The sequence below is a fragment of the Rhea pennata genome, chromosome 2 (assembly GCF_028389875.1).
Source record: "Rhea pennata isolate bPtePen1 chromosome 2, bPtePen1.pri, whole genome shotgun sequence".
NCBI lineage: Eukaryota > Metazoa > Chordata > Aves > Rheiformes > Rheidae > Rhea > Rhea pennata.
In genome coordinates this window covers 62858260-63002438 of record NC_084664.1, presented here as the reverse complement: position 1 = coordinate 63002438, position 144179 = coordinate 62858260, and positions in this window count along the sequence as shown.

Here is a 144179-nt window from a genome sequence, read left to right as displayed (position 1 = left end):
CTCTCAACCCTCAGAACCATCACCTATCTCCTCTTCCAGGATTTCCAACTGCACAAAATACAACCAGTTGTAAACTTCCTAGTTTCTCTTCTCAAAGACAGACGATCTTTGGCAGGTACCCAGACTAAGAAGATCTGGAAAAAAAAAAAAAAAAAAAAAAAAAAAAAAAAAAAAAAGGCACTTTGTGAGACATAATGCATTTCTATGAATTAGGTTCCTCACCATTCCCAAGTATCCTGAGCCTTGGTGAGGTTGCTTTAGGTGAGGGTCTACTTGGGGGCAGTTTCTTCCCTCTTTAGGGGAAGAGAAGGGATTTTAGTGACTCTTTGCAAGTTCATTACTATAGAGCCTCGTAAGACTCCGCTTTTCAAGACCAAACATAATCATTTCATTTTTTCTTTATCCACACTGCCAGGTAATAGTCACACTACCTCGCAACCTGAAATGCCAGACCAGTGGGCACTCCCCAAGCAAAAATTGCCTGGATGCACATCAGGTCTGAGAGACCTGGATGTTCCACACGTATTGTGCAGTGGAGATCAACACTGGAACATTAGTCTAAAACTAATCTAGGGAGCTGAATGCGTCTGATTTGCTGCTGAATATGCATATGCAGCTCGCTCTTGTGTCTGCATGCTCCCTGGCATGTAGGGAGCGGAAGCCCACGGCAAGTACGCAGCAGGTCTCCTCCTCCCCTATCACACCAGCTCCTCCTAGTCCTGCTCGGGCTTCCACCCTCTCCTTTCCCTTTCCGGTGCTGGCAGGAAGGATGACGCATTTTCCCTTGTTATCTAAACCTAGGGTCTCCCCTCTTGCCCAGACACTGTCATGTGTCCTCCTCTCATACACCCCTCATTTTGTCTTCCTACCCTTTTGAACCCTCATTTTTTGTATATCCTGTTCTCTCTGCATAGGTTTTGCTTAGTGCCTCTCCCCCTCTTTAGATAAGTTCTCTCTCTGTGCACCTCAGTGGGCCCTTTCTTCAATGTGGAAGCAGCTGATATGCTCAGTCTGCTGAGAAAAAAAGGAGGTAAATTACTTTCAGAAATTCCCAAACCTCCAAAATTTTAAAGTCAGTTTTACTTATCAAGGACTAATAAATTAACATTACATTGCAATTTTGATGGTAAAAAGGCAGGGAAATATTTCAAAGAAAATAAACATCTTCACTTAAAAAAAAATCCATTTATGCTTTTTCTTTTTTTAAAAAAACTCTTGTAAAGTCAAATTTTGGCTCCAAATTATCAGAAAATTCTCTTTGGAAAAGCAAGTTTGAAACTTATCATATCTAAATATTTAAGTTAACAGTGACAGAATATCCATTCCTTCATTGCCTCCCCACCTCATTGAGCAAGAATTGAGGACAGTTAGTGTTTTTCACCAGGCAGTGAGAAGGTACAATCTAGCCTTTTAAAACCATTCCAATCATTCCTATTTCATAAGTCTCTGTGCATGAGCTGCTGTTGACCTGTTGGACATATAAAATAATATAATATAATTAGTGTGAATAATATGCCTATTTCTGGAAAAATGCCGGTCAGTATCTTCTATTATAAGTCTCCAGGGCTTTGCTGAAAATCTAAGGCTTCCAAGATACTATCAGATCAAAATCTTTTCATCTGTTATATAGGAATGTTCAAAATGATTTTTTTTTTAAATTTGGATGACAGTTTGAGATCTCCAGAAGTAGGGATCTAAAAGCTATATTATGTATTAGGTTACATTCTGTTTGTATTCCCAGTGAAGAATGGAGTGGACCAATCCGTCTAGGCTGAGACATTGTAACTTGACACTTTTTCCTGAAAATGGAAAAATAACTAAAAATAAACCTATTCATAGACGGATTGAAAGTTGCTAAATAAATTAATACACATGGTTGCTCTGCATACTCAGCATTCAGATTTACAGAACCATAAATTCACATGACATCATCACTCTTCAAACACGAGGGTGGCAAAATGCTTTCCAGAAACTACAAATGAGGAGAACAGAAGGAAATTTTTATATTAGTTTCTGTGTGCTTGGGGGAGGAACACAAGAACACAACAGTTATGAAAACAATTTTCCTTGCGGTTACAAATAGACTAGTATTCACCCTTATAGAGTTTTTCTGCATATGACTGTTTTTCTTGGTGTAGAAAACATATCCAACATTGTTTCAAATCGTTTTGTTGAGATTATTTCTAAGATATGTAAACATACATAGGCAGCTTTTTTGGTATGCATTATTTCATATTCCTCAGTCAGTGCTGCTCAGTACCTCATAATTTTAGGTCTTCAGGGAGAAACTGTTATAAATGCAACGACAATGTGCCAAGACCCAGAATTTCAAGACCTAATAACTCAAGTTAGATACTTACATTTCATTGAATGAAAAAGCACATTGTTTAAAAAAATGCTGAGCACCTACAATCTCCTTCTAAAATTCAATCTAAATAAAGAGTATTAACTCTACCTGTTGAGAATGTATTCTCAACGGGAATATATTGCTGGATCACATAACCCAAGTGTAATAACTATTCCTGCCACATCAGTAACAGGAGGATGTGAGGCTGCATGTGATATATTACAACATAGAATGATATTCAACAGTCAGCAGCAGTCCAGTTAATTTGACTGGACTCTACCCATGCAGCAAAGGTCAGAACTTAAGCAATAACTAGCTGAAGTATAAGAAGACTTCTTCATATAAGAACATAAAATGAAAAAGGTAGTTGCTGAAGTTGGCCATGATTTACTCCTTCCAATTCTCCCACATTTGCACACACCTGAATTCACACAAGGCACACGATGACTCCAGCAATGCAAGCAGAGAAATGTAAGCAGAAATGACTGCAGAGCACCTCTGTCCTTAAGAATTCAAAAAAAAAAAAAAAAAAAAAAAAAAAAAAGAAAAAAAAAAAGAAAAAAAAACACTGGCCATGATGCGTTTTAAGTCATTTGGAACTAGCAGTTTCATAGACCCTACTACATGCCACAAGCTTACTATTTTTAGCATATGTGGAAGGAGTTTGCTCAAGTCCATTTTGCTTAAATTTAGTTTTTCCCTCTTCCATTTCCACTCCAAATCTGAAAAGCTCTTAAAATCACCAGTGAAAGGATAAACTATGTTCTGATAATAAATTCTTCAATGCTTTACAAGTTTAAGCTCTCTTAAAGCATAGGATGCCTGAAGAGCTTTGCCTGATAAAATAATTCCATATACAGAACTGGCTGATGGTTATTGCCAACACCTTAAGGCCTACTCAGACCTTTCTCTGCTCTTGCCCATTTTTTTTTCTTTCTATCCCTTCAAGATTTTCTTAGGTCACGAAGAGTAAAAGATGACAAGTTACGTATCTACTTTCACTAACCTTTAAGTGAAACTTGAGTGCTCTGTGATGACCTCCATCTATGCTTCAATTTGAAGGCACCTAATATTTTCCTATTTTTGATATAAGAAACCACAGGAAAACTGACTTAATTCCCCTCTGGATATTTATTGTTGCAGATCTCTGGGTGAATCATAGATGCAGCAAAACTTCATAAACATCTTTTAAGAAAATATGAGATCCTACAAGGTTTGCACAGGTCGTAAAAGGAAATAGACAGATAAGGGTGTTTTTTTAACATTAATATGAACTTGGGTCATGGTGTTAAAAGCATTCTAGTAGTTTAGTGTGATAATTTAGCATTAATTCAGGCTGTACTTTTAGCAATTGGTAACAATACAATTGAAATAATCCTTTTAATTTCAATACAATATAAAATTCAAGAAGAGTTCAAAAATGATTTTAGATTTACCAATATTAGTTTTCTTATTTCAAATAGTCTTATTTTTCAACAACAGAACAAAAATTATTGTCTTGTTCTACAGCAGACAACAGTGGACAGAAAGTATAGGCTACGGGCCTTTAAAAAGAAGACACTGTTTCCAGAGCGTCTCTTAGCTCACAGTACAGACAAAACTGGACTGGGCTAAGAGGAAACCTCATATTTATGAAATAAAGTGGTAACATTTTATGAAGCACTTGAAATACTTTATGAAAGCCTCAGCTGTGAAAGTATTGTACTCCTGTAAGCATACTATATTGACTGTTTCTCAGATGCAAGAGGACTCAACAATTGCATGCATATTTATATGTATTGTATGTGCAGGGCCATTTAATGATGCAAATTTAAGACTCAAGTCATTAGTGAAGGCAACAAAATGAGAAATTACATTAATGAAATGTAGGCCTTCCATAATTTGCAATTATACACAATGGATACTGCTATGTGCATTTCTTTTAGCAATTCAGGATAAACTCAGCCATTACTATATTAGCTTATTGTTACAATGGAGATTGTTCCAAAAATGTCAACATCTATTAAAGCACTTTCTGCAGCAATCCTACAATTCTTAATGCTAACCTGACTATACAAATACCTCAGCAACCATTAACAAAACAATGTTTTTAAAGGTTTAATCAAATGAGTGAAAAATATTACCTGCCTGTTGAATGAAAAAAAATTAAAAGCAAGCAAAAAAACTTCTAGAATTTTCAGAATACATTAGTGTAAGAAATAGGGGTCTTCGGTTAGAAATCTGTCAAGTTCCTAGGATGCTAATAATATTCAAAATGCGGACTTCTGGGGAATGAACGTTGCAGGACCAGAGGAGCATGCAAAGAAAAAGCAATGTTTTTGTCGTGGTGGCTAGGTAAATTAAATGGTCCCTAGTGAATTGCAAGTCATGAGACCAATCTCACCTAACTTAAGCCATCAAGACGACAGGCACCTGCTTCAACCTACTTGTTGAATTTTGACAGCATTTAGTAAATCAGAATTTTTAAAAGGTGCACGTGTGCCTGTGTGAATGTGCACACATACTTTCCTTGAGCTTAAACCTCCTCATACGATGAGCAGATTGATATTGCAGCACTGATCCAGAATAAACACAGATGGAACATAGGATGGATCAAGCTCGGTTCTTTCCATTGGTGCTAGACAGTTTTCACTGAGCATATAGCAGCCTTTAGGCAAACAAGATGGATCAGCATTATTTTGTTACTGGTCCTGCATTTGCTGGGACTCTCTTCAAGCACACTGGCTCCAGGACCTTGCCTCTTGTGCACTATTGCCAGATCAGTGAGCAAAGCTCCTTATAACACCCGGTTGGCAGATGGCCCTACAAGTCTCTGTGTTCGTCACTGTATTTCCACAGTGGAACAAGTGACCGCGTGAAGGTTGGTGAGCGCTTCCTCTCTGGATTTCCCAACACCTTCTGAAAGGCCTATGAGTAATTCAAACAGTGACCACTGAGTTATGTGAAGCATACAGTAAGCTTAATGAACTCATACAATAAGCTTAATGAACAGCTAATTGTAACTAGTCTAACTGAACAGTTTCTAGTCAGGTTCTGGACCTACCTTTTGCATACAAAAATTTTGCCATGATTTCTACTGGACCAGGACTTCTCCGATAACAACAAACTAAGGAACAGCAGGCAGAGCACATAGGCACAAATATGCAACTGTGTTAAAAATGGACTCAGTCCACTGAGCACATTATGCATTTTTAGTGATATGTTCAGATAAAACCGTAATGCCACAGCAAAACCTATCAGAGCCACATCAGGGCTAAATCAGAAATAACGCTATTTTTCAATGGAAGTATTGTTTATTTATACAAAAGTAACTAAATTTGAAAGTCCCTACTGCTAAATTTCTATATAACTTTCCAAAATGAAACTTATCTTAACTTCATATATTCAGAACTTCATCCACGTCTTTTCAAGTAATTCAAGTTAAAAATAAGCTCCTTTCTCACTAAGGGCATTGCTACTTGTGCTTGTGGATGAGACACAGCAGAAGATCCAGGGCTGTCAAGCAATGACAGTTTGAGTGAAAGAGATTTCAAAGAAAGAAGAGTGCAGGAAAATGTCTCAGGGACATAGAAAAATAGGAAGATGTTTAAGAAACAACTTCAAATTCATGCACAATAAAGGCTTCTCCTGCCAAATGAGTGAAACTTGTCAAGTCTGCTAGATCTCTTAATTAACTGGGAACATGAAAGAAATTCCCTTTGAGGGATGCAAGCTCACAGGCATCATGGTTAGTCCCTTTGCAGAGAATATAAAATGAACAATGCATTTATTAAGCTCATAGAGCGACTTGGATGAGCTGAGGACATATATGAATAATCGTGGAGAATTATTCATACATGGGAAGGGGGAAAAGAAAAAGAGTTAAAAAGTAGCTGGCAAAGCTCATGTTTTCCTAATATACTGGAGAGTGAAGAAAGGACTCCAATTTTGTTAAATCCAAAAATCCTTTTCTTTCAAAATCTGCAGACCTTATTATAATTTAAAAGATTTTTGTCAGCTTTTATTTATTTTTTTTTTTTTAATAGGAACCAGAAACTTAAGACTCAAGAAGCTTATTCTGAACAAAACAGACCTAGCAGTTTTGCAGATGATCTCTCTCCAGTGCCCAGCATTGTTGCACACACTATACAGGCAGAAAACAATGACAAAATTAAAACCAATTCTGGCAGCATTAGTTTGTAACCTGTTGCAATGAGGGGATTATGCTGGATAACTCAAAAAGAGAGAGCATAGCTCTCTCACTAGGACATTTCTTTTCCCTATGTTTTTCTACTCACCTGACAAAGGTTGCTAGTCAACTTATTTGTTTAAAAAAGAAAAAAAATCATTTGGCAATATTTTGTGACCTCAAAAAATGTCCAATTTTCAAGGTTCAAATTTTCAGCACTTTCTGAAATGGACTTCTTTCAAAGTTCTGATCTTGAACTTGAACCACTAACCCCAAATTACTAAACTTGAAAAATTCTGTTCTTAGTGAGTGAAGGATTGAAAAGTAACTCCTTCCTCAGATAAGATGCTTCTCCTAATAGCAAAATCATGAGTAATACTTAGTGCCTTGCTGTTCTTTAGATGACTAGATAACAATATCAGTAACAGTAAGGACTGCAAGAACAGACTTAATGAAAGACTGATACCAACAGACTCAGTCAAGGATTAAAGGTTTATGAGGGTTTATTTTTGCTTTTTGCTCTTTGTGCATTTTTTTTCTAATTCAGTTCCCACCTACACCAGCTGTTAGATATTAATTGAAATGAATTTAGTTAAGCAAATTTTGTTCTGGGTTCTGCATTCACCAAAAATTAAAGACTTAGAAGGATATGGTTGACAGCATATTTATAAGAACTTTTTATGTTAAACTGTAGATATCAGTATTCCCCTTTTAAGCCAACTAAACACATTTAAGATGAAAAAAATTGGAATGATTTAAATGTAAAGTATTTGGACAGATATATGACTTTTTTTCAGGGAGTTTAGTATCTGGACACAAGCATTAAGGAATGAATAGCTGAGGAGACTCTCACTACCCAAGCTAAGAAAAGGTTCTGGAAATAAACTCATGCAGTTTATGCACATATAATGAAGTCTATACTAGAGAGACAGACTGGCTGATCTAGTTTGGAGGGATTTGGGTGTTCCTATATTTTTATATAATAATAATAATAATATAATAATTGTATAATAATTTTGACACAGTATTTGTAGCTTTTATATCCCATTATGCCCTACCAGTTTGTGTCCTAATGATGTGCCAAAGAAGGACAGCATATATCCTGTCACTTTTGTGAAGGGACGGTTGACACCATTCCTGGCTGAAGGTTTTCTTTGTCTGCTCTTTCTCAGGAGTCTGCTAAATTTCTCTGCTAAAGACAAACTTGATCCCGAGTTCCTAGAGAACTTGTTAACCTGGGCTTCACTTGCTTCGTCCCACCATGTAGACAACAGCAGCAGGAGTTGGTTTTACACTGTTCGCTTGCTGGGTGGTGCTACTTTCCCTGGGGGCTGGAGCAACCAGTAACGGCTAGTGGTTTGACAAACTCTGTCTTTCCCTGCACCTTTCCTGCCTTCCTTCAAGCACACCCCATGTACTTTTCTGTTGTTTTAATTTTAGTGGGAAGAGGGGAATTTTTAAAGGTTGTTTTTGTTATGAACATGGAAATCCAGGGTTTCCAGGAAATCCTCAGGAAACCCCGAATGTTACTGGCTCTTGCAGCAGCAATAGAAATGCCCATTAGAGAGACTTCTCACTAGAAGCAGTTAGCTTAGAGAAGAGCTGCTCAAAGCATGTGCTAAAATCTTTTCTTGCAAGAATCTCTCATTTCAGAATGATTAGATTTAAGCTTGAACAAGCACCTGAAAACTCTTAGGAGCTTACACAAAACCCCCAACCTCCACCACCCCCAACAAACATGAAAAAGTCCTTTTACTCACACAAACTTAATTTGAATAAACATTATAATACTGTTTTGCAGGTGACATTTAAAGGCCTTTCAAATCCTGAAAAATAAAGCATCAAGAGGTTTAGCAAGTCTTTTAGTGTCCCTCAAGTAGAAACGTATCAGCTTCAGAAATATGAAAGCATTTGGTTAAAAAAAAATTAAAGATTGATATCAAAGTATCTTATCACCTTGGGAGGTAGGAATGGAAACTGTTGAATGGAAACAGAATAGGTCTTCCTGCTTTCGTTTCTGCAATGCACGTGTCAGGGGGATTCATGCTGTGGGGAAAAAAAAGGAGAAAAAAAGACAGAAAGCATTTGATGTGACAGGTGCACGAGCTTCTGCAGATCTAAAGAGATCTTTGCAGATTAAAGTATTTGGAGAAAATACAAATTAAAAGGAAAATGGAGAGCTTTCATTTATGCACGCTAAAACACAGTGACTTTGACTGCCTATAATGCACAGGGGCAACACACGAAATCATGTAGTATTTCTAGCAGATATGGTTATTGAAACACTCAATCCTTTGAAACAATAGAACAATTAAAACACTTTTTAAAAGAAGATGCAGACACTTATCAGTATCAGTGATATCAGTAATTCTTTTTTAATAAAAATTCTTCTTGTATTCCTAGGTTGAGTCTGAATAAAAATGGAAAATTATAGCTTAATGTGGTTAAGCATGGTACCACTCTCTGGAACCAGACAGGATTTATATCACTATGCGTGTCACAGGTGACTGACCAAATGGATTCACCACAAAAGGAGCGTGGCTTGACTTCAGAAGGCATTATAACAACACATATACTTCCTTCCTATTATTTTTTCCAATATTGGACAAAGAAAGGGTTAGTTCTAACACAAAAGACATCCCAGACATACAACAGATTCTGGCCACAAGGTGAAGTCATTCATGTGCCCCTCTATATAAAATGTTCCAAGGGTGACAAGGAGATATGCAAACAATACCCATACACATTTTTAGAAGATGTAAAAGGTTATAATAAAAACGGTCATGTTGATACTGTGCCACTTCTGGAGGGTATGCTCCCAGAAATAACCACCAAAGCCAAAAATGATGTAGAAGATGACAGACTTATCAGAACATGTTTAAATGTGCAAGATTCATGACAGCAGCTGGAAAGTTCGAGATTTTTCTATAGTCCTCAGCTGTTGAAAAATATTGTAAGATAGGCACAGGTCAGCCAATTTAAGTATTTAAAGATGTTTATAAGTGGATGATGCCACTGAGTACTGTATTATATAGTAAGATGTCGTTGATTCTTGATCAGAAATTTTGTGGCTTGCTTTTCTGCCTGGAAACAAACAGCTTTAATTGGAGCTACTTCAGCTTGTGCTTCTACCTAAGCCTAATTAGCTCTCCTTCATACATACAAACAGGTGAGAAAGACTACAAAACAAGACAGCCACAAATCAAAGTGTCTCTTGATAGGAAATGTTCTGACAATCACTTTATATTTGGACAGCACTGCCGTCCAAAATTGTGTGAAAATTAAAGGTTATTAGTCCTTGAGAGATTAGAAACAGTTTTGATTTTCTTTCATGGTGCATTTTCCGCAGAAGAGCGACTGCTGCAGATAATGCTGGAGGAGCCGAACTGTAAGAATAGAGACAGTGAACCGGGACCTTCTCTCCTTTCTCTCAACCCACCACACTCTACAGCTCAGAAATACTCTCCGCTCGCTGAAATACAGATAAGTTACATGCGAATGAATAGAGCAGCCTGCAACTCCTTCTCCCCCCTCAGTACTTTTGGAGCCAGCCTGTTAATCTCTATTTTTCCATAGCAGTTATGAGTGGGAAGAGCATTTCTAAGAGCTGACATGAGAATACTTTGCTGTTTTCCATATTCCAACTCATGCGTGCTTTGAGGGACATAAGGCAGATTTTCTTCATAAGGGAGCGGTCCTGTTCTTATTGTCAACTGCGATGTCAAGCCCAGATAAAGTATAAATCCTAAAATGACTTGTGCTCCAAGGTATACAGACAAGCGACTGTCAGGAAAATCCCTCCGTTCTGATCCTCTTTTCCTGCCTTTTCAAGTTTCAAATCTGCTGTCCGTTCCTCCTCCTCCCTTTTCATTTCCTCCCTAACCTCAAGTTAACAACAGCTCCATTTTCTGTCAAAATCCACGTCATGAAGGGATAAATCAAAGACACACTCTTGTATCATAATTCTGTTAGTAATTGGAATGCAAACATACAATGCATAGTGGGAATTTAAAACCATATGTCCACGGGCAAGGTAAGATGACAGATGAGCAGCAGTATGTAATATAAAATGCAGCTTAATCTACTTCAGGACTATTAGCAGTATATCTTCTGTTCTTCCATATCCAGATCGATTCACTGTAGTATTTGTTTCCCTCATATTTTACATATCTACTTTTTATATTTGTATTACTGCTGTTTTCTTTCAAGCTCCATAAGTTACACAAATTTCATTAGAAATAACTCTAAGAAAATCGTCAAGCAGAACCATGACTTGGCATTCTGTTAGTAACAAAGTAGGAGAAAAGTGCTGAACACTATGCCAAACCAACTTGGAGTTTTTACCCACTGCTTTTTTTCCCCAAACTATCAGATGTTTTGGTTTAACAGAATACAACCAGCAAGTCTAGTGAATACCGGCGTCGAGAAAGTAAGTCTGGAGAATTACCCTTAAATATATCCTTAATAGCCTGTACACCTTCCTAGTTTACATATTCATTTTCCATGTATTGTATCAGCTATATTTGGTTACACACACACACACACATATATATATAAAATTCTGTGTATTTAGATTATCATCTTTCACGCTGAACATATTACTCAGATTTCAGTGAAATCTACTATGGTTATGTTCCTTCTAGAGCTTGACCTAACTGGTGCTTATCAGAAAGTGATTCTGAAACAACATTAGCATATAGTTTCCACCTACCAGCTTAATGAGCTATTACATTTTCTCTTCCTGTGTTTAGGACAAGGTCACTATTAGGAGCCAGCTGTTGTGTATCGGCATATACAGACATTATAGTCTTCAGTCAAGCCTCATTTTCCCTGCTTGCCTTAAAAACAACAAAAAAACCCCACAACCACACACACCACCCTCTTAATATGGGTAAGGGTAGCTAGAAGTAATTGACAGTAATGGGTAGCTTCCAGCACTGATAAAATGCCACCCCAGGCCTCCATTTAGTTGGCTGACCGATTTCCAATGATACAGCCATTTTAAGGGCATTGTATTAGATATTCCTACAAACAGTGGATCCATACCGAGGAGTGCAAGCCTGATTTGTGTGCTGATGCTGAACACATAACACTTTTTTAATCTTTGTCACAGAACCATGCTTAATTTCTGTAAGCACAGAAGGTATTTTCTGTTGATTAAAAATAAAATCAATGACGCTTGAGAAATGACTTTATCAATAAAGTTCAGGTTAAAATAGGCTTCCATTTATGGCCTTTTTCTTAATCCACATTTGGTGCCACCTCTGCCTGTTTTATCAGAAACAGTAAGTAAAAATAAAGTGAAAGTAAGTGAGCCAACACTCTTCAGCTAACTTCTCTAGGATGTCACTCCCGCACAAGCTTCGAAATCAGCCTGATTTCTCCTAGATCTTTAGTTACGGTGAAGTTGAGCATGTTGTATATTTTCACCAAAGACCCTTCAAAAACATGTTTACCTGTTAGGTTTTTCAGAAAAATCTCATTGCCTGAAGTTGGAGAAACTTTGTTCCTGGATGCCAAATTCAGCTGCAGACTCACTAGAGAGCCATACTGCCTTCCTGTTTCTTTGTCTTCTCTCTTGAAGGCTAACGACAAAAGTAACGATTGAGGCTACAAAAGCAATTGCTAATTTTAAATAAAAGGTTTTCTTCAAGAACATGGACATAAAACAGACACTGCAAGGAAAAACATCCTCTCTTATCTTATGCAAACAATTCTCAATGCTAAGTTTAATGCAAACCTGCAAATAGTTTTAGTCTTCCTTAAATTTGCCAGAAAGACAAGTTTTCAGTCCATAACAATAAAAACATTGCCACCTTTAATCCTCACACAGGATCTCCCTTCCTTGGAGATTTTTTGCAAGGTGAGAAATTATGTAATGTTAACTAAAGATAAGATAAAGATAACTTGCAATGAATATTTTGAATGAGTAACACCTTGAAGTACAGTGATTTAAGGTACTCATGATTTGATGGTAAAGTTATGTATTGCTATCAGAAGAAAGAAAAAGCCCCAGTATTTAAATGGAGGAAATCCAGGTGATAAGTTCTGCCAAAGATTGCTTTTTACTGCTTTTCCACCTCTTGGGCTAATAAACAGTGGGACTGCTGCAGACATCCTGCACATAGCCAGCTGAAAGAACCAAAAGAGGCTTAGTCAACCCAGAGGATCAGTGTAACAGCAATGAACCTGAAGCAACTTGTTTGAGGAAGATTCAAGTGCCAATGAACACTCCTCTATAGCTTAAGAAGAGATCTGTTTGTATGCCTGAGATGCAATTAAGATCCAAGATCTCTAGCAGATTTGGAGGTATGACGGGTAATAATGAGAATGAAGTGCTTCGAGTTCATTAGATACTGCCAAAAAAAATATCTATCTTTGATAGAGGAGATTTCTAATAACAGAGGAGAGCAAATAAATGCCATGGGTTATTTTCAAAGTGTTTTAACACATTAACTAATCAATTTTCACTTCAGATCTAGAAGGAGAAACAGTAATTAAAGTTAGGTTGACTCAGAAGAGTCGTACAATGTGCGTAAGTGGTTACAACAAGCATAGAATTAAAGGCAAAGATTGCCTTATGGAAAAGATATGCTTATATCTTATAAAAGATATGTTTCTCTTAAGGTAAAACACTATTTCAATAAACGAATTCATGTTTTGTTGAGTTGACTGTCTTCTAGGGAACCTCAAATTTGGACATGCATGGATGGATGCAAGGGAGCAGCCAAAGAAATCAGAGTTGTGAGGTAAGTGATGGATGTAAAAATATGAAGCCCATCAAGAATTAACTAGGTATCAGGTTTTTCATTCCTAACACTTCTTCCTTTGACAGAATATTTGAGTTTTCAGAGGAAAACACAGTACTATGAATTGCATCTTCAGTAAATGTCGTTCAGAATACTTTCAACTCCCACCTTTATGTCCATTACAGATTTTTTATTAGCATTTGAATCTTCTTTAAAAGCAAAACAAAAGTATGCTGTCTGTGCCTGTAATACTCTATCTGAGGAGAAATTCTTTTTCTTCCTATTAAGGAAATTCCTTTTAGAACTAGTCAAGTTTTCACACTGGTATCAGTGCTAACTGGTCAGTGGCAGCAATGCTCAAAAGGAGGTGATTTCTTCTGCAGGGAGCAAACTGTGGCTGCATCTACATTAGCTACCTGGTTCCTTTATTACCGCCCAACATGACCAGATTTGTAGAAAAAAGCAGCTGATGTTGATAGCCACTTCCTAAACATAAGAAGGGATTTTATTCCAGACTAGCTCTGGTACAGTGTAAAGCTAGACTAATCCTAGCAGTTGCAGTGTATTAGGTGTGCATCGTGATGGACATGTGCTGTACCAAAGCACAGCAAGTAGGGACAGTTAGGGAATTTGCTTCAAAAATAAGGTCGTAGTCTAAACTAAAATGCTAATGTAAACATACCCCATGAAGTATAAGAACTTAAAAAAAAAAAAAAAAAAAAAAGACAAATTGTCAGTTTTTAAGTGTATAAAATAGATCGTGATCTGCAGAGCAGGAACATGTTCAGAACTGTGTATACTCTCAGCATTTAACTAGGTAAAGAAAAGAGGAGAAATAATCTCTTCTTTATTGTGAACTTCTACAAAATGTTGAACACTGTAGATTTTTCTGTTTACCTCTGTCTGCCATGCTCCTTATTCAGGTCTCCCTGGTAAATTTATAAAAAATGAGGTTAAGACCTTTCTGTCTTATTCTGAAAAAAGAAAATCATCAGGAAAGGTTGAATGATTCAGTAAAAGCAATCTTATGATGGATTTCAAATGGTGTGCTTTCTGACTACTTAAAATAATGATTAGTGACTACAGAAAACAGGATAAAAGAAAAACAGGCCTTAAGATGGAAAAATTTAGAAGTGATGCAATTGCTCTGCAGTGATTGTATAGATATTTTTCTATGGATACAAAATTTAACCTCTTAGCAGCGTATTTTAAAGTATAACCCATACGATAAGCCAAAGGCTCTACTTTTCTAAATAGGGCGGCTCTGTCTTCTGTGAGGAGAGGCAAATCTTGAGGCAATAGATGTTCCTTTAAAAGCTGCCTTACTTAAATTATGAAGTGTTAAAATATATATATATATATATATATATATATACATACACACACACACACACACACTTCAAGAGCCTATTTTTAAAACTAATTTTGGAAAATGTACTGTTTTGGGGCACAACAAATATTTAGCTAGAGGCAGCTGTCTGGAATATCTCAGCTAGAACCACATAGTTAAGATATTGCTACTCAGCTGGCTGGATTGCATCTTGTAATTGCTCTACATGTGTTACTTGAATTTGTGTATATGTAATATGTAAGAGTTCTAGTTCTTCTGTGATGCCCTTGCTTTCCACCACAGGTTTCAAAAAAAAAAAAAAAAAAGAAAAGAAAAAACAGGAGCAATTTTGTTCAGCACATGATGTACTTCTGCTATCAAGTACAATATTAAGACAGGCATCAGAATCCCGTGGCTGGTGTTTGCGAATAGCAATATCTGCTCTGTTGGCACCATCACTGAGTTGAGTTCTTGGGAACCTCTTGGTTAAAATCAGACTTTTCCATTTTATTCCATATGTTTTAACACCACTGATCTTTCCTTTAGACATCATGAAATACCTTTTGTACAGTGCTGGCTTCTAGACACAAATTTTCAGGGTAAGAATTATTCTTGGAGTTAAAAGTATTTGAGGTTAGTCAGTTAGCTTGAGCTTAGTTCCAAAATCTGGGACAAAAAACAAAAAAAAAAAAAAAAAAAGAAAATCCTTTGAGAACTTATGTTCTATCTTACATTCTCTCTACAAATCTGTTTTCTTTGCTTCTCTTGAAGTAAACTCCCACAGAAAACCTCTCAGAGTGGCAGGGACTGAGAATTTCAAATAATACTGACACTTCAGTCAGGTCCTTGAAAGAAATACTCAAGAAACAAGCTGCGGTCCTTACTCCAGCATAACTATTTTTGTTGTAGGTTTAGGCACATGTGTAGAGCTGCAAAATCATTTTCTAAATAATATATCCTATGGAACATGTTTATATATATATTTATGTGTGTGTGTGTGTGTGTGTGTGTGTATATATGTATACACACACACACACACAAATATGTATATAATCATGATACTAACCACAACAATGAATCTACAGAAAGTCAATCTGTCCTTTCAGGGGTAGTTTACCATTCAGAACCGTTCCAAACAATAAAAGTAAGCATACATTTCTTTACTTATAGATAGCTACACATACAGCAAATGCAGTATTTGCAAAAAGCTAAAGTAGAATTCTGTGTTTGACATGTCTATCAAATTTGCAAACATTTTCCTACATAATTTGGCTCCATCTTGAACTAAAAGATAGTTTAAACACTCGGATATAAATGTTGACTTTGACTCTCTCTCCTCACAGGCTCAGGTAGCTCTATCTCCTTTAGTTGTATAAAGGTATTTCACAACCACTTCCCTTAGAGATACAGCCCGTTTAATATAATGTCTTCCAGTATTATCATTCCCACTTATAATAAAGACGTTATCACTGCATGCCTGCTAAGGAAGCCTTTCCCATCCCCGTGCTGGCCATGTTCTTTCTTCCAGCTTCTCTGGCCGGAAGGCTCTAGCCCCATATCCCTTATAGTGCTTTCAAATATTTAGCTGGTATTTCATTTCAACACAACTTCCATTCCATTTCTTGTTTCCATAATTCACATACAAATCTTAAAGAAAACACTTAGCATTTGTTTCCGTGTCTAATTTACTTTAGCTCACTATTCAGATTTAACACGTTGCATGCTTTTTCCTTTTCGTCCTTCCTTTATGCAGCAAGGACAATTAAACATTTGCACAGCTTACATGGAAGCATGGTTTGGTATCTCTATCAGATGCAACAACTGAATGATATTTTAAAAGAGATGCTACTGCCTAAGTAAGTACATGGAGCTTGGTACAATTCTGAGCTTGTCAGTTCAATGCTAATTAAGACTGTCTGCTGTTTAGCTTAAATGAAAGACCAGTGGAGAGAAAACAAGAACATAAACACACACTTTTCAAATAAACAAATACATGAACATGTCCACTGCTAAGGAAGGGATATTGGTAGGACAGAAATTGGTAGGACCCAAGTTATGGCAAGAAGGATCTTTTTTAGACAACAGAGCCTGGTAATATTATGGTCTTGAGAGATTGCCTGGGGAAATTTGGATTTGCCTGGAGAAGTTTTCCCTTCTCCATTGCTGGAGATCTTTAAGAAGAGGCTAGAAAACCTCATCAAGAATGACACAGCTAGGCAGAACAGCATTGGGGAAGGGACTTGGTGTTTTCTTAAGACCCCATCTAGCTGCGGGAATCAACAGATCTTCAGCTCCTTCCTGCCTGGTTTAAGGAAGTTGTTACACCCCACAAAAGGGCACGTTTTGTGGTAATTGATAAGGGATTAAGAGATCAGTAAGGGATAGACATCACAGTGCATTACACCTTTCTGCTGAAGGACCTGAAGGCCGGAGCTGTCTAGGGAGGAGGCAGCAAAAGACAGGCACAAGTGGCCTTAAAAATGGTACCTCTTTGGATAACCTCATCTGGCCAGTCTTGCTCAGTTTTAGGAGTATCTGCCCTTTCCTGGAACCTCACGTCTCCCACGCATCCATGGCACAAGGTCTACTAGCCTCAAACAAGGTTTCAGTTAGTAGTTACCACTGGCAATGATATTCTGGATAAAGCTGGCTGTGCACATTTGCTCACCCAGGGTAGGTCTCGCAGCAAGCATCTGAGGAGATGGCTCAGAAAGCAGCTTCACGCCCGCTGCTCTGCTGTCAAGCGCTCAGCGCTTCAGGCCCCCTCTGCTCAGCGCTGCTCAGTAGAGCCCCAGAGCAGAAGTTTCATAAATGCTGCTATTCCAGGACACTCAAGAAAGAACATCTGCTTAGATTAACCTGCAGCCATCCGAGCGCCCAGAAAAAACCCTTATTCACAGTTCACTGCATGACTTGAGATACATTCGCAGCAACTTGTTTGGACAAAGCAGTGTCAAGACTGCAGCACTCGCTGCTATTTTCTCTACGCTGCCTGTTAGCTTTTTGTAAATGGCACTGCAACGTAGCAAGGTGGATGTTACAGTAAAGAGGGAAGAGTTACAAGAGTTAGGCTTAAAAATAAGCTCCACAATTTCAGTGCTGCATGTGGAAGACAACCTGTACAGAAGAAAAAAGAAAAAAAAAACCCTCTAGCCACATGTAGATTAATATCAGAGCAATGCTTTGTGGAATTTCTGCTCAGAATGAGCATTAATTTGAAATAGTGTTCTGTAGGTGAAGTTACAAAGGGGTTACAAAGGGAAATAGTTTAACAAGACAAAATTTTTTTTATTTTATTCTATATCAGATAAACACACAGAGAGCTTTGAAGAGAAGTCACGCTGTACATGGCTTGTTTCAGCTTGTTTGAAGTTAGTTTTGCTGAATAAGACCCTAAAGAGTCCGGCTTTCTCCTCAAGCACAACTACCCAAGAGCGTCATTGCTAATTTAAAGCAAACATGCACACATATGCCTGTATAAATGAACACAGTGCAAAAAATCCTTGAATTCTACAGTATGGCATTTCAAACTAGGCATTTTCCTTTTCAGCTGGCTGTCAGGTAAATTTTATACCAGAGTTCAATGCAGTGACTTCATGTGATTCATAACTCGAGATACCGTGGTATAGAAGAATGTGCTTTCACCCATAAATTTGGGGCAGAAATTGAAAGGAAAGACTTTATAGTGTTCTGCAAATAGTGTTATTTCTAGAGTTCATCTGTGTACACTTGAGCAAAATACAGAGTATCTAAGGATTGTACCAAGCTGGAAGCATTTTGCCCTCAGTGGCGTATAACCTAATGAAAGCTGTATATTTGCTAAATAGGAAAAGAAATCTGAATGCAAATAAAAGGCACTCCCCTGGAATATGAAATTCACCAAAATGTTATTTGTGGGCAGACAGAAGCAGTTAAACTCTTACTGTATTATATTGGTCTGAGAAGCCTCTGAGCTTGCCACAGCTTTGAAGTGGATATGCCCAAGCCAGAGAGCTCCAAAAGGCTTTTAAACTCAAAATCCAGATTTTTATCAGAGTATATAGTGAGGGAAAATATTAAATGCGAAATAATTTAGTAAGACCAAAGACAGACAAAACAAAATGTGTGATCTTCTCTCCTGTGCACTGGAGCCAAGGAAGTTTCTTCTTTCAGGCCTTTTTTAAAAAATAAGCAAACAAACAAAAAAACAAGGCAGCTCAGTTGCTGGAAGTTCTTCAGTGCCTACTCCCTCCACAAGCAGCCAGCTCCCAGCTTTTTGTTGTCACTCCCTCTTACCACGCTTTATGGGCTACAGCTTTTCTTCTGCTGGGCATGCTCAGCATAGGAGTTCACCCTGACCCATTCCCTCTCTTCCTTACAGGGTATAACAAATGAACATACTATCACTACATGCACAGCTCTACCAGGGAAGCCAGTGGTCCATCCTCTTCCCTAATCCACAACCCTGCACCCTTGCCAGCAGCTGCAAACTTTAGTATTACACCCACGATCTCACTGCCCCCAGGGCAGATGCATGAATCTGGAGAAAGCCCAAACAGCACAGGAAACTTGAATTTTCTCTTCCTTTTGGACCCTGAACTTTGCTTTCATAGGGATAAGTTAGGGATAATGGGATAAGTTATCAAGTAAGTGCAGCATTTGGTTGCAACTGGATTGGCTTCACCTGCCACTTAAGTTTAGTCACATTCTCTAAGGAAGCAAAAAAGAAAAAGCTCCTTAAAGGAGCACAATCTATTAACAAGCATTTAAGATATGAAAAGAATCACATCATTATTTGTATGACCAAGCTATTTCTGTTTAAAACCCTAATTTAGATATCAGAATTTCTCCAAGGTGAAAAGTGGCATTTCCTGTATCTTCCTAACTTTTCTTCTAAGGAAGAAAAGTTTAGGCCTCGACCTATGCAGTACATGCAATCCTACCCACTTTACAGGCATGGGTAGTAAGATATCCAGTAACAAAGCAGTAGGAGGGGGAGGAAGTACCCACAGCTATTCTCATCAACATATTTAGTAGTGAATTTATTTCTGAAAACTACAATCCCTCAAGCTACTGTTGGTTCAGTGAGCAAAGTACTGGAAAATATTGACCGGTAAGTAGTTTGTCATAAGCTTTTTCAGATATTTCAATGTAAATTAAGATTGCTGTAAAAGTATCACAGTTATATTATAAATATATACATAGATTGCTGTGATTAAAGACCTGGAACAGCGAGTACTTCTGCCCAGCTTCCCAGGATATCACATAAAGGTATATTTCAGGCATCTAAATCCAAATATGTACTTTAGGAACTGAAAAGCCAGACATGCTAAATCACATTCTGGTTAAATCAAGAGCTGTCTGGTTGTTTGCCTACAGTAGATATTTAGGCCTGAAAATTATAGCTGAAGTTTGAAATAAAATGCTTTATTAAGATGAAATTAGAGTTTAAAGGCAAGATTTATGTTTAAGTACATTAGATTTTAAAGAAGTTAGAAAGTTTAAAATTTTGCTAAGTTTTCCAAGCTTCTGAAGGAGAAAGTTTGATCTACTTGTAAAATTATGCTTTTTAGATAAAAAGTTAAATATTATATGGCTACCAACTTCTGCATTCCCCAGCTTCTATCATTATTTAGAAACAACATGTATACAACCTTGAGAGCAAAAGAATGTAAAAGACAGTCTCACTATGCCTTAGCCAAAGCAGCACCTGAACTAGAAGTGTATCTTCTTTCAGTTGCATAGACCTACATAATACTGTGCTACTCACCAGTGCTAATTGCTAATAGACTGCACCTGCAATGTGCAAACTCATTATCTGCAAAGCATCCTTTGAAATTTATGTTCAAATATTTTCTGTTACATAGAGAATATTTTCTGTTTCATTTCAAAGAAATTCCCCCCCCCCCCCTTTGCCACACACGCTTTTGTATGTAATGCACACCGAAGTTGCTTAGACTTCACTTTTTGAACCTCGGTCATTTTTCTAAAGGTGGTGGTAGAAAGGCAATTCTCTTGCATAAAAGGCAGGCAAAGATGGAAACTTTTTAACATCACTTCTAGAAGGTTCTTTGTTTGATGACTCCCTAGGTGGTTCTCATTATTTCCGTCATGAAACGTTAACCCTCAGTTTTAAGATGAAAAAGAAAGCAATAAAAATTCCCCACCTTTAGAAAAATAAATCCAGTGCAAGACTGAACCCTTTCTGAATGACCAAAATCTACTTGCTTTATACGTGCATTTTATTTTTTATGTGCAACTTTATGCTATGCCCTGCAGCATCATGGTTGAGCCCTTAGTGCAGGGGATGTTGTGACCCATGTGTTTTCAATCCCTCCAAGCCATCAGCTTTGTTTACACTCCACAAGCAAAGTGTATCTCAAGTACAGAGAGACCTTGACAGCACTTATGACCTTTTGAAAACAATTTTTGTATTCTACACGTACAAAGTAAAAAAAAGTATATATATATTGCCAGTTCCATTAGTTTTCAACACCTGTGGCAATGACCCCAGGTTGTAGTCCTATAATCTTTCCTTCTACAAGAATTTAGGTGGGACTTTTAATATATCTCCAGAAATTAAGTTTTTCCACATCGCTGAAATTCAGACAAAAACAATCCCCCTCCCCAAGTTTCCCACAGCATGCATCTTCTGTACTTGTGCAAAACCTGTGACAGTCACACTGGTGACATGAAAATACCATCTGCACTAGCTTGTCTTGTACCCTGGAAGATGGGATCAGTGCTATTCAGGAGACCAGAACAGGTTAAGTTCTGGTTAATGAGGTTGTTAGCAGATGTGGCAGGTTTCAGGGAAGAAAGCACACACTATCTAAATCTGAAAATAAAAAGAAAACAATAAGCTATTAGCTAAACATCATGGAGCTGCTAATCACTGCCCGTGAGAAGGGAGAACCAGTATGTCCTTAACAGTGAGCAAATACCTTTTGCATTTGCTTTATTATAACCATGGGATGATTTGGGTTGGAATGAACCTCTAGAGCTCATAGGGCCCACTCCCCCAATTCAGAGCGGGACCAGCTTAGGTCTGGTTGCTCAGGTTTTGAGTATGCCTAAGTATATACAGCAGCCAAAAGTGTTCTTTATCCTTTGACTTTCCTTCTGACCAGGCTCCCACTCTTCTCTTCCTCCATTAATCTTTTTCTCCTTATGTCTTCATTTTAATGCAGTTATAAAATAAATATGACACCACTGATCCTACTGTTCTCCTGCATAATACCCCTCCCACATTACTTCCCTCACTGAGCTTGATCAGTTTTGATTTTTTTTCCTTTCTTAATATGTAAATATTGCAGAGTTTTGCTGCTTCTTATCACAGAGAATATATCCATATATGTTACTTGTAGGTATTTGCTACATTAAAAGGTCTCCCTATTTGCCTTGTCCAGCCTACTGTATCCTGAGTTTTGTTGAAAACTGTAGAGAGAGGAGGAGATTGCACATGTTACTGAGTGCATGCAGCTCAAAAAAAGAAAAAAAAAAAAAAAAATAGAGTAACACAGGCAGAGATACTGCAGAAGGACCAAAGTCTGGAAAACCCTTGTGACAGTAGCATGCACACCAAAGGCAAAGCCTCATGTCCTGTCGCATCCTCTCTTCTTTCCAACACAGCACCACCTCTACTACCCTATCACATGGACACTTCATTCCTCTTTGACAAATACTCGGGGTTTGTGGGTCTCTGATTGTTCCCCATCTCTTTCTCAGTATGGAACAACTTTTGTGACGCCTTAAAAAGATCTGTCCTTCCTTCGCTTTAAATCTGTCAGCACCACTTAAACCTTATTGCCACTTTCATTCCCCAGCCTACTAAATGAGTGGATGTAGCCTTTGTTTTGTGGAGCAAAAGCAATGAGTACTCTCTAAACTTCAGATTTGACTTGTCTGTAAAATACTTCAAGTGATCAGTCCTTCTTTTTTTTTTTTTTTTTTTTTTTTTTTTAAATCCAAATACTACAAGGGATGATTGGAATTTGATGCTGTCCCACATTTTCACTCCAACAGTGAAGCAGTTTGGCCTCTTCTGCAAGGCAGAAGAGAGGTTACAGCCTGCAATAGTGAGGCATGACAACATGTGGATGAATAGGAAAGAAAGGAGAATATGGTTAGTGGTCCATCTCAAGCAGTCAGCAAGTCCATTCTAGGGCAGCATCATTTCTGGCTGACTTATCTAGCCTGAACTTTATGACAGGAGCTCTGCAGCTCCCTGGGGGAATTGATCCCAGTGCTTCCCTGTCCTTACTCCCACAACTCTTCCAGACCACTGTCTAAGCTGCACCCTCCCTGACACAGCCAAAGCCTATCACAAGCTATTTTGGTATCCATATTCACAATTGTTTCCCCCCACACCCCCTTCTGGCTAGAAATAACATTCCAAAAATCTACTGTGAAATTACAGGGTTGGATTGCTTGAGGCACAAGATCAGTATGCATGTTACATGGATTATGCAGCACTGTTTGTAGATAAAACAAATAAGTACCTACTGAACCAAGGTACAAAGGTCTCAGGCAGCCATGCTTCTGCTAGCTCAACCTGCAGTGTATAGAGCTAGATCCACTTCAATATTTTTGCTCTAGCATCTCTAACGTGAGATTCTAAGTGCTTTCAGGACTTTGAAAGTTAACAGAAATTCAAAGCATTTTGTAACTGACGAAATGTGCTGAGAACATCATAGACAAAAGCCCAAGAGACCTCCTTAAATAAAGCAGTCATTTGCAAGGATGAAGAAAAATACAGTTCGGTGAATGTAGGCAACTCAAAGACTAACAAGGCATCATTGTTATCTCCTCTGACAAATATTGGCAATATGTCCAAGAAACATCAACATGAAGGAGCCAAATGGTTGGTTATTAGCATAATGATACAAGTGTGGGGAAGGGGAAAAAAAAAAAAAAAAAAAAAGGCAAAGCTACAGTGTACATGCTGTAGATGGAGTTTGCACTTATTGGGCGGATTTTCAGTGGTAGCAGAGCTATACCACACATTTTGGGGGTTGCCGGGAGCTGAAATACACCCAAAACCCAACAATTATTTGTTTTGCTTTTGAGTTGAGGTTTCTTAGTAATATGTCAAAAACTTATGTTGGATTAGTACCAAATGCAGAACAATTCTCATTAACCTTTTTGTGTGAAATCAAATTCTAACAATAGTTTATCAATAAGATAGTCAGCTTTATTTGCTGTCACACGTTAGAGACAGATGCCATAATTTGTTTAGTTAAGAAGCTTCCAACAAAAGTGCAATTTTGCTAAGAGATATTTGACCAGTCTGAGCCTAGCTTTCTTCATGGAAGCCTTCTACAGGGCATCTCACTTGTTAAAGCTATCCTTGAATAGAACTGAGATTTTTTGGTAAGTGTCATCAGTTTTCATAGGTTCAAAGCAACCTTCTCCTTCTCTCTGTGGCCATGTCTTTGCATGAGAAGAACAATGAGATAGAAATTTTAAAAGGATTAACAATGTGTTGCCATTCCAAAACAAAATTTTTCCAGGCATTTGTACACCTCTCAAGATCCGATGATGGATCCACTGAAATCAATCTGAGTTTTAGCATCAAATTACCCTGACAACCTAAGGTTGTTTACTTCAAGTAGAATAGAAATGACAGGACTGAAGATTAAAGTATGTAAAAATAGCATCTAAATTCATCTGTGGGTAAATAGTTACTTTTTATCAGGACTGATAGTACTACAATCCAAAGGAAGGTCAAGTGAAACAGGGTCTCTTCCCACCAATTACTTTGAGTACCTCAGTATTCAGGCTCCAGTGGGCCTGATTTTCACTATGAATGCTCAACACTTGGGGAAAAGTGGTTACACACACACACACAAAAAAGTTTTTGTGATCCCTTTCTGCCACCCTTCTGCAGAAGAATTTTCTGATGGTGGCAAAAACAAGATCAATAGACATGCATTGCCTTTTCCCTCTGTTATCGCTCCATACTATTCTGCTTCACGAACAGCATATATTCCAGAGCATTCCCCACACATAGCACTCTCCTACAGCTGCCAGGCTTTTGCAAAGTGCCCTAGAAGTAGCAAGAGAGCAAAAGTGCTAAGGCATCGCTAGCATCATTCGAAGCATCATTTGAACCATGCCTCTGCCAGTTCCACCAACCTTTCTGCAGACAGCAATGCCTTAGTACCATGATATGTCTAACAGATATAACTGCTTATATACAAAACTTTAACACATAACTACACGCAATATACGCAGACTGAATCACTGCTATACCTCACTGCTATACCATAAATACCAGGAGAACTAAATTAGCCAGCATCACTTACAGAAGAAATATTTGACCAGTAGCAGTAACGCACCCCATGTTGCCTCGCTGTTAAACCAGAGAATACCTAAGAAAACAGAGTAACCTGTCTTCTTAGGGAGATCAGGGAGCCTCTTGCAAATGGCTCTGCCCTTTATTACAACTCAGCTTGAGAGCTGAGCTAGCAGCTAAAGAAACTCCCCCTGCTGCTGCTCCTTTCTGAAGCTTTCACAACAGAGGAGACCATCTTTCTGTAGTCCTCAGATGTGTGCTCAGGCAAAGCAGTTTTGGGCCTGGATTAGCTGTTGTAGACCCTAATCTCCATATCCCAAACCAAGCCATCAACATGACATGTAAGAACAAATAATAAAGAAAACAAACAAACAAAAAAAAAAAAAAAAACAAGCAAACATCTCTCTAAGACTTTCCCATTTTGTTTACACTAAAACACTCCATGCAGGAGGGGAAAAAAAAAAAAAAAAAAAAAAACTATTGAAGCTGCCCTTTCGTATCCAGTTTTATGACGGAAATTAATGCAAAGAACTTCCTCAATCACTATTTCACTCCCCCACATTCCCTGAACACCATACTAAATCTGTTCTGAAGTGCACAGTGGGCCCAGCTTTATTTCTGTCCTTCAAATCCTTAGAATTAAGTCTCCTTGCTTTTAAGAAACCTGTTCCTCACAATATTAGCACAAAGTAGGTTGGACAGGAAAAATAAACAAACAAGCTTGAAACTGGGAAAGGAATATAAACAGAGGAAAAAAATAAAACACTAGTAGAAAAGAAAAGGCAGGAAATAACACTGAATTGCAAGAACATGGAGGGAAAGGAAGTGATTTGGGGAGGGAGGGGAAATGGTGAAACAAGATACAAGAAACTAGGTTACCAAGATAAAAACAACAAAAATAACCACCTTTCCACATGTGAACAGGCAGTCAAAAGCTTGATTCAAGAAGAGAATTGATACAAAAAAAATAAGCAGTTAACAAGAAACTCACACATCATTGAAGTTAGTGCAGGCAGCCTACCTGAGAAAGGAAAGGAAACACAGCTTCAGCAAGCATTCTGTCTTTGCTAAGATAGCCCAAAAAAGCAGCACTTTGAGTCACTTATTTTACTGATATCCTAAAGGTCTCTCCAACACTTTCAGTTGTCAGTGGCTTGTCACATCAAAGAAGGTGTTAGAGAAAACTCCTGAGAACAGGCTACCTCACAAGCAGGTGCTTCCTATTACCTTGATATTTGCTTAGAGCTAGTGCAAGCAGGAGCTCCTCTTTTCCTCAGCTGCAAAAGATCTTAGAGTCTTTACTTCTAAATTGACCGTAACCCACCTGCGAAAATAACAGCTTGTCGGTGCTAACAGAAAGAGGGTAATCCTTCTGAAGCAAGTAAAATGGCAGTCTTACATTGTGTCCTTTGAATGTAAGGAGTAAAAAAGTCAAACAAGTCTTATGGGGAGCAGTGACAAGCATTAAATAGCTGATATTGTAGAAGGCAGGAAATACATTGTACCGAAGCTTTTTACCATGACCAAGGATTATCATTTCCAATAGACATAGTGAGAGACAATCTAAGGTTTTGTGGTAAATGAAAAATTGATACAAAGCGATGAGCCTAGATTTTAATGATTGTGGTTTTATTAGAGCTGCTAAGACCTACTGCGTAATCTTTCCCTAGAATAATTTTTCCATGAGTTTTGTGGGAATTAGACATCCATAAGCCCTTTTAACTTGAATGGAAATGATGTGGCAAAATCTTATGCAACTCTAAAAAATATATGCAGTCCTGCTATGCAGAACAGAGCGTGCTCTCCACAGACTTTTTCAGTCACTTTATACATTATTGAATAAATATATTTCCAATAGTCTTCAACACTGAAGACTTTTTCTGATACAAAACTACCATGTACCTGTGGAAATCAAGTAGGGCTCTCTCTGACATCTGATCAGCAAAGCCAGGGCACCGACTTTGTAAGAAAAACATACATAGCCTTCATACAGAATCATGCCTGGCCTCTAGAAGATACTAAGCCCTTCATTCATGAGTTCATCCTTGTATCCAAAAAGCACTGCCCCTAGCTGAGTGTTTAAACCACTATTTCAGCGGTAGTATTTTTAAAGGATTTTAAGACTCCCTGCTGAAATACCTGTGAAGCTAAAACTAAATAGAAAAAAAAAAAAAAAAGAGTAATTCTGAAACAATCTCAGAACTATTTGTGGAGTAGTGCTTGCACTCAGAGGACTCAAGTAAGCCTGACCAGAGCGCAGAAGCATGAGCAAGGGCAGGAGCCAGGCTGCACGGGCGCCGTGGGACACCCCGAGCTTCACGCTTCAGACAGCCGGATTTAGAAGGGTGGCTTTCCTCCACAGGCAATGAAGAGAACTACTTATCTTCAAACATCTTCAATTAGTTTAATGACACTGTAGTCGACTCACCGTAAGCCACACAATACAAATTTTAAAATGCTGGAAATCACTTGAGAAAATATTTTTATGGAGGCATTCTACATAATAGTTATAAAAACCCATTGCCATGCTTTTTCTCTAAGAAATCATGGGGAAAATCCTGCTTTCCCTCATTTTTTAAACTGTCCTCATCTTCCTCTATTAGCAAAATGATTCCCCTACTCTCTCCCTCTGAAAATGTTAGGAAAAAGTAAGGTAGTGAAGAAATAATAGCATGTCACATTAACCTTTTATTTTTTTCCTTGAAAAAATGGAAGATGAGCATGTTTTTGAATGAAAGACAATATTCAGCTTCTTGTTCATAAACCCTTCCTCGGTCTCTTATCCTACAGGAATAAGAATTTTCAGAGTATTCAGGAGCCAAAAAACTCAAAAAATTTTTCAAAATAAGATTGATTTTTTCCAAATGAATCCAAAATTTTATTTCCATTTTTCAGTGGGAAAATGCATATTCATTTCATGCTTTCCTAGTGAAATCTGGAATGAAATATATTTGAAACTTTTTCCCTCAACCTTCTCTTACAAAAAAAATAGCAAAAACCAAATGTCCAGACTCATACAACAACGAAATATGAATTGAATGAATGAAGAAAGCCGAACTACATTCCAATACCATCATTTTCAGACCTTTACACCAAATGTTCCACTGCTAGGTTCACATTTACTTATCTTCAGAAAAACTGTTGGATTTTTCTCTTGAGCTGGTTGTTTGTGTCTTATAAATATGGATTTGTTGTTTCAAAGTGAGCTATAAGCATAATTATTAACTGTAGGTTCTTGGCGTTTATCTTCTCACTTTACTCATAATTCAAGTAGCTCTAATGCACAGGAGCAATTCTTTATCAACAGCAGTGCTTAATAGTGCTCATCATAGTAAAAAAGGGCAGTGATTTCACTAAATATCATGTTTCCTTTAAATGTTAATGTTAATACATTAAGAACTTTAACAAAAAATAGGTGTTACTTTTTCAAAGTAATAGCTTTTGAAGAACATATCCTTTCCATTAAGCAAACCTTTCGCTAAGGTCAAAGGCCGAATGAAAAAATAGGAACTTGGATTTGAATATCGTGAGAAGAGGCAGCATTTTTCTTTCTAAGCAAAATAGTTTGGAAATCACTTTGGGTTGATGGTCAAGGCTTCCAATTTTCAGGTTCTCACAAATAGCCCTGAAGAGATCTGCAAAGACATTTTTACTAAAAATAAAATTAAAAAACCTCTTACTTCTTTTTAAAGGCAAGAAGGAAGAAGAAAGTGATTTTCTGACCACTTCACATAATTTAAAGAAATGCCATCAATTTCAGATTTAAGATGTATTCAAATCTTGCTCAAAACACCCTGGAGATGTGAGGAATCTGTGTTTCAGGTCATCTTGTTATAGGATTAGCTTGATTTTATCAGATACTGGACTTCATTCTGTTGCTCTGGATCATGTCCCACGGTATTTAACCTGTTCTGCCTCACACACAAGTGATGGCAGGAGTCTCAGAATTCCATATATCTGCTGGGTCTTGTTTTAATGATCAACTGATAGATCGATCGATTGATTTATCTATCTATCTATTGTCATGTTAAAATACACAGTTACACTTGGAGGTAAACACAGGTCTGGCATTTCTTTTGAGATCCAGCATCTATATATCAGTGCATGGATTTCTCCTCATCTTCAGAACAGAGCTGTTTATTTACATGGTGTGCAATCCTCTGTAAATATTTAGTGATTCAAGTATACGTTTCCCTTTTTACTAACAGTCTCAGAACATCTTGCGTGTGGAAGCAGAATCATGTGGCTGCTGAACGCAGGAGAGACAACAGCGCTTTGAGACATGTGGCATGTCTCTCACCGACTTGAAAGGCTTGTGTTTTGAAGCTGGGGCATGATGACACATTGCAGATGATAGGCCAAGTTGTGTTTTTTGTTCATTTCAGTGCAGATCATATCACTAAATGATACAATTTCCACTACAAAAAATCTGTACAAGTATATTGCCTAACTCTGTAGCTCACCAGAAATCCAGGCATTTTGAAATTGAGCTGTAAGCAAGCAAACTTTGCAAAGTGGAGAGCAAAAGGTATAAGGTTTAGATAACTGTTGATGTGGAATCACTGGTACTTTATCTAAATATCTTGACCAAATGAATAACCACATTTAAAAGTATTTAAGTATGGACAATCCTTTTAATAGTCTGGCTAATTTCTACAGCTACTACTGTCCTTTGCTGGACGGAATCAGAATTTATGTACTGCATGTCCCAAGTTTCTAACTGGTGTTACAGGCTGTAACTGAAAGAGTAACTAATGCTACTCTTTCAGCTCATGCAATAAGAATATCTGTTCTGGCTCATATGGCTACAAAACTCTGAGTGATCATGATTTTCTCCAAAGTCACAATAGGTTATGCTAAAATTAAAACTGCTCTTATGGGGGGGGGGGATGGAGAGGAACGAGAAAGTTGAAATAAAAGAGGTGGAAGGTGGAAAAAGAAATGTGGTGGATGATTGTCTGTGGAAACAGAATGGGCTGGATTTATATATGTTAAAAATTAGGAGAGCTGTAACTATTTAATATAAGATTCTGCTCCATGATTTTTATTAGTAGATCAAGTTTGCATGCAACACTATACCAAGAACTAATCCGGTGACAGGACAAAACTCTACTTTTTTATATATGTATACACTGGGCCATAGGGAATGGCTCCCAGTGCCATTCTTCTAGGCAATGTAGCTAGCTCCACGCAGGTACATTTTCTTTGTGCTCATAGGGTTCATAGATGAACAAAACCTAAACTGTAGATTTTCTGGCATTCTAACATTGCTGAAAGGCAGAAGTACAAAGCACAGTCAAACACTGGTTGCAACATTAAATTAATCTCAGTGAAGCTTGTTGTCTGGAAATTCTATTATTTTTAACAGCAGTGTTTTTATTAATAAAAGTGCTGTTGGACAAGAACTATTTTCCTTTTTAACTGAGGAGAATTACAGATCTGAGCAGGATCACAACTAAGAGTGGCCTCGCCAGCCTGATTTCAGGAAATCTACAAAGACATTTACAGCTTCTGCCTGCTGAATTTCCTGCTAACTGCTGTCTCTACTCTGCTCTGGTGGCATGAATCCTGTGGGCAGCATGAGCTGCTCACAAGGTGGTCCAAGAGGCTGGAAGTTTATTTTTTTATTACAGTATACCTGGCTTAGTCCCTTAGAAAGGCATTATGGATTTGTATTGTACTGCTGGAAATAACAAAGCAATGTGACATTTCAAAAGTGGATTTCTAGAATAAACATCTTTAACCTTGAGAAAACTGTAATACACAACTTGCAATAACTGGCCTGGGGCACACTATTCTGAAAAAAACCTCTAAAAAATAGAAGCCTCAAATCACCTTCTTGCAGCACAGAAGCAATGTATTCAACCGTATTAAAAACAAAAATAAAGGTAGCTACAGATGAGTAGGGAGGGCCTTTAAAGAACCATGCTCCATTAGGAAAGCATCATTCTCCCAAGAGTAAATAAAATAAAGAGTGCAATTCAGGGAAGTACAGTGTTCAGTTTACGTATGTCAAGTAGCTGTAAAACATGAACCACAATAGACATGACTTCTGCCCAGATGGCAGGAGGGGAGAAGAGAGCACTTATCTTGCAGCTTTTACTCAGGAGGAGACAATATTTTCTACTTCCTCCAAATTTGTGCTTTATGGGAAGAGGAGTAAATAGGGAGGAGAAAAAGGCTGATGGAAATAAAGGCCAATTCTAGCTCCCAAAATGCAGCTATATGCAATAATAACAGCAATGTCAATTCTCTCCCTCTCTGCAGAAGTACTAGGAACAGGCGAAATGAAGAGTAAAGAAAACTAGTGTTGGGTTATCAGAGAGTATATGACTTTAGCTAGCCAGATCAGTGAGAGGTCTGGGGTACTTGGGAGGAGCAGGGGACGTACACCAGTTCTGTTCTCAGTTGGAAAAAGAAAAGTGTCTGAGCTACAGACACAGATACAACTAAATAATCTAAACTATACTTACTTGTTGTTGAATTTAGAATCAGGAGTTACCACTCAGGAAAGAGGCTGTGGAGCCACCATTCACTGTTCTATGAAATGATCATGTCCATGTGCAGCAGCAGCCAAAAAAAGCCAATAAAATGTTGAACGTTTTCAGGAAGGACTTTGAGAACAAGACGGAAGGTCGCGTTTTGCCACTGTGTAAAATCTTGGCACTTATGATGTCTTGAATATTGTGTGCGGTTCTGTTTGCCACATCCCAGGAAGGACCTAGTTGAGTTAGAAGAAGTAAAGAAGGGCGAATAACGTGATCAAGGGATGAAGCAGCCACTACACGTGAAGAAACTAAATGGTCTGGGAGTCTTCAATTTGATGAGGAGAAGGTGTGTAGGGAGGTTGAGATTTACAAGATGATGAAAGCAATGTACAATGTGAACATAAGATTGTTACTCACCTCATCTTGAAGTAACAGGGGTACTTGTTAAAACCAGTAGTACACTAGTTTAAAACAGATAAAGCAAATACCTCCTTATAAAGCAGCTGATGAACTCTAGGAGGTTGTGGAGGAAGAAGTCTCAGCATGTTCCAAAAGAGATTCAACAAATTCATGAACAACAGGTCTATAAACAAATACTATATAAACAACAGGTAGGGATGCAATCTTTGACATTCCTAATACAATGACTGTGGATGTGAGAGAGAGCAAGGAGAATGGATTAAAGAAAGCGACCAGGCTCACAAATTCTCCCTGCTGAGCAACAGCTCTTTCTGCCACTCCCAGAAGCAGCAGAGAAGGCCAGGTGGACCACTGTAGCATCATGGGCTGGGGATTTTCTTGCCTTCTTTTGCAGGTAGACTGTAAAAGCAGTGACATCCTGGTGTTTAACTTGAGTCATTTCTTCAGGCATGAACTTGAACTTTTCACCTGTTTCAAATCTCTAAAGTTTATCTTTTCCTTAAAATCATAAAATATTTTAATCTTTTAGCTAATTCAGAGTAGTGAAGAACATACCTTTTCTTGTAGGGTAGTCATGTCCTTCAGATACCTGGAAGACTTCCTTAGTCCTGGCATACTTTATCATCTCATGTGCACGCACGTCTGTACAAGTATAAATATGTCTGTATAAGTAAAAATACACTCAAGAACACACAGATTTTTTAAAGTGTAATTTTGGATATGATATAGAGGGTACTAAAAAGCATGAAAATCTGAGCCTCTCATGAAGCAGTCATCCACAACTGCCTACCCAGTTTTCTTCCTTCCTTTAACATCCCAATCATGCATGTGCAGTTGCCCTGGTGAAATGATAGAGTTGGATCTCCCTCATAGGAACTATCAGTTCTGCAGAGCTCTCCCATGGGCTCTGTCTCCTAAGAAAATTTGAGTGTCAAAGATATAAAATGAGACAATGGTTACAGTCCTTTTATACTGTGCCCTGATTCAAGAGAAAGCCCAACTCCCACAATGGTACAATGTGTCTCTATTTCAAGAAAATGTGGTCATTGGCAGACATAATGAAAACACAACAGAACCAGTGGTACTACTTTATTAACATTTTGTTTTTCTTATCTTCCCTGATAGTTACAGGTTACTTTTACACTGTGTTTTATGACTCTTTTGTGAGTTAAAGAAGGGTGATATACTCATATTCTCATGTTACATGCAAATAAACTACTGTAAAACAGCCTTGAGGCTGTATGTCATACATCTAGATTGTACACGGAGTGAGTGGACGAACTGGAACTTCAGTTTACCAATTCCCTGTCTTCTTCAATATCCTGGTGGTGCATTTTTTTTTTCATTGGCAATGATGATAAAAAATAAGGAATTGCTTATGCTTAAACAATACTCATAACTGTTTTATGACTGCATCTGGATATCCTGTGACTGCCCTCATTTGCTGACATGTGAATATCTGTTTTAATTTTTTTACAGTGAGTATGTCTGCCTGGGAATTGCCATCCAGCTTGCTATAGGAACAAAGAGGGCATTGTTCCCAGAAAACATGCTCTTTATACTGCTGGAAAAAGTATCCCCTTGGTGTTAATGTGCCTATATACTCCACTGCTTCTTATCTTGATTGTATTCTATGCAGGTTCTTATACTACACCCAAGACTGTGGTGTCTGAACACTTCACACAGCTAAGCACCCATCACGGTGAGCTATGCTGACCAAGTTTCCTCTCTGTTCCCTCTCCTCATATCAAAATATGTTATATTGGATCTGGATGCGCATATTCCTCAGCTGCTAATTGGCTTTGCACTGCTGTGAGGAAAAGCAAGGTCAAGGAAACAGCCTTTACAGTGAAGTTGTAGATGTGATAATATTTTGGGGCATTCTTATATCTGACAAGAATTAAATCTGTTTTGTACTCAGAAATGAAAACAGCATGTGCCCTGAGCTCATGAGCAGCACCCCTTGGGTTAGGGAGTGCACAAGAAGGACTGCTGTCGAGAATGATAGTAATTGAAAGTCCCCAAAGACACGGTATTTCCTGATCTTATTGTATTAAAAGGTTGTTTACACAAATATTTGTCATAAATTCTGATTCTTATGATTTACCTCTATAGCAGAATGGGTAAATTGCTACATCCAAAAGAAAATTTCAGCTTTTGCTTTCTGCCCACATAAACATACATATGCACTGTTATTTAGGTAGCATTTCTCCAATTTAATTGGGGGCTGCAGATTGCAAGTTCTATTATTTGTAGCCACACTATATTACTAATTCTATCTGACTTCACAGTGGTAAGACATTATCTGGGGAATTCAACAACAAACAGAACTATAAAGAAATCTCAGCTACGAGGTCCTTACCAGCTTTTCTGCAAACTGCCAGAGAACTTCTTTACCACAGTCAGCTTACTCTGATGTTCAGAAAAGATACTGCCATTTTTGATGTCTGAAGAGCTATGTCTTCCCCTATAGCTTCAATTGCTAGTGCTGCTGCACAAACTAAGTTGATGGAGCACATTATGGATTTTTCACTTGCCTGGAAGAGGAAAATCAATTTCCATCTAATAGAGCAGGAGGTCACTAAATACTACAGCTACTCTGTGACACTGTAGACTTAAGCAGTGGTCCCATGAGATAGACAAGAGTAGGGGACAAGATGCTGGTGTGCATCAATATGCAGACAAATAGGGAGGAAAATGAGACACTGAAAAAATAAGCTGCAAATTCTTAAAGAATATCTGGACAGAATCTCTGCAAATAGAAGCTGGAGCAACTGCATCCAAGTCAGACTTGCTACATAACTTTCTTATGATGGAGAGGTTGGACTCTCATGCACATAGTAAATCCAGCAAAAGTGACAGTATGGGTCACTTCGTAATAGTAGGCAGCTGGGACAGCTGCAGCTCTGACTGACATACAATCTTCTGTTATTGTAAGAAATTTTGAAATGCGAGGCAGCGCCCTTTTGGGATATATTTAGGAGACTATCCATATCCATATATGGGTATGGATAAATAAGTAAAGCTAATCCGGATACTAGCCTAGAACTGACCAGAGCGGTGCCATTATCTTTGTGTGCTCTGGCCATTTTCCTACTGAAGGGAACAATCAAGGGAGCTGGTGGGGCAAGAAGAAGCTGCACACATCTCTGAACAAAAGCTGAATATCATGGCACACTGTGACAAAACAATCAGCCTGTATTTGTGTAGAAAGTAGGCTTTTTATTACTACGAGAGCATGGCTGGATGTGCTGTCCTTGCTTGTAATTTGCAGGTGATGTGTGCATTACAAGGAAGATGCACACATCTCAGGGTTAGTATTCAACCGTGTGGCACAAGCTAATGTTCAAAGCTAACAAGGTTAACGGCTGACAGTATGCGCTATCCCTCATCGTGCCAGAAACAGGGAAGAGGACAGGCCGAAGGAGGTGGTGAGACAGCGAGCGCAGGTTCCCTGAGAGGCAGTAATGACCATGCTAGTTCAGTAGCCAAGAGTGGAGAGTCTCAAAGAGAAATGGTGCTGATTCGAGCTCATAGGAGCTGGGCCTAATGAGAATATTGGTGCCCTAGGAAACATTTCTGTGAGATGCATGTTATCTGGAGGAAAAACGTTGTCTTGGGAATTACAGGAAGATGCAGGAAGATACTGAGGATAAGCTGAGGGACTTCTGTTTACAGATATAGGACCAGCAGCTGGTGGGAAGGCCGCTAAGTAGGCCTAGGTAGTTTAGAAGAATAGAAACAACTAAGGAGGCCTACCTGATCATAAGAAAAAAGAAACACTGCCCTTACCTCTAACTTATTTTCCAAATGATCATAATTAACAAAGCATGGATTACTGTATGCTACAGTAAGTTAGGTAACAAAGAAGGAAAAGTATGATAGATCCTGAGGTGCTTGCTCAAATCTTTGTTCTGCGAATAGCTCGGTTTTAACTTCAGCAAGGATAGTGCTCCCAGGTCATGATGTCAGAGTAAGGTCCTGAATGCACTGCTGGCGCATTAAACAGCACCGTGGTGCCATCATTCCAGCTCAGGCGGAGTTAGAATGTGTTATGGTTTTACTAAACATGACTTTACTCAGTCCCAGTACTTACAGCAGTAGATTGCAAGGAAAATAGACACCTGCAGAAGCAGAGGTAATAAATCAAAAGATTTTTTTCTGGAAACAATTAAGCCTTGTTTTTTCTACCTCAAAATATCACAGAATAACAAAAGAACTAAATTAAAAAAGGACTCCCTTAATTTAATTGCATTTGCTCCAGTAGTTTAGAGAATTTATGAGAGTGAGACATATATATCTACTAAGCATCTATTCCATCTTGAATTATACTCTCTTGGGTCAAATTTTCAGAGTTTCACTGCACGGGCAATGAAGCAAAGAATGGATTCAAATTGGTTTTAAATTAATCAGACTCACAGTTAAAAAGCAGAGCATCATCACTTAGGTTAAATGTCAGTTGTTCATCTTCAGATTAATGTATTTTTTTAAAATGTACCGTAATTGACCTTTTCAAGTGCATCTCTGTTAAAAAGCAGGAAAAAAATAGCAATACGATAAAAGAAGGACAATTTCTGTTATGACAAAGCCATTATATATAAAAATGAAATGTGAAGGTATTAATTAATCCTTTCTCACTATTCTCCATAGTAGGGCAATTATTACACTTTTGGATAGATGCTGCTTGAAATGGATGTGATCTTACAGCTGAATCAGAGGTGAGCAAAGAAGATGATAGGAAAATGAGTTTGAAAAGAGCGTTAAAGGCTTCATTCAAAGCTACAGAAGTCAGTGGAAAGATTACTGTGGAATTCTGTGGGCTTTATACCAGGCCCTTAATGCACAAGTGGAAGCTTGTTCAGATTTAAATAACTTTAATAAAATGACTAGTCCTTTCCCAATCACATTCCCTTTAAATTTCCCTCTTTAGTCCCCTTCTTCTAGTTACAAACGGCCTCTTCTTAAAATAGGGGGGGGAAAAAAACCTCTTAGGAAGAATAAAGAAAATGCCTTGTTGCAGGTTATCTCTAAGCTGAGTATGCCTCTCCTTCCCCTCCCTGACACTCAGCAAGGGCCACTGCAGTCTGGCCCCTCTTGCTGCTTTGTGGAATACAATTAGCACCTGGCAGCAGACACATCTTTATCTCAGCTTATGAGAAAAATCATTTTTCAATTAAGTTGTGAATGTTTAGGACGAAATAGCCTGGCTTGCTGGAGTGTACTGCAGCACGTTGAAAAGTAAGCAAGCTGTGTGCTTGCAGGGAGCTAGGAAGTGTATGCGTGGCAAGGTTTGCACCAAGAAGGAATTGTCCCCCTTAATTTCTGGCAGATGAAAAACGTCAGTGAAGTCAATGGATCTATTCAACACTTACACACTTTGGCAGCTTGGGAGCAGCCTGTTCACTGTCTGGGCTGTGAAAACAGAGCTTGGGCCTGGTACAGTTAAATTAAATGACAAAAATCTCATTGATTTGAGAGGGACAAAACACCAATAAATGAAAGATGCTAGATCACGACAATGAGTGAAATGTTGGTCAGAGTTTTATTGCGAACAAGTTGTTGCTGTTTGAGAACTTTACGCTTTGGTGCAAGTCATTCTGGGATGGATCTTGTATTCCTAACACAGATGAAACTCCCTTTGGCTCCACTTGCAGTTATGGTGAAAGTAGAATTGAATAAATCTAGGTTTGGGCCATGTAATCATCTCAGCTTTCCCCAGTGAGCTATAGTTTTGTGTTTTAATTGGCAGTGTGTGTGTCAATCTTTCATAGACATCTGCTACTTAACAGGTCCTCCTAGATCATTCATCACTTGTTCCCGAATTTTCAATGATTTAATGAAATCCTTTGAACCAAATAATGATATTAGTACTACAAATAAACCAAGCAATTTCATTACTCTTCACATATTTTATTCCGGCTTTCATTGTTATGACAACCAAATAGCTCTGTACATATGGGAAACAAAACCAGTTTTATCTGGACGATTATTTAATGTTTTATGAAACTAAAATGAATCTGTGCTTAATAATGCGTGGACTCAAAATTAAAGCACAGAAGTCTACTTACAGGAAAAAAATAAAGATTGTTTCAGTAAAGAAAAACATTAAAAAAAACCCTTGTTTTAAAAAGGTAGACAAAAGAATCTCACATCTAGTGCAAAATTTACAGGATAAGCTATATAATACAGAACTTAATCAAAACCTATTAATAGTGATAGAAATCTGCCCACTGAGTTCAATGGGTCAAAGCTTTTGATGACATGTAGCTCCTCACAAGAGCTGTACACTCTTAGAAGCAAGTTCAGTCCCCACTGCTCACCAGCCATGTGATCCTCAGCAATCCCCTGCTTTTCCCCATACCCAGTACAGGTGCTCTGCAAGCTCAGCTCTTCCTATGGAGGGCAGAATAGCAGAGGTTTGGGCACTTGACCATTCTTGGATGTGACATCACCCCCAAGAAACCCTTTCAAAAAGATCTCAGCCTCTAGACTGCATTAATTTTATTTGGCTTTCTTCAATAAGGAAAGAGGCTTTTGGCTACAGATAGAGGAGTCGTGTATTTAGGCCACTGGGCAGCTTAGTTTGCAAGAGATTGTGTGGGGGAAGCCCTGCAGGGTCCACAACTGCAGAGCCATTTAGGTGTCCCTAAACTCTCCTTGGTGCAAATGTTTCAGAAAGATGCCATTAAGTTGGAAAGCAAGTGACATAATGTGAGGAAAGAAGAGCTGGTAGCTGCTCCAGATCAGCTTGTTTTCAATGGGTTGAATAGAAGCACATCTTAATCCTCTGTCAACTTCCTGCTCTCCCTACTGCAAACATCAGAAATGACTTCAGTGAGGGTAGAGGCAATCTGAAAATAGAGAAAAAAACATGAGGATAAAGAACAACAAATACTTTGTACACATACCAGAAAGCAAGATGGATAGGATTGTCTCCCAGCAAATAGCAAGATAGAAAAAACGTGGGACAATGATACAGGAGTCAAAAGAAGAAATGAGTGCACTCACAAGATACTTGCCAGGGCTGGAGAGGATGAAATGAAAACAAAGCCCTTTCATGACCCAGCTGGAACCCAAGGAGGGAAGGTGGGAAGTTCTCTCTACTTCTGGAGACTGTGCCACAAGTAATTGTGAAAGGAATCTGATATGTCCAGTGACCATAAAATGAATGAGACAGTAGAAAGTCTGCTTGTTCTCTCCTTCTAAAGATAAAAATCAGGAAGTAGAAGAAAGCATTAGATGAATATGACACAGACCTGGGAACTCTTCTGTTCATACACACCTTGATGAATGAGAAGATCAAAAACATTTGTCAGAATAGAAATCATATATGATATGCAGATCCTGTTACTGAATAGACCTTGATTCTGGATAAATGAATTACAGTGGTAAAGGTCTGAAACCCTACAGGAGTGCAGTACAAAAGCAAAAAGAAAGCAAAGGATACCTGGGAGAGCGTCTGGGTGAACAGGAGCTTATTGTTCTGTGCTATGATATGCTCTACTGTGTCACAGCTGTACAGTAATGGCCTTTCCCCCCCCCCCTTTGATTCACTTCCCTTTGACCTGGAACAATCATGTTTTTGATATTCTTAGCAAAAAGAAAAAAAAAAGTAAGCATTAAGTTGATGTTTATTTTACTTTCAAATATTTATTTTACTTTTAAAAGGTAGTCACATTTCCAACATTAAAAATGTTTTTTAAAGTTTATTCTTAAAATGGCAAAATGAAACACAAGGGGACCTTTTATATTTTGTCATATTTGGAAATTCATATAATTTTGTTCAACTCATACTTGTAGTTTTCATAATGTATTTCACCAGCAAGTTTTGGGTAAAAAACACAAAGGAAGGGAGAAGAAAGCTAATAACTGCAAGGAGATCAGTGTGAGAAGGAAAATTACACCTGACCCAATGACTCAAGTTCTCCATTAAACTAGAGGGAAAAAAAAGAGGGCTTGTTGTGACTGATGTTGAGAGAGCTTGATAGATATGGGAAAGGCTGGACATGACCTTAGGATGTTCTGAATCCCTCAATTCTGTTACTCAGTCAACAGAAAATATCCTCTCAATTGGCCTGGGGACCAGCTAGCATGTAATACAAGTGATAATTTAAAGTAACATCACAGTCATGGAAAATAGCAAGTTAAATGTCAGTAGGCCAATACATGTTGTATATAGAAATCTACAATATAAAATATTAGATTACCTTTAATTTGCAGTTGCTGACATGTAGAATTGTACTTAAAGCTAACAGTAAAGCATTACAGGTAATGGAGTTGATTATGGTTCAGTACTTATCTCCCGCACACAGGGCTGTTTGGACTTTAATGTTTGCAAAGTGCTTTGAGATGGCAGCAAGGAAAGCATTAGTTTGTTGTGTAGAGGTAAAGGCTTTTTGGCTGCTTGGGAAACTTAAAGTGATCATTTCCTGACTTAGTACAGTGGAGTTCATTTAAAGAAATAAGGGGAGAGAAACTACTCCCCACACAGCAATTCAAAATATTATAAAGAAGCCTCGAAAATTGCTTTCAGATGGCAGCACAGTAAAAAAGCTTTTTTTTTTTTTTTTTTTTTTAAAGCAAGACTACATTTCTTTAAATTGTCACTTTTAAAAAAATGAAATCATCTAATGACAGCTCCAATGCATTTGATTTGTCAACAGATTTCAGCACATGGATCCAAAGCCTGTCAAATTCAGCATGGCAGTTGCCATTGGAACAGAAAGGATTATCTTCCCCCCCCAAGAGCACCAAGACTTTTTTTTTAATCTCCCCCGTTATCTTGTGACATGAAACAAGTTACTTAAAGCAACTGAAATTTAAGTTTTGCATATCTAAAATCAGAATAATACCATATAAATATGGAGGGAGGAAAGAAAGCAAGGGCTCATAAAGAATGAGAGGGAAACCTTTCTAATAATCACATCTGAAGTGGATTAACTCACATAACTCAATGCACATACATATATTATCAAACATCATCAGTTTTATATTGGATACATGATCTAGAAGACAAATATGCAACGTCTAAGAAAACGTTCTTTGGCCATAATTATTAAAATAAAAAGAAAAATCTAAAATATTGAAATGTTTGTATGTTATTAAAACTGACCAATAAAATAAACGCTATACATGCACTAAACTTCAGCACAAGACTACCTAGAAATTTAAGAGGAGCAGCTTTGCTCTCTGAAAATAAAACATATATTAGAAGAGTATGTACAGTGAGATATACATGTCATCTTATTCAGTCGTACCTGTGCCTTTGGACAGAACAAGTGGCTCTACAAAGACCCAATTTGTTTTTTTTCTAGCAGAATTGCAAGATGTAGGATAATTACTTTTTCAAGCCACAGAAAACACAAAAGATCAAAGGATAAAAAATAGTCCTAGGTTGACCTGAAATGAAAGTTAAACAACAAAAGTTCTTTTTTTTTTTTTTTTTTTTTTTTTTTTTTTAAGGGAAGTAATAAATTGATAGTCAACAACCTGCCTCATATCACCAAAAAAACCTTTCTTCTAGGCTTAATTTTAGCTTTTTAAAAAAATAAATTAGAGCAAGGTGAATAAAACTATTTTGTTGCAACATGCAAATGTTTTCCTGAAAATGTTCAGATACATTTGACTTGAAAAAATAGCTTTTGTTTGATAAGAATACTAGGAATTTGTCAGTACTTTTCTAAATATGTTACCCAGCTTCCAACTTCATTTTCAAGAACATCAAAAACAAAGTTTCCACCAAAAAAATCGAAAGACTCAGATTTTATGTCAAAAGAGGAGAGTTCAAGGCAAAACTTGCTGATAGATTTTGCTTCTGGGCACTAACATGACCAGAAGTCTCAGCTGAGGAGGGAGGATGCCCCAGGATCAATGCTCAAGGATCTGCTCCTTCTGACTTAATATGACATCCAGTCCTTGTTTATAAACTTTGCTTTCCATTTGCTTTTCTTATTAGCCTTTTCACCTTGTATTCTGCAGATTCATCACTGTGGCTCTCTTGTATCTCATTGCCTAACTTCTTTCCTTTTACCCTTCCAGCATCTAGAGGTTTCCATTTAAAGCACATGGTACATTGCGGTTCCACATCTAGAAATGTGAGTTAGTGCTCAGTGAACCAGCTTTTTGAACTGGAAGCAAAATGATTACTAGTTATGGCACCCTGCCCAAGGAGCACTGTTAACATCATTATAACAATACTCTAGCTCAAGCTTTGCTCAAGCTTTGCTGTGTTGCCTTGCATCTAGCATATGTACTCTCTCTCTTTTTGAAAATATGTGCAAAAAACTACATTGATAAAGTACATTTCCAGTATGACATCTGAATAATATTTTCAAATATATAGCAGATAATGCTTATTTTTACATGATATGTGAAACAAAGTTATAAAATAACAAATTAAGAGCTCTATTAAGTTTTAGCATTAAGTATAATACTCACTTGTATGATTTACACAGGACAGGGCAGAGCAGTAAGGAAATGTAGAAACACTTCATACATTTTGCTTGCTTATCCTATAATTATTGCTTCTGTATTTCAAACTATTGCAATCATATTGCTTCTATTGAATATTTGTAAGGAAACGAGGTTAAGCAGAAGAATACACTATATATAAACACATTATTGTTACACATCTACAAAAACTGAGAATTATTAGAAAATAATTATTAGAAATAATAAAAATTATGATGGAGCTTTTTCCTTTCCTAAGGAGACTGGATTTTATGGATTTTCTTTCTTTCTTTTTTTCCTCTGTACTTCTCTTAAACCCCTGAAGAAATAAATCCGCAGGCTAACAAAAATGGTAGTAAGAGAATTATGCCAGCTTTAAAGACATCCTGATGGCCTGTCAGTTGATATTGGTTTTCTGTCTCTTGAGTGCTCTAGAGTATGTAATCTGTTCTGATAGGCAGATGGATGTGCAAGTTTGATGTATTGACACAGTACTAATAACCCCATCAGACCCAAAGATTAATGGTGTATTGTGCTTTTTGCATGCCTGCCTCATCCATCATGTACCTGGTTATCAAGAGGAAAAAAATACATATATATAATCAGTCAATAGCTTTATTAATCTAATTGCCAGTAGTAATAGTCATACTGGTTGAAAGAATTCTGCTCACAAGTATCAAAAGTTTTCTAATGATTTTCCTTCATATTATTCTCACCTAGCACCCACAGAAATATGCATTTTGTTCTATTTAACTTTTGCCTTGAAGGACTATTTTGTTCTATAAAAGCTGCTTCAGAACTTCATGGAACAGCAGACGGCGAACTGCAAGATAAAAGCCCAGAGCAAACCAACTAGTGGAAAGTTTTAATCGCAGATTTGGCTGGATCTCAAGTGAAGCTACCCAAGAGTCAATAAACCTAATGGACATGCTTCATTTTTAATAGTAACACCATTTCAAAAGCCCTGAGGCAAAAAATTTATTCCGTTACAAATTATTTATATAAGGCCCAGTGAGCCACTCCTATCTTTGCCAACATCTTGACTTGTGTCTTAAGAGGATGAGAGGAACGGAGCAAATGTAATGCGGAAAGAGCCAGCTGCATTGGGCGCTGCACGCAAGCAATCAGCTGCTTCTGCAGCCGCTAAGAGTCCTTATCAGGGTCACTGGGCAATTTAGCAGATAAGCAACTACTGCGTATAGTTAGGTGATACTGAGCCATTTGGAGCCAAGAGCACACACTGCACATGTTTATGTACTTGTGAAATAAAAATTCTGTTCCCACTGAAAGCCGGGCAAAAATTGCTGTGACTTCATCGGGGCAGCTATTCCATTTATAGACGCTAGCGCCCGAAAGAACCATTTACAATCATTTGCTTTGAAACCCTGGAAAACACAGCAAAAAATTCCTTTGAATGAGTCCCGCATCCTGCCTAATAGCCGAGCACTTGAATGGCATTACTTTTCACAGGGAGACAGGTAACTTAGATTTAAAGAGATCGAGAGCCGGATAAACTATCATATACCTCAAAATCTGTCTCAGTACTAGACTACTGTGAAAAACACACAAAAATTTTAAGTTTCTTCAAATTTCACTTTATTCACCTCCCTCCCCCCAAGGTTATCTGCTCAATCAAAGTGCTGTCTGGCATGAGAGGTCTTCTGCTCTTGTGCATATCCATAAACAGTGCTCTCAACTCTCTCTGCTCTGTTGAGCGCTCTATATCTCTGCATGCTTTCTAGGCCTCGCAGTCTCTCTTGCAGAGCTGTATTAGCTTCTCAGCAGCATCTGGCTCCAGGCAAGCCTTTGGAGTATTACCATTATTTATTCATGAGGAGCTGTCATCTGCTCTGGTTCAGCGCTGCTGTAGAAGCAGATATCAGTCAGGGGAATAGCTGGATGGGCACTGACACCACTGTTAAGGACTTCTCATTTGACAAATGCCACAAGCTTGACAGAACTTTCAGAAGGTTTCTAAACCCTTGGTTTAATCAGTTGCCAAACCACATACCAGCACGTCTGTCTGTTATGGCTCAGTCCCAGCAGGTGTCACGTAGAGCACCCTGTCACTGAGATTATGTAAGATTTTCCTCCACCTTCGTGCTGTGCACACATATGACGATCACTGAGTGCAATTCTCAGCGCTATGTTCACAGCATACGACGTACGACCTCTGGCTGCAACAGGGCTTAGACGTAATATGCTGCCTTTATCTCCCTGCCCGCTCAATAGATGGATGAAAGCTGATCCCGATGAATTTTTGCTTGGAAGCCTTATCCTTTTTTATTCATGCTTTAAAAATAATATACCTGGCAAGAAGGGAAGCAATTGTACTAAGGAGAATGCTGTGCAAAGGAAAACAGCTAGCTTTTAATTAAGAGCTCTGTTTAAAATAATTATATATACACATTATATATACACATACATGTGTGTGCATGTGTAAGGGGAAAATACTTCTTCAATCCTTAAACAAAAGCATAAGCAGGACTGACAAGATTTCACCATTAGTTTATGCTTCCCTGTGCACATATTATAGTTACACATATTATACTAGTTATACATATTATATACTATATATATTATAGCTAGACATATCATAGTTTCTCTGCATCATAAAGATTGATGCTTGACAGATTTAGATTAATATTCAGTTGGGCTTAATTATAATTGTCTCTTCCAGCTTCATTTTGACCAGACATGTTAACATTATTATGCAAAGTCAAAGGTTTACTTAAGTAGAAACTGAGAGGCAGAATTAGCATTTTTTTGTTTGCTAAAAAGCATGATTCACCTTTTTACCTAAATATAATCAGAGAAACACAATTAATGCACACACCAAAACAACACAAATGCTCCAAAGAACTTCTCAATCTTCTCATATCTTAGCTTATATTTGTTTTACGTCTTTTTTGTTTCCTAAGCCTGTCATAGCCATCATTTAACAGATAAACGTACAATTCCTGTTTGTTATTTCAATTTCTTTACTCAAGCTTTATCAACACTTATTATTCCATTATCCTGGATATTGATCTTATTACGGCTTAACCTTGCTCTTCATTATTAGCCAAAAATTATTCTAACAAAAACAATCCAAACCTAATTTTACAAGAGTACCATGTGTTTATTTGCCCTTTTAAATGACGAGCAAAGCCAATTTATGGGCAGCAGAATGAGTCTATATTAACATTACCGTAGGCACACCAAGTAGACTTCTTGAGCACTTAATCTGACAGCCTTGCTCGCACTGCTGCACGGCTGCGACATCTCAATAGGGTCAGAAAAGCAGTAATTAGCAGCTGCACATTTCTTTTCAAATAAACCTGCATCTGCCATATTTGCTGGCACCATACTGAGGGGAGTGTTAGATTGGGACTTTGGTACTCCCAGGGCGGCCGTCTTTTAATCACACGGGTGTCAGGAAACTCTGCCTCACCTTACTGACTTCGACGGAGCTGCATCAATTTACGATAGCCCGAGACGTGGCAACATATCGAAAACCTGCTGTTCTCTCTCACCGACAGCCCTGCTGAAGGCAGGCACTGCACGTCTACAGAGAGAGACGTCAGCTATGCAACTGCTCAGTTTTTCATTTCATTGTGCTCTGTATGCTGGGTTTTGAATCAAATAATTTAATTTCTTCTTGATTAACACAGCTTAGTTTGAATGTTAGCTAGGCTTGGGCTCGGCAGCTGGAATACAAAGCAGTCATTAGGGCTGCAGGAGATCCCAGCTGAAACACTTCACAGAACTTCCTCAGGTTTTTATATTTTCAACCAAAAATCCTTCAAAAACTCACAGCAACACATAGGTTTACTTCTGCAAGTAGGCAGATTGGGATTCATCACATGAAGAACATCACAGAACTGTATAGACTATAAAACAAGAGAATGAAGACAAAAATAAATCTCTTTCCCTGCAATAACCCCTGCAAATGAGAGGTGACTCATTCTCCCTCTTTGGCCTTATGACACCTCAGGAATACAATATTATTTATTATACTTTTAATCCTATTAGAAAACATCCTGTTGCCCATTTGCTTCTGAGACAGCAGCAATTTTACCTGGCAAGCGCTGCACCAAATGACATTTTAGTGCTTCCTTCCAGGCCTGTCTACAAGGCTCTGAGAATCTCAAATAGGATTTGGCTGGTCAAGAAGTCTGCTTTTGGTCTGATACAAAGATATCTCCAAGCTTATTAAAAAAAAAAAAAAAAAAAGAGAGAGAGAAAAGAAAAGGAAAAGAAAAGAAAAAAGAAGAAAGAGTGTACTTCTTTCTCCCCTCCACCGCATTACACCTGCACCCAGAGCTAAGCCTGGGCAGAAACACTTTTTGCTGCATTTGGAATAAAGTAGTCAGTAAGGTCCTCACAGGAGAGAGCCCGCAGAGGCAGCGCTGACTTTAGCCTATTTTCGGGGAGAGTCGGTATCTTCCCCCCCTTTCCCCTCTCTTTCCTAACTAGCCTCTTTGCAACCTGCTGTTGCTCTCAGAGGAGACAGGAGGACGGGCAGCTGTAACCAGCCTGATGAGGGCTGCTGATGCAACCGCACGAGCCAGAGACAAGCCTCTCGATGGCTTTTTAATGTGCTGGGCCCAGCTCATAAGAAGGGTCAAAAAAAAAGCAGCTTTCTTGACCAGCGTTTGCCAGGAGGAGAGCTGCAGCAGCACCGTGTCCCCGCTCCCTGCTCTCACCACCGCACAGGAAATAGGCGATACCCAAGGATCGAACAAGTGCAAAGTAAACAAACCGAAACAGCAGAGAGATTTCTAATCCCTTTGAGTGATCGCAGACTTTAGTAACACTTGTAACTCTGCTGAAGAACAATTCAGACTGATGAAACCACTCCCCAAGATAAACAAGCTTTTAAAACTGTTCCTCTTCCCCAGTCAGGGTGGAGGAGGCCAAGGCACGTATTTCTCGTGAGAATTTAGGATCTTTTGAAGATAGTGCAGCTGTTAACTTTTCTGTGCCTGACTCCTGACACAAAGGGTCAGAAGCAAATATTGCAAAGAGGAAAATGGAAGTAGACTGCTCCTTCGTGTCAGGTTTGTTGCAGTAGGACTATCCCTGGCAGAAACACAAAACGAGCTGACAAGAAGTTAGAAAGCTGGAAAGGCTTTTATTTTATTATTTGACGGTCATACTCCTGCTGTCTAAAGCTTTACTCCAAATGGAGAGAGGAGATTTCCCCCAGTGGGTTTCACAACTCACCGTTTTTTCCCACAGAAGCAGGAGAGTTTGAGTCACCCTCCAGGTCTCTTCCACTCTCTGCCTATAGTGGAAAGCCAGGGCAGTTAGGTTTGTAAATGGATTTTGTACCCCACTGAATTTTCATTTTACATTTCACACACACACCCTTTCTAAATACAAAAACTGAAAGGAAGGGCAAATTTGAATGCGCCTCAGCCAAAGAAGAGGGGCTAGCATACCCACAAGGAGCCGAGAAGGGGAGCCTTCTCCTTCCCGCTTTTATCCTGGCGTGCAAACATCATCAGCAGGATGCAGTCTGCAGTACCTGCTTGCTCTAGGCAGCCCATGGCAACTGCTCCTTTCAACACCTGCATGACTCCGGCTGCATGTTGCAGTGAATAAACAAATAAACGAGTGTGTGTACACACTCTCTCACACACACGTGTGTGTGTGTGCCTATGTGTGTGTATATGCAGTAACATCTAGCAAGTCACTGAAACTAGAACTATTGACTACTTATTAAAGCATCTTCCATTGATTTCGTTTAAAACATAAAGAGCTGCCTTTGATTACCTGGCAAATCCACACTCCAATACTTCAGCTCTCTAATATAAATTCATAAATCTCAATGCTACACAGTTTAAATGAACTTTGGATTTAGTAGAGGGTAAAAATATCTTGGAAAAGAAAAGGTGAAACGTCGCACTGTTACTGAATTTTCCTAACACCATCATTTTATATTCTGTCTTCGCACAAGGTCAGATTCTCATCCAAATGAATAGAGTTGCCCTTTTGAAATTTGTGGATGAATAGATCCCAGATATAGCTTCATCTTTCACAGTGGAAGTATGAGTGATGTGTTTGCCCTTCAACAAACAAGTGAGTTTTCGTCCACAATTTTGTGCAAGTGAGTCTCTAACGCATCCTTAAAGAAGCATCTCATTCTTAGATTCCCCATGTACTGAAATGGCCGTCTGAAGTGTTATTGTGTTTTTTGTGTCAAGATCTGAAAGATTAGCCCCTTTTTGTGCAGTCCTGCACAGTTTTCCTTAAAATAGCTTTATTCCTTAAATAAATAGTTTCTCTCCTCTCAGCAAGAGCATGAAATCTGAGAGGAAAACAGCTACTGAAAACAGCTTTAGATTTTTTCCATATAAAATTATTAAAAAAAATAAAAGTACAAATGAAGTTGAAGTCAAATGCTTTCTGAGCAGTCTTAGTAAATACTTCCCCAGTTACCTTTCTATTTGAACTTGAGGTTACAGAACATACAGGTTCTGACTGTGTTAAAACACAGCTATTCTCTTTCATAAGGAAATTCCTTTGCTTAAGAAATTGTGTTAGGAGAAATGTGTTATTCTCAGACTGAAAAATTCAGTTGAAATTCAGTTTAGTAGAATAGATTGACTACTGGTCTACCTCTTAGCTCAGTTTTTCTGCTTATGATAAACACCTCTTTATTCACAGTCTGCTTCACCACCACCAAAGCATGTTGCATGATTTTTGTGTGTGGAAGTATCAGAATTAGAAAATATTGAAGAAAAAGCCGACATGGATCCCACAACCTGTGAAAAGGGCTCATGAACTTCACTAAGAGGTCCTTTTAAACCATGAGGGTAGCTCTCAAACTTTGTAGTTTCACTCTTTGCAGGTGCTACTATACGATATTCTAGATGCTGAGCAAAGCACATCAGATGCCAATGATATTTCTCTAGAAAATGCAGACAGTAGGTACAGTCAGAGGTGGCTGAATTGTAGCTTCCCAATTTTACACTTTTCATCAGTATCCTGCGATATCCCAGAGCAGAGCTAGGAGCAGATGAACTTCGCCAGTATCCTCTCATATCAGAACAATTACAAGGAAAGGATCAGTCACCTTGATCAGTGGAGTCTTATTGTTCACTTTGACCAGAACCAGCAGTCAATCAAACTGGTAAAGCACACCTGAAGCTCGATGAATCAGAAACACATTTTTAAGGAAATACTTCTGCTGTTTGCTTGGTAGAAAGGGAAATGAGTTTTCTGAAGAGCAGAGCTCTCTTCCCAATTTCTAATATTTCAGTATCAGACCTTTGCAGCTCTGGCATAACCTACTTCCAAGCTTACATTTCATGCTTTCCCCCACCCCAAATCTAAACAGCAGATCTATTCCTCTCCAATACTCTCCCTGGAACCTGGAAAGAGGCAAATACAGCAGAATCATGCTAATGATCAAAGAACAGGTGTTATGAGTATTGCAAGAGCCAGATAGCAGAGGTTTACAAGAAGAAAAGAACCTGCTTGGGCTGAACTCTAGAAGAGCAAAGAGGTGATGACATTGTTAGGCAAGAAACTGAACACCAGTGAATTTTCATGTGCTGCTACCTGTTTGACAAGGTGACTCAGGCTAAGAAACACACTTGCGAAGATGAATTTGCTGTTTTGCTAAGAAATTTTCAACTGTCACCCTTCGGCAGTGCATAAACTTACACAAATGGTCTGCAGACACTGCTCCTGGAGCATGATATCCATCACACTAATAGACCATAACCCAGCTTTAACCCAGTGAGGCACAACGCCTTTCTGGAGAAGAAAATAAAACCTTCTTTATCACAGAGCTTAACTGTAATGCATGCTGAGCATTTTAGCCTCCAAATAGGTATGTTACACAAGAAACCTTTGTATACATACCAAACATACTTTATTGTACACAGCGATACTTCTATTTGACTAAGATGTAGTAAACAAAAAGACCTCAAACAACTTTACTGTATAGTTAACTGTATAGTTAACACCGATGTCTCCATGAAGGTATTTCAAACTAAGCAGAGAAATTGAGAAGTGGCTGAGACACTTCAGTTTTGAAAATGTTAAGTCATATGTGTGCATATTCCTGTGTACATCCGCACAACAAAATACACACATAATGATTAAAAGTATGACTCAGCATTGAAAACATGCTATCTGCTATGAAATATATTGAGAAGAAAATAATCACAATGTTATTCATGTAGCATATTAGACTTGTTTTTTTCTCCTTTGAAAACATATAGAATAAAAACTGGCAATAAAAATTAAATATTGAATGTTTTGTGTTCTTTTACATGAACTTGAAGAGAGGGTGGAATGAGCCTATCAAACCTCCCCCAGTTTTTCCAGCCCATTAAGTACCAGTTACAGCAGAGAGTCACTGATGACCCTAATGATTCAGATTAGGTGACAGACAGCAGTGATACTGCTGAATGGTTTTTACAGTGCCTTCAGGTAAAGCCTCTGTGTCTTAAAATAAAGGCAGTTGCATTAAGTGGCATCTAAACGCATTACATCCCTGGCTACATCCAACTCTGTCCTCTGCATTGCTAAGCGTTCTTGCTGGAGCTCTGCATGGATCACAGACTGCTCTCGGGCACAAGCTGGTGTTTTTATTGACTTCTAAAACTTATTTTCAAACTTCAGCCAGGTAATTTAATGCAGTGATAATAGAAGTGCTACCCTTCATCAGCCTCAGGAGGTCAAAGAGCATGAAGGCTACTGTACGCTGATTTGCTGCTCTCCTGCTGCTCTCTGATCTGTCAGAGCCGGACAGCATCTGCTGTCTGGGTGGTCAGAGACCACACTGCTTCCTCTGGGCACTGCTGCTCTCATGGAAACATGATGAGATCATAGAACTAAGAGGGACAAAAATGAGGTGAAAAAACCCTAATTGATTTCCCCACATTTCTTTACATTTCTCTTGGTACATGCTACACCTTTATGTCAGGGCACATTCACACACACGGAGAGGCAGCTTGTTGCACAAGGTCTTTTCAAGGAGGCTTTGTAAACCCAGCTCCTTTATGGGTATCGATATGCTAATCCCTAGTCACTGCTACCCATACTTGTCCAAATCCACTTTCACCTGGAATTACAGTCATTTAACACCACTTGATGGGAAAACAGAGTCAGTGTGCACCATTCCTTAATGTTTCCTGAAAGGGAATAAGAGGGGGAAGGAACTAATCCTGTTTATGACAATATAAACCTGGTATAACTGTTGCCTGCAGGGCATTTGACCTCAATTTATAGTCACGTCAAAGCATCAGAATCTTTGCTCTATTAAAGTGAACTCTTGTTCCCAAAGAGAGAGAACTGTAGCCATTTTAAAAAATATTAAATCACTATCTACTGCACCTTCAAGCAGTGTATTTCCTTAAAAAATAATGTCAATATCCACTGCAGTTTGAAACAGTGTATTTCCCCTAAGAGTTTTCATTTTCCCCACCCCAATATGATGCTTTTTCTCCTTCTCTTCAGGATGAGCAGTTTTTAATCCTTGTGTCTTTTAGAAATAAGTGGATACAGCATATGTTCCTTAAATAGAGCCTCCGAATTATTCCTATGTGACCTGCACTAGAGCTCTCCAGATTGTGCCTTTTTTTTTTTTTCCTGGAATCTTACCAAGCTCAGGGAAAAACATGAATTATTTCAAGCTTGATACAGTTGCGTAGTGTAATCTGAGGGATTTAAATCTTTTGCTCATCAACACAAACTTTTCATTTAATCCTGTGGATTTCTGAGGTTTTTTTCACCCTCCTTCTCTTCTTTGTACTAAATCAAATGCCCTACTGCATTTTCTTTTTAAGGGAAATAAAAACATAATTAAAAGGAAATAGGAGAAAACAACAACAGTAGCTAAGGGAAAACTCGTGGCAAAGGGGACATAAGCAAAGGGGCCCAGCAATCTCTTCAAGACTTGCCTGAAACATTTCTTTGTGCTCCATGATTCTCATGAATAAGAAGGCTCAAAGGGAATATCCAACAGAAAGGATCCTGAGTGATAAATTTAATGCCTGCTAAGCAATTTAGACATTGAAGTACCTTTCACAAAAATTACTCTTAGGAATTTCAGCTATACTAGCAGTCAATGGTACATAAAGATTTAAGTCAAATCTTATAATAGAACTTAAGCGCTCAAGTTAGTTGGTGAAAGCTAAAAAAAAACACTCCAGCCATCACTAAGAGCCTGAAGAAAGAAGACAAAACTAGCATAGCTATTCTCTGCTCTTCTTGCTGTCCCATTTATCACAGTGATATATGTAGCTGTATAATCATCCTTCTTTTGAGAGGCAAAAGCAGCACAAGAGTTAACCATAGAGAACAAAGTCTTGATCAATTCCTGCTGAAAATAAACTGTAACCATCAAAGTGGAGCAATGCAATAACAGCAGCTGTCCTATTTTTAAAGCCCATGACACCCCTGAAGCACGTACTCACAAGGAAGCGCATCAGCTTTGCCAACAAAATTCCAGAGTCAAGCAGGCAGAGATTCCAATTTAAACTGGTTACACCTGAAATCCTCTTTGCTTAGCACTTGTTCATCCTCCTTTAAGCTGAAGGACTATCAAGTCCTGTAATAAGTCACGAGGAACTTCCTACTGTTTGAACGTAGCTTTCCCTAGGCCTGAACAGAAGACTCCCCAAGACATCTGCAGCAGCACTGCAGGAGGATTACTGTGTGCAGATGATAGCTCCATATGTGATTAAACTCAGATATAGAGAGCTACACTCAAGACCTCTAGACCAGGCTCTGAGGTCACTGATTTGTATCTGGCAGGTTTTCACAGCTTCCTTAGAAGGACTAATTAATTAACTAATTGATTAACTCCAGAGAAAAACAACTTGCTGGAACCAGGGATTGCAGCTCTCCCATCAAATGCTTATGGATGGGAGCAACTGCCCTCTGTTAGGCTGATTAAGCAGGACAATCAGGCTGACCAAAAAAAAAAAAAAAAAAAAAAACTGCATTGTAGCTTTCCCATTTTCCTTGTCCTAGTAGGCACCTCAGAATTTCTTCAGTTATATTTATTTATTGACAGAATGCTTATGGGGCTCAGACTTGCAGCTTAGCTGCAACAGGCTCTGTCCTGGCCCGCTTTTGTTAAGCGGGTTCCCAGTAGCCTGGGTCTAAATAGGTTGGTGTGTGCATTAAAGTGTCCATCAGGATTAATTGAGGATATCACAAAGAGGAGAACAAATACATGTACTCATCAGTATCTGAATGAAAGCAACACATAACCTTCCCAGAGCACTTTTACAGAAGGAGTTTTTTTTTGCTTTTATGAACTAGGAAGAAAGGAAACACTAACTGGAAGAATAGGTCTAAGTGTACGCATTACTTTCACAGCTTATACTATGTGATGTATACTCCAGGTATATCTCTCTCTCCCTGTTTAGGGATGAATTCTAATAATGCCCACAGTAATTAAGTCAACAACTTTCTAAAGAATTTGTCGTAAGTTGTTTCTTTTTCTTACAGAACTGATCTCTATATCCCTTCTCTACTCCTTTGGGAATAGCAGGCTCCATTTCAAAAATTGTACTGAACTTCCTCAAACAACAATTTATTTTTCCAACATCACTTGGTTAATAAAGTATCTGAGTAGGATATAGACAGAGGATATAGTGCTCTAGAAAAGCTGTATTGCCCACTCTGTAGTTAAGCACTATTTATTTTAACTCAGTATGGACACAGCTTCTCATTCTAATATATAGGGAGGACTATGCAATTGATATGATTGAGTTTTGGGGAAATCTGTGAACAGCTGTGTACTGAAAAAAATCCAGTTGTGCTCTTTGTAAGAGCATGTGATACGTCAACATCATATAGCTGACCAAATTTTGTGTGTTCAGTTTCTCCAAGGTATGAAAGAATTCCTCTAACCCCGTTTAAGATTTTTGTATCCATAGTATCACTATGTGCTTCAAAACTGTTTTCACTTAACCAGTGAAAGTGTCTGGATTTTATGTATGACCATATTTATGAGAACGTAATTAAAGCTTTGAATATAGTCTAGATTTACCAGTTAGGTAATGCATAAATGAAATAATTATTCATGAATAATTAAACTCTTCTTCATACTTTCAAGCCATTCCAATTCTTCTCCCTTGTACCTTTACTACTTCTATAATCTTTTAAGAACAAACTGACAAGATCTAAGGACACCCTTTAGTGAGATTTCTAGTATGCATTTGTGTATGATCTCTGATTCTGAGGGTACCAAATTCAATAAGATAGAAATATTTGGGAACCTGTACTTCTATTTTAGTAATACAGAATTGTTATAGATTTTTTATGTAACTGTTTATATAACTGTTTGGTTTATCCACCACCGTGTCTTACTTACTCTTCTGTATTTTATGACTAGTGAAAGCATAATTCAAAAGATTAACTCAAATTATCTGCTAGAAGAAATCTTTTAGTTCCCATTTTAAATCAAACTAATGCAGTGAGGAAAGAATGCCATTAAATTTAATGTCTAAGCTGCACTGGAGATAAATCTCTCTATTGAGCTGAGGAAATTTTCAAAAGATCAGCAGTTGTGATATGACTGAATTCCATTGTGTTTTTCCAGTAGCCTCATCACTTCGTAGCCTTGTATATATAATGACATAGACTATTGACTTAGATCACACTTCTGCATAGCCAAGCCAGAAATCATTCTGAATTGCATTTAGCCCAAACTTTGCCACACACAATAAACAAAATTTGCCAACAATTTTATCCCCATCAGACTATTTTGTTTATGTGTACTACTCATTTTAGAACCAGTCTCATGTAGCACATGTGTTGGACTGGAAGCTGCCTCTCAGAAGACCTATTCTTCAGTTTGCTACTAACTCACATGACTTTTGGTGGATTCATTAATCCACCTTTGTTTCAGTTTACTCATCTCTACAATGGCTGTGATAAATAGATGTGTTTTGGTGAGCTAATTTTCAAGACAGATTGACCCAATAACCAATAATTTATCAAGTAATAATAAATCATAATATCCCGTCACTGAAACACCAAGTCAGCTGGATGGCTCAGTGCATTCCTTGTTGCAAACAGCCGGCACCTTTGTTCAAGTCGCATTCACGGGCTAGAGGTATTGGAGAGAAGCTTTCAAGTTAGCATCAAGACTGCACTACATGGACATCATGAAATCACAGGTTAAAATCTTAATGGCTTCAAATAAACCCTCTACCCTTTCAAGTGCCAATCAGGATATACTCATTTGCAAACACAGACTAATTGTTTAACCTTATTCCAGACCTTTGGCACCCAATTATCCTGCTGCTCATAGAAGTGAAACTCTAATTACTGTTTTTTAAAATATTAAGCAATACTTGTGGCTTATGTTGGAACTTTAATTTTTTAAACAGATCTTTAGCTGGCATGGTTCTATTGAACCAACAGTATGCTGGTTCACACACACACATATGTTGAGGTTTTTGCCAATATTTCCGCTCTGGTGGTAACTTTTGATAGACAGGTGTTTTGTTATTATTTCATGATAAAACTGCAATTTCTGCAGATTATAATGGAATTCATCAATTTATGTTCATACAACTTAGTATCCAGTTGTTGTGTACTGCTGTACTGTGTACCTGAGCTAGCATGAACCAAACCAGCTTGAGCACAGGAAAATGTTTAGTCAATAGCAGCACAGATTTCTGCACAAGCTAATCTAATGGACCTCTTGAAATTCCAGAGATTCACAGAAGAACAATCTCATGCCCACTTTCTGCCCTGAGACAAAATCTGTGGCATTTTGCACACGTCTGGTGCAGGTTTTCTGCCAAGTTCTCTAGCAACAGACAATCTGCAGCCATTTCTATTACTTGACTATCATCTTTTTGAAAAGATTTTTTTTTTCTGGGCATCTGCTACTGTGCTCAGAAAGATTCTGCATGTGGGACACACCTCAGATAAGAGGACAGAAGTATTCATTGGTTGAAACGTGCAGTAATGTAGCTAAGTGTTAATACCCTTACCACCCCTAATGAAATTATGGCAGCTGGGCAGCTGTCAGTTCGGTGGGGAAGTATTAGCCTCTATTGCTTCTCGGAACAGGTAGAGTTGCTATTTGCTAATTCTCCACATTTTCTCAGATTTTTATTTTTATTTTATTTTTATTTTTTATCATTATTTCTCTCTGGAATCTTTGAGTTACTAGTCCCTACCATCTCACCAATTTCACTTCCGTATATTATTTTTTCTTATCTCACATAGCTTTAGCTTAAGTATTTTTACAGTTTAATAACTATCTTCTCAGTAAAACAGAAGCAAAATCACCTAGATTTGCTACTCAAAGCAAGTTCTTGGGTCGCAAGCAGCTGAACAACTGGGCTGTTGGTTCCACTACATTTTTATTTTTTTCCAGCTCTTTTTCTTTCAGTCTTTCCCTGTATGTCCCATTTTCAGGCCTGTGGATGTTCTAGTTACTGTTTTACCAGTGCTGAGTAAAAGGCAAGGATTTTGGACTACGATCCTGCTTATTTGCCTGTTATCGCTTTTGTCTTTTTCATAGCAAACACCTGATATTGTTACCGCATGTTGAAATTTGGGATAAACCCACAGATTCATTTCGGAAAAACTGCTACTTAACTGATATTCTGCATCCTATAGTGCACACAGTTCTTCCTATGTAAGCATAAGGTTTTCACGTGTCCATACTAAATTTTATTCATTTTTTCCAGACCATTTCTCCAAGATTTAGCAAGATTCTTTCAAAGTCTTATCCTGCTCTACAAAGCTTTTATAGCCCTTCCTGGACACCACAGGCAAAGTAAATATATTTGCTTGATACTCTATCAATCTGCTGTGAAAATACTGAATAGCTGCATAATCATGACACACCACCATGAAGCTCCACTTGATAATTTTTTTCATTCTGATATATCATTGGTGCCTATACTTCAGGTATAGTTATTTCAGAAGATTCGGGCCCTCCTTATAGAAGCTTCTTCTGCAAGGCACATTTAATAAATACACTTTTTTAAAGTGCCAGCTGATAAAATGCCAAAAGCTTTAATGCAGTCAACATGTATATGATGTCCACTGTTGCTGCTGTATGCAGTGACCCTGCTAACACTTCACAGGTTATAGACTGCTTTGACATGCGTTGGCATAGGCAGCAATATCCTGATTACTGTACCACTTCTCTGTTATTTTCCAGATTGTTACAAGTGGATCAATTGTTCGTGTCAGAATTCTTCCAGAAGCTGAGGTTAAGCTGGTTTATCTAAAGTTCATTGTGCCCCCATTTCTTCATACAAATAAGCACTATATTCACCTTCGACAGCCTCCTGGTATCTGATCTTCCTTTTCATATTCTTAAACACAGAAGTTAAAAATTCTCTGCTTGCTACAGCCAGTTATCTAACTATCCTAGGGTGCTTTCATAAATGCAAGAATTCTCCCTACATAACATTCTCCGTATAAAAATCCTTTCTCCAGAGCACCCAATTCCTCATTATAGAGCATGTCCTGAGTATGTATTCCCTCTTTATTTCGAGGCATATATTAACAGTTCCAGGAAAACTCCTAGGTAAATCAGGGTTCTCTTACCCTGCGCAATGTATAATAAACCGAAAAAACTAGCTGGGGCACTTAATATATTTAATATAGCTAATAAAAATTATTTCTCTGGATTTTCTGCAATTTTCTACACACTTAGAAGGTCATTTCTATAAATTTTGCTTGATCCAAGGCCAGCCAAAGCCACTGACTCTTAACTTTTGTGAGTTTGGGATTTAGCTTCTCACGTAATGTTTTATCACTAGTTAAAGATAACAAACCTAAAGATAGCAAGCCTATTGTGATACATGAGTTTGCAAAATATTCTCACTGCTGGATTTCTATAAAACACTGGCAAATAACAAAGCAGAATTGGACTTCAGGTGGTAGGAATTTAGATAAGTTTGTTTCCTTCTTCCCTAAAGTCCTTCCAAAAAGGTCACAGTGATAAAAATAGAGCTGCCTTCTTTTACAGAGATTTTGCTTGAGAGCTCAATTTATTCAGAAATCAAGACAGATTGATGCTGTTCCCTGGGAATGCAGATAGGCATATTTTAGACAATAAACCAGGAGCCCTTATCTGCTGAATTTTGTCTTTTCAATGTATCTATCCTATGCTAATTTTAGGTCTGCATCCTCTATATCCTGCCATGTTTTATTTTTCCTCCCATTCAGCTCTGATTTCCCATTACGGCATGTCCTTTTACCACACATTTTGTACTTATGACGCATCTGTTCTCATTTTGCTCCTGCAAATGCCTAAATGATAGCTAAATGCATCTAAGGACAAGTGCTGAACAGGTGCAAAACAAGATCACAAGTAATGAAAGGAGAGGAAGAAATCAGAGAATAATTTTTACTCTTGTCAAGATTTGCCTCATATATGTATAGCTATTATAAGGTAATATAAACATCTCATTTCACAGTTCTTAATCTTTTTTTTAAAAAAAAAAGAATGCTCAGGACTTACATAGTGTTAGAAAATTTGGCAGGAGAAGATATTCATTCTCTATTGCTGATTTTATAGAGATTTCTCAGTGTATCTTGAGGAATGTATAGGGGTGTAAGAGACAGCTTTCTTTTTTATCAGTCAAAAAAATGCAAAAAGTACAAGCATCCATACATTATTTTAAGAAAGCTCTATGTTTATTTTTATACTGTCCAAAGCAGCTTTGAACATGACCCTTGAGCAAAACTTGTGCAGAGATATTAGTTTCACACATACAGAAACTAATATGCCCTTTCTCATGCTAAGTGATGCAGATGAGTTAGTTAACTGAGTGATGTTGCATTCCTTTTACATTGTTTCAACAACATCATAAAAAATCAATACAAAATCATTTTCTACCCAGTGCTATGGCTGGGACATAGACCCCCCCATCTCTGGCACAGATGAGAAACTCCTCACAGGGCAGCTCTCAGTGCCGTATAAAATATTCAGCCTCCAGGAGAGGGAAATTTTCGAGTTGTGGCTATAAGATCTCAGCCATTAGAGTCAAGCAAGGTGGGGAAAAAAATCTCTTTTTGTTCAGTAGCCAAATCACAGGTGAGAGGGAAGCATGAGAAATCAGTTCAAAAAGAGATGCAAATTGACTTTTTCTTGCGGAAAAGAAGTATCCAGAAAAATTCCATTTGAGTAGAACAAACCTTTTGATTCAAAACCTCCCCTTTCATGCAATTCTGATGAGAAACAACGGTAACTAAGGGATAAATTCACACAACAGAGAGAGAGAGACCAATGCTTTCCTGCCCCATAACCTGGAGAATAAACCATTTGTCTCATCCTACCATCCAAAATCAAACCCAAATACTCGGGGGTAGATTCAGTGAAGGTATTCTGTGGCAGTCCAGCAACAGGACACAGAAGCAGCTTTTCTGCCCCCTCATGCCCTTTTGCCATTAAAATAACGTAGCATCTGGTGAAACCACAGCAGGTCTGGGGCTGTTTTAACTATGTTGGAAACCAGAGCCTGAGGAGCAAACGTTGCTTGCAGCTCCTGCTTACTTCTCTTCCTGCCCTTCATTCAAGAAACTCTTCCCGTAGAGGAATGACCCACCTCAGGGGAGTTATTCCATACTCATCACGCCAGTGTACAGGAGAGCAGAGCTAGACTGCTTATTTTAAACAGAAGTCAGTCAAAAGGTTTCTGTGGACACCCAAACTCTTGCATCTCTTTTGTTAATGTAGGAAAAAAAGTAGGAGGGGGAAAAAAGAAAAAAGATACGTGTAATGCTGCGTCTGGAAAGACAGAATTTGTATTAAGATACCACTCTGAGTTAAGTGGTTCCTTTTTGAACAGCAGTCACACTGCTGCTCTCTGAAGGGCAAGAAGCTGAACTTTCAGCGACCCAATTAGGAAACGCTTCGGAGAGGAAATGGGTGAGGGCAACCATCTGAGAGATTAACCACGGTGAAGGATCCTCCGAGCATTTTTCAGCATAGCTGTGATCTTTACTTAGCATTACTTAAAAACTGCCTTTACAGAAAGAAAAGCAGCAAAATGGCTTCGGTTTCGTTTACTTATGTCTTTGCCAGGTCCCAGAGCTTTAAAAGCGCATAGTTCCACAGCAAACACCACTTACCAGTGGAGCTTTACTTCTTCAGAGAAAAGTAAGCCTCTTTAAGACAAATGACAAACACCGCTCCCATTACTGAGTCTAAGAAGACAAAGCAACCCTCAACTGTGCAAGATGTTTTTGCTTTTCAGAGCCAGAAATGCTTCCCGTTTCTCTAGGATCATTGTACAGAAACACCAGATTTTGTCTCAGCTTTGAGAACAATAAATTAGGAACCAAAAAAGCGACCAGAAGAATTAGCTGCAATTACATGAATTTTCATTGATTACCTAATGCAAAGCAAAATGTTCATGAGAAAAGAATAATAATCAGCTTCCCACGGTCTCATGCAGATGATCTCGCAAAATAACACCTCAACTTTATAGAGCAGAATGTGTTTGAAGCCCATTTTCTAGCTGGCTGACGCAGGTAGAGGTGTGAGGGTCTGCTGCCCAGCACGCTTCCCTCCTTGCAGCCCGCTGGAGAGCAGCTGCTGGCTGCTGCGTCGTGCACGCGGTGTCCTGGCAGCGCCCGTGGGGCTGGTGTGAACCCTCAAAAAAGGGGGAAGGGGGAAGAGAGCAGTCTTTTGCAAGAGCGAATACTCATTCACTTAGTTTTTGTCAAACACGCAGACTCTTGGGCCGTGTTCACAGCAATCCTGCGGTGATCAGATTTACTCCTGATTAATGTGCTCTTCTGTATTCAGAGGGGGAACATGATGTTTTCCCATTTGGCTACACTAAATCAGATATTATTCATTATTAACTGGTTTTCTGCACTTTTCTCTTGCTATTTTTTTTTAATCTTATTGTGCAGTAGCATGCCCCTTTTAAGCTATGCCTCTAAGTAATCTGTTGGGTAAAAATTAAAATGATTACAGATCTTTTATACAATATGCACTGAGGGATAGAGAAATTAAAATCAAATTTTCATTTCTTCTACCTATTCTTTCCCTTACAGATATGCTGACATCCCAAAATTTTCTGAAATTAGCAGGTCTTCTCAAAGATTATCACCTTAAAAAAAATCAGTTAGCAATTTGGGTGTGTTCTTTAGCATAACTCACATGCACTAGACACTTTATGTTCTTTTTTTTCTCTCTCTCTCTCTTTGGACATCTTTGTTTTAGTCAGATATTTTTTACAGGAGCTACTGCCAGAACATCCTCATGGAAGCTGCTTCCTCAGCTACAAGGCACAAAGTGCCTATTTTGTTTCTGATGGTGCCCTGGCTCCTCCTGCAATCAACATACTCTCTTAATTCCTGGCAGGTTTCTTGTCAAACTTTGTTGTTGTTTCTCATAAATCAGATTACCTCAACAGATTTTTTTTAAAAATTAAAATGACACCCTGGTGAATTAAGACTGTTTTAAAGCTAAATATCACCCAGTGATCTATGAATACATATAGAAAAGAGACTCATGAGCCACCTGAAACATGGGGCTCAGCTAACGCACCTAATCTTCCAACTGTGATAAAAAATGCATAAAGGAGAGCTGCTTCTCCACTTAGTTTCAGCAAAAGGCCCTTTTAGAGGGAGATTTCTTCATAAAACCTTTCCACGTTCCTTGATATTGAAGTGTGCAGTCCATCATCGTCTTACCCCTGTGTGACAGGAAAACCCAGGAAACACTAGGTGAGAAAATTCTCTTCACGCTAGTAGTTATGGCAGTCTTTCTTAATTTAATTTTCCAGTCCATAAGGCTGGTCGAGAGAATCGCCAGCCCGCTTGAAAATCTACCAGACACACTTTTTGCTGAAAGTGAGGAGGACTTCAGCTGAACTCCCCAAGAAAAAAGCTGGCTCGTGTGAATCTCATTTTGAACATCAAAACCTGATAAGTGGTGTTTTCCTTAGCTCATGAGTTTTTATGGAGCCATTACCATAAATATTTGAAAGTGGAAAGGTATAAATGTTTTCCCTGAAGTCAATAAAACAAAGTTGGTTTCTCTCAGTTTTTCCCTCTTTATTATTGCTTTGGAAATCAGTAGAAAAGAGTGGTGTTGGTCAACAGACTGCTTCCATGCCCTCTCGTAACTTTTGTGGCCGCTGGGAACGCGCTTTCAAGGAACTCAGCAGACTTGCACAACTGGTAGAGCTGAAAGACTGTGAGGTTTAAATGAGCCTCAGTGGCTGAATATAGCAACAGGAAATGATTGTAGGAAAACCCTTCAAGGAGAGAGGGGTCTCAACACGCTGAACTGGCAGCCACTCGAAGGCACTTCAAATGATCCCGAGCCCCAGATTTTCAGTGTGTTTTTCAGTCCTCCATCAGTATTTTGGAATTGGTATCTGATACCAGCTGATAAAAGTCTGCTACCAGCTGCACCCTGTTTGAACTGGGAAGGCAAGGTTTGACAGCTTAGGAAATGTGGTCATGTGGAGCCAGGGGAACCACACCAAGCCCACCACCTGTGCCCCTTTCTGCATGAGGTGTTCAAGGTCAAAACAAGAGTTTGGGGGATTGTTGCAATAAAAATAAAATAAAATAAAATATTGCCCAGCACTACTTAGAGGAATTCATCTCAATAGTTCAGCTGGTGGAGAACTCAGTATTTTTTGTGAACAATTGCATTAGTTAAAAATAAATCAAATTTTAGTAACCAAACATGGCATGGGAAAAAAGTAGAATAGGCCTTTTTGGTATGAGGCTGCCATTTCCAATTTTGCACGTACTGAGGAGTCAGACCCGTCCAAAGATGAGGTAGATCGGTTGGAAGAGGACAGTCCTCAGCCCTCTGGCAGGGCACGGTGTCTTTCTGCTGCTGTATGTCTTGGGGTGCTGTGCTACCCATGGCCCCAAGCGAGGGGTCCCAAGGACGCTTCTGGCCCTCTCCTGGCTGTGGAGTAAGGAAAGCAAATTGCTATCTACATTTTTCTGCAGAAGATGCATGGCTGCTGAGAACTTCCTCAGTGTAATTATGAATGCAGCATGCTTTAGTGTTTCACTTTGCTTTCCCTTTTGGGAAACTCACAGAAAAATCTCCTCGCCATTTGTTTTATTGTGCTTTAATATATGGTGTGAAACATGGAGAAATTTATTAAAAAAAAAAGTGTAGTAGAGTCAGACTTCAGAATACAGAAGTTTTCAGACTGTCTTTATACATGCAAATCATTTCTACAAGGAGTTCAAAAAGATAAATGAAGACAACCTTAAAAAGGGTTTGCTGAAATCATCACTGATGTTAAACCAAGTAATTAACATTAGGTTCTTAAATCCATCCAGGCTCTTAAAAATAACATCACATTTTAAAAGTTCTGGACTCTCAGGACTTCCAAAAATTCAGGGATTATTCAGGTGATTAAGTGAGGGTTTAGAAGCCTATGATTAGACATTCAAGCCTGAAAATCTTGGCTTGTAATTAAAAACTATTCTAACTTGTATCATTATTACTCACAAGCGTTAAGCCCTTAAGATGGAGGTTTTAAGCAACTTCATATCACTGTTTCCAAACCAGCCTGAGCCCTGGGAAGTGGAAAGTCACTTTTGAACAACATTGTCCGTCCTTCATGTAGAGATATGGTGACGGAAAAATGAGTCAATAGAACAAAATCTGACAAAAGCAGGAGAAGAAAGAGAATTGAAGGAACAGAGGGAAAAGGAAAAATGAGACTGCGGGGAGAAGCAGGAAGCAGAAGCTGTAGAGTGCAAGTCTATTGAGAGAGAAGTACATTGACTGCGCTGTCATTTGGTAGCTCTATGGGCACAGCGTTTTCATCGGTAATAGAGGGCACAGACTGCCATTTCGAGTCTGATGCAGCACTCAGAAGTCTTTCCATTAACTTCAATGAGCTTTGGATTAAGCACTTAGGGTGGAAAAAAAAAAAGGTTATGCTTAAACTGCAAACCTTTTTGAAGAAAAGAGTTTAAATTATGGAAGAAAGTTACAGGCAACTCAGAAAACTTGTAGCGCTCACAAGCCCTCAGAAATCCCTAGTACTTATACTGTCTCCTATAGACCCCACATTTTAAAAGGGAGAAAAGTAGCTTATCGGAGAATTTAAATAAGTTCAGTAATAGCTCAGGCTGTGGAATGTAACAAGAGATGTATTACAAACAAGCCAGCAAAGCAGTTTATTCCCCTAAAAGTGCACAGGGGATTAAAAAAATACAAGGGAATCCCTGATTGCTATTGTGCTTTGGGATTAAAGGAGTTCAAAAAGAAGCCACTGCTTTTTCATTGTCTGCTGGAAACACAAAAATAAGTAAATAGGACTATGAGGATAACAGAAATCTAAGGACATTTTTTTCTGAATTTTTTTACCTTTCTGTTTCTGCCTTTATCATTTTCCTTCCTTCTTAATGAAAACCAACAAAATAAACCCAGCCTTTTAATGTGGACACTCTGGAAGCTATTGAAATATTCAGCCATAGTTCATGACTACGCCCTTCGGGCTCCCTGCCTGAACAAAGACCTCAATTTCTAATGTGATTTTAAAGTTCATCTGCAACAGTCTCTTATTTGCCCATCAGCAATCAGCCTTCTCAATCACTTCCCTAACCATATCCGTCCTCCAGTGCTACAGTTTAATAGCTACTTTATTTTACAGTTCCACACACCAGTGGCATGTGCAAGGAAAAAATAGACAGCCATACTGTAGAAGAAACTCTAAGTCTTATTATGATTACAGACAAAGTACAGGGAATTTTTAAAAACATAAGCAAGTAGTTTGCAGTGAGCACTGGCAAGGTGGCACAGCGTGGCATGGAGCCTTACACTGTGCCACATTGCCACATGATCCATGCCTTTTTCAACCAAAAGTCAGGTTTGACACTGAGCAGAATTGCGCTGTTCTTTTCTGCAGAGCCTTTCTTAGAAACCTGAGTGCTCTTTAGTGTGTTGGCAATGGATACATGCATCGCAGTTCCTCTTTTCTGCATCCCTCAGCCACGGTCGTCGTGTTTTTGTATTCAGAAGGTATCTCCTGGCTCTTGCAATGTGCTCCTAGGAGCTTACTTATGTCCAGCATTCTTCATTCAGAGAACAGATGGTTTTATTATCCCTGAGATTCAGCGTCTGCAGGAACCATTTTTTTTGTCACTCTATTTTTTTGTTCCTTGATTTCTGCTGGGAATTTTCAACTAACCGCCTCAACATCCATACAGTGAGTGAGTACATGATTATTCCCTTAGGCAGCAGCTATTCTATTGTTCTGAAGTGCTCCTGTTTAATTGGAAAATTATTCTGGTTAATGACTCCCAACTATTCCTTCCTGGACTATCTTCTTGGCTGGAAAGGCAGATTTCCTATTACTGAAGTCTATTGTCATATTGAAGTTGTATTAAACGCAACCAGCATTAACAAATTTCTCAGGAATTTTAACTATGTCAGAATTATTTCAGAAAATACCACAGTTTTTATATGCCCCCCTATTATTAGCTGTAAGACAGGCACAATCATTTACAAAATTAGTCTAGAAGAGTGAAGCTAAAGTTATATGATAACAAAAAGGGAAAAAACATCCTTTTAAAATTAGATTTTGCTTAGCAAATGCTTTGGCTGTCAACAGTTTCTTCTTCTGTTCAAAACTCATGCAGTTAATTCACAGCTGCTCCTGCTATCTTTAGAATGGTATTACTCATCAAGAAGGATGTGGACACATGCAATAGGACTAGAGAAAGTAAATGACCTTCAACATTTGTCCTCTCAGAGAGTCTCATGGTAAAAATTGTTAGCAGATTTTAGTGACTTAAGAGCCCCAAGATCTTTAACACTAATTTGTTATTCATCCTCTTTCATGTTCCAAGTAATTTCAAACTGGGAATTGCTTTCCAAAATATTTGTTTTAAATGGCAGGTGAATGGAAAATTTTTGATTGGATTTCATCAAACTTAACAAGTTCCTAATCATCACTGTTATTGTTGTTAGGGTATACTCCTTCACTAGGATTATATATATTTTATATCTATATGTGTGTGTGTGTGTGTGCATAGATAAATTTATGTGTAAATTATACATATATTTGGATAAAATCTCTGTGTTTATGTTTTCCAGAGAGGCAGTAAATATGCTTGCCTGGAGTATACCGAAGTATTTTGCCATAGCAATTTATCAGAAATTATCAAAATCTATAGTTTATGTACGAAATTGTGCCTTTTTCCCCACTCCTCAAAATACCCTTTGCCAAAAGGCCCCTCAACAACTGTCAAATTCTAAAATAATTAAATGTGGAAATGCAGAAAGAAGTAGTTAGATATTTCATCCTGAAGCTTTTTCCTAACATGGAAAATTTCTGTATTCCTGCATTAAAAGTTTTCATTTGAGTGTATTGACATGAGCTCTGTTTCAAGATCATTCAGTCTTGAATTCAGGTAGAGTTTGGCTGGTACTCAATGCATTGACATTGATCAGTCTCATACGATGCCGCTCAATAGAAAACCTACACTGCATCATAAGTAGTACTGGCCTGACCTGACTGAAGAGGAGAGAAAGCCTGAATTACTATCTTTGCTAGGCAATGTGTCACTCCGAGGAATATATTTTAATATGCAGCTGCACAAAAAGGAAATATTCTTTCAATTTTGGGATATATATATATATATGTGTGTATATATATGTATTTTTTTTTAAGTGATATTCCCCCTCACAAAAGTAGCAGTTGGGATCCCCCACAGAAATCCACAAGATCAAAAAATCTTGGGATGGTCTTGCTATACAATATTTCTCTCATGTGTGAAGTTCATGGAACACTTTTCTGGGTATGGTAAAAGAAGCCTGAAGTAAATTTGAGAGAGACAATACTTATTAGGGAATGAGACCTATCTATTTATTCAGCTGGACTTTCTCCACAAGTGTTTTAAATTTAATTCTCCATACTTATATTTTTCTTCCCTCATGCTCCTGTATTTCTTTGTTCCCAGACAATATTTGTTGTCTTGGGTGGGCCATATCAGGAGCTTGGCCCAGACTATCCGCTATGGAAGCGCTGCAGGGGCTCATCTGGGAGCATTCCCATTTCTTATGGTGTAAAAAATGCAGCTTGTGACTAGTGCTGCTGGAGCTGCTCAGTTCTATTCTTGCTCTTCAAAGTTTCAGCAAATATCTCCATTATGGTCATGTTGTTGGTACCACAGCCAGAACTGTCTTTGCATCACTTCATTGCTACAAGAACTGCACCGGTATCACCCACGCACAAACCAACCAGTACCATGCTGGGGCTCAGGCAGAAGTGATACCGTCATGAGTACGTCCGCTGCAGGGACCTGCAGCACCCGTCCTACCAGCTCCTCTCCCAGACAAGGTGGGGCTGAGATTTGCGCCAGGCCAACCTAAGTGCACACCCTAGAGCCTTTTCTTGCTCCTTCCGTGGCTCAGTCAGGTTTTATCATCTTCCAGCTGAAAAACAGACTGAGCCTTGCCCATTTTTTCCCTTAAAATTGTCATTGAGCTGAAAGCTGGTTGCATCCCAGCTCACTCTCTGTATCTAGTACTGACCGCTGAAACATTTGAACTGGCTATAGCTGGAGAGACTTGCGTCTCCTCCACTTTGGCAGCTGATATATTTTTATATTAAGTATGATCTGTTTTCTCCACGCTTAAAACCTGATGTTGCATTCAATTTTTCACTTGAAAACATACTGCAAGACTACGACTTTTCACTCTAGAAAGGAGTGTTAAAGGCCTCTAATGCTGAAAGGCTTTATAGTTTAAATTTCTACGTTAAATTGTCTAAATGTTACAGTCCTTTTGACCCACTTCATCCTTTCTTCAAAAATATTCTTCTTTTTTCTTGCCCCCAAAAGTGATTCAAAGCTCAGTTGTCAAAATCTATTTGGATTTCTGCTTTAATAATCTGGTGTAATTAGCACTTTATCAAGAATCTTGAACTTAACTATATTAGATGCTGTTATCCTACAAGGATGAAGTATCTATCTAAACAGAAACAAAAATCAAAAACTACTTTCTTCTCCATCTGCAGCAAAATTTATTAATGAGAAGAGAATGAGGTTTTCCCAAGAGCAAATTTCTCTCTCATTTGTTTAGAATACCTTCCTATAGTTAGTTTCTGAGAACATACTGAACATACTGAAAGAATAACATACACATTCTTACAGAAAAACCACATAGCTGCTGTAATTAATAGAGTGATTTGGTATTAGTAAAAAGAGAACAACAGTATGATCAATGTTTTATGAAAATGCACAGTCCCATTGATAATTTGAATAGGAAATATGTTTGTTCTTGGTATTTAAGTATTTTCTCATTCATTTTACACTCGTTCTAGTCTAGTACAGATATAAATTCTGCTAATAAAAATGAAAAAAAAAAAGAAGAAAAATCAAATCTAATTAACTTATAAGCTTGGGGGGAACATTATTTTAGCCTGTGACATGATAACTAGAGCAGTGCTTGCACATTCAGTAAACATAATCTTGTATATTTTCCACTGCAGATAAATGATGGATCTGATATTATTTTCACATATGTAATAAATTACCTGCATTCATTCATGCTGACATACATTACTAGGAACAAAAGAAAAGCTTAATCTTGTGGGAAATGGGCACACATTACTCACAACGTGTCTGCAAGTCTTACTGTAATTCGAATACTATCTCTGTTAGTAATCCCTTGGGGCAGACAATTTCAAGCACAGTTCTGGGTTAAAATGAATAAGGCTAGTTTTTGAATCATGTTCTCTTGCAGCTTCTAGATGAAAATGCCTCAGAGATAAGTTTTATGTAAGGTAAATATTTGAGAGCAGTTGTGTACTCAATTCAAGAAATTAAATATGAAGGGCATCCCATGAATAGTTCTGCCCAAAGGAGCACCTTTAGCTCATACACACGCCTTTGCATCAGCCACTTCTGGGATTACACCTATGGAAAATTGCAGGTGACAGAATTATTTACTCTTTTGCAAAATTCCCAGTAAGCCACCCTTGAAGCCAGCCCACTCCACCTTTCAGAGTCAAACTTGGAGAGCATGAGAAACCTGGGCTGTTAGTGAAAGTTGCAGACAGGCAGAGAGAATTGCAGAAGCGCAGTGCTGAAAGGGCCTCAGGATCTCACCTCGTCCACCTGATCTTGCAAGGCAGGATGTACTTTGCCTCTGTCATTCCTGGCAGATGTTTTTCCAATCTCTTCTCAAGATCTTGGCTGACCACAGCCTTCCTAGGCAGTGCTTATCAATGATAATGTTAAGGGATCTTTGCTGCCACGTACCTCATGATATCTAACTTGATATCATTTGATATCACTGCATTTAAGCTCATTGCTTTGTGGCCTGCTGCGACCTCTGCATTAATTTCAATTAGTGCACGCTCCTTTTCTGAAACCCGGCACTCAAAACTGGTTCTATACTGAAGCCTTATAGGTATTAAGTAAAGTAAGATTACTTTATTACTTATGATGTACTAATGTCTCCTCAGACCCACTTTAAAGGAAGAGTCACCTATTAATTGTTTCCCATCCTGTGTTTGCTTCCTGTTCCTGCTCAGATGTTGTACTTTATAATTGCCCATATTGGTCTCTCAGATCATACCTTCATGTCATTTGCAAATGTAATTAGCACAGTTTCCCTTTCACTATTCAGGTCATTAATTAAATTATTGAATAAAACTATTAATATGAAAGAACTAATGAGAGAGCCTTGCATAACACCACTTGATATATCATTTAATTTTGACTCTTAACTGCTGTTAACTATTACTTAGCCTAAGAATTTTGTGACTGTGTTTCCTGTATAACTCATGGGAAACTCGCATGAAAGAATAATAAAAAAAAAAAGTATTACTAAAGTCAAGATAAATGACTGCAGTGACTTCTCTCCTCTCCACGCAGCCTGCCCTCCTGTCCAGAAGGAAATTAGATTAAGTTGACAGCACTTATTCCTAGGGAGGGGAAAAAATTACATTGGCTGCTATCTGCTTGTCACTTCCTCCTTAATTTCCAGGTAGCTACAAACAATTTACTTGCTTCTCACTTCCAGAACATTTGAGGAAGTTATGGTGTTAATTGTATTAGCTACACCTGGCTTTTTTAGTGAAGACTGCTAGGAAAAAAAAAGGCATAAAATGCCTTAATGCACAAGCTTACCTACAGATAATTTTCCTCTCTGTTGAGTAGTAGGCCTTGATTTTCCTTTTTACTATTTATAGAGCAAATCAAAGAATTTAAAAGTTTTAAATAGTAAGTCAATAATGACATGAATTCTTGTTTTCCGGTTCCAGTTTCTTGGTGGTTCCTGTGCATTGGCTTTTTTTTTTTTTTTTTTTTTTTGATGTTGTGGCTACATGTTCCTGCTAATCTTTTATTTTCATCTCTATTAACTTATCTAGCATCTGCAGTCTTTATAATTCCTTCTTGTGGGTAGAGTCAATAGGGATTTTACAGTTTAACTAAATTAATCTTCTATACCGCTTCTTATCTTTCTGCATTGGGTTAATTTGCTCTTATGACCTCAGTATTTTTTTCTTTTAAGCTTTGTTTATCCCTTAATCCTTGTTCTCGTGAGATAATATCTATCAGTTCTCTCTCTGCATTGAAGTCTCCCTGATTCTTACATATTTTTTTCCCTCTCTCAGGGTTGTAATAGATGCAATTATTATATGCACTACATTACCTATTTACCAGTTTCATTGATTAGTTAGAACTTAATAGAAACTCTCTCCTGTGGCTTTCTCCACCCTTCTGTGCCAAAACAATTGTCACCAACATATTCCAAAAACTTGCTGGACAATGTGAGTTCTGCTGTAGTCTTCCGTAGCAGAAACATAGGCAGTCACTACTGCTTTGCTTGAGTCCTGCATTCAGATGAATTTATCCTCACTCATAGAAAACATCTCCTTGCTCTGCCTTCCTGTTTTGGTGATCTCTATAACACGCCGACAGTGATAGCACCTTTTCCTCTTTTGTCATGACTCAGAGACTTTGACAGGTCTCCCATCCTCCAAATACTGGATTTCAGATCAAGTGCATATATCCTCTATCGACAAAGGAATGTCCACTCACTCGTTGTCTTTCTGGAAAATTTGCATTCTTCCAATATCCATGTTTTATTCATATTAATTGTCTTGCCAGGTTTCATGTTTATTCCCTGTATATTGTACATTAGCATACAGAAGTATACATAAGTACGTAGTCTGGCCTGCTATTTACTATATATCTTTCTTATTCTATCCTAACTGCTTCTCACTCTAGAAATCTTGAGGTCCTTTTCTCAGTTTATGCTTACCTGTGGATTTTTGTCACTCACACTGTTTGTTCCCCTTTAAAGTTTAAAGTCTTCCTTACTAATCAGTAGCTTCCTTTACAGAAAATAGACTCTTCTCTATATTCATTCTTTCCTTTTCAAGAGTTTACGGAACATCATTTCAGTGGTCAAGGAAGCCATAGCTGTACTGGTGACTTCATCTATACAAATACACATATTTCGCCAGGATACGTAGTTCTCTAGTCTTTAATGACCCTCGTTTGGGAAAATTAACACATATACCATGAGTGTCCTGCCTTCACAGAGTGATATTTATCTTATCTCTGTTTAAGGTCATTTCTGAAAGTAAAAATATGACCCAGATGGAGGAGCACTCGGGGTTGTGAACACTGTGACAGATGAACTTCATCCACTTTACAGTAATTTGCTGGAGCCAAGCTCTTTGAGGGCAGCACTCTAGGATGTCCCCTCCACGAGGCAGATGAGGGCTTTAGGAGGAAATTACCAATCATTGCTGCTTTTCTTCATCTCAGGTGTACAGAGGCTGTTTATCTTGTAGATGTGAGAGTCTTTTCTTGCTCTGCCAATGAGTTTTGACCATTGTTAGCTGCTAGGACACCATCCTATTCTTGTCCTTGATAGTGAACCACCATCAATTTCCGGATGAAACCAGCAGCCAACTTCTTTGTAATATAGTAGCCAGTTGTTCCATTAGCGGTGCTGCTGTGCCCCCCGGACCTGCTGAGCATCTGAGGGTTCAGCTCACTGCTCCTCTGGAACAAGTGATCTCTGCATCTTGACAGACAATCCAAAGATGACAAGAGTAAGTAAATGGGACAGCTGTGATAGCCCCTCCCCCCCGACTTTCAATAAAAAGGAAATCCACAAAGATAAAAGCTCCAACAGAGAATGAACTAGCTAAAAAAACCCTGCATGTTTGTTCCGATTACTATTGGGGAAAAAGGAAAAAAAATTGACCAGCCTGTCAGCTTATCTGAACTCATCCAGCAGATAAAATAACTCTTTTAGGAATGATCAGCTGTTCTCCATTTCAGTTCAGTTGCTGGCCTTTAAGAATGACCAGATGCTGCAATGCTGACACAGCAGAAAAAGACTGTAAATAGAAGGCAACTTTGCCAGTTAGAGGCTGAGTGCTTTGAGGAACTGTGGCTCAAATTCTCAAAGGTATTTGTTCTTTAATTGCCATTGCTGGGGATTAAAGTCTTGGAGGATCTGACCTTCATGACTCAAACTATTATGTGCTCCAAACCATATTGAGCTCAGCGGCAGGCAGAATTTGATTGCTGAACTCCAGTGAACTGTGTCAAACTCAGAGATCTGGAAAACTCTGGAAACAACTAGGACTGGAGCCAAATTCAGTAACTGAAATCCATCTCACTAATATAATAATTCAGATCTTAATATTTGCATGCCTTTATGAAAATTTATGTCAGGCATTAAATCCTAACTTTGTGGCTCTTGGTACTTTCTGCATGCTTACAAGGCTTAAGCTAAAGAAATAAGTATATTAGATCCCTTACCCATTGCACTTATCACTACATCAATTGTAAGAAATTAATTCCAGAAGAATTTCAGTTTCTCTGTCTTCTAAATAATGCAAAATACCAGCTGTATGTTGTGCAATAATCTTCATCAGCTGTAAGATTGATTTTGCCTTTGAGTATTTTTCTTCCATGAGCTTTTCCTCTCAGCAACAGTCACAAGTCAGTACATATGCAGAATAAATCATTATAGAAGATTTCTGGAAATGTAAAAATACATGAATTCGACCAGTTCATTTAACAATACATGAAGACCTAATAAAATCTCTTTCACATGCCAACTTGCTATGTGATAAGTAAATTAAAAGAACTTGATGTGAGTGAATTGGTATATAAAAGAAGATCAAACTCTATTTTTTGGTTTAAAGATCACTTGAGGTTCAAAACCTTCTCTTTTTTTTGTTTTGTTTTTAAAATTTAATATAACACAAAAAGAAGAATGTGTAGCTTGAGTAGAGCAAAAAGAAGCCTCATAAGATAGCTCTTTAAAAATCTGTATAATTATGACAGTTCAATTCAATTCTTGTGATCTGTACAAACCAGTCCAAAGACTAGTTTGGATGCTCATTTTGGGCCAAAGTTAATATCCCATCATAATGCAATCAGTATTTATGGCTCAGAGAAAGTTAACTTTTGTAATTTGATGTAATAGTAACTACTATACTAACTGACGTATAAAAAAGATAATCCGATAGGTTTTTGGTATCAGAAATATTCTCCCATTTGATCGAACTTAAAGGTTACATACTGCATCCATTTTTCAAATAAAGCATATTTGTCATAATTTAAAGACTGAAGTGCTGTAGGTACAAAGAAGGAGGTTACTAAGTTGTAACTTCACCTATGGATCATACTTTGTATATCTCTATTTTCTTTTTACATTACACATCCGGACACAGGCATTAGAATTACTGCTGCCCTACTAGGATGACAAGATCTTAGGAAGCTCAATTAGACTATGTGTTTGTTAAAACAGGACACTTTAAAACATAATTACAGCACACAATGAAGTCGCCATGCAAAAATGGCACCTGCAAAATTCTACTGGCTATTTTTTTAATATAGTCAAGGCGATTATGAATGAAATTTAAGTAGTTATTGTATATAATACTTGGATTTGCATGAGTGTACACTTAAAAGTTGAACAGTAGCAGCTTCAAAAATGCAGCATGTAATTTTAAAAGTATTGCTACTGAGCTAATTTGAATCATATTATTCCCAGAAAAGAACTTTCTAAACTCTTGAGGAAGAAAATTAAATTTTTAGCCATAGTTTCATTTGCATTTTTTTACTCTGACAGTTTCTACAATTAGATTGTTTCTAAAATAAAAAAGGCAAACATATTTTATTTAAAAAAGGGAAGTAGAAAGACTTATCAAGGAAATGTCTGCTTTAAAAAGCCTGAAGTAGCAAACTGAAAAAAAAAAAAAAATACTTACAATTCTAATTTTTCCAGAATACTTTCTCCAGACACAGAGATGTGAAATCTGCATAACAAGATTTGCTTCTAAAGTGCTTTACACTGTAATGCAGCTACTTTGGAACAGGGTCTCCCATAGCACCCAGCTCTTCTTCTGTCAAAGTGCCCTTCCAGGTCTGTTCTAAGCACTTTCTGTAAAAAATATAAATGCTTGACAATCAGTGGCCAGGAAGCCATATCAAGGCATTTTAACTTATTGGACTCCAAGGCCCGTTGCCAAACAAACTGTGATTAGTTCCTTCCATCCCATGTGGGCTGTTGTTTACCACAAACTTGCTACAGCTCTGGATGCTCAAAGAGTTCAAGCACAGGTAACCTAAAGATTTGGGTTCTATTTGCCACATTTGCGCTATAGTTGATATAACATTAAATATTTTGGCTCATCCCTGTCAAGATACGGACAGCAATCGTAGTGGAGCTGGCTGGTTGGGCTTATTTTTAATTATTTTTTTAATGGCATGCTATTTTTTGGAACTACAGATTCTTTCCAAAATTAAAGCATTTTAGAAACCAGTTCAGGAAAAAGGAAAAATAAAAGAAAAAAAGAAAGAGAAACTGCATGTTATAATGATGAAGCTATCATAGGATCTCATCTTAGCACTGGACAGACTTGGAGGCTAGTCTGTCTAAGTTCTCCATATAATTAAGGGTGAAGAGTGAAATTGTCAACTATACCTGAACCATTCCAGAAAGATGTCTAGCTAGTCTGATCTTAAGATCTTTAGTGATGGAAACTCTGTGAGCTCCTTAGCTAATCTATTCTAATTAGCAGTGTTACCATCAGTTTGTGTGTGTGTGTTATTTTTTTAATGATTAATTTAACTCTTCCCTGCTTCAGTTTAAGCCTACTTCTTTCACCCCAAATGGATGCTGAAAAAGGTCTGTTCCCTTTACTTTGTAACAGCTTTTAAATAGTTGAGAACTGTTACCAAACTTCCTCTTCTATAGGCTGTTCTGTTTCAACAAAAAGCTGTGGTACAACTACTATATTATAGCTCCTTGTTTTTCAAGTTCTGAAGGCCATTATCATTGAAATATGGCTGGAGAGAAATTAAACTGAACCTGAAGCACGAGTTCTTTCCTTCATTCATTAGTTCGGCATGTTAAAGTATGTCCATAGTAAATTATTCAGTAAGCTCACTTTCTGTCGAGGGGATATTGTGAACAGTATTAACTGTCACTTTTATGAAAGTAATATCTTCTTATTGTTATTCAAAAAATAGAAACTTATAGATTTGAGAAAGTAGCGCTTCATTGACTATAATGATGCTTGTTTAACCGAGAGCTGGGGAATAAATGACATAAAGAGACTGAATAAATGACATAAAGAGACTGGCCATCTTCCAGAGGTTTACTACTGAATTCCAGCCCTGCCACTGGTATAACAGCTACTGGAGTTCACTGTGTTTTGTTCTTGGCCTTTCCTCAGCACTTTCATCTCTTATATGGTTGAATTATCTCTTAGCGACATTTTTATAAGCAACACTGTGGTACCAGGCAATCACAAAAGTAGGAGGTACTACTGTAACACTAAGAGCTGGATTCTGTCTAGTTCATCTCTGCTATAAACATGTTTATTTAATGTTATGACTTACCTAACAGAAACCTCACCATTACACCGGTCATGGCAGAAATAGCCAGCATTCCTGTTACTGTGCAGTACTAGCCCATCATTTTGGGCTTCCACCCAGCAGACATAAATAAAAAAATGGTGATTCACAGGACTGGTTATAGAGTCCATGGTGGTGTGGAAGATCAGAAAAGGAAACTCTGAAAGCATACAATACTTGAATGCTATGGCAGCAAAAAGTGATCTGATGTGCAATGCAATGAGATTCACGAAGAACAAATGAAATATAACTGGCATGCAGATGTTAAGCTTCAGCTTTATTTGTACATTTATATGAGGAAATAACATTGTAAAGTGTACTGTCACCCTGGTAGATCGAACAAGAAAATAATCTGGCATGAAACGATTGACAAAGGTCTTGAGATCTTCCAAGACTATGAGATCCCTTAATCGTCTGACACGAAGCCAGTCAGACATTATGCTTCACTGAATTATCCCCGAGCTGAGCTCATTGTTTTAGTCTTGATTAGGTATGACACGCTTTAACCAAAGAATGTGCTTCAGAAGACCATCCAGCCTTCGTCTGAAGAGTTTAAGAGATGGGGGAATGCATCACTTATCTTGGTACTTTGTTCCATTGGTTAATCACCCACACTGTTAAAAATGATGCCCGATTTCTGATTAAAATGATCTGGCCTCTTGTTATTTCTTTCTGAAAGATCTCAAGCAAACATGCAATCAAGACACTTTCATAATTTTCTTTCAGTTAAACTGAAAAGATCAGGTTTTTTAATTCTCTCTGTAGAATATTTTCTCCAGTCCTAGAATAATTTTTCTTCCTTTTCACACACTTAATTTTCTTCAAGTTTTGGAGGAGGGAACAACTGGAAAGAACCCAATAGCATACATTTCAGATGGATTAGAGGGAAATCAAGTTGCTGTTCTGCATTAGTAAAACTGCAGCATCCCAGTACTATTGGCTCTGCTGGTCTGCCAACTGTGCCACTTTTGGAGAAAACAAGCTAGCATTTCTGTTCCATTCTTCCAAAAATCTGTTAATTCTATGAGTATTTTATAAAGATTTGCTAAAAGAAGAAAGGTGGAAGGAGAGGAGGGCTAACTGATAGAGGTCCTCTCATGAGGACAGGTATACTTGCCCGTGCAGTATTTATATACCATGTGGCACAGGCTGTCCTACTGCAGCCAATCCCAGATCGTTAGGGCAAGAGAAGCTGAAAAGCTATGTTCTAGCATGGGTACATTTAATTCAAAACTACTCAAGTTATTTGGGTATTCAGTTCCCCAAAGAAAATAGTGAAAATTAACTGGCACTGTGAGCCTTTGAATACATTTGTAGTCACATTGTTAAATAATTTTTGCATTTTCAAAGCATGAGAATCAAAGGTTTCCACTGAAGCTATTTTAAAAAAAAAAATAAATGATTTTGATGCTCCAATATAAGCCCAGCTTTAAGCTCACATTTCAAAAAATTTCTCTCTCATTTCCAGGTCCATCTAAAGCTTCTTCTGGACAAGTTGTTCTGGTTTGTTCCAGCACGCGGTAAGATATTAACAAAAAATAATATAGGAATTGTAAGAAAGAAGAGCAATAGTCCATTTTCCACACCAACACTGATGAGTGTGTGATATTTCATTGCTATGCAGTATCATTCCTGCATACTTTTGTAAATAATGCTGCTTGAAATATTCTTGATGCTAATCAAAACACTTGTTCAGAGCTCTCTGGGAAACAAAATTGTAGCAGGAAGTATTCATGCTTTGAAATAGCTTTACATTTTCACCGTATCTCTTTATTTCCCTTTTATTTTCCTTTTCTCTCTTCCTGCTCGTCTTCACAAAAAATATGAGTTGTACTGAATTCCTTTTGTGATGCAAAGACAGAATCACCAGCCAACTGGATTATAGATTAGTTCCATATACCCTAAAAAGGGATATATTTCTGATTGCAAAATAAATACCTGTGTTAACATATGTTTTACTTAAAACATGAATGCAAAGAATGACTGACCCAGTGAAATAACTAAGGAGATACATATGGCATTTTAAGAATTAAGCAGTCTGGTGTTCAGCTAGTGTTCCAGAAAGCAAGAATTGAAATATAACAGATCAGATCATTTAAATACTGCACATAGTAATTAGCAATTTGACATTATTTTCTCTGAGACACAGTGGCTTCCAGCCATAGTACAAGAAAAACTCATGTAAACCTCCAGGGAAGTTATGTAATGTCATAACGGGAAAGGTGGCCGCTAGATAACGTTAATTCCTTCTCATGGAAAGGAGAAATTAGTGATGAATTCTTACATCTAAAAACAGAAATAAAAGGTAGAAGTAGTTCTGGACCTTTTTTTTATTCTTAACTGATATTGCTTAACCTCTACCTTTGAAATACTATTTTATTAAATCCCAGAAGCATATTCTTTAAAGAAAAATGTTGTCTTTCCTTTCCTTTTTTTTTTTTTTTGTTACCTTTGCACCCTTCAGAGCTGCAATCTTATTACTGATTGCTTGTGAAATTATTCTAAAGCATTGCTCAGCAAAACAGGATGCACAAATAACAAGTTATATAAGGGAGATAAAGGAAGCCATAACTCAGCTTGATGCAAGAAGTTATTGACTTAATGTGGTGTCCAGCTGGGGTTTTTTGTTTCATGTTACCAATGTTTCACAAACCTTATGACACTTCCTCACTTGGATAAGACAGAAGCACAGGTTGATCAGCTGGGCAGCAGGCACAAGCTAAAGAAGGAAAACAAAATACGAGCTTCTCGGGATTCTCCTGGGTTTAGGTTTTCCTTTGAAAATGCATCTTTCTCCAGTCAACATTCTTGTGTTGTGTAGCAGCATAAAAATCAAAATGAGAATAAAACATTACTAATGGAAAATTCTGTTTCTTGGCAGTTTTTAAAAAACATTTTGGAATGCCAGGTTTTTGGAGGATAGAAATTCCGTTTCCTGGCTAGTTCTAAAAACTCTCATTTCCAATTCACTCCAAGCAAAGAAGTAATAGGGGGGAAAAATGGATCTCATAGTTATAGTCCAAAAGAGCAATGTATTTTGAAGCTAAAGGTAGTGAAATGAGTGCAATATCTCCTCTTCAAGCTCTTTTTACAGTTCTGTCTGGTCCACAGTGTTTTCAAAAGACAACACAGCATGCCAGACTTGCAGGGAATTTGTGGAAAAGGCATTCCTTCCATCCCTTTCTAGTAATTCTCAAAAAAGGTGACCGTAATCAGATCTATTTCACTCTAAAAAGAGGTTACTTAGCAACTGTGGCTCTGGTTCTAAACTCCAGGATGTGTGTACATTTTCGGTGATTTCCCCAGGTGTTCAGCCATACGTTTTCATTCGCTGAGTGAGAGCTGGAATTGTAAACAATATTCCCCATTGAAAAGAATTCAATTCATCCCCAACCTTCTGCCAAATACAACAGAAATCATTTATGTGGCTATTGTGTTCTCAGCTGCCATACCCAGAACAGCTTAAGCAGAGTCTCATTCCAAATGCGATCCTGAGGCCCCCAAAGCGCCCGCTGTCTCTGCTAGGCAGGACGATACTGCTGGCTGGGGTGGACCCTGTGCTTAGACACCAGGCCTAAAATTCTGCAAATCTTCTACTGGAAATAACATACCCTGGGTTCTGCCACCCTTCTACCATCGAGTTGTAAATCTGGTAGTATCTAAATAGTACAGTGGTACAATGGTGAAAGACACAGGAAGACTCTCTAGGGCAAATATTTCTCAGTGTGCTTAAATGTGGCAGAACTGGGACTTCAATAAATAGCTATGAATAATGGAATAAGCTTTTTCAAGGACAAAATCCTCTCGGTTCTCATTTTTTCTTCCATACAGGTCTCACTGGTATAGATTTTTGCTCACTGCAAAAGACAGGAGCTGCATATCTGAGCCCTGTAAAATAGCTGACAAGTAGGGTCTGCCATGAATAATAATAGATCAAGATGTGTGCATATCTGTATATATACACATACATGCAAGTATATGCAAACATAGAAGATAGTTGTTGAAAAATATAAGTTCAAACTCTATATAGTTTATAAAACTATAAAACTTAAATACTAATGTGTGTGTATACCTATATATATATATATATATGTATGTCTATGCAACTAATTGAGGTGGTAGACCTATGAAATGTATAAACCTTATAGGTACGTATATGTATAGTAATTATTAATGACATTTATATATGAGTTCTTTGATTTGAAATTTACTGATTTAATTTTTTTATTAAAAGATAAAATGCTATTCAGGTGATTTCGTACATTTGCTTACTCTACTCAGTCTCTTCCATACTGTGTTTGAGGCTAGGGAGGAAGAAAAATGGGAGAATGAACAGAAAGTTTATCAGAATTTAGCTAACTGTCCTTACTTGCATGTGGACTGGACATGCAAAGACACTTTAGAACTTGAACATCAAATATGAAGAAAACAGGACATAAGGAAACTGTGATCCATTACTGTTTGAGGGTAAATATGCTTCATATGATCTCAGGCAGTGAGCTCTGATAAAAATTAGCACTATCCCTCTAACCGAGGGCACTTGCAGCCCTAGCATTTAGACAGACAGACATGTCAGCAGAAACTAGGAAAAATACTTTTGCAGTGGAATGGAGTGATTACTTAACCATTGTTATTTGACCACTCTTTCAAATTGCCAGACAAGGAGCCCTCTTTTGCTGTAGAATATTTTATCACTATACACACACACACAGACTGGTATTTAAGTGTTATACATTTATATACATACATATATATATATATATATAAAGTAAATTGTAAAATGATATAGGAGTTTATAAAGTTATATATTTTGGGCAGGAAAATAATTTATCTTCCATAATTTCTGGTGCTCACAAAAGTTATTGCATGAATTGAGTTTTTTTTTTTTTTTTTTTTTCTCGTTTCCCAAAAGCTATTCAGTTCTGCTTGTGGTTAGAGCAAAGGTTTTGCATATTCTTGGCAGCGCCCAAGTCACATGGTCTTGACCACACATTTAATTCATTGTATTTCAATTTACTGACATGTAAAATATGGCTAAACCTCTCAAAGGAGACAGTGTAGTTTCACTGTGAGTTTTAAAGCATCTTCATAGTCTTAAAAGTACATAAAAGTGCAAGCTGTTATTTTCACTTAAATATTTTGAAGCTTTATTGTATATTTATAAAGGATAAACTTCATAGAGGACAGAGCTACGAGAACTTTGGGGGTTAAACTCATAAATACAAGCCATAGGGATTCCATTTAGTTATTCTTTCACTGTGTCCCATGACTTAAGTTTGACTAAAATATATCTTCAAGATAGTGATATGAAGAGATAAGGAACCTATCAATTCCCAGGTTACTTTGAACCTGTTAATGTGTTCCCTCCCCTTTTAAGCAGCTCTTGATTCCCATTATATTTTAGCTTTGCTGGATTAAAGGGCTATTAGGTATCTGTGTTTTCTGCCTATGACTTATTTACATATCTTGATCAACTTGCCTTTTGTATATCAGATATTCTATTTGATAAAACCCGTGGAGATACTCCTAATAGAGTGAATAATAAAACAAAATGCTTGCCAATACACTGCAGCTTAAAAGTTTCTGCAATATGATATTAACTAGAGCAACTAAGCCAAGAGTTATATAGCTCAGGCCAATAGAGGCAGGTTGAAGTGCTGATCTTCTTCCACACAGTTTTGCATTCTGTCCATGCTATATATTAGAGTTACAAAATATTTCAGAGATCTTCAGGTATGGCTTTATTTTTATTTTATTTTTTTTTTTACTAAAATTGGAATGACTTTTTACTCTTTCACTTGTAAAGTTAAACACCCTTGGTACTGTGGGTAAAACAATGGCAATGTTAAAATTTGTATCAAATCTTTTAAGATAATCAGTGGACCAGGATTTTGCCAAGAACTCTGTGTGTAGGTCTGAGGAAACTGTAAGAATTAAGGAACATGAGAAGTCATTTACAAGTATTTCATCACATATAGAAGGGATCTGGACTGAGCACTGAGATAGCTTCACAATTGGTTATACAATGAAAGCGAGAAATTCATCTTTATATTGATTTATAAAAATGTATGCTTTTAAAAACCATAGAGGTTTTTGCAGTATTAAGCTAGGCCCTAGGATAGAATGGGTAAGATAACATGCAGATCATATGCATGTTCACTGTGCAAGATTTGAAGACCTAATATATCACATGGGGTGTGTGTGTGTATGTGTGTGTGTGTGTGTGTACACCTGTATCAACCCTTCTGTCTATCCAACTGTTAGTCATTTGAGCTGGAGAATGAAAACAGTTGAAGACTACTCAAATTCCTCACCTATGTGAAAATACCCTTCCTTTGATACAAAGCAGATGTTATGCTAAGAAGCCAGTGCTACTGCCAATTTCCCCTAGAGTCTAGAAAAGCCCATCACTGAACCAAAATGATTTTTTACATCTATGGAACTAAATGCAAGATATACAAAATTTTGTTATTCATGCCTCTAAACTACTGTGGACAGCTGACAGGTTTGTCCAAATGCTGAGCAGAAAGAAAAGGATTTGGTGCAGGTGTGATGGGCAAATTTTGCAATACATTGCAGAAACATCCTATCCTGCAGTACAATCAAAACTAACCCCCCTGAATTGCTTTCAGCCAGAAGAATCGAGTCTTGTTCTCTATGATAAAATTTACTTTTGACAAGTATCTGAAGTGTAGACAAGGTCAGCAGGTAACACAGCATGATTGAGATATAGACAATGAAACTTTTTTAAAAAAATAAATTCTGCACTTGGGACAATAAATCTTCAGAAAGAATTGGAGGGGAGAAAAGCAGTAAGAAGTGCCTTTAAAAATAAAAGCAATAGATTCAAAAAGGATACAATTTTTTTCACATTGCCTGCCAGATACAGGACAGTCTGTCCAATTGTGTCAACATCATTATATATATATATATATATATATATATAATTTCTCTGTATATACATTCTCCTCCACCAACAGAATATTTCTAGTCTTCACCCCTTGCTCCTTCTTGCCATCCATAGCACCCCTCAGTGGTTTACATATACCTCTTTCTGCTGACACTCTCCTCAAAATTACCAGCTTTGGATGGTCAGACTTTTGGAAATTTTGCAGCCTACAACCCTTTTTTGCAGCCTGTAATCACTTTTCTGTGTGATGTTAGTTGCAGGGATATTGTAGTAACACGGAGGAGGATAGAAAAGTAACTGTTTGCATAGCTTGTGTTACTTGACATGAATTACTAAAGATAGTAACCGCTATTACCCTTTTTGGTCTTTATCTTGTAGAAGTGGTAAATAGGTTTTATGTCTTTACTGTCAATGTTGTTTGTTCTGGCTTTCCAAGAGAGGCTGCTCATTGACATTGGCCAAGTGATCAGGTGCACTGGGTGCCTCTACCCCCTGTGCTAGCGCTGGGCCTCATCTTGGTGTTTAAGACAACCGTCCTCAGACAAGCCCCTCATTTCTCTCATAGACACAGGCAAAAAGAAATCATGAGAATGCAGTTCCACCAAAAGGAGGAAACCAGACGTAGGAAATTCAAACTTTTTGCAAAACAGACATGCCAAAAGCATGATGAGCTAGTGTGCCACTCTGCAGGGCTCCATCTGCAGCAGGGCTGCTTGCAAGGCAAGCGCTTTCACAAGAACTTTAGGAGCTCTCACATTCACAGCACTCCCCCAAACCAATCATAGCTACAGCTCTCAACTCATGCTCAGAAATTATTCTCTTTATATTTTCCTGGAGTAATGTGTGTACTGGAGTCTCTGCAGACATATCACAACAAGAAGTTCTCCATTTACTTTTCATTTTATACCTCTTTTCCCTAATTCAGAGATTTAAATGCAAAAATCTATCATTCAAAGACATTGCTCCAGAGAGCAATGCTCTCTGGAGGTTTGTGGGTTTATAAAACTACAAATGGATGTACTTTTATACTTGTAGCTTTTTCCATCTGACAAATGGGAAATCAACATTTTCCCCACAAAATAATAATAAAAACAGCTATAATTCACTGAGAGCTGCTAATAGCCCCCAAATTCTTCATCTGACTGAACTACTTCATGAAAACTGGGTAATCAGCTGAGAAGCTTAGGAAAAAAAAAAGAATGATAAGCTACAGGTGAGGAGGGGAGGCACTGGGAAACCATGGTAATGTAGCAGCAACTATTCAGAAGAATAGTGCCAGGGAGTATGAAAAGGGAACAGGTACAGATTGTAAGTAAAACAGAAGAGAAAATAAGGCTGCAGAAAAGGAATAATGCAAGAAGGCCAATAACAAACTCAGTTAAAGAAATGGCAACCAAAATAAAATGAAAAAAGAACAAAAAAGGCTAGGAAAGAGATTAAAACATAGGACAAAGACAGGAGAAGAACGAAGGAAATACATGGCACATTATTCAGTTACTTGACTGTTTTGGAAACAATCACTCAATGTCCTCTTTGACATCATTTTGCATCTGAACATTGTGACAGAACAGGATAAAAACCAAAAGAAATGAACACTGACGACCTTCCTTATCGGTAACCTTGACAAACATCCTTGTCTTCTAAAATTTCAACATGGCTAGTGAGATGCCATCACTTTTCAGCCAGTTTCTTACCATCCTTTGTTTTTTTTCCACCTATTGAACTCAGATTGTTTTCATTTCTTGCCCCCCCTTTTTTTTTTTTTTTGTTCCTTGCTGAAACTGTCTTAGCTTTGAGCTTTTTGCTCTTCCTTCCGTTGAGATCCAGCAGCTAAGCACAGCATTTTCAATAATTTCAATATATATTCACTATCAGAAGTCTCTGTTTTAACTTGCACTCATAGTAGGAAGGTGATAACAGGATGGGTATACTGTTTATTTTCTCAGCCAGAACCCAGTTTCTTCAGTGGTATGATAAGCTACTCATTTTCCTTTCTGATAGATTATCTGCTTAGAAATGGAATTATTTTTCTAATAAGACACCAAGAACTAGGTTTGCTTCTATAGCTACATAAAACAAACTCATTTTGAAAAGTCTGGCAAATGCACTGCAAGGTCAATGGGTAGGAGCATGATTTGGAATTGCACTATAGGATATTCAATATCCTTTATGAATTCTTCTGCATGGACAATCAGTTTTCACAGAAAACTACAAGGGAGAAGAAAGTGTGAGAGAGTACGCAAAAAGAAAGTGCAAGAGAAAAAAAATAGAAATGAAAATAAAGGCTTGTTTGCCACAATTTTAGCCTCAGAATCTCTAGTAAGCAGAAATGAAGATATTTTATGCTGTCTGCAAGGTATTGTTCTTTGCTTATCAGTATATAATAATATTCTCCTATAAAACAGCATCCCTGTCCTTTTACTTCGTGGTCATTGAAGCACCCAGTTACTCTCCTATGCTACTTGGAAGGGTTTGACTTGCCTTGTGCACTGATATACCCATATAATGTATTCACTATGAGTTACTAAAATAATATACAGAGTAATTGTTGATACACCAGAAAATTACCAATTTACTCTATTTTTCCAAACTTTCTCTGAATGCATACACCTATGGAAACAAAGGTTGGCAATGTCAAACAATTTCCAGTTATTACAAAGCATTCACTTGCTGGGTTATTTACTCTAAACCTACATTTAAAGTGCTACCAGTAAGGCAGGCAGCTTCTGTGGGAATCAAATGCCAATCTGTCAGGGCCAGATTTTGACATTGCTGCTCAAACCAAGTAAACATACTTTATCCAATGAATTACTTTGTGGAAGTTAATAGGAATATTCAGAGCCAATCATTCACTTAAGTCCTATTAATTAAAAAGAGTTTCTGCATTGTTATTTTTAGTTATTTCACATTACTATATGTTGTTCTACATTTCTGATACTATAAATGCTAATTATGGCAGTTGCTTCCTGGAGTATTTTTGATCTAAAAAAGGGGGCATTTTTCCCAAAAAAGTTTTCTATTTTCCATTCAGCTCTAATTATTCACTGTGTATCAGAGCACCCATGTGGGAGATCTATTTTGCATTATGCTAGAAAAAGGAGTAAAAATAGCCAGCAAGAGAGCTTACCGAAAAAGGTTTAGACTTGGCAAGGTATTTAAGTGTGTGCCTCATTTAAAATATGTAATTAGGCTGGAAGCCCTGGATTTATTGCAAGAACAGACTCTGAAAGCAACTATGGCTTTAAATTTCTGTCCTGTGCTTCATATTCTTGCAGTATCCAGCTATTTGGCTTAAACTGTAAAAATACCAAGGCTTAACACTGCAGCTACAGCGGATCATTATGGCCTGTATACCACCTAAAAAGTTACCAGCATTCATGCAGCATGCTTCTGGTACAACCCACATGCAGAAAGAAAAGAAAACATAATTTAAGAGAATCTCTTACAGTATAGATATTTATTATATCTTGCATGGATGAAACATCCCTTTCAACTATTAAGGGCATTGAAGAGCTTTTGGTACATATTAAAGCATACTCAGATATTGTGTATTCTGTTCAGAGGAGAAAGCATACATCAGCTTTTTGTATAAAATCCGTAAGTTTAATTTATATATACTTAATGTTTACTAACTCTTTAACTCCTGTTTTTCTGAAACTATTACTGAAGGAAGTTTTTGCTATACTGGCTGAATTCAAAGAGCTCAGGATTCAGTGGGTATTGATTGCAGAACCCCTGTTTATGTGGATGAAGTAACTGTCCTGGGAACACAGACCTCTTACAGAGGTTAAGATAAACCACTCAGTACTGAAGCTACTCAGTAGCTTTAAGGTACATACATGTTATTTCACTGTGTATTATGGACTAGTTACCACACGTTTGAAGCCTATGGTTCCTTACCCCCATTGAGGGCAAGCTCTAGTTTGTCAGCTCAAACCTCCAGATCAGTCTCTTGGAGCACTGCTACCATATTTTGACCCTGTGGTCCACAGCAGCAAGGGACTAGACAGTTGTCTCATGTGCACCCAGGGGATTAGCAGAGGCAATGGCACAAGTTCAGAGTTACAAGAGCCTCCTTGGGGAAGGGACTCAGCACTTTCTTCTCCCCTGCCTCCATCCTTCCCCTCATCTCTAGAAGGCCAGCCGGCTCCCACGAGCAAGGTAAGATCTCCCTCACTGCTCCCCACACCAACCCCACAGGGCAGGAGTGTAATTTGGTGGTAGAAATCAGCTTGCTGTTAAATTCATATTCTAGCATCCTCTTGAGGGAACCTGAAATGCAGTCTTGAAAGTAGATTGTCAGAGCCTGCTTGTGGAAAGGGTTTTGGCATGGATGAGTTCTGGCTCCAGTGGGTGCTGCAGAGCTTCAGAACATTCCTGTGTAAAGGAATGGATGAACTGGTGAACAGCTTGTAACTCGTAGAGTTTTAGTTTTCCCTTGGCTGTCCATGAATTCAGGAAAACAGCTGCTAAATTCGTGACAAGTGATTCACACAGTTGATATAATTCAGCTTCTTTGCCAAGAAAGTCTTGCTTCTAGTTTTCTACTTAATTGAATCACCAAGTCCAAGGGTTGTAAAGCATTTACGTAGGATGAATGCTGCAAAAAAGTCATTTTTCAAGACTGTGTATATCTTCCCTCACTGACCTATTAGCATGGTGAAATAGATTTTCAAATAGTTTAAAATACCTCAAATGATAGTCTCCTTTCCCCTCTCTTGCCTTGCAGAAAGGTCTGAAACAAATGGCTGTTCTCAAAGATTACTAAAACAAAGGCAATTTGCTTTTAGATTCACTTAAATTCCTCTGCACTTTTTGTTTCACAATCAGAGGCTCACAGGAATGGTTTGGCCACTTTTCTCCCCTTTCTTGAATCCATAAACACAAGTTGTTAGAATTAGCTCCAATTAACACTCAATGTTCAATAATGGTATATAGACTTTGATGTGGTATATAGCTATTTTGCTCCATAGACCCCAAAGTCCTATATGAAGTACCTTATTATTTATCTCACCCCTGTTAATTGAGGGATCTGAAGTAGAGAAAAAGTGATGTACCCAAGGTTTCCCTATGGGCTAACAGCATGACTGAGATAAGATACTATGCCTTCTAAATCTTAGCCTTGTATCCACATAGAAAAATCTTCAGCTATAAAGAACAAACTAAGTGCTTTGGATCTATCTCTACAGGAAAAATATATTTCTTTGGTTCCAGAAGTCAGTAAGAATTTTCATCTACCTGAATCGGCTCAATAGTCATCATTGCTATTTTCTCAAAGTGTTCTTTGTAGTTCATAACTCATTAAGACACATAGCAGATGTTCAGGTTATAGACTTTGCCACATGCATTAGACATATACTCACAGTACAGGTGACTGGATGCTTTGTTCAGTTACTTGAAGTCATTTCCAGCTGAAGTGAATGGAAGCTCCATGCTAAATTTGCTCTGCAGCATTTATATCAACAATACAAAAAAAAAAGTGTACTTTTCCATCATTATTGCTATATCATGTCACGTTAACTGAAAAGGTATTGCCAAGGTTTTGGAAAGGAAGAATTGTCAAGTACAAAGACTCCTGTGCTACCCTTAGATACATTTTGTGCTCCCATTTAAAGAACAACTACGGTAAAGCACAAGACATTCATAACATTTTCCCAATCATCTTACCCTGGTGAGAATTATTCACATCATTGTGATAAGAAAACATGTGAGAGCAAATAAAATCATCTTCAGGTTTGCCAGCTTCTGCACAGCAGATCTGACATAGCTGGAGTGTTTGGAAAAGATCATTCACAACCAGTATTTCTGCAAAGTGGGCAGAAATACTTATGGGTATTTCTGTGGGGTGTCCCTTTATATTCAGAAACCACTGGCCTGTTCTTTGTGATTAATTCAGCCAGGCTTCTGGCAAAACACTTGAAGAGTTTATTGGGCTTTTATTTCCCCATTCCCCAGCATAATAGTTGTCTAGGAACATCTAGCAATTTTGTTCTTGGATGGTACTTTGCTGAAGGTATTGCATGATTTGGAGCAATATTGGCTATCAGAAAGATTACAATAAACTAAAACAACCCATAAGAATTTCCCTCTCCCCTACCCCTCTTTAGATTAAAGGGGATTAATTCTGGTCCTTGGCCAGCTTCTTAGCCTTGTCATAATCCCAACCTTTTGGGAATATAAGCAATAATGATTAAGAAGTGTTAGTCACTTTTTGATTATTTATCCAGTCATCCAAAGAAATATTAGCAGTGACTTCAAGAAAATGCAATACAGAAATCCTTAAGGAAGGAGATGTGAGTACAAGGTTAAACCTGATCAAACTCATTTCAAATACAGCCACATAACCAACTAGCAGTCAACTTTTCTCCCTATTCATGTCAAATAGACCATTCATACTGCAGAGGTATTCAAAGAACACTTTCCAATCCGTGAGTAAATGCTCGCAGCCTCTTCCCAGCAGTTCCCAAATGGGCAACGTCTTCTGCTCTGAAGGCAGATGCTGCACTTCCTACTCTCCATCTCTCGGGGAGCAGCCGCAGCAGGTTAACAAAGTACTTAGAAGGGCAGGGCAAGGCAACATGTCTGGCTAGCCCAGAAAAACACCTTCCTGCTAAAGAGATCTTGGCAAAGCCACCCAGCAGACCTTGATAAAACTGTATTGAGTGGGCTTATTCAATACTATAATCATTGTCACTAGGAAGGTGTGTTCTATAACTTAGCCAGAAAGTTTAGGCAAATGTTCAAGGTAAACCTGGCTTTGATACTGATGAGAAACAGGAATGCATGTCTAAGAGCTATTAAGTAGTAAGAAAAAGAGCACTATTACCACCAGAGTTTTTACTTCCTTGCAAATACCATCTTCCAGGACACGAGACTTGTTGGCAGAGTACTTGGAACATAAAACCTAGGAAGCAATCTTCCTTGCATTTCTGACTGGAGAAATAAAATCTACCAGGTCAACATCAGTTTTGTTTTTGTATTTCACCTCTCAAACCTGGAAATGAGTTATCTTCCTGCTGGGAAACAGCCACCTGCATTTCTATCTGGTGTCCTATGATGAGAAATTTCCCCAAGGACTGATGAAACTGTACAAGCCACTCCTATTTTCAAAGCAAAAATAGCAAACTCCTATTTTCAACATAGCTCCTGCTGTGTTATTCAGGCCTTTTTTTTTTTTTTTTTTAAAAAAAAACCCAACATTTTAAAATACATTGAAACAGAAAAATAAGCAAATTTCAATAGGAGCAAGTTGTGCCAGTGAAGTTTTATTGTAGAATAGTGCTTTCCATCTCTAGGCTAAAAAATAAGCCAGCACCCATGTGAGTCATTTACACAGAAGCATTATCACAGTTCCCTGCCAAGAGATTAATTGTAAAGGGGCAGCCAAAGTAAATCCAGGTACCTACCCTATTAAAGTAAGAGCTGGTTATGCTAGCTGGTCTTTCTAAGAAACTAACATTAACCCTGCCAGAAAGAGGAGCACAGCAGTTACGTGTGTAGCTGCTATCAAGTATGTAGATGAGGAAGAGACTTCAAGCATAAACCACTTCTTAATTAGATCCTTTAACTCTTAAGCACAAGGAAAATATTTCTCCCTGCCAGACTGCAATCATAACAGAAGATGATACAAGGAATATTCTAAAAGAAAAAGTAAAAAGGGGGAAGGAAAGCAAGACAGAATGATTATCGCATGTAATATTTTCTTCTCCCTCACCCAGCAGTGTGAGGAGGCATAATACCAGCCTCCAGATCAAAGAATAATTTATATTAAACTCTGTATAGAAATATGACTACATGTCAACAGGGAAAATATGAAACTTAATGAAAGACCTAATAAAAGGTCTTCATATCATTTTAGGCATTTAACATAGGTGCCTTCCTCACCTAACTGATTCACTTAGGCTAAAAGCATGCTCCTCCTCTGTTATCAGCAGAGACTGGACGCTGGTACAGTTCAGCCCAGCTGAAGTAGGACACTTGCTAAGTCAGAAGCATTCTTTAAGAGGTCCAGACTGAATGAAATGAATCCATGTTAAGGTTTCTAAGCTGGGAGCCCAGGCTCCCTATGCAGTCAATACAGAGAAATAGGCTTCCTGAGGGGGAAAGTTCAGAGAGTTCAGACCTCTGAAGCTGAACCCACCTATCTACACAGATAAGGTCTGTAAGTCAGGCTCCCACAGTGCAGGGGTCAACAATATAATAGTGGTTCATTCTTTGTGTTATTTCTTCACTGAAAAGAATTGTTTTCAGAAGTGCATCTTCCAGACCCTTACATGCTGTAACACATGCATGTCTATGGAGGAATCCATGTGGGATCAGAAGAATGAACACAGGAAATCCAAATGCAAGAGATTTTTTACTTTTCATTCCTCTGATTATCTATGGCTTATGCTTTCAAACTAAGGTACCAACATCCCTGGCAATATCAGAGGAAGATGAATCATGTTTGCAGAGTGGGTTTATTCTCTGTTCCAGTTCTGTCAAAGGATGTAAAATAATAAAACCATATTACAGTGAAATGTCAATTATTTCTCCTTCAGAAAGGAAATGTGGGAGGTGATTAACAGGTTAAAGTCACATGCAGTAAAGGAAAGGAAGCAAACTATTTGGCTGGTGTATCTACTCAAAATAATGTGAAAGGTTAAATGAAGCATTTCTCAGCAGCTGATAGACTAAGGCTTTTATATTTATGTTATCATAAAGAAAAGCAATACAGTAGTAGTTGTGACCAGTCAAGAGTATAAATATTGGCAAAATTCACAGAGTGTGGCATTTATCACATTTTTATTCTTCAGCTATACTCCTGATGCAAGTAAGATGCATATCAAACCTAATTTGTCTGAAGTACTCACCATACAGAGGACAAAGAGGATCACAGACATACCAAATATTAAATCAATTGATCAGAAGAGGTAGGAAAAACTGTTTCATCCCTGCTGGCCCCAGGAGTCATAATTCATTATTCAACATTGATCACCAACCCAAAGCTTTGGCTGTTTTCCAGATGAAACAAGAACTGTCTCTAATGACACTACATTAAGAACATCCATTGCAGTTCCTCAGCCCACCTGATAAGTGTCTGTCAGAAATACTTCATATTATCACTTCGTATTATCCATATTACCACCAATATGGAATCATATTGATTTTGTGGCTATTGGAAATGCAAACACAGCTAAGTATAAGGTAGCCCGGTTACATAAGAGCAATGCATGGTGTGAGGGATGGACAGCGCAGAGTAGTGTGGGTTGGTTAAAACACAGTAGTCTTATAAGAAGGTGCAGACACTAATTTTGCTCATAGTGTTTGTTCTGTGGAGCAGGATATCTGTTCTAAGCTTTAAATTCCACTAGCATTAGAAATACAGCGCAATTATTTTCAATAAAACATCTCCTACCTAGTGCAAATTGTTTGACTTGCATAGAAGTAAAACGCTGATTTACACCAGCTAGGGACAAATCCAAAGAATGTGAGGGTTGAATACATGCTACAGACTGATTATGCACCCTGCCTAGACCAATAATTAGTAGGAAAGATGCTTTGTCTCTGAAAGGTTTAGAACATTTGTAAACTTGTCTTAGGTGCTAAAGTAGAAAAATTTTCCTTTCCCTATCCTTCTCACCAGAACAATCCCACGCACAAGTAAAAGCCAAATAAAATGAGTTACACAGCTAAGGGACACCTTTTAATTATGGTTTATTGCTCATACTGATCACTGACATTGATAGAGAGGAAAATCTCCCTAAAGAACTCTTGCCTCCAGAAGATTACAAAATACAAATCACACCATTTATTATTGCAGCTCTCAGCACCTATAGCATAGAACAAGTCTTTTTCCATTGGTACAGAAAAGACATCATACTTTGCCACAGCGCATTTTTCACCAACAAATACTTCCATTCGATCAGCATTCTTCTTACAGATCTGGTGTCCTCTGCTCTTTTTAACCTAACCCTAGGCATCGGTCATGGTCAGACCTAGGACAGCAGGTAACCTGAACCTTTAGGCTAATCCAGTGCAGCTGGTCTTATCTTTTAAGACCATAGCATAGCAACAGGGTGCATGAATTGTAACACGGAAAAGGAGAAAGCTTACGACTGGTAAAATGTAGATCCTTAACATTTCACTCCTTCTTACAGACATAAGAATTAGGCAGCAGCCAAGGAAATGACCAGTCAGTAAGATCTCAGCAAATGAGTAGACATTTACTTTCATTTGGTCATACTTAAGGCACATACCATTTGAATGAAGAGAAGACAGAGATTTCCACTCACCTTCATAACCCATCATTTTCACAGGCCAATCAAGTCGAAGGGCTATTTGACACAAAGCTTTTGGGCCATGCTTCCAAGAGATGGAGGCTCTTTGTTTTCCTGTGATCTGTCAGGGAAAGGGTCCCATTCTTGGCATGTTATCCATTTCATATTCCTTCTCTTGGTGAATGGTCAAACAACTAGGAAATCAAAAGACAAAAGTTAAGGCAGGGTAGTTATCACGCGAAGAACATCTCAGAAATATGGAAGTAATCTGTCTGTGTAACAGTTCATTATGAGACATACTATCACTTAGATTCCACAAAAAGTTTCACAATTCTATACAAAAAGTGGGAGATGAGTTATCAGCATGATATCTGATATAGAATCCAGGAAAAGAATACACATTGAATTGCAACATATTTAGAACTAGGTTTTATGCCAGAAAATAACACACATTCATTTAACTGTAATTTCAAATGCAAATACCAGTGTCCTTAGAATGAAGCAGATGTTGGGCTTTTTTCAGTGGAGCGAGCAGTTGTTCATCTCTGAATCTTTATGTTCTTGGAAAAAAATATTTGAACGCCTCAGTGAATGAACTACAGAAGTAGCTGGGTTTTGCAGCACACTCCTAGGCAGGCTAATTTTAGCTCCACATTTGGAGCAATTATTGAAAAGTTGTAGACTGTTATTGTGATAATTCTGGATTAGGTCAAATAGGAGTAGTTTTATTTATTGTTCTTGGAGAAGATTTTGCTACAGTTGACTAAATTGTTCTGACAGTGAATAGATGACAGATGCTTACATACAGAAGTTGTAAGTTGTTCTGGCAACTACTAGCTGGAAAGTAAGATCCTTTAGGGTGAAAGGCCTATTTTATTAGTGCAACTGTAAAGGTAGTTACAGCTGGTTTGGCTTCAGCTATCACTGGACAAGAAAACCACCTACTTGCCTCCAGATCTCAATATTAGTGTTTTGCTTTCCCCTTTCCTTCTCTCCATAGTACATATACATACATGTGTATATAAAGATATATATATATATGTATATATTTATCTATAGACAGAATTTCTTCTCTCCTTTCTTCATCCCAGCTTATTAAAGTATCAGGTGTTTTGTGTTGAACGGAGGAGGAAGATAGATGGCTTCAGAGAAACAGTGGTAGAAAACTTATGGCAATACTGAGAAACTATAACATGCAGACTTTTCTAAACTTAACCATGGAATTCTAGGAAAAAAAGACAAGCTTTCTCTGCTTAAACTACAACATGACAGGACTTCCGTCTTTAGCCAGCCTTAGTAAGAAGCAGATGCTGACAAAAAGGCAGAACAAAAGGCCTCTAAGCCCCCAAACAGCCACACACTTACCTGTTTTCTCCCCAAAAATGCTGTGCTTTGTTGTTTGCAGCCCATGGTGCCACGGTGCAGCAGGAGCAGGGCTGCTCTGTGATGGCCAGCCTGCAGCAATACCAGCATAGTCTCGCTATCCCACTGCTCCCAAGCAGGACTGAGCTAGAGACAGTGACAGGGCACATCTGAGAAATCTAACCAGGAACAGCCAAAGCTGGGAACAAGGCCACTGACAGCATAGGCCCAGTGCCAACAACTTTGAAAAAGACAGGGGACTTGAACCTGAGCTTAAATAGGTCTCCAGGGCCAAGGGGCAGGAGCAGGTGGGGCTCCCAGGTGAGGCTGGTCAGGGCAATTAAGGCCTGTTAGTGCCCTGAAGACCCCAGCTCACTGAATCTGGAGATTCTTGCTGTAAATTTCTGTTAGATACAGGGATGGAGACATGAAACTTGTACGTCTTCATGTGCGTGTCAATGCACCTGGCTGCTAGAAAGAGCCAAAGAGGAAGGAGGTTATTTTGGCACACGCATGGCCTTGCATGGGCGGGTATAACCTGAGGCATCACTGCTGTGCCCATAAACTCAGTTAGACCAATGAATGGGTCCACAGATAATCACGTGTGCAGGTTTCTGCAGGAGAACAGATCACTTCATTCTCGATTGTCGTTCTCAATAGGAACAGCTCTCACGAGAATAATAATAGCTGAAAAAACACAAGAGACTGAATAACCTTGAAGGGCCTGATGTACCATTCTATCTGGGATTTTGAAGTGTAGCTGGTTTTCTTCCATTATATGTTTTTATAAGGCAGCCTTATTTGCTAAAGCACATGAACCATTCAGAACATGTCTGTTGTGTGCCAGCCAGTCTTTGGGGTCGACATCGGTGAGCTTTGCTCTAGGAGCAGGCACCCTGTGATGGGCACAGCAGCCTGCGGAGGTGAGCACAGCATCAAGAAACTTGCCCACAGCAGGGGCTGAAGCAGCCCGAGCACGTTGCACCGCCTGGAACGGGAAAGACACAATGAGGCAAAGAATAAAATGAGTAAAGCACAAGCAAACTGAGAAGGGAGAATTTTATTAAGTACATCCAAGCAGTAGTTTTTAACGATGTGGGGACAAAACATGAAGAGAGACTTTGTTGTGCGCTGTGTTGTAGAAACACGGGTGGTTCAGAGATCCTTTGGGCTATGCAAAGAACAAGAGACATGTTACAGAAGAAATACGCAGAACACAACACTGAAGCCACTAAATTCCCTTCAACGTCTGAACCTACCTGTATTGAAGTCAATGGCAAAGGTTTTGCTGTCGTAATTAGAACTGTGATTAAATCTTTGAAATTGGATTAATAAAATTGCTTTTTTTTCTGCCCTTTATTTTGATCTTTTAGAGCGACAACATGGGAAAAACAATGGCTTAATTTTCTCATGGCCAAATTCTCTCCTGAAGTAAATTGGCACAGCTTCATATGAACCAATGATTCTTTACCTGTTCGAACCATCACAGAAATTGGATCACTAGGTTTTTATGAGATTTGAAATGAAAGTTAAGATTATTTATAATGGTCAAGACATACTTAATAAAAAAGCAAAATACCAGATCTGTGCATAAAAGAAAAACTGTATTGTAAAATGATGCTTAGAAACTTACAATACCATGCAAAATTCTGTTATATGAAAAAAAAAGGATACATTACTCAGCTGTCTTTTGTAGATTTGGAAAGCTGGCCAAATGTATACTTTGATTTTTAAAAAAAATATAGTACATAGACTGTATTTGGATGATATGTCATAACCTGAAACTAAATTAACATAAAATAAAATAAAATAAATTAAATTAGCCTCTACCTTTTAAGTCTTCCTATTAAGACTGAGCATTCATTCCTAATTATCAAATATGAGAATCCAGATCCTCAATAGGGATACTCATTTTGTAGAGTCCCTTTCATTACAGTAAAATGAAGGAAACTTTAGCCTGGGACAGAGGACACAGTTTGAATCTCAGATTCTGAATAAACTAAGGATTTGGCTACGTGTGCTGGCCTTGACATATGAATCAGATTTAGGTCTCAAGTATTCAGGGAAATACATTTCCTTTCTTGGATTACATACTGAACACTGTGCTATTGTATCTTTTTTGTAACACATGTCTTAGAGCTGTACTGTGAAGATGAATCTACCCATATCAAGTTTGCATCACTGGATAAACTACTGACTCACACACTTTCTCTGTCCAGATTATAATCTAGCATTTTGATAGTCCATTGGTAGTAGATAATAAAAGTTTGATAAGATAAGCTAGGAATGTTACGTAGTTAAAAAAATCTGAAGGCAATCCCTGACTTCTGTACAAGAAAACTATTTTAAGGGACTGGTAGACAAAGGACTTGTATTGAAAACCTACTTTTAAATCTAAATTCACAGCATTTATTTCAACTAACCTTGATAAGACAAGGAAGGATTTTGTTTTGTTTTGTTTTTTTGATTTTTCCATAGTGTTTTGTTGCTGGCACTTTTAATGAGAAATCCTTGAAACTAACAGTACTCTTTTTCCATCATGCACTGTAAATGCATGATTGACAGTCCCCCCTGGAAAGATAGGACTTCACGAGAGATAAAATGCAATACAACATAAATAAAATATATATGTCAAGAGTACATTTTCATTTAATTACAGCTAGGATAAGCTTGAATGTACAGAGCAAGGACTTTACATCCTTTATTTATGCAACAGTCCGAGTTCAAACCGGCAAATCACGAGGCCTATAAAGGAACACGAACCCTGAGGCCAAAACTTTAACTCCTCTGTGCCCTTGCTACCATCACAGGGGAAACTGATGCATACAATCTTGAGATGCTTCCTGGGAAAATAAATCACTATTTCTGACAACCTGAAGAAAAACTCGTGCTCATTTATTTAATGCAAGTATTTTCCCTGCAACCAGGCTCCTGGAAGCATCACTTACCATTTCCAAGCAGAATGGCTTTGCTGCTCTGACCGAGCATGTTACTGCACACGTGTGAGTGCACATGTGTGCATGTGTGACAGGCAGCATGACATTGGATCCGGGCTGTGTGCCCAGACGTGATTTAAATTTCATGATTGTAACAGAAGGTAGATCAGCTGTTTCACACAGCAAGTTCCGACTGAACATGAGGAAAAACTTCTTTACTGTGAGGGTGACTGAATGCTGGCACAGGTTGCCCAGAGAGGTTGTGGAGTTTCCTTCCTTGGAGATATTCACAACCATCTGGACACAATCCTGGGCAACGTGTGCTACGTGACCCTGCTTGAGCAGGGGGGTTGGACTACATGATTTCCAGAGGTCCCTTCCAAACTCAACCATTCTGTGATGGAGGGACAGAAAATGTTACTGTGGTTGATACCAGTCTTGCACAGTGAGACTTTGCTGTGGTTATTTTTTTCCCCTCCATTTAATCCATTTAAAATACAATACTGACTGCCACAATGCACAGACAGAAGAAGAAAGAAACACAAAAAACTCAAAAAACACTCAAAACTGGAATGTCTAGATGTTATGAGGAAAAAAAATGTCCAGTTCACATAGTTTAACCATATCAGGATCACTTTTAATGCTCTTTGTAGGCACTGCCACTTTCTATTCCCATATATCTCACAATTGCTTAAACTAATAATATCAACTTGTATAACAGACAATGCACAGTGTTTCTACATTAAGGCCTTGTAAAATACTGAGTGCATCTGACAACTCTCTTGCTTTTCATAAAATCCCCTTGCCCTTCATCATTCGTCAAAATGATCTGTTTTTGTGATGTTGACATTGTGGGACACTAATCATTCCTCATTGCCATTTGGTTAAACTTCATCTGACCAATATAGTCACTCTGAAATATATCTCACCTCTTTGTCTTCTTAACACTAGTACTGGCCAGGTTTTTACATCAGTCTCATTAACTGCTCTTTCAGGAACATAATGTACTAAAATTAATTTGGCATTGGCCAAATATTGCCCTATCAACCTACCTGCTCAGTCTAAATAAACACTGTTATTAAACACTGTTTTCCCTAAAATCACTTCATTTTGCTACTACTGATCGCTTTCCCTAGATTGTCAAATTATTTCTGATTTATCATTGGTGTCTAATTCTGTGGCTCTTGCACTTCAGGAAGTTTTACATTCCTTGCCTAACTCCCACACCACCCTAAATGCCCTGAAAGTAATCTCATTCCGATAGTTCTATCTTTGCTACTGCAGATGGTGGTGAAGGTGATTGTTTCTTTGGCTTCCAGTGCAGTCATACAGAGATGGTTGTATTGCTCCATCCAGTTGGGATATAGGGAGATTCAGCAATATGCGTCCCCCAGGGGAAGACAAAGGTGATGCTTTTGGTTTCCTGGCAAAGATGCAAACAAAAGCCTGCCTTCGCTTTTCCTTCTCACAAGGGTCACTGTAATGTCTGTGATATCTATGATATGATAATTTTGCTATGACCTGATCTGGACCTTGGAGGCTGTCATGTACCATTTGAGTTGAACAGGTACCATTCTGCACTTGTCATCTTCATCCTCACTTCTCAGGTATCTCTATCCCATGTTTCTGGATCCCAGTCCTCACCATAAACTGTTGTTAGGCTTCCTGCTTGTCCTTTTTCCCCAGAGTATGCTCAGCGTTTTGCACAGTATTGCTGCTGCCTCCTGCACCAGCTTCTAAGCCTGCTGGGGTCTCCTAGGCTCAGCAAGCTCAATAACCTCTTGGCAATGCACTGTCCTTCCTGTGTAATCCACAATATGCTGCTTCAGCTTCCAGATCTCCCTCAGCTCATTTTACACTCCTCACTGCCTTCTCAAAATACAGTCATTAATCTCCCCCAAAATAGCTACCTCAAACACAAACAGCTAACTTTACAAAATGATTCTTCACTTTAGCTAGTTCAGAACCCATTTTTTTCCCCACCATGTTTGTCCTCTCTGGTCATTGCTCCAAAGACTGGGATTATGGATTTTCATGACTACTTTAGCCAATTTGGCCCATGGTTTGGCCTAGCAGAGAGTTAGGGGCATCCCCCTTTTTTCCTTTCTGCCTTTCCCTTCTTCTGAAATACCATTCTCTTAAAGCACCAGAAGCACCAGTAATAAAGCTGAATAGATCTTAGCTGTTTTTTCTAAATTACTAACACAGAAAGCAGCAAGGGCTTAAGTTGACTGTTCCAACCTTTATTGATCCCAGCTAGTTAAACAGATTGCCTGCATTCTCCACCCAAATTGTATCACAGGGAAAAATCAGCTCAGTTCACACTGTTTAACCAAATCAGGACCAAGGTGGTTTATTGATTTAATAGCCACATATAATTACCTGGCAATCAGTGAACTGTACTTTCAGGATCAACATTCAAAATTCACAGTGTTAGACACTTTATGAAATACAAATAAACATCTGGAGCTTTCCAAATACACTTCTAGGACAAATCCTCCAAAGCTCTATTCCCCACCCCACCCCATCTGCAGTAAGTGTGGGTTGCAAGCATCCTCCCTTTTTGGGGAGCATGGTTTTCACTCACCGCTCTGGTGGCTGGTGGGAGCTCTCAGCCCCATAGGTGCGCATGCCAGCGAGAAAGCCCCTGTGGGCCATGGGGCCCCTTTTCAGGCTGTCTCCACTTTTGTTTCAAAAGTCTCTTATAATTTGCCCATTACTCAACTAATAGTTATCTTCCCCTTTAACCTGATCAGTTTGGGGAAAACGCACTTCCACCAGTTTTATGTAGTTGACCACACATAAACTCGTGTTGTTTACACTTGTGTTCTTAACAGCTGTTGTTATCCAGGCCCATTGCCAAGGGTGGGCTGTGCAAGCACTTCCACAGACCAACACAGGTGATATACAGTTTTCCCTGTAGAAAAAAGTGTCTGCAGCCACCTCTTTCATGACACCAGCCCCAAACAGGTACAAACATTTATGCACATTGCAACGACTCTAAATGGCTTTGTCTGCCGTGAGCCTGGTCTGGCTCTTTCATATAGGTGTAAAACTGAATTTGTTCCTCCAACACCAAGAAGCATTATTATGGGTGAAGCATTATTATGGGTGAAGCATTATTATGGGTGAAGCATTATTATGGGTGCTTTTCACATCACTCAGGCAAAGAGTTTGCATTCTGTATTTCCAAAGAACGGAGTGTCCCATGTTAATATCAAGAACTTGTCCCTAACTCTTAGCAGGTAGAAATTCTAACAGCCCCTGCAAATATCAGTGATTAAATAGTTTTTCTTTTCTTTCTTTTTTTTTTTTTTTTTTTTTTTTTTTTTTTTTTTTTTGTGACAAGGAATCCACTGCCTTAATAGTCTGGAAAAATTGGGTCAAATATTGAATACTCATCTTGACTGAAATTCTGAAGACCATTCTGCTGAAGATCAGAACAGAAACAGCTACAGTTGCCAGTTGTCTTTCTGATAAGCAACAACTTCTCTGTGCCTGGACATAGGCTTGTTCCTCTTGGTCACAACAATCATTTTATTTTCTCCGATTACTCATTTCTGTTGATGTTGCTGTAGCATGTTTGCTTACTGCATGTAGAAATCTAGCTTAAAATATTAGCTTTGGCAGACTCCAAACTTATTCATGCATTTTTATTAGCTAAACCTGCAAAACCTGATTAAAATGTGTTTTGAAAGATGTAGAAATAGACATTTTCCTAATTTCTTTTTTTGAGAAAATTGCATGCTTGGTCTTCTGCTAGCAAACACATCATGATGATTACCTTAGAATGTATATTTTCTCATCACATGTGAACACTAGAAGAATGAATTTTTCAAGTTTGCTCTGGGACCTAGAGTTTCCACATTTGTTTATTTATCTATTGAATATACTGGTTTTCCAGTATTGAAAGCATCTGATCTGTTTGGCCAGAGACAGAAGAAAACATTGTTTTGAGAGAAAATCAGGTATTATGATGTTCTCCTCCTCCTCTTCTCCTTTAGCTTATCTGTAAAATGACAGTGGTAATAGAGCTGATAAGAGGGTGGCAATTCTATCTCTTAATGGTTAAGAATAAAATTTATGTTCATAGACAGTAAGAATTATCTTTATTTTGTCTTGCATCAAACTCAAAATTGTTGCTTGTATTTCAGAAACCGAATTATGGTAATATGCGTACAGATTGAAGCATGGACTTCTTCATACAGAAACACCCACAAGCTGTTCTACAGTCTGCTAGATAGGGCAGTGATTTTGGAATCCAGTTCAACTTCTTGCTCTATTTGCTCCAGGGAAAAAAGTCTGAACTTGGATCTTCAGTTAGCATCTGATGCACTTGGCTATAAAGCACGAGATTTCTCTCTCAGATTTTAATTTGGTACGATATTGTTACTATAAATAGCTATAAATATAGGATACACACTTTCTTTTGTGGCTTTAATTCAAATATTTCATTAAATTGTCTCAAGCAAAATTTTGATAAACATTAATTCCCTTTTCTTAAGGTGACTTTAAAGGTTCCAGTGTCATTACAAGCTTGGACTCTTGGACTCTTTCCTTCCTAAGGTATTTATTTCATTTTTTTTTTACTCCTAACAAAATACACCAATCCAAAATTTTGCCTTTACGGAAAGGTTTTGACTCTTAATAGGTCTTTGATGGCGTATCGTTTTTAGTCTCTCCTTGTAAGGCAGTTGCTCCATTTCTTGGTCATATTAGTTGTCACCTCTGTATTCTTATGCCCTCCTTAGGATGCAGAGGATGCACAAATACACACAGTATTTGAGAGAGGGGGCACCAAGGTTTTACATAATGGCACAACCTCTATTTCTTATACCATCCTGAAAGTGTGCAGTATTCTACTGGCCTTTTTGGTTGCCGCTGCACCAAGGAGCTAATGGTGTCAGAGAACTGTCTGTGACAGCTCCAAGATCCTGAGGTGTAACCAGAGGCTGCAAATTCAGCCTCAGGGAAGCAGAGTTTAGATCATTTTCCCTTCAATGCATTACCTTAGGTTTAGCTACACTGAAACTCATCTGCCACATTTTTGCTGATGGAATCAAGTCTTTTTTGTACAGAACTTTTCTGAAGTCCTTCTGAAGACCTTTGATTACCTGGTAGATCAGGTAATCACACAGATTTTTGGATTTCATTGTTGGTTTATTCTCCAAGTCATTGGCGGTGTTACTGAATAAAATCATTTCCAGTACTGATCCATAGGGGACCCCACTGCTGCTTCTTCTCCATCCTGAAAGATGGGCGTTAAGACCTACCCTTCTCTTCTTACTCCTTAATAAATTTCAGTTACTAAAAGGACTTCCTTCCACTCCCATGCTAACTTTGTTTCTTTAATAGCCTTAAATATAAATCTTTCTCAAAGGCTTTTTATGTCTTTGACGGGGTATTTTGTCTACTAGATACCTTTTTGTCTCTGTGCTTATTGACACTGGCCGGGGTGCTGCCTATGTGTGAGGTCCACTGAACCACCAGGGACTCTGGGCCCTGACATATCCCTTCTGGGTCTTGAAAAGTAGGATTTCTCTTTACAGAAGCCTCTGACTCTTTCCTGACCTACTGTGCTTACCCATGAATCTCAGTTCCTGGAGATAACTCTGTCTTAATACCAGGGATGGAAATCAGACTCACATCTAACGGTCAGCTTCCACATCATATTTAATCCTTGACTTTCAAAAATGCTCACAAAAAAAACCCGTCAGCTTCAATTCAATCCACTCTCACGCATCTTTATCTGTATGACAAAAGTTTCCCTCTATACAGGAAAAAGGTAATCCCTTTGGGCATCTTCCAGAGACAGTGTGACATGCCCAGAAGACAGTTTTTCAAACTGTGCTTGAAGTTTTATTTTTTTTCCCCCATTCTCTTTGCTAATACTACCCTTTTTGATTCCAGTTTGCCAAAAGTGCAATGTTATCTCTTTCATCTGATCATTTTAGGGCATGTCTTTCTTACATTTCTTTGCATTTTAGATACTGTGGCCAGAAATGTTTTTCTGTCAAATTTGGTGTAAAGTCATGTCTTCCTGGATTTTTTCATTAGCTTCATTTTATAGCTAGAGGATCTGACTCATGATGAAGTGAAATAACTAGCCACAGGGTCTGGTAGAGCAGAGCTGCAAAAACAATATACATTTTCAAATGCAGGGAAAAGAATTTAGATTTTGGTTTGGGGGGGAGAGGTGTTTCTTTTTTTAACGTTGATGATTTGAAAAAAGAAGTCAGTCTACAAATTCTGAGCTTGACATGCCCAATAATTCACTTACTATCTCTATGTTTGCAGGATCTGTTGTGTATCTACCCCGTCCCCACTAAGTGCTCCTAGCACCTTGCAGCACCATACTTACTTACAGCTTCCTTCTCCTGCACTACTGCAAAAACCCTCTCTGGGTCCAGCCTGACTGCTCTGAACCTTGAGTCTGTTTTTTCGTCCCAAATATATTTCAGACTATATCATAAAAAAGCAGAGGCTGGAGGCTCAGATATAAGGCAAAACCTATTAGAAATTTGAAAGAATCATTTGAAAGAATGAGAAGTCATTGCAGTTTAATTACGAAGCAGGCCACCCTCACTGGCACAAGACTCCTCAGCTTCCAGCTGTTAAATGGTTCCTGTGACTCTCTGAACTTCATTTAGATCATAAACTACTCCATATCACCTTACCTCACTGTGTTGTATGGCTTTCTTTAATAACCTCATGTTAACATACGCATCTTGGCAGAAAAATTCTATTCATCTCTCCCTGTATTGATGAGATTTTCTTTAAAGGTTTATGTGGCAGGTAGCTAACCTGTAGCGAAGAATAACTACCATTTGTATTCTTGAAAGTCTTCCTTTCTTGTAACATTCATAAATTCTGGTGTATCCTATCAGTATCTGTTTTCTCATTGTGCATCCTTGCACACTGAATGCCAAGAACTGTTCCATTAGGTTGCAGTCCCATATTTTACATGTTTACACTCTTAAAGAATGTTCTTTGTTTCTGTTTTCTCACCTTGAGGGGCTTAGCTTCTGATATACGTAAAGCATACAAAATCTTGTTTACTCACAGCAAAGAACAGCAGAGAGCTCCAGAGGTCCCTTCCAACTGGTGCTTCTATGAAACAATAAAAGGATCCGTGAACAATAAACATGCACAATTATTGATTTTTTCATAATCAATAATTTTACTTTACAGCTTTTCCTCCTAAAGTTAGCCACTTTGGGAAAAGTTCTATAGAAGCCATCTGTCTTGCCACTTTCTTTCTATTTTTTTTTCCAACTTTCTTGATACTTTCACAAAATCTTCCACTCTCATGGTGGTTCTTAGTTCATTTGCAACTCCAAATTCTACAGCAAGCTTTCATACGTCATAAAGAAAGCCTTCTCATTTTACAAATACTTGAGGTAATTAAAGGTAAATCAAAGTACTAATTCACACATTCATTCTTCTGCTGCAATTAAATTGATGGACACAGGTTTAGTTGCTATATTTTATCACTGAGATGGAGTCTAGAAGATATAAAACTCCAAAGAGAATGAAGTCTGTGTTTCAGGGAAAAGCAACCAGTTTCAGTTGGCATCAAGTAATGCGGACATTCACAAGCACAGATGTGCATGTCATAGAAATGCATGGCTGTTTCATTCCTTTTTCTTTCTAGCCTGCCAAGAAAATGCTATTATCCAGTGCTTGTTTTATAGATTGTATTGTTCTGGATAGATAGGAAGGGAAAAAAAAATTTACACAGCAAAGGTAAAGTGTTACCCAAAAGACAGTTACTCATGAACCAAAATCTGTTATTCTGACCTTCAGGCACACTGTATGAGTCAAAATATACAATGACAAAAGAATTCAGTGGCATACAATATTGTGAAAAAAATTGAAAGTGATCTCTTTTTTCTAGATGGAAATACATTACAGCTTGCCTAGTGCTGTTTTAAGCAGGAACAAAGTAATTGAGAGTGAAATATTCCCAAAGACTCTAGAGTAGATAGATATTTAACTTTTTATAACTTATAACTTGTTAAAGTGTACTTGAAGTGAGTTAGTTTGTAACCCTGAGCAATTTCACATATGTCCTAGGCTAGATTATATTTCCATATAATTGAAATAAAAAATTAATGTAGTGAATCCCTTTAATTTACATGACTGCCATTCTCCTGTCACTTAGGATTTGGTGCATCGTTTTACCTCTTGAAATATGGCAGCTAGACACAGAGATTTCTTACATCTCTAAAAGCGGCCAGAGAAAAAGAAGAAAGCATATACCTATTCCAAGAAGTGCTTGTGCCATAAGAATGCTTTGAAATTTTGAGGTAAAAAGCCCCTGATCTCATATATTAAAATAGCTCACAGGGAATCTATTAACTTGACTGGCATATATGCAACTTGCTAACTTTAGCCACATTTACAGGATTATGCTTTCCTATGAATGACCTATTCCTGACCAATATATTCAGCAAAGCAGACAAAAACAAAGACTCTTCTACAAGCCTAAATATGGTTTCTTACAAACATACATTTTGTGAAAGGCCATTTTTCTCAGTAGCCTTTTGATGGACTTGCGGGTAATATAGGGCGAGCATTTTGTTGAAGGTTGTGAAGGGAGCAAGGGAAAGGCTGGGTAGCAAACTTGGCCATGCAGGATAACTTTGCTTAGCAGCTTATTATAGCGTATAAACAAGCCCTAAAATTCTTGTGTGCTGTCAGACAACCAGGAGCTCATGAAGACCAGTGAGGATCTTTCTACCAAACAAAAGCATGCTGGATCACAGTCCATATGCTTTTTCTGTTCCATATACCTGCTGAGAATAAGAAAGTCCAATAAGGAGCTAAGGTTTTGTGTGTAGATCATTTAACATCTTTTTAAAATAGAGATGAATCATTCCACAGAGATTGCTTATCAGGTGAAGCAGGATTAGTTTTGTTCACTTCTCCAGTGCTTGCTCTCCAAGGCACAAGAGACCATTCAGGGCTTCAGTGGAGGCGAAGCCCAGGGTCCTTAACCACAAGCCCTGGAGCAGGTAACACGGGGTGTTTGGCTAACACTGGTTTGAAACTGGATCACGGTTGTTCTCTGCAACTATTTACTACCGCTTTTTTTCTTAGAAGGCTTAATTTCTCTGCCCTTTTCTTCCTATTCCTGTCAGTCAGTGAGGACTGAAGAAAGGCAAAATTTGTTGCTGATAGACCGCCATCATTCAGACTCCCCACACAAAAACATCAGCTTCTCCTTGACCCATTTTTTACCAAAGACGAAACACGAAGTACCCTCCTCTTGCTCTATATCCATTGCCCTTCTGTTACTGTTGTGCTATCTCATCAGATTGTTCAGAGCTAGACGTCAGATGTGGGGAAAAAAGTTATGTTTTTAATACCTCTGGTATGTGAAATATGTGAACAGCAATAAAAATATTAGATAGATTTTTTTGTTGACTTGTGTTATAAGGAAGCAAGAATTTGGGAGCTAAATTTTTGGTTTTCTTTAGGAGTTAGTTAATGGGTCGACTTGATCCCTAAGGAGAAATATTCTCCTCAGAGTAGGAGCTGTATCATACAGCTGTCTGACCATTCAATGTGTAATGTTTATCAAGAAAATGCCTGATGATCTCATTTGGCTCTTTTTCAGTGTTGTAAAGAAAGATCTCAAAAGCAGTCTCTAAGTATCTCCCAACTATCAGCTGTATTTCTGACCATAGGGAAGCGTGTTTCCAGAAGCAGCAATGCTGCTTAGATCTCTTTTAAAACCACTGAAGGTAGTTTATCTCAAGTTGAACAAATAGGGATAATCTTCCTTGCTCTAAGGTTCCAGCTGAGATCTTTCGTATGCCTTTAATGTGTATCAGTAAGTTTTTAATAGATACCGATTTAGTCTCCAAGTAACACCACAGATCAAGTAGCTCTGCAGTGCTGCTAAAACTGTATAACACGATGGAAAGGACTTTATGCCATGAATGTCAGTGACGAGACAGGGTCATGAGCATGCTGCTGTGCTGCCTTGCATGCATATGGGAGAGGAGAGAGGACGCATTTGTTTCTCAGGGTGTGGAAATTTATGAACACCTATCAATCACTTCAAGCACTGCCCACTTTACAAGTAGTTTTGAGTTATTTTGAAACTGTTTCGTCTAAAATGACTCTTATAGGGCACCTTATTACACAAAGTCAGTAAGACTACTTGCAGGGGCAAATGCCATTTATCAGGAATAAGGTTGGCAGAAATTGGCAATAAGGTGAATTACACCTCCAGTGTAATTCTTGCAGCGTTCCCCCCCCCCCCCCCCCCGCCCCCCATGGAGACTTTCAGCCACTGTTTTCACCTGTGCTTCATCAGTAACCTTCTCCATAGATTCAAGTATCACATGAGATTTTGGTCTCCTGTCTGAGTCTATATAATACTAACTATGGAGAAGAATGTGAAATTAATTTGCCACAAATCTAATACATTATTTATCATATTTGTTCACTGCTCTTGTGTGTGAGCATTTCAATGCATCTGTCCTCACACAACCCCTACTTTTCTCCTAGTTCATTTCTTTCTCTTCTTCTCATTTAAAAAGGAGTGGGGTAGGCAGTAGTCACTGGCTCTGCTTTTCCTCTCGCACTGGGATCTGCCAGTCAGGCGGCAAGGTGGTGACAGCATGTGTGAGGCTCTCCAAACCAAGGCAACTCCTAAGTGTTGGGCTGGCAGTGAACATGCCATAGCTGCGTATATGTGAAAAGACAAGGAAATGATGGCATTCATTGAAGATCAGTGGACCAAAGCACCTCTGGAAGAAGCCTACTCTTGACTGGGCGGGAGCCTACCTATGCAATATAACATTTTGCGAAGTCTGGAATAAAGGTACAATAAACTTCATTAAAGAAGTTATTCGTATAAGTAAGGCACCACAGGAGAAGCACTACTGTGTTGGCCTGCCCTCTCATTTCCCGGCCCAAAGCGGAGTCACAGACACAGCATTACAATTCACAGGTTTGTGTCTCTGAACCACTGCAGGAATAGAAATGGCAGAAGCAATTCTGGAAAGCAAATACTTTTCTCCATAACAACAAAAAGGAAACAATTTTGCATGTCCAGCCAAGCCTTTACAAAGCCAGGCTGGCAGGGGACTCCTAGGATATTGTACAATAAAAATCAATTTCCTGTATGACTTCTACTTTTTGTAACTGCTCATCTGTATGTGTGGCATTTCCTACTGCTTCCAAATAAATGTGCCAAGGGAACAAACTTCCTATGCTCCTTCACTACTCTTTTTGCTGTAGGACTAGCTAAAACTGTAATTTATTCATAACATCCTCCCAAAATGAATTAAGAGTTCAAAATAAAAGCAACTCTTGGAAAAATCATTGCTTTTCATGTGAATTAACAAAAAGCCAGCATGACACCTTACTGCTTAATCCTGTAAAGAACCTCAATATCACAAACAGTTCTTTCTGATGATGAAAAAGAAGAACAACTGATAAACAACCTAGCCCACCCTCTGCTTTTACTGTGAGACTGCTGTTAGCATCTTGGTAAAACACCAGCTGAAGCCTCTGGATTTGCTATTTATTTCATCCCTTCCACTGGCCTTTTCTGATTTTCTCTTGCCATCCTATTCCGTGAACAATTCTCCACATCCACATCCTGTTCCCTATAGTTAGTTTCTCTGCAAGGTGCTTCCTCCCAAATAGATGTGTTTCCTTTCCTCCAAACCCCCAGGAAGGAAATACACAGTGTCCTAAGGGAGCCTCTTACACCCTCTTAATCAGTCCCTTCCTTTCCCTGCCGCACACTCAATCAAAATCATTCTAGCTGAAATTTAAAAACATTTCTTCTTACATTTCTTTTAGCGCTCTTGAAGGGCAACTGATGCCTGTTACTTATTGAAATTTGCCATATGGCTACAAAACTTATTAGGCTTCCCTCTGACTCTTGATTCTTTTCTGGTTCTGAGGATCTGACGTGCGACAGACGCAAGGCTACACAAATGTGAATTAATCAACGGAGAGAGCAATCTGAACTTGGGGCAGTCCCACATTATGCTCACACAGTAATTAGAATTGACTGATCACTGCTTGAAAAGCATTCAAGATTGCTATTATATCATTTGACAAGTAATATATGAGTAGCTGGCTGAATAATAAAACAAATGTTAACAAGCACATTCAATGAGCAACTGAATTTGTTCTCCAAATCCATTATTCAAAAAGCAAGTTTTCAGCCAGTTTTAGAGGTGATATTTGGCAAAGCACAGAACATAATATTGTCCACTGTTGAGGTATACTTTGTTATTGGTGCTGTTTTGAGAATTTGTCATTCTGTTGCATATTTAAAAAAAGGTTCTAAGACCATGTCCTCAGGCTGTCAAACGTTGTTCTTTTAGAACTGCTCATTTTTCATCGAGTCTGAAGATGGTTTTATAATTCAAAAGAAAAAAAAGGCCAAGAGTATTGTAGTTCCACAAAAGTTATTTGCACACCAGTTTTCTCCTTCTTCCTTGAATCCATAAGCATCTTCTATATACCATCATATTTTTGGCAGCTTTCTTTGCCTTCATTGAAATGCAGTACAACTGGGTTTTAATACAAACAACAGTTTCTTAGCAAGAATATAGTCTGTAGTAACATACCACATCTGCAGAAGTTTCATAGGTTGTCTCAATACAAAATGGATCCTGATATATTTATACCATGTATTACGTGTAACAATTTTGTCAGCAACTGTCAGAATTGTAACTGGTTGATTTAATGACATGATACTCTCTAGATGATATGCAATATACATTTCATGTAAGCTTGTATAAATCTATTGCCTTTGATAAACTGTTGACATCTTACATCAGGGCTGGTTTTGCCTCGTGTGCCTGGTTAAAGAGAACAAAACATTTCCTTGTTGATCCCACAAAATAAGTAATGAGCTATAAACACGTCAGATCAAATTTGCAATTGGGTAGGAATAGCATTTCTATTTTGCCAATACTCAGCAGGTCTCTACTTTGTATACATTAAAGAAAACAGAATATTTATATTGTTTCTGACACTTTACAATACTAATATAAATTGATGTTGATTTTCAATACACCTTTTTGCATATAAATATGCACATTGTTACAACCATTAAAAATGAGAATATGATATTTATCATTGTTCCACAGATTTTCCTGGCTTGGGTTTTTCTGGCAATCTAAGTCTGAATATTAATTATTCAGCACAATTTTTAATCTTAGACAGTTATCATAAACACCACTTGTAACTGTAAATCAAGTCCATTCCAACAGTACTTTACACTTGTTTCAAATTCAGATTCTTCCAAAACTAGTACTACATTAAAATTTTCATGTTTAAGAAGTACTTCAGGTACCTCTGATTGCAAAGAAAAAAAATGTAGCACTGGCACAAATGTTAAATAAGTATATAATTTGGCATATATGTCTTGCTCTTTTTTTTTAATACTGATTCATAAGATTTGAATGCTTTAGGTTACTTGCCAGGCTTTCCTATTACAGTCATATTTTGTGAATGCCATTTAAAAACATGTTCTTCTTTCAATAAAAAATATTTTGTTTTATTACTCCAGTATGTTTTCTACTTCTCTTTAAAAATGGCCAAGCAAATAAGGCTTCCCTACAGTATATGAAACACCAACACATTTGTTTTATTTTCACTTGATCTGCTAAATACCTCTATATCATCACTATGTCTGAAACTGACAGCTCCTAATTAAAAAAAAATTGTAGAAGACTTTAAAAAAAAGATGAATAATACTGGACATTAACCTTGAAAAATTACTCCAGCTGCTTTCCTGAGATGAAAACTTCTGTTACATACTGATTTTGTTACGTATTTTCCCTTGTGAAGGATTTTCCTGTTCAGGCAATAAAAACAAGTAACTAGTTTTTTTCCATTAGCACTTCCACTGCCATGTGCTTGGGTAAAGTATATTTTGTACTTTCAATGGTAAATTCCTGTTACAGCTATCTGTGAGTTTTCTACACAGATGCAAAAGTTGTAACAACATGAAAATCTTGGGAGCATTGAAGATGCCTCCTGAATGAATGAGATTACTGCATTTTTAACCTACTTCTATTGCATATTAGCTTTACACTGACTAAAAAGAATGCAGCTGCATCTTAAATTAAATGCAGGGTAAAAAAAAAAATCAGCAGTCTTTAATAGTATGATATTTGAAGGTGCGTGGTGTTTCATTCCTGCATCCATAGGTGAAAAGAAAGCATGGTCAACAACAGCAGGGCTCTGCCGTAACACGCTGCCATCTCTGGAACATGCAAGATGTAAACTGCACTTGACTAAGTCCATGTCCCAAAACATAGATACCTACTAGTTTGAATGCTGTCCAGATAGTTACCATGTTGATGTTTCAAGCACTCATTTTGTACATCTTTATAAAAGAAAGTGATCAGAGAATGGTCTGGAACAGCTGTCCTCTTCTCCCATATAATATTTGGGTAAACATTTGCAGAAGTACCAGGTATCCCAACATGAGCAACTTGTCAAGAGAGCTTTTCTTTTATTTTTTCTTGGTTAAAAAAGGCCAGCTAGTTTAAGAGAAGCCACCTGGTCTGGGAAGGTGTAATGCCATTAAACACCTTATGTCTCGACACTGTATGACAAATTGGCATAACTTTCTTGTCCCATATTTGCTTATATTTCATTCCCATCTGCTGATTTTCTTTGATGTTCCCAGTAATAACTGACAGTCGCTTTGGTCTCCTAGCTATCATCTGCACAAATAAAACCTGACACTGCTTTCATAAAATAATGTCAATAGTATATCAAATTCTCCAACATATTCCCTGCACAGCTGCACCAAGTGACAGAAACAAAAACTGCCTTCAAACATAATTTACAAAATCATAAAAGGAGTGAACTGTTCTCCCTTTCAAAAGCAAAGCTTAGCGAGCTTGTAAACAAGATGACAAATCACCAGCAGGTTGGTTTAGCTTTTTTTTCCAGGACAGGAAAGGTCATTGGAAATATCTTTTCTCATCTGGTACCTCCTTACCAAAGGCAGCAATATGGAAAGCAAGAATAATTAGTCAAAAGACTCATTGTTAAAAAGAAAAACAACTTCTTACACCTCTCACGATTTAAAAACAAAAAATAGCGAGAAGGAGAGAGATCCAAGCGCTTCACAAATTCAGTGCATCTTGTTTTCCTTTATGTCTGGAATCTGCTATTTACTGATTTGGTGCTGGCTCAACCAGCACAGTTGCCTTTGCGATCTAACTAATATATGTCATTGATAAATATTCCCTATTTGCAGAGAACTAGCATATCAGTATAAACATCTTCCATAACTTTTTTTGCCCAGCACAAGGCCAGGATATGTTAACAAAAAGAAAAGAGAACAAAAAGCATAACATATGATTTGGTCATCTTTATGTCAGAGAAACACTATCATGTTAAGGGGATGTTTCTAGTACATATTTTAGGATGACAGTCAAATTTTGTTTATCTTTTTATCATTGTGTCTCTTCTAATCTAAATTATGTTTTTTTAAAGATGTGAAATAATTGCCACATTCAATCTTTTTTAAAGCAAACATCACTACAGAGGCCATTACAAAAGGCACCAACTCATTAAAATTGTTAAAAATCAATACTAAATACTAAATAATGCCTATGACTAGCCTGTAAAATAACAGTTGTGAAACCTAAGACTTTTTTTGTATAAGCAAATTGAGGTCATTTTTAAGTTATGAATAAATAGCCTAATTAGCACACTGAAAGATATTAAATGTTTGGAAAAGCTTGAAACTGACTTTGCACATTCCGGCAAGGATGACATAGTAAAGACATACAACATGAGATCACAAGGATGATAAACACTTTTCTCCCATTTGATATTGAATTATCAGCTATCACTTGGTATATTTTAAAAAAAGGTTTTCAGATCTGATGTATCAATAGGAAAAGTTAGTACCAAGTACTCATGTATAGACCAGCATCACTGTATGTGCTCAAAGTAGAACCAAGTGCACAGTGGCTGCATCCTTTTATACTCTTCCACCCTTTAACTTGAAATGGAAGGAGTCTACTATATTTTAGGTAAATTGCTGGAAATGTCAAAACTTTTCCAAAGTTTCTTGAAAATTATATATGCATGTGTGTCATGGAAGATATATGTAGCTATATATACATAAATGCATATATATGTATACATACACTCTCCCAAAAGGATGTAGAGCCATTGGGCTGGGACTCTTTTCTTATAGTGATTACTGAATAGTTATTCAGAGCTATCTTGCCTTGGGTCTAACATTGTACCTATATCTAACTATTATTTATTTATTTTATGCTTACTTACAGTACAAATTCTAAAACGACAGGGAAGAATGTAGGACAGTGGAAGAATGCAGAATAAATAATTCCTGCCCTTGCTTTCCTCACTAACTCACATAGCTAGCTAGTTACCGAGGGGACCATGTGTTGCCTTCTCCTAAGGATATGTACACATGGCACCTATGTCCCCAGTACCTCCTTTGATGTGCAGCAGCTCTGAACTGCCTCCATCTGCCTCTTAATAGGATTTTTGCCAATTATTGTTAGACTCTACTTTTAGCTAGAATCTCTGCACACCATTACGATGTAAAAAATTAATAAGAGTAATAATAAATGACTTGTTCACTGCTACTCATGACAAGCACAGGAGTGAATTTAGATGGAAAAAAGATTAATATGCCAGTGGCCAGTTCTGTGCCTTAGAGAATAAGACACAAAACATCTCGCTTTTGATTTGTAAGGCATGTACAATGTGTCATATTTATGGACTCAGTTGCTAGGTAGTGTTTACCGTGACTAATGTAAGAGCATACAGAGAACACTTCTTAGTAGAAGTGTCTTGCAACGTTAAGATTTACCAACAATTCTGAGTTGTGAACATGAAGGAATTTAGTTAGCAGCCCTGCTGAACTGTTCTTCTATGGACAGACAATTACACAGAGACTTCAGCGGATGCTCTTTAGCTCTTAAGCAATGTTTTATGAAGTGGTAGTGTGCATGGTACAACACTCTGGTTTTGTCTTTCCTGTTCTCCTTCTCCAAAGCAGGGCAGAATGGTGTTCATAAACTGTGCAAGTGTTTTAACTATAAACGTGGCATGTTCTTATTTTCTCAGTGCAAGTCCAGTGATGGAATTATGATCATCATCTACTCAGAAGGAACCTACACCCTGAAGCCCAGTAAACAGCAATTATCTCATTTGATTGGCTCAACAAAGGACTGTGACTCTGAATAACATATACCTTACCCCCTCCAAGGAAAGAAGCAATTTCCCATCAGTTTTGAGCTGGTGACATATTTTTCCATGTATCCCGTGAATTTTGGGAGTCAATCTGCTTCCTCTCTTGGGTAAGAACAGCTGTAAGACAACCTCCGTTTTCAGAACCTACCCAAAAGCTGTGGACTACACCATACACAGTAACTGGCACAGTCTATCTCGCAGCAGTGCTGAAGACACTGAAAAGTCCTTTGGGAGACAGGAGAGTAGAATATTTTAACCTTTGAATAAAGAAGGTAAAAAAACTATTTCTATAAAACTGTTCAAAATGCTGCAGCTCGGGCTTTAAAATCTTGCTCTCTGAGGTGTGATCTTTCCAGGTACGCAAAAAGAAAATGTGTGCAGTTATAGCTTGTTGGTTTAGATGGCAGCTAATTACAACATGCGGATGGTACAACACATAGGATGAGTGACACTGAGATATCACTTTGTCTTCATAGCTCCTTACCCATGTCAGCATCCTAATGAGAGAGAAATGTAGCCCATGAGATAACAACTTCATAAACTGTAAAGGTCAGTAAGGGAGAAGCTTTCTGGGCTGTATGGTCACCATCACTGGAAGTCTCCAAGGATAGTCTAGACAAACTTCTGTTAAATGTGGCATGAGCTGTTAACAGCAGATTCTGCCTAGAGGCAACAGATGAAGATTGGATGACCCTCCTTTCCATAAATCTAAACTTAAATCGAAAACTTGTCTTATTCTGGTGCTTGGATGGTGTGATCCATCTTCAGTATTTAATATTCAACCTTTTCCTTAGGCTGTTGATAATAACTTCCTACAAAATCTTATAAAAGATATTCGTTACGCCTGTCTTCTCAAGAAAGCAATACTCATTCTCACATAGTATTAATGCAAGGAGAATCATAATGAGGAAAACCTAGAAACTTCCATCAGGTGAACAGCTGTCTGTCTACATACGCTGACTGGTGAAAGTGGGGCAAACAGAAAAAGAAACAACAGAGTACTGAAGATTCACAAGTTAGGGAGTAATTAGCGTGCATTTAGCTGACATTTCTCATGGAACCGGCCATAAAGTCCACGTCACTACAATTGCCCATTTAGCTGTCAATATCCTTTTGTACAATCAATCTGCCAATGCCTTTGAGTTGTAGTAGTGCCTACCACAATGCTTGCTTTGTTATTTGAACTCTCCAACTAGATGTGAAAGGGAGTTTTTGCACAATTGCTAAGTAAATACATCTCATCATTAGGATTATTTATTTTATTGTAAGGTTCAGCATACGAGTCACCTACGGAACTGCTTTTATTATTTTTAATTGAGTTTTTTTTGTTTGCAGAAGTTGTCAATCTCATAACCTCTGAACATCCAAAACTCCTTCTGGGCACCCATTGCATCCTACAGAACATAGCTTGGCCAGCAGTAGATTTAACTCTAAGTAAATCATACGATATCCATAGAGGATGTTTACTGAGAGTTGTTTAATTGTAAAATATCACCTAATATTAGTTATGCTACTAAAGCCTCTATAAACTTGGCTAGTCTCTTTATATATTCAAGAGAAAGAGAATACAAATTCGGGTCACCTCAGTTAGATGATGAGAATACTGTCCATACATTTATAATACATTTATAATGTATACTTTTATAACATTTGTACATATATTTATAATGATCTATAGCCCCTATGAAACAATTAAGACACACAGGATGAACTATAGCAAAATAATCTATCCCATACTCACAGGCACAGTTAGCTGGTACCCTGACTTTCTGCCCTACAAAAGACAGTGAATGCCATCTGGAATGTGTCGCTTCACTGCAAGCTCATAGGTTTTCCCTTTTCTTCCCTTTTCTTTATTACAGACAACTCCTGGAGCCTCAGCATTAGTTGCTAACGGCCTGCAACAGGGCTTTTAAAGCCACCCAGTTACTGAGTTCTGTGGCTGCTCTCACATGAACTTCCCCATCACACATGCACTGTCCTGTTCTCTGGGTTTCACTGATTTGTGTAAGCTACAGCGACATGTTAAATGAACTACCATTCATGCATTTCTCTTTACATATACAGGCATAAGTAGGGATGTCTAGGCTTAAAATACATCAGTTATATCATGAATGCCAGTGGTATAATGGAGACCTATCACTCATCGCGAAGAATAATTTTATGTCCTCCAATTTAAAATGATCATATAGCGAAGAGATTCATTTTGCCTTTCTCCTTCTACCTTAGCTTTATTTATTCACTGGAGGTAACTTGTACAATTGCTGCTATGGGTAAAGTGTACTTTTCCATGTATTTGTATTCACTGTATACATGCCTGAGGAAGAGGTTTGGTTTGAACTCTGCCTTTTCTTCTTCCCTCTCTTGTTCAGTCTTTCTCTCCTCAGTTTCTGACCCTGTTCCCTCGCTTGCTGTAATTCTGGGGCTTATAGAGTCTTCAACCTTGGAGGTTTTTCAATACCAGGCTGGATAAAACTCTGAATAACCTGGTCTGATCTCACAGCTGATCCTGCTTTGAGAGGAGGCTGATGGAGATGACCTGAAGAGATCCCTTCCAAACTGAATTATCTTAAAATCTGTGAGTCACTTCTAATCATTCATGCAAAGAAAAACATCCAGCTTTTTTTGTCAGGTTAGGGAGTTAGTATGAAAGCGTACACATGTACAAGGTACACAAGGTAAATAAAAGTAGCAGCAGAGACTAGAGCAGACCCCCTCTGTGTCACTCACCAGATGGGCTCTCAGCACCCCGTGAAACTGCTGTGGGGTGTGCATGTGCGCTGGAGCACAGACTGTAACCCTTGCTCGCTGTTCCCTGCGGTCCCTGTCGTGTTCAGCGGCTCCCTGCACAGCGTTTTCTGTCTTTCCGTTGTTCTGTCTGGGGCTCCAGCCTTCGTTCAAGCCCCCCTCTGCAAACAGAAAGGACTGTCTAAACTCAAGAGCACACTGTGTGCTAGGGGCTCTGAGGTGCCCTATGAATGAAGAGTCTACAGGCTTTTCTACGGCATTCAGTGCTATACTGTATGCTACAGGCAGCTGAGGTGATCCTTGAGAATAAATCTGTGGCTTTTGTGTAATGGTCAACAATATACTACGCATTAAATACACCTGTGAGGCACCCCTCTAGAATAAGCCAGTCTCCTATGTAACACAAGGACAGATACACACATTTCTGGGTGAATACAGGCACAATTTGCGGTTGCACAGGCCACTGAGACTGCCCAGAGGAAAGGAGGTGCTCTGCACCCACACGACACCAACCTCCCATTTGTCCCCTTGATTTTCCAGGAGGCTGATGTGTCCCTTTCACCTCCTTGCTCTCTCAGCGTAAAGGAGAGCCAGGCCACCTGGACACAACAGTTTGGTCCCTTGGAAGACCAACCCTGCTGTATGCCACTGACTCCTTTTTCTGCTTTTCCTCGGTCATTAATGGGGAAGCAAAAGGGAAGGAGTAATTTTAACGTAGGAGCCGAACCATCCAAACACCTGCAGTTATAGCTAAAGAATATACATGTATGCTAGTGACTAGAGATACTTTATCACTTAACACAATGCCTAAAAATATCTTTATTAACTGCCAAAGTTCAATTTCATTACTTACAAGTACTCAGAAGCCTCTAGGTAATTTCCTTCGCTAGAAAGCTGAAAAGTTTTCAATCGCTGAAAAGTTTTCAATCATTTTCACATAGTACAGAATGTTATTTTACAATTCTAAGGCTCTAATTTTAAAAGACTGGCCTAGGGGGCTCTGACACTAACACTTATAAGACTGGCTGGAAACTCTGACGGACACAACACTTCATGAATAAAACTGATGGCAAAAGTTGGTTTACCAGCTGATGATTTTTAAAATATTTTTTATCCATTTTAAGAATTGATTGGTGCTGGGAAAAGCTGTGCAGCACCGTAACATATCTCTTCCCCTTGGTAACTGGAGAGGGAGAGTCAGGTTCAGAGCTGGAATTTCTGCATCAAAGAGCAGAATCTCGAAGGGGTTGGTTACACTTGGATAATGATCGTCTTAAAGATTCAGCAGTTAAAGATTCACTTCAGGCATGGCCATACAGTCAGATCCCTTAATTCTACCTGGTGTTATCATTTTTACAGGAGGTGAATTGCAAACTCTTCCCCTGCCCCTTTCAGATTAGCACTGCTTTTTATTTTTGAGGGTGACTAGTCGTAAGGGAACAAGTTGATTAGAAACCCATTGATTTTCAAGTAAACATTTGGGAGATCTATTTCATGAACAGTTATGTTAGAAGTTGTTACAAGTAAATTGCGTGTCTGCGCATCACAAAAAAAAAAGCTCTGAGTTAACGCTTTCTAGCAAAAATCAAAGTAAGCATTTTTACAAAGTAACTTTCATTATCTTCTTTGGCTTGACAAGAGTATTTTGAAGACAGCTCTTAGATATCTTTTCATATCTACTTCCTAAGTCGTTTTTTTTAACTGAGCTTCCTTAACGCGTACTTTGAAAGCTTTAGTCTGTTGTTAGTTTTGTAGAATTGCATCAGCCAACTAGCTTTGTTGCCATGATTTCATTATTAACACAATTTAGCCTTGCGAGTGTTTTACATCAAGTACAGAAACAATTTCAGTGTCCAGTTCATATATATGCAAACTTAAAAAGTGATCACATCTACGTGTTCTAGTCATCATTTAACACAAAGCTGTAATTTGTCTTCTTTGATTAATACAAAACTATATTAATGTGAGTGTGAATGTGTGGGGGAAAGGAAGAGAAGAAGAGCAGCATGCGTTAGTGAGTCTCAACCTGGGAAGAACCAGCTACCGTCAGAAATTCAGGAATTTGGGACCACTCTCTAGTGCATAAGTGGGGATGTAGTCTCATGCCCTACCACTGGTCCAAACTTTAAAACAAGTGGAAAAGTTTCTACTTAGTCATTTTTCTTAGGACTTCCAATGGTATTGCTTAAAAAGAAATCAAAATAGTTCCCTAACTTGTGGCTGGTGTAAAAAGTTTAATTGTGCTTTCATCTTGTCCGCAAACTGAAACGGACAAAACTTTGAAATCGGACAAAAGATGAAGAGAATTTTTCTAATTCAATGGTGTAAATTCTGAAACGTCCTTCCTGGGACATTTCATGAGAAATTTGATTAGAGGTAGTTAATTATGACTGTAACATTTTGAGTTTTAAATACATTAGAAAAGAAAGATGGCCTCCTCTTTTGAGTTTTTTTTTCTTCTCAGATAGAAATTAAAATGCATAATTATAAAGACAACTGACCTGACAGTGATGAGGCTCGTGATTATTTGAACTTCCATAAAACACATACGCCAGCTATTGAAACTTAAAGAGAAAGAAAAAATTTCTTTTGCATATAACAGCAAACATGTCAAGGAAAGGGAAACTATTGCAGAACCCAAAGACTTTTCAAATAAAGAGACAAGAGTGCGATGTGAGTGTTGTAGATCCTTTGCCTAGGGTTGTTAGGCCTAATGATCCAATAAATGCTAATAGATCAAAGCCTAGTTTGGCCTAAGTAGCCTAAGCAATTTGCTTAGTGAAACAACTGACATCCCTAGAATTGCACTACATTAGATGATGATGAATCTGGCCCAAAATTTCTGCTGAACTTCCATGTATAAAGCAACCCCACAAAGCAGCTGAACTAACAGAAAATGGCAATTAGTATCTGATAGATGCAGAGCATCTGGAGAGATAAAAAACTCATAAAAAGGTCACCAGCCTCAGAAACTACTGAGCAACTTTTTCTGCTATGATTGGTCTGTGGGCTGTTGATGAGGTGACATTTGTCACTGTGTTTCAAGTGACAAGGTTCTCTGGAACAAGTTCTCCTAATCTGACCAAGTTTTAAAATTTGCATCTTAACTTCTCATCAACTTTCTTAAGATGATTGTGTCCCTTGCACACCTTAAAAGACATGGATCAAAACCCACACGTCTGGTCAAACCCTCCAGAATGCTCCACTCTTCCTTAAGGCCTATGAGGTTTTCTCCATTAGATGTCCATATGGCCATCTTGCTATGCATTAGATGGGTGAACTGGCAGCAGTGGAAAGAGCAACCCATTCTCTGCCACACTTTCTCTTCCTCTCAGTCTAAGTGTCAAAGCAGCACAGATCATTACACACTGCATCTGCAGGGACTTCTTCAGCCTTCCCTCCCGCACTCTCCTGCAGGAACTCCAGACACGCTATCTTCTAAAAATCTTGCAAAATAATTACTTGAGTAAATCATCAAGATAAATCAAAAAGAAGTAGAAGGATTGCAGAGGGAAGTTTAAGACTCTTGCAATGCTTATTACTACTAGTAATTACTGACTTGCTACTCCTTACATAGTAAAATACCAGGATCAGTCCTTATTTATGTATAAAGCTGCATTTTATTTCAGAACACGACAGAGTATTTTGATTCAGTTTCCTAAACTTATTTTCCTATTTTCTGATTGGCAATAATTAAAATAACTATCCCTTTTTCTTTTTTAGTATGCATGATGCACATATCTTTGGCTGTTTTTCTAAATATACTCTTTAACTATATTCCTTACAAAATATATCACTTATACGGAGATAACTTTGGCTACTAAAAACAAGACAACTAGTTTTAGGCCAGCTAGAACTTTTGCAGTTATTGCTCATTTCTACTTCTGCCCTCATCTATCACAGTCAGCAAGGCAAGGATTATTAGAGAAATACATGGCTGCACATAAACAGATTTAATTTAGATTTGCCTTATTATCCTTACTGGGAGCTGAATAATGTCTTGCAGCCAGTGGCATAGTTCGCTTGGCACAATCATGCCCGTTTCATGTGCATGCCATATTCTTGTTTTGTAATGTTTTTACTTAATAACACAAATATATCTATCTTAAAATTTGTATATTGCTACCATCTAATTTCTTACGGACAATAAAGGTAAAAAGAAAAAAAAGAAAAAAAGAAAAAGCAAACCAACCCCTATAACTTTAAAGTATATTTCAATATTCCTGCCACAGTCAGAGTTAAAGATTTAAAGTCTCCCAGGAATGTGCTAATCTCGAGATAAATTACCTTCTTTATGACCTTGTGCAAGTGAGAAACAATACAGAGCACTCTAAAGGTAACTGCTATTCCTAATTCAAAATATATTAAAAAGATGTAATATTATTCTAATACAGTTAACAATAATACTTAAAAATATCAAGAGGCAAAGCTTTCTCCTCATGTGTTCCTACTTGTAGAAAGGCAGCTTGTAGTCATCAGCCCTTAAGAATAACAAGTGTCAGTCATTACCTTTCAGATTAAATTATTTTGTCAGGTAAGATTATTTCAGTCCTACAGGGTTAACAACAGCAGTTCAAAATTGTTTAGCAAAAGCATATCCTCTGTATGATCCCTGCAAGCAAACCATAAGGAATGAAATAACACTAGAAATGTAGGCACAGAATGCATTGAGAATTACAATTTTTCCCCATAAATGAACATTTATGGGATTGTTGTAATATTCCTGTACTGAATAAATAAAGACTTTTTTTAATAAAAAGTAAACAAAATTTTATCTTTAAAAAAGCTATTGCTATTTCATTCTTACCATTCAGCACATGGACCTGCCAGAGATGGTTTCATAAAACTCTTATTTCCTGACTTACAGCCTATTTCATGAAGGCAGAGCAAGGCAGAAAAAAAAAGAGCTGTCCAAAAAAAAGTGAATTTACTATTTCTGAGGCAACTTTCCATTGTGAGAAGTTAAATTTGTTCTGATTAATGTTGTACCACTTCAAAAGGAAGCTGGTGGTGGCACGCATGAAGGAAAGGTCAATGGAGACCACAGGTCCATCAGAATCAAATGGGATAGAAATTTGGCATGAAGCGGACCACGTAAAGATGAAAAAAAACATAGACTAGCAGAGTCATAGCTCCCACTTCTGGTATTGCTTTTGCCCAAAGGAAGAAAGAATAATTTTGCTGGTTGTGTCACTAGGAGATCAGTTCTTTTTCTCCACTGCTTCAGTTGCACAGAATCACTCTCACGTGCATAAAGGAGGAAGAGAGTCACTTCACTGAACCAGCCTACATTTTATCACAAGGTCCAATATTCAGCTTAAATATTATCCAAGTGCATAAAGAATGATGACAATTACTTATTTCAATAGACCTGAAAGAACAATTTGGAGGACCCAATAAAGCATAAAGCAGGAAATCTCCTAAAACTAGCCATGAGAAATACGTGTCAGAGACTTAAATGGAATTTATGCAATCTGAGTATGACAAATGATAACTTGTGCTATTTTTGCCCTTGTTATCAAAATAGATAAGAATGTCTGCAAAAGTGACTTTGTCTCTTGCACATTTTTCTTAGCTTCTGGCATCTGTGAATATTTAAAAGATGGTTAATGTATAAGTTTGAGTTTCTGTTTTAGATATTTTGTTGATTAGTAAAATTTAATATTGAGCAGTGGCAGTGCTGAATTTGGCATGATGTCATTTCTGTAACTCTAAGATAGACAGAACTTATTTGAAGTTGAAAAGGCTGTTATTTCATTTGGGGAAAGATAAAAAGCAAAGAAAATGCTGAGCTATGAAAACAATTTTGAGATACAAATTACATCCTGAGCTAATCATTCACATTCACTGCCAAAAGCGTCTTCCTTCCTTGCTTACAGTATTAGAAGTAGCAGCTGCTGTTGAAATCTCCCCTGGAGATTGTTAGGATCTGCGTGAAAAGTGCTGGAGGCCAGTTTTGATAAATAACAACTACAACATTATTGTACATGCTTATTTGTAGCTAATTGTGCAAAAAGGTGGTACCTGTATCCATACATGTCCACTGGTGGTGGTCTTTCTAACTATGATCCAGCTATGCATCTATCCAGACAAACCATTTTAAAGAGCACTTTGGTATCTACAGGAGGCTCAATTTCCCGGCTGCCATACAGTGTTACAGAAAGTATTCCCTTTAAGACATACATACTGTGCCAGTGTACGGTGCTCCTTCGTAGAAAGTACATCTCATTCTAGATGATTTCAGAGGCGTCTTCCAGTTCCCATCACAGTAAACACAGATCTCCCCTGATTCGGTTCAGCTGGTTGGACTGTTTGTAAATACACCATGTCCTTCCCAAGGCCACACACACTGCAGGAGCAGCTTGAGCTGAGGGACAGGGAAAATTGCACAACATGCATAATCCCTGGAATCCAGGGATTGCAGCAATGACTTTTATTGTTAAAAGGTTTTTCTACCAACACCCACAGACTGAATTATAGAGGAACTTAATTTTAGATGCATTAAAAGTACACCAGATAAAGGAAATGTTGAGCTTTCCACCGATCACCCGAAAACAAGAAATTTGAACAACAGTCATTTTGGAAAATCCTGGTCATGCAGTCAAGATTAGCAATACTTTAATCACTGCTTGTTTTGAGCAGAACATCCAAACAAATTTTTGTATAATAAATTGAATATTGACAAAGAATAGGGTACATCAGAGCAAGTTGTTACATAGCACTAAAAACAATATGAAAAGTTTGTCTAAAAAGTAAAACTTAAAAGCTACTGAATAAAACAGCTTGAAAAAGAATGTCTTCTGCTAAAATCTGGTTATTTATTAGAGTTTCTGTCTCCTTTATTGACTCTTATTTCCTTGTATTGACAGATTTACTGAAAAGTAATAACTAATTTAACATTTCTTTTTGCTACTAACAAGATAAACTTTTAAATAATACAGTTTTATATAATACAGTTTTATATAATACAGCTACTTTTGCCCAAACAACTGGAATTAAAAGGACACACAAGCACATTGGAATTTTCTTTTTTTAATCTCTGTACTGTTATCTATAGAGGCCACATTGAATTCTAAGAAAAGCAGTTTACAGCTTCAGCAATTTTCTAAGCAGTAATTATTAGTGTACTGCTTGCTTTCCTTACTTTGGACCTTGTTTATTACATATTCTTCATGTTCATCAATTCTTAAATTAGAGTATGAAGAAGAGGTAATAAAAATCTCTGAATCAGAGAGTACATAATAAAATGCATAATAATAATAATGAAGTTAATAAATAATAGGAAGTCCAATATATAAAGGTCCAAATATTTATAACATCAAACCTTACTGGTAATTTGGCATATATTTTCATGGAGAAATAAGACTTTTTCCTCTTTCGTATTTCTCTTCAATACTATATTTGGTACCAAAACAAAAAGTAATCCCAATTACCTAAGTGTGAAGAAGATTGCAGTGATATATCTTTATCAGAATGTAATCTATATTTTGATATTAGGTTGTTAGCTTAGTCTTTCCCATATTGATAACATGATAACCCTTCTCATCTACTTTGAGCTCACCACTTTCTTCACACCTACTGAAAGCTCGAATAAAGCCAAATGAAGTTAACAGATTTACTCTGGTGTAAAGACAGTGTAAAAAAGCAGACTGACTTATCTTGTTTTTCAAAGTTCTTTGCTCATGCGTGTAAACCGAACCATGTGATATGCTGCTCATGGATAAAATATATCATGCCAGAATTTAAATTTATATCTAATTTCTTTTTCCCAGTTGCTCCTATTGTCAAAGAAGAAAGTAAACCATAAAGAATCAGTATTTCTTCATGAATAGATCTTATGAGCTCTATATTCATCTGTGTCCAAAACTGTTTCCATCTACTTCTCTGAATGTTGACTTACTAGACATTTTAACTATACTCTTGTCACTAACGTAACAGCATATCATATAGAATTATAAGCGACTTTCTGTGGGTTTTCCCATCCATCCTTTCAAGATTAAATAATGCTGATAGGGGAAATTAAGATGCTGCAAAGTTATACTGATACAGTGTATAGTTCCTATAACAGAAGCACATGGTATATGTTATATATATGATAATGATATAATAGTATATATGTTATTTATATATAACTGCTCAAATAAACTACTTGAACTGAAACACTGACATTTTTAAGGAAGTGGAACTAAAACTTAAAAAAAAAAATTAAGGGACAACAACTGAAGAAGAGTCTTCTCACAACACTTGAGAAAAAAATATATATTATTTTGTGTCAGAAATGACTGCGTTGATGGTAAGAAAAATCTAAATAAAGCAATAGCAATGCCAAGTCACTTGGACAATAAAAAATTTGATTTACTAGATAAAGTATCTACTGAAAGAGTAAAACAATTGCCAGATAATGTATTTGGTAAACGCTAATCTCACAAGATGGCTACTCGGAAGAGTTAACAAGTATTTAATGTGATAAAATGTATATTTCTATGGAAGGAAATGAAGAGCTCGCCTTTATTACGAGGATTTAGAATGAATCTCAAAAGCAGCAGTGTATCTACACTTGGGATTCCAAGACTTAAAAATGATATATAGCTAAGAAGGGCATTTCGTCATCTCGTGCTGCTTCCTAAGTGAAAATGCCTGGGGTTCAGCGCAGCATTACGCAACAACTTCACACCCCAGTGGCCTGCAGTATCACTGTTTCTGTGTCCAACTTTGTCTTGCCTCATACAACTTCTGGCTCTACCCTCACCTAGAACAGTCCAATTTTTAAACTGGGTGAAGCCACTGGAATAGGAATCACTATTCTAACACTGACTCGGAGCCAACTGCCTGGCCGATACCCTAACTAACGTGCTGTGCACATTCTCAGGAAAATACGATTTTACATGAGGCCATGGGATCCAAGAAACCTGGAGTCCGCACTCCGCTTTATGGCGGTTTGTCAGGGTCCTTTCAGTTCTTCTGAAGCTGAATATTATATAGAACAGGCAGTTTTCACAGGCATTGCAGCTACGGACATGCATAGGACATCATGAAAGTAATAAAACAAAATGTCAGAGAACCAACTGTTGTGGGAGGAGATCAAAAGCACTTAATTGAAAAATCCCTGGCCTGTCGGTATGAAAATGGTCTTTCTGTTTGTAGCACATCTACTGAAAGTCATAGAAGACATATAAAACACAGAAGAAAGTAAAGATTGCGGATAATGTTGGAAGTTGTGAGAAGAAAGAAACAAAGAAAGAAAGGAGGGAGGCAAAAAGGAATTTGACAAGTGCCTATGAGTTAATACTCAGAGCTGAAAAATCATTTAGAGTATCTATTTCCAAGTGAACTGAACCTCCTCTTTTTTCTCCCCAATTTCCACTATCTGATCTTGCAAACTTGACTATATGACAGGTGCCACAAGACTTAGTTTGTACAGTTATTTAAAAATATGAGAAAGCTATTTATACCAAGCAATGCTTCCACACACTATTTCCATATGACAACAAAACCTACTTAGGCCATTGCACTGATTGAACTTAGCTATTCTTTCTCACCAGTATTGGGTTCCCATCATTTTCCTGGCACTTCCATATTTTTGTAGAAGGTCAACAGTACTGTGCAGTATGTCTGCTAATGAGATAGGTGCAAATTGCTTCATAGCAAATTGTTCTGTTCTATGAAGCCTGCAAGAAATAGTAAATGATACAAAAGCTCTAAAGTGTCAGAAAAGAATAAGCCGAGACTGGGGAGATGGGAGAGAGAGAGAGAATTTGTGAAGAAAGGTAGTATTATGTGAAGAGGTGTAAGAATCACTTGAAAAAAATAGCACTCTTCACTTATAGTTCTCCTGCTGCGTGCCACTAAGAGAGCACAGCAAAGATTGTAGCAACACTTCAGAAAGAGTATGGGATGAGTAAGCTGGTTATATAGCCCAGCGTAAGAGTAAATTAATAAATCTGAGGGACAAATAAAAAAATAGCCAGTCAAAGATTATAACCATAAAACACAGTAAGCTAAGGATTATAGAGCTAGTGACTAGAATCAAATTCAACACCATATGTAAAGGCAATAAAGCAAGAGAAATATAATTCTATGTAGTAAGAAAAGAAATACTGAACAGCTTGCAGGGTATTTTTTCCTGACAGTAAATAGGGACGCTAATGAGGCCATATTTGAAATGTCGCATTGATTTTCTGGTCTGATTCATTATCTTACAGATAAATATGACTTTATGGAAAAGCAGCAGCTTTGGTAGATAGCTGGCTATGTATGTATCAGTAAAAGTAAACAATGCTTCTCCACTCCAAGATCCCCAACATCCTGTGAATCCTTTACAAACCTCACAGGCATCTTCATAAGCAGCAGCCTGCAAGGAAGCGCAAGTGTGAGTGTCCACGAGCCAGGTCCTGATATGTCTGCTGGCATAAGTTCCTGAACCTTCGGTCTCTTAGACAACTACAAACGACCCCAAAAATGTACAGACTTTTACATTTAGAAACATTTTAGAATAGCTACGTTTCAAATATAGGTCTGTGCCTTGGTCTTCATAAGATTTCTCAGGACTCGCATCAGGTGCAAGAAGCTTGACAGAAACCAACTAAAAGAAACTTTGAAAGCATATTAACCAAAAGACTGTAAGACTACATAGGTTTTAGCATTTATACTAGATATAAAAGGACTTACAACAGGGTAAGGAGTGACTTAATAAAATGCCACTTCTCTCTTCAGTCTATATATTTGAATAACATTTCTTTATACTGTTTTGCTGCTGAGAAAATTGTATTTACACATCATGAGAGTCCCTGTGGTAGACCTTAAGCTGGTGACATGCACTAGACACAGTAAAACTGAAATGTGCTTAATATTTGTCCATGGACCATTCAAGAGTGGACAGGTATTTTCAAACACCTTGTTGTGCTGAGGATAGGGCTAATAAGGAAAAAAGTCTGAAATTATTTTCTGGAAAGTATGATTAGGAATTTCTTGAGCACAAAATAAACAGCAGTGAGAACTGCCCCTGGAGTAAGTGCCTTCATGGAGAAAATAACACTTGCCATATAAGCTTTAATTAAATTCCATTCACACATAAATGATGTTCTGCACTGGGTGAATTTCATTTAAGGATGACCTTAAAGAAAATGTGTTTTGGTTATTCCATGTCTGGATAGGTCGGTTCTCTGTGGCCTTCTCTGACTTCGCTGTCCATATTTGAATGATCCATGCCTGAATGACTTCTAACCTTTGCTAGTGGGAGAAGAATTGAGTCTCTTAAATAACAATTCTAGTGATTTATAGAAAAGAAAAGCTAATGCAACAAACATTTCTCTACATTCAAAGCAATTTGAGGGATTTCCTTCTATTAAACTGTTCCATAGTTTCATATCAATCTAGTTAATTCTTGACAAGCTGGCAAACCATGAAATCTATCATTATTACCATGGTAAAGCCATGAAATCCTTCATCTGCTGCCATGATCCATACAAGCCAGTTGTATAGAAGAATTAATTAATATTAGAGTTGTACTGGCGTATTTGAATCCCTGCCAGATTAGTTCCTACAGGTACGAATAGAAGAAGAGTGAATTTATCCACACCATTTACCCAGAGTATGTGTTGTAGTATCGCAGTATCTAGCTTTATCTAACTTTCTCCCATTGCCTTCATTGCTAAAGTCAGGCAGCCTGCTCGCTTCAGTCAAGCCCCAACTGAATTTTCTGGTTCAGATGAGTAATGCTATTACTTTTTGAAGCTGGCATCTACCTCTTTCCCCTTAATGCTTGACATAATAATGTTTCTGGCATTTTTTGTGTGTATAACTCATGAATCATCTATAAAATAAGTTCTGACAGTCATCTGCAATGGAAGTTATACATACCTGTGGAAAAACATTATCCAAGAAGAAGGAGAATCTACTCAAGGAAAAAAAAAGAAAGTAAATGTAATTTATAAAAGAAGTGACTCTATGGGGAAAATCTATATAGAAACATACTATCTAAAATAAAAAGCTTTAGCTGCTTTTCCTCACAGAAGAACAATCTGGTCTCAGCTTCTGTAGTTCTTTCATCTTCACACAAGAAATCCTACATATTTGTTAAAGCCTACAGAAGATTTTCTTTGAGACTCTGACAAATCTTCTATAGGCTTCATGACCTTTCCACAGAAGGTTAATTTTCACCTATGACATCTGTGAATAAATGCAGGCCTTTCCTCCAAAAGATAAATAAATAAAGCTGATCCACAAGGTTTATTAGCTTTTTCAATTAATTAAAAGAATGAACGAAACAACTGAGTAATATTTATTTTAAAATAATAGATATAATAGATTGTTTTTGAAAAGGAATTCAGTGAGAGAAGATGATTCTTTATCAGAAAAGATGTTAAATTAAAGTAAAAGTGTTTTACACTTTAATCTATTAATGTCTGTAAAGGATTTTACATCTCAAGTTAGAATGTGCTGCAGGGGCGTAAAGTATTATTACTAAACATGTTACAACAGCTACAAGTCGCATATACGCATTTAAGTTCATAAATTAGACCAGCTGAATATAATATTTCTCCTGTAGAAATAAAAACACCACCTGGCTCTTCCCTACTTTTAAGGCATTGTAGGAATAGATATACAATGGGATATGTGACAGATTCATTTTTACAGCTTTCGAATTTATTGCCTGGTGTCCTTTATTCTATTAAGCAGTGGCTTAGAGGCATCCGATTAACGTACAGCAATCTCAGAAATAGTCCTCTTTCTGCAAGGAGAGCACTGTGCCAGCCCCAAAAGATACAGAAGTTTCATCGCAGATGTTTTCTGGCCTAAAATGCACAAACACAATTGTCGTTTAATGGTAAAGCCCTCAGCTGACGTGAGAATCGGTAATCCTCAGGGCTGCTTTGGCTCTTTCCTGTCCCAAAATGGTCTTCCTCCCTCTTCTGCTAGCCGCCAGCAGCTGGTCTCATTTACCTAATTCTTTTCCTGACTCCAGAAGAGGTCATTAGCCCTGAACAGGCTATCAGCCTTTGGTCCCCTAATGGTACTCTGTAGATCCCCAAAGACTACGAGGTTCACTACTTCTTTGAAGGCAAAGTATTCATTATTTGCAGAGTACGCTGTTCCCAGCTTGCCAAAATCATAGAAATAAACAGGAGGTGCACTCTCTTTGGTGCTATTAGCCTGCAACAGGAAAGAACCTCTAAGTAACAGGAAAAAAAGAAAGCAATAAATAAAAAGAAAAGTAAACTATTCCACCTGATAACAGTATTAAATAAGCGATGAACACAATTAACATTTTGTGTTTGGCTTCATTCGGTTTTGATCAAAGTTTTGGCCGTATTACCATCTTATTCATATCACGGTGTACAACTGGATACGTATGGATGAAACTAATGCTATATACCTCAAAATAAGATATTACACAAATGTACCTTTTTGTCTGATTCTTGTTAAAAAAAAGTGAGGTGTCAATACATAATTATAAAGCATTTTTTTCAGTACCAACTTACTAGTATCAAATGTAGATCTCTGTCAGCCATAAATACTGGCAATGCTGAGAACAACAACACCTTTAGCAGGAGAAAGTAACTAATTTTCTACTCTTAATATTTTATGAATATGGATAGACACTTAGATTATCTCTTTTTTATAGAATATACCAATATTAGTAAAACTCTAAACCAAGCACATCTCTGTGCCTCCAAATGGTTGAAAATTAGCCTGGAAATGCCAGAATGACTAATTTCTTAGTACAGCCACTTCAGCCATACTACAACAGCTAATGATTTTTTAATATCCTTGCTGTTATAAAAATGCAAGACAATCATTAACTGTCTGTAACAATTTGTATGGATTTATTGCTTAATTAGATTTTTACCTTTATTTGACAGGAGTTATTGAATATAGCTTTTACTCCTCCAAAGTCAGTGTAAAAGTCTAAGCCAGTTTTTGTGTGCACCTATATTAAAATGCAGTTCAATGATGAGATAAATGTATTAACACACACTGAAGAGTTTTAATATGGCCTATTTTAACAAGTGGCTATGTACATATTTTCATCACTTTCCTGGACATTTTCTTGATTAAAAAGGATATGTTTTTAAATACTAGAAGAGAATTTTTCTCCTTCACAACCCATCTGCCTCTCCTCTGTGATGTTGCAGTTAAATCATAATGTTGAATTTATGGTACTTGCCACAGTGAAAGACAGCAGGTGCCATTAATGTAGCAATCCCACTTCGCATCTGAGCAAAGCAGGAGAGGAAGGTTCTTTGGCACCTGACTTCTGAGGTTAACTATTGTAGAAGGAAATAAATATTTTTGTAAATATCTAAGAATAGCAGAGAGAATCATCCAAGCCAATATCTGGAATAGAACCAAAATTATCCCTAACTACTTGTGTTGACTTTTTTTTCAGGCAGAATTAGCTATGCCTGGATAATAAGATGTCAAGCAGAATGGACAGCTGGATGTCAAGCCAAATTCTGCTCGTCTTGCTCACATGATTTTCTACATGGAAGTAAACGGCATGCATATTTGACCCCCTATGTGCATACTTCTCTCCTACCTGTGCTAATCCTCCCCTTGCCACATCACAAGACCCTGTTAGTTCTTCTCTCCAAGGATCCTGCAGGTGGTTTAGCATCAGCAAAGTATATTGCCACCAGATATTCCCTGGCATTTCTCACTGAGCAGACATGGTTGCAATGTGAGCATAGAAACCTAGGTCTCATAAGCATTTCCAAGCCACATGGAATTATTCTACCCAATGAGGTATTTCTGCCTAGAGAAATAGAGTCCTTCTCACAAGAATTTTATTGACACTTACATATAAAGGAGAAATGTAGACAATAAAGTTACAGAGGATATGAGAACTATAAGGCAAAAATGTGAGGATCAGCAATACGAACCATGGCAAGTCTCATGGCAAGTGGTCTGAAGTCTCTGGTGCTTAGGATGAAATTCAGCCCTGCTGAGGGGGCAACAAAACGCTTATGCATCTCTGCAGCTTTATTTCCGAGGCTTAAAAGATGTTCTTAGACCGGCCTTAGCACAGGTGTGAATTACTTACATAGTAATACCAAGAGTTTAAAAAGTTTTTTTTTTTTTTTTTTTTTTTTTTTTTTTAAGCTGGAGCAGGGGGAGGAAGAAAAAAGAACTAAAGAAACTAACTTAAACCATTTTACATGAGAGGAATATTAAAAATGCTTTGAAACCTCCAGTCTAAGAAAAGGGTTTATATAAAGTCAACAGAAGTAATAAAAAGTTTAAGCATAGAAAAATGACAGTAGTTTTCAGCAGATCTAATATCTGGAAATAGGAATAGTTGAAAAAAGGGAAGAATTGTCATAATAAAACATATACGCATATTTATGTGAAGAAATCTGTGGGCCAAAAGAAGGTAGCCAAGATAAAAACTGATCTAATTTTAAATAGATTGTTTCCCAAGTTTTTCAACTAAAGAGAGGTCCTTGAAGAATAGAAAACATTTAGAAAATTGCTGTTATTGTGTAAAGAATGAGGCATACACAGCGCTAAGGAAACAAGAGTGAAATGTCATACATTTTACCCAGAAATTGTAAGCCATTGATAAGATTGGATGAGAAAGACTGTAGGTAACAAGAAGTCGAGAAGAACCAACAATGGGATAATTTGTAGACAATTTTACAGGACTTGTCTGTTATTTATGTTCAATGAGAGTGTTCAGGTGAAAAAAACACATTCACTGCTCAAAACATTTCTGATCACAGTAGTATGAAGTAGAAAAATATAGGCCGTGTTATCGTAATGATTGCCCCAAAACATGTAACAGGATAGGCTGGATGTTACTACTACTAAAGACCACCACTTCATTTTCATCTTTATTTTTTTTCCACCTTCACAGTTTGGCATTCAATATATTTTACCATTTTGTGTGGAGTCCTTTGAAGATGCAATAGACTTCAGAGCCTCAAACTGCACCACTTTTGTCATGGTTTTACTTCTAGAAATAAAGTTCCAAATGATCTTTTTTTTTTCTTTTTTAATAGCTAGTTAAATAGTTTTACTATCAACCTTTTAGGTAACCCTGATGCTTGATGATTACAAAGGCTTTTATGCAGAAGTGAAAAACTTCTGGCCTGTATAATAGCATCATACAGAAGTCATATGTGGAGCTTACCTCTGGCAGAAGTGTCCATCAGCAAGGCGTGGATTTGTAAATCTATCTTTGTAGGATGTGATCCTATCCAAGCTAGCATCCTAACAAAAGAAAAAATGTATTTTAAAATCATGAATAGGAGAAGTCGTCAAAGAGGGAACAGTGGCAACTGAAGACAAATGGAGGCTGCCTCATACACATTCAAACTCAGAAACAGCTTTCAAACCACATCTTGGTCCGTTATGCAGACATCCCTCATGTGACTTGCAAAACAGAGGAAAAAATAATAAAAATGTGACAAGCTAGTGAATTTAGTCTTTTTTTCTAATGATGGCATGTCCATAAGCAAATAGTAATTCTTTAGAATTTGTTTGGTGGAATACAGTTCTCATATTTTTGATATTTTATTTTAAATTTGCAGATTGTTAACAGTTTTATGGTACCTCTGCCAGCCACAGCTGAGTTGCTTAGGTAGACACATAAAGTTTTGTGATATTACTTCTAGTTCTTGACTAGACAAGTGCACTTTACAATCATGCAACTGATGAAATACTGAATGTCTTAAATGAACGAAACAGATAAACAGCACTAGAAATTAAACATACAAACAAGCAAACAAAATATATCTTTCCCATTGTGGTCCTTGTTTGATGCGGAATTCCTTGAACAATTAGGTTTCTGCAAAATTTATTGACTAGGTTGGAAGTTTAAATTTAATTTTGTCTCATCACATTCATACAAAGTAATTCTTCATGTCTGTTCTTAACTGCAACAATGAGGTCAGATGCTTGGCTGATTTATTTGGTTGTCTAAACTCTGGTATAGAGAACAAGCACTTTTGAAACACCGTGCCCATGTTTCATAGCAGGCATGAGTTTCAAATTCAATATCAGTTGCACATGGAAGTTTAAAATTTATCCTCTGTGATCATGTCTATATTGAAATTTTACTGAAAAGCATGTATAAATTAGGAGGAGAATAACTAAAGCAAATGTATTATTTGTGTGACTATTCTTAGACATGTCTTTATGGTAGCAGCTCAACACTAATTTATTCTTTAAGGGATACTCTCCCCGACTTGCCCGGCTCCAGTGTTCTCCTTTCGAAACTCCCTCAGGATCTGTCCTACACACTTGACCCAGCCTATTTGGAAAGCCATAAACTTTAATGCTCAGCTCCTGGATTTCTTTAAGCCTGAAGGGACCTCTGTGGCAATTTCATCTATCTTCCCACATGACACAAGCGCAGAAGCCTCTGCCTATAATTTGTGCCTCAAGCCCATTGCTTCCATCTGAATGGCAGACCCCCCCTTTTATGGAAGACACAAAATCCTGAAATCCAACAGACACTGTAAAATCGGGTATTTGTCAATAATAGCTAACGCTCCTGGCTCATTTAGGCTTCAGGCAAATTATTTAATCACAGAACGCCAGGACTACCGCTGTCCTTGAGGAACTGCCCTTGTTTTCTGTCACCTATTGCTTAATCTGGAATTTGCTGTTCCTTCCCTCATGCTGCTTGAACACTCTCCCCTGGAGGCATGCTGTTAATTCACCCTGTTAAGGGGCTTTACTCCCTATGAGCAAGGAATAAACATTTTTGTATCATCTCTCGTGATGGGTTCTTTATACCAGGGTAGAAAGTAACATACAAGAACAATTTTCTTTCCTTGACACCCATTGCTTTCTCGCAGGACAGAAAGCTCCTGCTGATCTTCAAAGGCTCCTTTCAGTATCAGGGTGGGAAGGGTCAGACAACTAGTAGTAACACACTGTTGGTGTGTTCCCAGCACTATGCTTACAGGAAAAGTTTTTGTTTCTTTAGTTGGTTGGAGCATTTTTTTGCCTTAAGCACCTCAGTAAGACTGGAAGAAGCATAGCCACCAGGAAAAGGGGCTGCTATTGGCAGTGGACAAGTGTAGCTGGTTTGTCCATACTTTCAGTATCTGCTGAAAGAGAAAACGGAGGTTTTTATTCTGCTAGGTGTCGAATGCTCTTCCTATGATCCAGCATAGCACTGACACCCAAGAATGCTTTTAGATATGTAGAATATTATCATTGCCTTCAAAAGGAAAATGATAGTCCCTAATCTTCTTTTTTTTCATATATGATATTATTGATGTGATTATGACATGTAACATTTGAGCTAGTTGTAAACTAAAGGTACACATCTTTGCTGCCATCACAGTTAGGATCACAGAGACACCAGAGTAGCTCGGAGAACTTATTTTATACTAACAAGAATCAAGCACCTGCAAGCCTAGTAATGTGACTCCTTACTTAGCTCACAGTCTGGTGCTTTGTCACAGCATATCTACATTTTATTTGAGCTACCTTTGTGACTGCAGACACCATCCCTACAGCTTCTGAAACTATCAAAGACAATTTTCTGTAAGACATATCACTTTCTTCAGGTTGCATGCATTTCTCATTCACATCATGCACAAATTATTCTTCTACAAAGGACAATTGTCACCTATCATGGAATTTACTAATGTCATCTATAATTCATAAAACTGTAGAAAATTCAGTTAGGAAGCAAGACATACCTATGTCAAATTCTTTAAAAGTGTATAGTGAATCTATATCTCCACAGAACTCACAGATAAAAGGGGTTACAATTAAAAGACAGCATGGATAAAAACAAACAGCTATGAAATACAGGATCATGAGGTAAAACAGTGATATGTTCTTATAAGCTGGAGTATGTCCACTTACTGTCTCTGTTCTATCCATAAAGTGAAGATAATGTTCACTAGTAGATGGGATAGCAAGTATCATTAATTAGTGACTTCAGAATGTTTGCAGATTTTTAGATAAAGCATGCTAGATTTTTAAACTACATTACGTTCATTATTACGTGCTAAAAATCTATAAACAACAAAAGTAATGGCACCTGCAAGATAATCCATTTGATCACTAATTAAAGGCAAGGTAAGTGAAGCTGTGAGAGTAGAGCAGTCATCAGCTCTAGGCCTTAGAAAAGATCCTCTGAAGAATTACAGACTGAGGAAAACCATATCTGAGTGTTTACACTACTTGCAAGTACAACGTTGTTATTTTCCCTTGCTTACAGCTGTTGACATGTTTACTCAGTTCTTTGTGATGTTCTGGAAAATCTCTCAAAAAGCAAACTGAGGAGCTTAAGTAAATACTAATAAGAGACAAGGTTTTTAGGAGAGCATATTAGGGTTGTGTTGGGGGGGTGTTATTTTTCTGCAGGAGAAATCTGCTTTTTGTCAGATACATAATGAGAAGATTTACAGTGAGAATAAGATAAAAATCTTTCTAATCAAACAACTAAAGAATACTCTGGATAATAACTGAACAACTGTTAATGAATTCATTAACATAGAACAAAGGAAAATAATAGCCTCATTTAGCAATTTCACACGTTAATCCTGTGCATTTTCAGCAACCTTTTAAAATGTATAAAAATGAAAAGCAAATCTTGAATATTAAGAGATATATGAATAAACAAGATGACATTAAAAAGTATTAAACTTCAACCTTATTCAAAGATGCATTCAGCTAGTCTCTCAGCGTGTTACTGAATAAATCAATACTGACAGAAGAAGAGTCCCATACTTAGCATTTAGAACACATTTTAAAAAACCTCCTCCATTGTGTTTTAACTGTTTTGTTTAGGTCATGGTATGGACAGTATCTAAGAAGTTCTAATGATGTAAGAGCGGGGCTTTCTTGCGAATGAAATACAAAATCTGTTCATGGTGGAGTGGTAGTTCCCTGAAGCAAATCAGGCAATTTAGACAAAATAACGCTGAATCTTACCTAGATGCCACTCACTCACACAGGTTTCTCTAAGTGGAAAACTACAGAATTACATTCCAATTAATTCACCTAGCAAGGAGAGCAGGAATACAAGACCTGAGGATGTGATCACGCTCACTTTTCTCTCTTCTGCTCTTCTCCCTTTGCATTACACAGCAATCTACGTTTCAGGTAGACTTACCTCTTTTGTCTTTCTCAAATTCTACCATGTCTGCTTCATTACTGTTACTTATTGGTACTTGTAGGAGGTAGGATCCAAGTCACCATGAATAACTAATGAAAGTGCTTCTGATTTGAAGGATCCTGAAACACATCATTTTGCTGGATGTTATTATTAACAGTTCCAGTTTGTTCCTGATGATCTCCTTAGCAGTGTCCAATGAATGGAGACAATATTTTGGGATCTGTCCCCAACCCTCAAGTAGGAAACACTGAAGTCAGGAATTTCTTAAATGCAGCAGCCAGCAATCACGATCAGTAAGGAATGGTGCAAAGTCAACTGTTTGTGATAATGGCATTTCTGAGCAAGCTATGCCAAGCTGAAGAAGGTACAGAAAAGATAATGCAGTATGATCAAGAGTCAAAGACTGTCAAAAAATATCTATACTGCGCCTTAATAAATGCTTTTGAATTAGGGATAACATTTTTAGTAGAATTTGCAAATGTATTCATATATAGACACACGTACACATATATAAATATACACACACAGGTGCTGTGCAAATCAAATAACATTGTCATATAAGCATACACAGACATCCGTGACTAGCTTAATTTGCTTTACCTAAAAAAAAAAAATCCACGTGTAAAGGTGTGTCTAGCCATCCCATGGCCAGTGTATATCTATCTTTCAAATAATTCAAAGAGAAAACAGTTAAATTTCTCTTTTGCTTTCATAGTAGCCATACAATTGGCCTGCCCTGACTACAGAAACTTGGCAACATAGGGCAGCTGTAGGGATGTTTATAGCACTGTGTCTTTGTAACACAGAGACAGCAACTCAATTTGAATCAGCCAGTAGCTAGGAAATTTGAGCTTTAACTTTCCTTAAGTAAAGCAGGTGGTAAGCTTTACACCCTGCCACCACCTCAGTTGAACTAAGTGATAAAAATAACTTTTTAATAGTGGAGCTGAGTCACTTTAATGAATATTTTGTTCTTGGCTATGCTGGACTGAATCAGTGATGACATAAATTCACCATGGAAAGGTGTTATCCTTCTGTAATCTTTCATAATCTAAAAGTCAGTCATCTGACTCCATAAGGCAGGTTTCTACTATCACCCTGAGAATCCAAGCATTTACCATTTGACCATGGCATAAGAAATGTGAAAGGTGGGAATAAGGAAAACTTATGGCAACATTATGTATGGCAACATTAACCTAATACTGCTCCCACAGAAGGGCACAGCACAACTGGGAGAGCTAGGCTGGTTCTGCTGGCTTTGGAAAACCTGGCACAAACTGCAGACTCCTTTGAAACAAACTGGCAGGCTAAGTAAGTGTGAATGAAGATGCTGAATCCCATGTACTACTGAGTGACTCCAGTACAATTCTTTAACAAAGTACTTCTGGTGAATCAGGTAAACTCAGTAACTATATGTGTAGGTACACATTGAATTTATTGGCCTGAGACGAATCATTGGAAATTATTTGCAACATATTCCCTTGCTTTATATCTGTGTGAAATAGTGATCTTCACAAAGCTGAAGTGGAATTGCCAAAATTCCCCACAGAAATTATTCATAGTCAACAATTTAACTGGCTCAGATATGAAGAACAAATGACACACTTTAAATTCCCTGCAGTATTACACAAGCCAGAACAGTGGCACTTTCAGCAACAAAATCTCTGACGGTTTCCTAAAGACTCTTTGGCTAACCCATTAATGTTCTTCCCACCAGTACGTCTTCTGCGAAGGTGCCAGGTTTGTCTGGCAACAAATCATTACAACTCTGCCCAACTTGCAGAATTTTTTTTTCACTTCAGGTTTAAACAGCCTTGTCCAGAAGGCTAGCTGGTGCTACCAACCAACACGTTCAATGAAGCAAGTGATAAAAAGGTGATATGACCAGATTCAGTGATGAGTGCAGGGTAATTTGTTCTAATGGATAGTATTGGTGGTAGACATGGGGAGCTTGTCTCCCGCACTCAGTAAATCAGCAAATATAACTGGAGGATCAGAAGTTCAATTCTCAACACAAAGTTTCTGCAAAGAGTGGAAAGGTTGGTCTTTCCTTCTATTTAGCTACTTTTTTAGCATTTACCGAAGTCCCTAAGATTTCAGTTCAGATATATCAAACATTTTCCTAGTCATTTTGTACTTCCAACAGTTGAGCTTGCTACGCTCCCATAAACAGCACTTCCAAGCTGATCTCACCTCTTGCTACTGTCAGTAAGAAGGGAAGTGCTTCAGCTAAGAAAAGGACTGCTTACTTACAGATATAGCTACACCTTAGCAGAGGATTTGTGGCAAGTAAAAGGCTACGTTTTTATTATTTTCCAAAACACAGTGTACTCCATATGTAGAATAAAAGCCTGTCCTGAAACTCTTCAAGAAGAGTTATTTTGATGAAGTAAAATCCGGCAGTCAGTAGCAAAAGTCACATTTATTCTAATGGGACTAGGATTTCAGTAATAATGAGTGCTAAAATAAACATAACTAAATACACTCTTTTAAAGTTTCCTATCAACTCATCAGCAGAATACGGTTAAGCAGCTCAGATAAGCAGCGGATAAGTATTCAAAGGTACTGGCTGCCTAGATGGATTAATCTAAATGTTAAATTTCTACAGGCAAAATTATAGTAGGTTAAGTTAATACACTTATCTCTAAAATCAGTTACAATATTACGATGAGGTGATATAGAGCAAATGAAAATGCTCTTGTATGGGATGGAAGGATAACAAAGATTGATGAAAGATCATGCTATTAACCATTAATTGTGGTTTATAAACCTGTTTCCGTTGTACAGATATAAATGATAAATTTCAGAGGAACATATTTTGTCGTCATTAGAGCTTACATCAGTCTCTGTGTTCTTGAAAAAAAGCTCCATATAACATGTGGATGTGAATAAAATAACTATGTAAAAATGAACCAGAAACAACTGTTTAGAGAACTTTCAAATAATATATTGCCTGGTATTTATGCTTGGTAGATCACTAGATAGCTACAATCAACAACAAACACTGAGAAACTGCCAACATCAAGCTTAAAGAATTAAGTGGTCCAAATGCAACCAAACTCTGTATTTTGAAGATTTGTTAAACTTTAAACAAGTTCAGAGGAAATTAGACATTCCATTTATTTTGATCCTTTCTGTATCATGCTCCTGGACAAATCTAAACTTCCAAGTTTGTAAGGGCAGATTTAGCAAATCTTCCTGCCCTATGAAGTATGTTGCAGGAATTTTGCTCCAAGATGTGTTTATAAAGCCGTTGCAACTGGATTTGATCCCAAATTGCTGCCTATTCCTAAATGCAGCTGCATCTCAGGGGTTGAAGATGTTCTGTTCAACATCAGTCCTTCTCCCTCTCTCTCTCCCGCTTATGCATCTTTTCTCTGAAGCTATGTCAGCTCTCTCAGTGAAGTGAATAATCTCATATAAGAGCTAATATCCCTTGATGCCTCTGTGAGTGTACAGTTATAAGCAAATATCTTGTGTTCCACCCATCCTGAGAACAAAAACTTTAAAAAGACTATCCAGTACATAAAACCAGCATGCTGGAATGAAGGTCCACCACACGAGTACACGTCAAGAAAAGCTGATCCCACTGAAGTCAATAAGAGTGTGCCCTGCACTGCAACAACAATATGATAGGGACATTTTCCTTTTGTAGCACTCTCGTTATTTAGGAAATGTTGCTTTCTATTGATTTAAGGCAGGATTTACCTTAGGGCAGGGCTGACTGTAGGTAAGCTGTAGTCAGCCTGCGAAGGTCCCAGCAATACAGTGGCTCCTGTATTGTGAAAAACATCCTATGCTGCTTATTTTTCCTGCGATCTGTCAGACCGCAGCTGCAGGGCACTGCTGTGGGTTCACAGATGAATAGAGTACACAGATCTAAACCTGGCAATGCTGGAGTTAGTTAGCATCTTGATTCCTACTGATCAGACTTTACTAAAATTAGTAGGTATCTAGCAAATCACTCTATGCACCCGGTAAAAATTAATTGCAAACCCTTGTTCAAGAATACAGATTATGCCCCAATGCTGTCACAATGGGTTTATGCACGCATCTAAAAATAATGATATCTCATTCAGTGTGTCAGGAAACTTTAATATTACCGATGGAAATAGTTAATGGTCATTTCAGAACCACTAATTGATACATCTACTTGGGTTACTATTTATTTTCTTCTATCTTTTTTATTTTTCAGCACCTTGTAAACAGATCCTGAGATCTGACTGAAATGGAAAAAGTTTATTTCTGCATCTACAGTCATTGATGAAAGATTGAAAAGATGAAAAAAAAGATTGAAAGATTGAAAGATGAAAGATTGATTTCATTCCAGATGAAATCTTGTCTCTATATGTTTATCAGTGACAAAATTAATGTTGAATTTATTGCAAATTCAAATTTTGGTCCTGGTCTAATTTACACAGTGACCTTCAGCCATTTTGTAGTATAGCATAAGGGAAAGAGTCATGAATGGCAAGAATTTGGATGGGGGGGAATTAAACATAAGATATTAGTAAGCAAACATGGTGTATTCTGAATTTTGTTTGGTCAGATTAGCCTAGAATTTATTTTATCACTTGCAGCTTAATTTTGGCTGTTTACAATAAAAAATAAAATAAAAAAGAATTTTTTTTTTCAAAAGAAGGGGGAATGTTCCAACATTCATTTTCAACAAATTTAGTCTGGGTCTTTTGGAGGTACAGAGATTATCCAGGACTGTAAAAAATGTGGTTCCCCTACAAACAGATAAGTTAATGAGATTCAGTCCCATCTGACTGTAGAAAATAACTTTAAAAATGTGCACAGTTTGCTTTCAGCAATGGCAAAGTAACTCTGAAAATCTTTCCTTAAGAAAAACTAGGTTAAACATCATTAGCAAAGTAAAGACTGCGTTAAGGAGCATCTCCATAGTTTAAGAACTGTATAGTTTGTATCACTAGATGTGTGAACAACTCCATCTTAAAAAATTACTTTTTAAGATGCTGCCCCTCCGAGCAGCTTAGATGTATGAGGGCATTAGAAATTTAGGACCTATTGGCTCCAAGTCATCTCTTATTTTCAATAAATTGGATGGAAACAGAAGGCAGTTTCACCTTTCGCTAACCTTCTCCAATGTTTCTTGCCCTCTCTTGCAACTTCAGATCATGAACCTTTTGCTGGTGACTGTAAATCATCCAACTTTCAGCGTTCACTCTCAGAAGCACTGTTTAAGATCATAGCTTTCATCAGCCTCTGCATCATCACACATGTTATTTCAGCGATTAAGTATCCTTATGAACCAGAACATGTTACTGAAAGCCACTCGAGCATTTCAAAAGCACATAATTTGAAGGAAAGGTATAAGGTATCATTCAACAAAGGCTTTTATTCATTTAATCGGAAGGTTTCTTCATTATGCAAGTTATTGGAGTTCAGAAACCAAACTCCTTTTGAGAACAACTCATATAAGTAAAGTGATGAAGTAATAATGAAAACAAAGCATTTTAAGTCATAATGTGTAATAGCATTTTATCAGATAGACAAACAGACCTATGGATTTTATTACAGGTTTCTTTCCTAACTATCATATAACTCTGGAAGCAAGATGAGTTTGTTCTGTTATTCTAAACTCTAGCTATTTTTTTCTAATGCATTATGGGCTTTTTATTGACATATACAATGGATACAATGGCTGTTTTGATTTCATATCTAATACCTCTTTTTCTAGTGACTTACTTGCAAGACAGCCATATGTTGTTTTCAATGAGTCTCAAACTTCTTAATTAGACTCACACTTAGAAAACACTTCAGGGCTTGTTGATTAGAATTTTCACCTTTACAACAGTGCTCCAATTTGATAAAGCTAAAATATGCCTGATACAGAAATAAGAAATGGTAATTAGCCCATTAAATTGTGATAACAGGCAAAGATACATTGCCTTTCATACATATCAAATATTTGACTTCTCCTCTTGTTCTCATTAGATGCTCAGCATTTTATTATAGTAAAATTTTTATAAGTAACTCCTCAGAAAATAGTTAAACTTTCATGTTTTATAGCTGTGAATTATCACTAAGTGATTAAAGATTTTTAATATCATTAAATCCATTAAGTATTAATATATTAATAGCAACAGTGAGACAGTGTGGTTTTTTGAACAGATGAAATGCAAAGTGAGAGATGAACTTATAAAAGATAAATAAAACATTGAACCATCCCTCAAGGTACCCATGGAATCAAAATGCAGCATGATAAAATTCTTGCGTAAGAAAGCTAAGCTAATTCGAGGTAGTCACCTAAAGCTAAGAACACACGTTATGTTAGGCATATAAAAACAAAAAAAATCAATCACAGAATTAGAGAAACAGCTGCTGCATAGTCTTGCTTTGATGTCTAGAAGGTACTGCTGAGGATCTAGCTGTGATTGGAAATATGGTCTAGAAATTACAATTTAACATTGGCCTCTACACTCCTACCAAACTACCTACTCTGTCTCATACATTTCTGCCTATTGGTTCATATTACTGCAGCAAATTCTTTTTGGCCTTGGACAGTTGTAAAAGGAAATGCTTCACAAAGGAGCATAC